Below are 144,179 nucleotides of genomic sequence, written 5' to 3'. Positions count from 1 at the left end.
ATTTCAAACAGTGTTGTGACTATTTTTGCTATTTTCTCTGCTTGAAAATAGAAGAATTTTTTTTTAAAAAATAAGTTAAATACAAAACTTGGCTTCTCATTAGTCCCTAGCATAACTTTTGTTTAAGTAAAAAAAGAAATTCTTTTTGTAAGATTAGCCTCTTGTAGAAGTCATTATGATCCACATAATTGATTTTAAAGTAGTTGATATTCTGATTAATTAATTAACATTGTGTCAATAATAAATTAGTATCTCCTATTTAATAATGATTGATTGATATTTTCTACTAATTGATATCTTATTCAATCATTTAAGCAATCAAATCAATTAATTAGTTAGAAACTATTATTTTGAGTTATGAATTATGACAAGATTTTCTCGACGGAAGGAAACCATAGAGATTTTGGTAGTAAGGGTCCTTAGTTTAGCCTATAAATAATCTTTGGTACTCTATTAATTAGCACTACACTCTCTGGTTAAGCATAGATTAGAAGATTCTTATTCTAAATTCTCTTTTGCTTATCTCTTCTTCTACAAATTTTCTTTGTTAGTATAGAGAAGAAGAAAGTAAGAAGTTCAGGAGCGATATGGATTTAAGTTCTACCTGACAACAATGGCTGGAGATAAATTATTTAAATTTTCGCTATTTAGTACAAGTTGTTCGTACTTATTTGTTTAACATGTGGATGTGGTATCAGGGTCACCCTCCAGCTATATGTTGTTTAACATATAATTTTATGGTTTATTGACAATCTGATAAAAGTTGCATAGATTCATAGAATATTAGATAAATCAAATCTAATTTGGCATGAGATCTATGTTTCTATTATTTCAATGATTGAGAATTAATGACTAATCCCATGTATATGTATCATTCTTGTGATGATTTATTTGGCCATGCAATTTATTCGGGTTTGTTTAATCCAGTATGACTTGCTAATGATTTGAATATTTCTTGGACTCACATATTCTTAGTTGTGGATGTTATATGTATCGATACACATCATGATTATTGTTATCAACGTACTTTAACAATCTCAGAAACATATAATTGGACTTTGGCCATCCAATATGTAGTTATTTACATCTCACTTTTTGGTTGAAATGAGTATTCATCAAGACAACTTGGTATGATTAATTTATATGATTGAGTGCATACATGTATAGTTAGTATGACATTTGATCAACAAAATCATTATGTAACATTCGCATGCTCATACATGTATATGACAACATAACTATTTATGTCTTGTATGAATTATGATTAATATACTTATGCTTTTTGACTTTGCATCATATATACTAAAATATCATAAAGGTTGAACTTTGCTTTTGGGGCACTTTATGTTTATATGAGTTCTATTTAAGCAACTCCATGCCTCTTGAAATTGTGATTAATAATTGTCATCAGTAGTTTGTTTATTTGCTGCACTTTTGTCTAATTATTTAAAAATATAAATTGCAACATCTTTCAACTTTTAATTTTTGTCAATTATAAATTATTTAGATATTATCACAAAGATCTTTGCATCTTGTACTTAAAAGTGGCCACAACATCTTACATACTTGATATTTAGAATTTTAATCACATAAATGTTAAGCGATTAAATGAATAACATCTAATTAAGTAAATAATTAATTTGTTAAAATTTATCACTTAGCCCACAAGAAAGTGGTCGTTTTAATAAGATTAATTGAAATAAGATGGTAAATTTAACATTTTGTTAAGATATTTTCCTGGACTCATGGGTATGAAAAATTTTTATTTTTATAGTTTTAATTTACTAGTTTTATTATAAAGAAAGTAAATTCAATACATGTTTGGTACACTCTACCACGCGAAGATTTGAATTTATTATTTGAGTTAACATTGGTTAATTCAACCTTTATGTCTTAAATTCATAGCAACAATATATGTTTATTCTTGGATATTGCAATTTTTTTACTACTACTGTTTTTAATGATTCATCTCATATTCCAATGCTATTCGATAAAAACTACACCGAATGGAAGGACAAGATTCTTCTAACTTTGGGGTGCATAGATCTTGATTTGGCGTTTCATGAGAATGAACCACCCATTCCCATGAATCCTAGTTCGTCAAATGAAAAAGTTACTTATGAGCGGTGAGAGCCAAAGCATATCAGTCAAAGCATTAAGGGTTCAATCACTGATTGTGGTCGAGTCAAAACTTATATGAATGCAATTGATGAACAATTTGTAAGTTTTGACAAGGTTTTGGCTAGCACCCTTATAAAGAAATTTGCAACCATGACACTTGATAAAAGCAAGAGTGTTTGCAAGCACATTATGGAAATGCGAGACATTGTTGCTGTTGATCTTGATCCCTATCTTTTGATGTTTACAAAACAAATGGATGATACTAATATTTTTTCAAGATATACTTTCAGTTTTGAAGTTATTTGATTCCATGAACAAGTGCAATTGAAAGGGGACAAAGTATGCTGAAGCTGTCGGACGCTCAAAAAGTCAGGATCGGACGTCCGATAATCGTTGCGTCACTTCGGACGCAGAAAATCAACCTACCGGACGTCCGAAAGAATTGAAGAAAATTTTTCAGTTTTACATCATACCTTCGGATACAGAAAACAAACCTACCGGACGTCCGAAAGAATTGAAGAAAATTTCTCAAACTCACTGCCTGTTGTCGGACGCATAAAACAGGGCTATCGGACGTCCGACACTACCAACGGCTAGTTGACTGTTCAGCAACTTTCTATCCGTTGGAAGCATTAATGAGGCACTTTCTTGCTCCTATATAAATAGTGGTTGGTCAGACACTTCAAACAACTTTGGCACACTGAAAATACAAAAGATCTAGAGAGATTTTAGTAAGAAAATACTCTTCAAAAAAGATTTGTAATCTTAGTGGTGTGAGGTTCATTGTAAGCTTTTCATTTGTGAGTGAATACTTCATGAGTGTAGCTCTGTGAGGGTTGTCCTGAGGGATAGTAAAACGTCTTGACTTGACCGAGTGGAGTTCGGGGCAAGGAGGAGGTGAACCTTCCTTTGTACACAAGAGTGATTGTAATTCATCAACTTGAAGAAGTTTGGTTGAATTAATCTACAAGCTCAAGAGGAGCTGTGTGGTTAATTGGTTTGTAATTCCTTCCTTTTTATTTACTTACTGTTACGTTTATGATCTTTGCATTGTTTGTCTCTTGGTTGTTTTCGATCCTTATAGTTGCTAAACTGAAGTCCCTTAAAGTTGAGATTTTTGAGTTATTCCTTGTGCATTTCATTCTCAACTCTTTTCCATTGGAATATGCTCTGTTTAAGATCTCTTATAATACAACATAAAGAAAAACGGTCAATTAATGAATTCTTGACCATGTGTGTTCACATGGAGAAGAGATTGAAACATGAGACAAGTGTTCATCTTGTGACTCACGGTAAAGGAAAAGCAAAGAAAGGAAGAGTGTTCCTATAAAATGAGATGGCAAAAAAGACAAATGCTATTTTTGCAAGAAGAAAGGGCACTGGAAGAAAAATTGCCTCAAATACAAGAAGTGACTTGAAAATAAAGCTAATCTCAGCTTTGTGTGTTATGAATCTAACTTCGCTAAATTTTTTATAATACTTGGTGGATTGATTGCTAAAATTCACATGTTCAATACCAAGCAGGGCTTTCTGAACCTAAGGAAGTTGTTAGAAAGTGAACAAAGCATCTATTCTAAAAACTGGATGTGCTCAACTGTTGAAGGCGTGGGGATCTATAGACTTATTTTAAAAATTGATTTTCAATTAGATATTGAAAATACCTTCTATGTTCCATACTTTTCTAGAAATTTTATTTCTTTTCTAGATTATTTATTATTGGATATGATTTCAATTCTCATCTTTCAACCATGAATCTTTTGAAAAATAATAAAGTTATTGATTCTGCCAATTTAGATGGAATTTTATACTTGAGTTAATCCTCACCTCTCTCTCCCTCCCTTCCCCTCCTCCCTCTTCTCTCTCGCCTCCTCCTTCTTCCCCTCACCCTTCCTCTCCCCTAATCTGGTCACACATCTAGTCGCGAAAGGAAAAGGGGAAGGGGAAGGGAGGGGGGAGAGTAGAAGGAGAAGGGAAGAGGAGAGGGAGAGAGGGAGGAGGTGAAGGGAAGAGAGGAGAGAGAGGGAGGAGAAAGAAGAGAGAGAAAAAAAGAAAAAATGACTCGTTGACCAGAACTAGCCGGTGATGGAGGTGCTATATTGTGGTGGGGTGAGGAAGAAGAAGAAAAAAGAAGAAAAATTTTTTGTGTGTTTTTGGGTATTTTAAGGTGTGTATTTTAAAAAATTTTGAGAAAATTTTTTATCTTACTATAGTTAAAGTTGTTAAAAAATTTTGTAGAAGAAAATTTTGGCAAAAAACTTGCTTGCCAAACAAGCCCTTCTTTTCAATTGATATGTGTATACATATTGAGGATTTTTTTTTCTTTTTTCTCGTACACACTCCATCAAGGGTATCAAAATCCCCTATTAGTGAGTTCACACATACATCATGAAAAATTATTAGTTTTTCAACGCTAATAGTAGAATCTATGGCGTATAGTGCTGAAATTGATAAATCAAGGGCATTTTGCCAACCCCAAAAAAGTTTTAAAAAGTATTTTGCAATCAATACTAAATACCATTGTTCAGGGAATATTGTTTGTTTCTACATTTTTTTTTTCAATATTTTGTTCTCTTCCGAATTACACGCTTTCTTTCTTGTTGTAATGCTCCCTGTCTCATAATTGAAAAGCATGCAAATATTGATTAATAGATAATATCTTGGGCAATGAATTACTAATAATCAGTGTTTTGAAACTTAGATTAGTCTAGGGCTGCAAACGAGTCGAGTCGAGTCGAGTTTTGAGCTAATCGAGGCGAGTCTCGACTAAATTTTACCAAACTCGAGCTCGAGCTCGACGAGCTGGCAATTTTTGAGCTCGAGCTTGACTCGAATCAAGTCGAGCCGAGCTCGAGCTCGAAAAAAATAAAAAAAATTTATTTTATTTTTTTAAAAAATAAATAAAATAATATTTTTTTCTGAATAAATAATAAAATATTAAGGATATATATGTAATTTCACTATGAAAGTAAAAAATAAAAAAATATATATAATATACGTAATTTTATTATTAAATAAAAAAAAAATATATATATATACTCAAGCTCGCGAGCTAACGAGTTTAATATTCTGAGCTTGAGTTCGAACTCGAGTTCGATTCGTTTGGCTCGAGCCGCTCGCGAGCGGCTCGCGAGTTTGCAACCCTAGATTAGTCAATGACACGACAGAACTCAAGAATTGAGACTCAATGGGCTTAACGGGTTTGGAATTGAAGAATCGGATGATGTCATACATATATATTGATTGAATACCTATAAAAATGTATCTTATGATATTTTTAAACTTAAAATCAAAATTATTGTTTATAACTAAATTATTTTTTATTTATTTTAACTTGTTATAAGTAGGATTTAATATTTGAAGAGAGGGTAGGCAGATTTGAACCTAAGATCTTTAATTTTTGAATTTTCATTCCTCAACCTTAACCTCTTAACCAAAGCGTTCTTGATTTATAATTAAAGTGATAAGACCTATTTGATAAAATATACAAAATAAGACTGCAACTGAGACTAAAAACAATTCAAAAGAGCATTTGTAAATGTCAAAATTATCTGAAGATAAAAAATAATTACTATAAAGTTATGATTATTGATAACTCCATTATTTGCAGATATTTATGTTATGATTTTCTTAAGTTTTATTATGGATTCATCAAATTATGAGTGTATTTTCGATGGTTTTCAGGAAAATTAGTTGGAGGTTTGAATTGAAAAGATGTGGAGGAAAATCAAGAATATTGTGCTGGAAGTTATTAGAGATATATTTTGAGATATCTTTGAAGCAATTATCAGGGAAATATGGTTGAATTTGGAAAATCTTATCTGTGACAGCCCCACCTATCCTTAGGGCGAACCCTAGGGTATCAGCGGGCTGCCTGCCCAACTCTCGCCGGGGCTCGGTCGATCCAAGAACTACCAACTCAAATAAAATTGATGAATTACCTCCCAAGCAAAGGAGTATAACCCTAATTGAAACATAATCACAACGCCAACTATCCAAAACTTAGTATATGTAGTTAAATGTCAACTTACCACTCCACACTTAATTTATATAGCATAAGCCGAACTTTTGAATTCAAACTTACAAGTCTTCTCCAACAAAAGATACAAATCTCAAAATACAAGTTTAAAGTAAAATAAAGCTAAGAAAACTCTTGATCAAGTCCATTCTCGATCTGTTAAGAAAAACAAAGGGAATGGGGTGAGCTAAAACCCAGTGAGGTTCCAATAAACAAGTAAGCACATAGTCAAACAAGGGCATAATATAATCAAGTAGAGATCATAATATAATCAAGTAGAGACCATGCAGTATGATAGCAATTTAATCACAGTTCAATTCAAGGATACGGGTGGCTTTCAAAAGCCAAAACCACTTGAGCATGATCACAAATGCATCCGTTGACTCTCCGTCAACATTTGTATTCATAGAATATAAAATTCGTAGAACACCACTTTCACCGATCTCCGTCCACCAGTCAACCACCTACCAGGCCGATTCAATCAACTAGCCCTAGATTGGACTTATAGTTCTAGATATTTCATCCCTGGCGGTGCTGGACAACACAATAGGCTAGCACAATGGCTATACCCCACCAGAGAGCCTCGATTTAGGATTTCGTCCCTGGTGGCGCTGGACAACACAACAGATTAGCACAACAGTTATACCCCGCCAGAGGGCCTCAATTCAAGATTTCGTCCCTGGCGGTGCTGAACAACACAACAGGCTAGCACAACAACGGCTATGCCTCACCAGAGGACCTCAATTCACATGCACATAAACATGCAAGTCCGCATACAGGATCAACTAATTCAAGTTCATATAGTAAACCAGTTACACAGGCCAGAGAACGAGTGTGATAAAGTACACCCTCGTCTCGTATAGAATAAACAAGAGTCACAGGTAAACAAGTCACGGATTGCAAATACAGATAAATCAGGTTAAGCACAAATCATTGGAGTGGAACACTCACCTAACAAGCAATGCAGTAGTCAAACGTCAAGTATCTCGATTACGGCCACCTTCGTTTCCCAATCCTTGGGCAACGAGTGAAATCGTTAACAAATTAGGTTCATTTCTCACTCAATTGTAGGCTCATTAAGTGATCAAGTGAGTAGTTAAAGCTACTCAATTAATCATGCAAATGAAGTCCAAATTACAGTAAAAGTGCATGATCAAACAAGTTTGGTAGGTGCATGAAAGTTTGGCAAAAGAAAAGTTTCATTCAAGCTCAAAAGGTTCTTCATGGGTAAAACAGTCGCGCCTGCGTAGTTTTGAAAAAACGGCTATATCTCATTGTAGGAAGGTCGGAATTAGATGTCGTCGGTGGCGTTGGAAACTAGACTCAAAGGGCTTTTCAACGGTACCAAATTCACATTCTAGTTCGTCTCCTATTAGTACCAGTAGCTCAGACAATTTGGCTGATTTTCCAATTCTGGATCAGCCCTAACCTCAAGCAAAACTACATTAGTTCTTGGTGCTGTCTTCATTTGTTCTGATTCAAATTCACCCAAATCAGTCCTCTAATGTTCATATACAGGGATTCAAGTCACCCAGTACCATTGGAGCTCAAAATGCAATACATCAACATGATTAAGAATGACCATAGCACTCTAGTTATCAAGAGAAACCAAAACAGTCCACTAGTGATCCAACTAACCACTTTACTTGCTTAAATTTCATTCCAACTCACACATGAGTTTAACCAATGGCTAGCCAAGTTTCTTAAGCATGATTAAGGTGCAAATGAACCACAAAAATCAAAGAAAAACCCCTCCTTCCAATACCTGTCAGCCAAGGAAAAAGAAAAGAGTCCACAAGTTCACATATTTATCAATCCTTCATCCTCCCATGATTTTCACTCAAACAACATATCAAGTGTTAAATCTACCTCAAAAGGGGTTTAAAACATGTTAACACTTCATAAACAACCATGAACAAAGTTTAAACATTTCATCAAACACATGGTAGGCATACTAACTAACCTAACTACTACTTGTTGAATTCAAGAGATTAATCCCAAATCTCATCCAAAACAACTTGTAGTTTGCCTTTAAAACTTAAGGTACATGATATAACACCATAAAACTATAATTTAAAGATTATTTACCTCTCTTGTAAGAAGCTTGAACCACCAAAACAATCCACCAAAATGAAAGCTTCAAGCTTGAAACAAACTCTAGGGTTGGAGGAGATTCACTCTACTGACTCAAACTCTTTTTCTTTTGGTTTTAGCTCTTGATCAAACTAGGGATAGAAAGCAAAAACAATGGAGTTTTCTCTCTTTTTTGAGAAGCTTCAAGAATTCAGCCAACCTAAGAAATAATAGAGCCAAGAATGGTTTAAATTTCCTCTAACCTTTGGTCAAACAAAATGCATGGCTAGGATTTGGCCATTTGGCCCAATTCTTGTCCATTTCTTTTTTAATTTTTGATTAATGATGTTTCAACTCTTCCAAATGTTCGAACACCTATTTAACACCTCTAAACTATCATATAAATTCCCAACCACAATAAAAGAATATTTGGTGAAAATGCAAGTGGTGAATTAAACTAAAACCAACTCAAAGAAATGTTTTAATTAAAGTAGAGGAAATGAAATGCAATACAAGGGAATTATTGCAACAAATGTAGAATATAATGCAAGGGCAAGTAATAAGTGGTTTAAATCTTAAGACAAGGTATGTAGTTTAGTGAAATTGTATTTTAAAGTGAGGGTCCTCACACTCTCTCCCCCTAAAGAATTTCGTCCTCGAAATTCTCAACTTGATTATTGTATAGCTTAGCATATTTTACGTGAATGTCCTCTTGAACTCTCTCGAATCCTGTGGTCACATAATATAGTAAAAGACTAGCAATACAAAGCCATATTATGAAGAAATTGAGGTTCCAAAACTTTATTTAGAATATACATCAATTTAAAGTTTTATACCCGTATAACCTATCAAAATATAATACTTGCTTGTTCCAATCAAGGAGTAATCCTCATGTACTTACTAATCAATGTTGCCAGAGTCACTTAGATTACAAGAGTGTCACTTATAGTCAAACGTTTGGAGAAATTAGAAAAGACGTTCAAAATACAAAGTTGGAAGTTGTCCGACCTAAAATGATTTGAAGAAACTCGTTTCCTTTCATTTAAGCTCAATTCCACTCATTAACTAACCTCAAAATAGTTTATGAACTGTAATCCTAAAGTTGGAAAAGAAAGTACGAACAGTCCTAGGAAAACAGAAATTTTCTAGCTTTGCGCGATACCATTTTAAAAATCATATCTCAAGTTTCTTAAATCCAAAATTTATAAACTTTATACCGACAGAAAATAGATTCAAAGGATTACAACTTTCTAGAAAGCACCATTGTAAGATCCTATCCACAAGTCAGTCAAATTTCAACCTAAATTTTCTGTTTCACCCAGTAAAAGACAGAACAGGTATGCAATTTCAGTCAATTTTTGCAAAATCAGAGATATTCATAGAAATTGAGAACAATGCTGAAATTTTCACAGTTGATAGTATTCTGAATCTAGTTTCAAATACAACAAACTGAACTCAATTTTTTTTATTAAGATATAACAGGTGTCCTAAAACTGCTCAAGGTTTCCTGCGGACAAATTTTTAGCGGCACTTCATTTGTATTTACTAATTTTTTTCAGCCAATTCAAGGCCACATTCTTCCCACAAAATAGTTTCAACTCAAGCATATACATACCAAGCTAACAATTCACTAAACCAAGCATATAACTGTTACCTACTCAAGTTAGAAAATGAAACCCTGAGCTGAAATTCCTACTCACAAGTTGGAATTTTCTTTAGGCAAGTCAAACTAGTATATAAAGCTAGATATTTCGCATAGCAAAGCTATCAGACCATGGCCAACACTTAAGCATGATGTGTGGGTAGAAAATTCACCATAAAACTGAAAGTTACCACAACACTACTTCAACCCCTGAAATTTTCCCATAAAACTACCAAAATTACAACCTTAATCGACTAGTTTACATATATTGGGAGTAGAGGAAAGTTGCTAGCGAAATTTACCTTGTAACCTCAAAAAAGATGGCAACTTAGGGCTTCTTCCTCCAAAATCACTCCACCAATACCTTGAAATCTATCTTAGTTAGCATTTCTATGGAGTAGTTTGCAAATTGGTTGGTTGAAACTCAAGATTCAAACACAAAATTGAGGTTAGAGTTGAAGGTCTCTCTTTGGCTTTTCTTCTCCCTTTGTTCGGCCGATCAAGAGGAAAAATGAAGACAATTCGGTCAAATTTTTGATTTAGTCAAGGTGAAGAATGTAACACAGATTTTAATCTCGATAAAAGAAGAGTTAAAACTTGGTTACTATTCTTGCTAGCTCTTAAACCTATACGATGTACATTGAATAATTTATTTCTTTTGAACGACAAACGAAAGATCTTCATTTAACTTAAAGACTGAATTATAGCAATAAACTCATGGACAAGGATCCAATACTGCCCAACCACCAATATTTAATAGCACTTATTAAAATAGCAGGTACCAAGTCCACTGTTCCTAACGGGAATAGAGCTTACTATATAAAATTTCACTACGCAGAGTCCAATGATCACAACTATTTCAGGCAAGACCTCACTAAGGACTAACTTGACTATGAATGTCTTGCGATGCTATTCGACTAGGCAAATGCACTAATTCAAACTTATTCCGTACCACTTCTTGAATTTCTTCGCATTTCTTTTTCAATTCTATGTTCTGGTGCAGTAGTTCAATTTTCTCGAAGAATTTTTGTTCCAATCGTCCTTCCCAGTGCTCAGTTAATCTCTTTTAGAACTCTATTTCCTTTCAAATAATCTCTATTTTTTTATGCAGATCAGTCAAATTTGTTATCTCGCCGATTCACTTAACTCGATGATAGCTTGCCAGGCAAATCAAAGGAATAAAATAAGTAACTAATTACGATGGGAAACTCTAGTCATATAACTTTTAAATCCATTCACTTCCAACCCAATCACGAGGAATTAAATTTATCTATTCTTAAATGAGATAGACAAGAAAGTAGAATACAGGTAGAGCAATATCTGAAAATACTATGGCACTTGGGGTTTTAACACAAGGAGTATTCTTACCACTTATGTACATAATGAAATTCTAAAGTATACTTCGTATCTCAAAAGTTGCACACCCCATCTCAAGCTTTTGGATACAGGTATAAACCCAATTCTTTTCCTTAAACCCCCATACATAATTCCAAAACTCTCAATCTCGACACGGTAATAATCAAGCCAAGTCCATACTTTGATATTAGTGGATAGGTGTCAAGGAAATATAGGTAAGGGTAGTTTGTCGAGAGCCAAGCTACAGGTATCAGATATCACGAGAGAGGTGGAAATACCTATATAGTTGCAGTTAATACCGCCTCCCAATCCAGTAAACATTTATCAAATCCCCACAATTATAGGAGAAGAAAATAGGTCTTCAGTTCAAATTTCTCGACGTAAACTACAATCTATCTACGGTCTATTGAAACCCTAACCAGACTATGACTAGATTAGTCCATAATAACCTTCCAAGATCCGTTCCCTCAATCAGTCCAATTACTAGGTCAACTGTTAGAGTCTTCCGCGCGTTGATTTTTGCCAACAAAACTTATCTCAAGTGCAATCAAGATACAGACCCTTATTCTAGTGCTCTCTATTTTTTGGGTACTCAAGTATAAGAATCCACAATAAGATAATTCACAATTCAAGCCGACCGGTCCCAAAAGTAAATCACCCACATTAGAGATTCCTACCTGATATACATATCTATTTTTCCCAAGTACCATGATAAAGGGTTTACGCTTATAACAGTCATGATTCATAGCTTATACCTAAGAAGGGCACCTAGTCCTTTCTACTTACTCACATAATCGGAACAATAACACCACTCGACCCCAAACCCACTCCGCGCAGGGACCACGCGAAGCAGTAAAAATATCTTCCATTCTTTCAAACAAGTTCTCGGCAGCTTCGGGGTCTGGTCCTCTAAGAAATTTAGGAGGAGCGAATTTTTGGAGCTGTTCTAGGGCCCTATATTCACCTACATCAGGGTCCCTTTGTTGGTTACCAAGTACTTGACCTTGCTGGTCAACCAAACGGGCCAGTAAATCAGTCATACGATTGATAACTATAACTACCTGGTCCCTTTCTTCACCTCTGGCTCCCTGGTCTTGGTTTGCCATAGAACCTTGCTCCTCCTCTTGGTTCTGGGCCTGCCTAGATCCAGGCCAATGGCCCCGACCACGTTGTCGTCTAGCCTCCATTATTACTCACTGGTTTAGACCCAAGTATTATAACTAACGGGGTAAGCAAGTATAGGTATATACCAGATACTGATTCATATTTAAAAGTCAAATAAAAATGAAATCGGAGTCACGATAAACAAGTAAAAATGCAAAGCAGTTAAACACCAATGCCGAATTAAAGTGAAAGTCAAAGTCAAAATCAACGTCAAAGTCAAAGTCAGAGTCACAGTATTATACATTCAAAGGCTCATAGCAGTTGTTTACAAGATAGCGAGACCAAAAGTATCAAGTACTAGTCTCAAAAGCACAGATACAGTCATACAGTCATATCAATCGAAACCCTAGTGTAAGTAGTAAAAAAAAAGCTGTACAACCACCGAGTCACCAAATCCCCTATACTTTCTATGTACAGTAGTCAATATGTTCCACAATAGTAACCTAATAGTGAAGGCCTAATCCGCAGCGGGATTGGCTGACCCCTCGCTCTGGGCGGGTTCAACTCCTGTGTCATCTCCAATGTGAGAAGTCTCATCGCTCACTTCTCCCATTAGATCATCACAAATATTCAGAATGAACTCTACTCTATTCCTCACTTTCTTGGCCCTCTTGACCATGCGCTCTTGAGTTTCTCCAAGCTACGCGCACAGGTCATCAACTCTTTCTCGGTCCTTGCTCACATCATACTCAAACTCGTTAATCCGCTCGGCTTGCGTTTTAATAGTTTCCTTTCGGTAATTCACTTCAACCCCAAACCTAGTATTGTCCTCGCTAGGACCTTTCGCTCGTTCACTATAGCCAGAACAATTTCATTAGGATAAGTGTAAATCTGCCGACGCTCGCAACACCTATAGCGGTCAGATAGGGTCCAATAGGCTCTAACTCCTCCGGGTCTGATCTGGTATCTAATCATCGGTAAGTCCTCACGGGAAGTCTCGCCAATCGGTCTATCACTGGGGCTACTAGATCCGTCCATCCTACACAAAGTATAGATAAACTTAAGTACTCTTAAGGGAAATAATCAAATATAATCCACAAGTCAAAAATTTCTAACTCGCCCAGGCCAATTCAAACTTAGGCTTTGATACCACCTGTAATAGCCCCACCTCTCCCTAGGGCGAACCCTGGGGTATCAGCGGACTGCTTGCCCAACTCTTGCCGGAGCTCGGTCGATCAAAGAACTACTAACTCAAATAAAATTGATAAATTACCTCCCAAACAAGGGGGTGTAACCCTAATTGAAACATAATCACAACGCCAACTATCCAAAGCTTAGTATATGTAACTAAATGTCAACTTACCACTCCACACTTCAATGTCAACTTACCACTCCACACTTAATGCAAATGAGGTCCAAATTACTGTAAAAATGCATGAGAAAACAAGTTTGGTAGGTGCATAAAAGTTTGGCAAAAGAAAAGTTCATTCAAGCTCAAAAGGTTCTTCACGGGTAAAAAAGTCGCGCCCGCGCAGTTTTGGAGAAACGGCTATATCTCACTGTAGGAAGGTCGGAATGAGATGCCGTCAGTGGCTTTGGAAACTAGACTCGAAACGTTTTCCAACGGTACCAAATTCATACTCTAGTTCTTCTCTTATTAGTACTAATAGCACAGATAATTCGGCTGATTTTCCAACTCTGGATCAGCCCTAACCTCAAGCAAAACTACATTAGTTCCTGGTGCTATCTTCATTTGTTTTAGTTTAAATTCACCCAAATCAGTCCTCTAATGTTCATATACAGGGATTCAAGTCACACAGTATCATTCGAGTTCAAAATGTAATACATCAACACGGTTAAGAATGACCATAGCACTCTAGTCATCAAAAGAAACCAAAACAATCCACTAGTGGTCCAACTAACCACTTTACTTGCTTAAATTTCATTCCAATTCACAAATGAGCTTAACCAATGGCTAGCCAAGTTTCTTAAGAATGATTAAGGTGCAAATGAACAGCAAAAATCAAGGGGAAACCCCTCCTTCCAATACGTGTCAGCCAAGGAAAAAGAAAACAGTCCACAAGTTCACATATTTATCAATCCTTCATCCTCTCATGATTTTCACTCAAACAACATATCAAGTGTTAAATCTACCTCAAAAGGGGTCTAAAACATGTTAATACTTCATAAAAACCATGAACAAAGTTCAAACATTTCATCAAATACGTGGTAGGCATACTAACTAACCCAACTACTACTTGTTTAATTCAAGAGATTAGCCCCAAATCTCATCCAAAACAACTTGTAGTTTGCCTTTAAAACTTAAGGTACATGATAGAACACCACAAAACTATAATTTAAAGATCATTTACCTCTCTTGTAAGAAGCTTGAACCACCAAAACAATCCACAAAAATGAAAGCTTCAAGCTTGAAACAAGCTCTAGGGTTGGAGGAGATTCACTCTACTAACTCAAACACTTTTTCTTTTGTTTTTAGCTCTTGATCAGACTAGGGTTAGAAAGCAAGAAAAATGGTGTTTTCTCTCTTCCTTGAGAAGCTTCAAGAATTCATCCAACCTAAGAAATAATAGAGTCAAGAATAGTTTAAATTTCCTCTAACCTTTGGTCAAACAAAATGCCTGGCTAGTGTTTGGCCACTTGGCCCAATTCTTGTCCATTTCTTTCTTAATTTTTGACTAATGATGTTTCAACCCTTCCAAATGTTCCAATACCTATTTAACACCTCTAAACTATCATATAAAATCCCAACCACAATAAAAGAATATTTGGTTAAAATGCATGTGGTGAATTAAACTAAAACCAACTCAAAGAAATGTTTTAATTTAAGTAGAGGAAATGAAATGCAATACAAGGGAATTATTTCAACAAATGTAGAATATAATGCGATGGCATGTAATAAGTGGTTTAAATCTTAAGACAAGGTATGTAGTTTAGTGAAATTGTATTTTAAAGTAAGGGTTCTCACACTCTCTCCCCCTTAAAGAATTTCGTCCTCGAAATTCTCAACTTGATTACTGTATAGCTCAGCATATTTTACGTGAATGTCCTCTTGAACTCTCTCGAATCCTGTGGTCACATACTATAGTAAAAGACTAGCAATACAAAGCCATATTATGAAGAAATTGAGGTTCCAAAACTTTATTTAGAATACACATCAATTTAAAGTTTTATACCCGTATAACATATCAAAATATAATACTTGCTTGTTCCAATCAAGGAGTAATCCTCATGTACTTACTAATCAACGTTGCCAGAGTCACTTAGATTACAAGAGTGTCACTTATAGTCAAACGTTTGGAGAAATTAGAAAAGACGATCAAAATACAAAGTTGGAAGTTGTCCGACCTAAAATGATTTAAAGAAACTCATTTCCTTTCATTTAAGCTCAATTCCACTCATAAAGTAATCTCAAAATAGTTTATCAACTCCAATCCTAAAGTTGGAAAAGAAAGTACGAACAGTCCTAGGAAAACAGAAATTTTCTAGCTTTGCGCGATACCATTTTAAAAATCATATCTCAAGTTTCTTAAATCCAAAATTTATAAACTTTATACCGACAGAAAATAGATTCAAAGGGTTACAACTTTCTAGAAAGCACCATTGTAAGATCCTATCCACAAGTCAATCAAATTCCAACCTAAATTTTTTGTTTCACCCAGTAAAAGACAGAATGTGTATGCAATTTCAGTCAATTTTCGTAAAATCAGAGATATTCATAGAAATTGAGAACAATGCTGAAATTTTCACAGTTGATAGTATTTTGAATCTAGTTTCAAATACAACAAACGGAATTCAATTTTTTTTTTATCAAGATATAACAGGTGTCCTAAAACTGCTCAAGGTTCCCTGCAGACAAATTTTCAGCGGCACTTCATTTGTGTTTACTAATTTTTTTCAACCAATTCAAGGCCTCATTCTTCCCACAAAACAGCTTCAACTCAAGCATATACATACCAAGCCAACAATTCACTAAACCAAGCATATAACTGTTACCTACTCAAGTTAGAAAATGAAACCCTGAGCTGAAATTTCTACTCACAAGTTGAAATTTTCTTTAGGCAAGTCAAACTAGCATATAAAAGCTAGATATTTCACATAGCAAAGCTATCAGACGATGGTCAACACTTAAGCATAATGTGTGGGTAGAAAATTCACCATAAAACTGAAAGTTACCACAACACTACTTCAACCCCTGAAATTTTCCCGTAAAACTACCAAAATTACAACCTTAATCCACTAGTTTACATATATTGGGAGTAGAGGAAAGTTGTTAGCGAAAGTTACCTTGTAACCTCAAAAAAGATGGCAACTTAGGGCTTCTTCCTCCAAAATCACTCCACCAACACCTTGAAATCTACCATAGTTAGCATTTCTATGGAGTAGTTTGCAAATTAGTTGGTTGAAACTCAAGATTCAAACACAAAATTGAGATTAGAGTTGAAGGTCTCTCTTTGGCTTTTCTTCTCCCTTTGTTCGGCCGATCAAGAGGAAAAATGAAGACAATTCGGTCAAATTTTTTATTTAGTCAAGGTGAAGAATGTGACACAGATTTTAATCTCGATAAAAAAAGAGTTAAAACTTGGTTACTATTCTTGCTAACTCTTAAACTTATACGCTGTACATTGAATAATTTTTTTCTTTTGAATGACAAATGAAAAATCTTAACTTAACTTAAAGACTAAATTATACCAATAGACTCATGGACAAGGATCCAATACTGCCCAACCACCAATATTTAATAGCACTTGTTAAAATAGCAGGTACCAAGTCCACTGTTCCTAACGGGAATAGAGCTTACTATATAAAATTTCACTACGTAGAGTCCAATGATCACAACTATTTCAGGCAAGACCTCACTAAGGACTAACTTGACTATGAATGTCTTGCGATGCTATTTGACTAGGCAAATGCACTAATTCAAACTTATTCCGTACCTCTTTTAGAATCTCTTCGGATTTCTTTTTCAATTCTATGTTCTGGTGCAGTTGTTCAATTTTCTCAAAGAATTTTTGTTCCAATCGTCCTTCCCAGTGCTCAGTTAATCTCTTTTAGAACTCTATTTCCTTCCGAATAATCTCTATTTTTTTATGCAGATCAGTCAAATTTGTCATCTCGCCGATTCACTTAACTCGATGATAGCTTGTCAGGCAAATCAAAGGAGTAGAATAAGTAACTAATTACAATGGGAAACTCTAGTCATATAACTTTTAAATCCATTCACTTCCAATCCAACCACGAGAAATTAAATTTAGCTATTCTTAAATGAGATAGACAAGAAAGTAGAATACAGGTAGAGCAATATCTGAAAATACTATGGCATTTATTCTTATTCGGGGATTTTAACACAAGGAGTATCCTTACCACTTATGTACCTAATGAATTTCTAAAGTATACTTCGTATCTCAAAAGTTACACACCCCATCTCAAACTTTTGGATACAGGTATAAAACCCAATTCTTTTCCTTAAACCCCCATACATAATTCCAATACTCTCAATCTCGACACGGTAATAATCAAGCCAAGTTCATACTTTGACATTAGTGGATAGGTGTCAAGGAAATATAGGTATGGGTAGTTTGTCGAGAGCCAAGCTACAGGCATCAGATATCACAAGAGAGGTGGAAATACCTATATAGTTGCAGTTAATACCGCCTTCCAATCCAGTAAACATTTATCAAATCCCCACAGTTATAGGAGAAGGAAATAGGTCTTCAGTTCAAATTTCTCGACGTAAACTACAATCTATCTACGGTCTATTTAAAGCCTAACCAGACTATGACTAGATTAGTCTATAATAACCTTCCAAGATCCATTCCCTCAATCAATCCAATTACTAGGTCAACTGTTAGAGTCTTCCGTGCCTTGACTTTTGCCAACAAAACTTATCTCAAGTGCAATCAAGATACAGACCCTTATTCTAGTGCTCTCTACTTTTTGGGTACTCAAATACAAGAATCCACAATAAGATAATTCACAATTCGAGCCGACCGGTACCAAAAGTAAATCACCCACATTAGAGATTCCTACTTGATATACATATCTATATTTTTCAAGTACCATGATGAAGGGTTTACGCTTATAACAGTCATGATTCATAGCTTACGCCCAAGAAGAGTACCTAGTCCTTTCTACTTACTCACATAATCGGAACAATAACACCACTTGACCCCAAAGTCACTCCGCACAGGAACCACGCGAAGCAGCAAAAATATCTTCCATTCTTTCAAACAAGTTCTCGGCAGCTTCGGGGTCTGGTCCTCCGAGAAATTTAGGAAGAACGAATTTTTGGAACCGTTCTAGGGTCCTATCTTCACCTACTTCAGGGTCCCTTTGTTGGTTACCAAGTACTTGACCTTGCTGGTCAACCAAACGGGCCAGTAAATCAGTCATACGATTGATAACTGTAACTACCTGGTCCCCTTATTCACCTCTGGCTCCCTGGTCTTGGTTTGCCATAGAACCTTGCTCCTCCTCTTGGTTCTGGGCCTACCTAGATCCAGGCCAATGGCTCCGACCACGTTGTCGTCTAGTCTCCATTATTGCTCACTAGTTTAGACCCAAGTATTATAACTAACGGGGTAAGCAAGTTTGGGTATATGCCAGATACTGATTCATATTTAAAAGTCAAATAAAAATGAAATCGGAGTCACGATAAACAAGTGAAAATGCAAAGCAGTTAAACGCCAATGCCAAAATAAAGTCAAAGTCAAAGTCTAAATCAAGATCAAAGTCAAAGTCAAAGTCACCGTATTATACATTCAAAGGCTCATAGCAGTTGTTTACAAGATAACGAGACCAAAAGTATCAAGTACTAGCCTCAAAAGCACAGATACAGTCATACAGTCATATCAAACGAAACCCTAGTGTAAGTAGTAAAAAAAAAGCTGTACAACCAACGAGTCACCAAATCCCCTATCCTTTCTATGTACAGTAGTCAATATCTTCCACAATAGTAACCTAATAGTGAAGGCCTAATCCGCAACGGGATTAGCTGATCCCTCGCTCTGGGCGGGTTCAACTCCTGTGTCATCTCCAATGTGAGAAGCCTCATCTCTCACTTCTCCCAGTAGATCATCACAAATATTCAGAATGAACTCTACTCTATTCCTCACTTTCTTGACCCTCTTAACCATGTGCTCTTGAGTTTCTCCAAGCTACGCGCACAGGTCATCAACCCTTTCTCGGCCCTTGCCCACATCATACTCAAGCTCCTTAATCCACTCGGCATGCGTTTTAATAGTTTTCTTTCGGTAATTCACTTCAACTCCAAGCCTAGTATTGTTCTCGCTAGGACCTTTCGCTCGTTCACTATAGCCAGAACAATTTCATTAGGATAAGTGTAAATCTGCCGACGCTCGCAACACCTATAGCTGTCAGATAGGTTCCAATAGGCTCTAGCTCCTCCGGGTCTGATCTGGTATCTAATCATCGGTAAGTTCTCACGGGAAGTCTCGCCAATCGGTCTATCGCTGGGGCTACTAGATCCGTCCATCCTACACAAAGTATAGATAAACTTAAGTATTCTTAAGGGAAATAATCAAATATAATTCACAAGTCAAAAATTTCGAACTCGCCCTGGCCAATTCAAACTTAGGCTTTGATACCACCTGTGACCGCCCCACCTCTCCCTAGGGCGAACCCTGGGGTATCAGGGGGCTGCTTGCCCAGCTCTCGCCGGAGCTCGGTCGATCAAAGAACTACCAAATCAAATCAAACTGTTGAATTACCTCCCAAACAAGGGGGTGTAACCCTAATTGAAACATAATCACAACGCCAACTATCCAAAGCTTAGTATATGTAGCTAAATGTCAACTTACCACTCCACACTTAAATGTCAACTTGCCACTCCACACTTAATGCAAATGAGGTCCAAATTACAATAATAGTGCATGAGAAAACAAGTTTGGTAGGTGCATGAAAGTTTGGCAAAAGAAAAGTTTCATTCAAGCTCAAAAGGTTCTTCACGGGCAAAAAAGTCGCGCCCGTGCAGTTTTGAAAAAATGGCTATATCTCACTGTAGGATGGTCGGAATGAGATGCCGTCGGTGGCGTTGAAAACTAGACTCGAAGAGTTTTCCAACGGTGCCAAATTCACACTCTAGTTCATCTCTTATCAGTACTCATAACTCAGATAATTCGGCTGATTTTCCAACTTTGGATCAGCCCTAACCTCAAACAAAACTACATTAGTTCTTGGTGCTATCTTCATTTGTTTTAGTTTAAATTCACCCAAATCAGTCCTCTAATGTTCATATACAGGGATTCAAGTCACACAGTATCATTGGAGTTCAAAATGCAATACATCAACATGGTTAAAAATGACCATAGCACTCTAGTCATCAAGAGAAACCAAAACAATCCACTAGTGGTCCAACTAACCACTTTACTTGTTTAAATTTCATTTCAACTTACAAATGAGCTTAACCAATGACTAGCCAAGTTTCTTAAGAATGATTAAGGTGCAAATGAATCACAAAAATCAAGGGGAAACCCCTCCTTCCAATACCGGTCAGCCAAGGAAAAAGAAAACAGTCCACAAGTTCACATATTTATCAATGATTTTCACTCAAACAACATATCAAGTGTTAAATCTACCTCAAAAGGGGTCTAAAACATGTTAATACTACATAAAAAACTATGAACAAAGTTTAAACATTTCATGAAACACATGGTAGGCATACTAACTAACCCAACTACTACTTGTTTAATTCAAGAGATTAACCCCAAATCTTATCCAAAACAACTTGTAGTTTGCCTTTAAAACATAAGGTACATGATAGAACACCATAAAACTATAATTTAAAGATCATTTACCTCTCTTGTAAGAAGCTTGAACCACCAAAACAATCCACCAAAATGAAAGATTCAAGCTTGAAACAAACTCTAGGGTTGGAGGAGATTCACTCTACTAACTCAAACTCTTTTTCTTTTGTTTTTAGCTCTTGATCAAACTAGGGTTAGACAGCAAGAAAAATAGTGTTTTCTCTCTTCCTTGAGAAGCTTCTAGAATTCAGCCAACCTAAGAAATAATAGAGTCAAGAATGGTTTAAATTTCCTCTAACCTTTGGTCAAACAAAATGCATGGCTAGGGTTTGGCCACTTGGCCCAATTCTTGTCCATTTCTTTCTTAATTTTTGACTAATGATGTTTCAACCCTTACAAATGTTCCAATACCTATTTAACACCTCTAAACTATCATATAAAATCCCAATCACAATAAAAGAATATTTGGTTAAAATGCAAGTGGTGAATTAAACTAAAACCAACTCAAAGAAATGTTTTAATTCAAGTAGAGGAAATGAAATGCAATACAAGGGAATTATTGCAACAAATGTAGAATATAATGCAAGGGCATGTAATAAGTGGTTTAAATCTTAAGACAAGGTATGTAGTTTAGTGAAATTGTATTTTAAAATGAGGGTTCTCACACTCTCTCCCCCTTAAAGACTTTTCTCCTCGAAATTCTCAACTTGATTACTGTATAGCTCAGCATATTTTACGTGAATGTTCTCTTGAACTCTCTCGAATCCTATGGTCACATACTATAGTAAAAGACTAACAATACAAAGCCATATTATGAAGAAATTGAGGTTCCAAAACTTTATTTAGAATATACATCACTTTAAAGTTTTATACTCGTATAACCTATCAAAATATAATACTTGCTTGTTCCAATCAATGAGTAATCCTCATGTACTTACTAATCAATGTTGCCAGAGTCACTTAGATTACAAGAGTGTCACTTATAGTCAAACGTTTGGAGAAATTAGAAAAGACGTTCAAAATACAAAGTTGGAAGTTGTCCGACCTAAAATGATTTGAAGAAACTCGTTTCCTTTCATTTAAGCTCAATTCCACTCATTAACTAACCTCAAAATAGTTTATCAACTGCAATCCTAAAGTTGGAAATGAAAGTACGAACAGTCCTAGGAAAACAGGAATTTTCTAGCTTTGCGCGATACCATTTCTAGATTCAAAGGGTTACAAATTTCTAGAAGGCATCATTGTAAGATCCTATTCACAAGTCAGTCAAATTCCAACCTAAATTTTCTGTTTCATCCAGTAAAAGACAGAACATGTATGCTATTTCAGTCAATTTTTGTAAAATCAGAGATATTCGAGAACAATGTTGAAATTTTCACAGTTGATAGTACTCTGAATCTAGTTTCAAATACAGCAAACAGAACTCAATTTTTTTTTTATCAAGATATAACAGGTGTCCTAAAACTGCTCAAGGTTCCCTGCGGATAAATTTTCAGCGGCACTTCATTTGTGTTTACTAATTTTTTTCAGCCAATTCAAGGACTCATTCTTACCACAAAACAGCTTCAACTCAAGCATATACATACCAAGCCAACAATTCACTAAACCAAGCATATAACTGTTACCTACTCAAGTTAGAAAATGAAACTCTGAGCTGAAATTCCTACTCACAAGTTGAAATTTTCTTTAGGCAAGTCAAACTAGCATATAAAAGCTAGATATTTCACATAGCAAAGCTATCAGACCATGGCCAACAATTAAGCATGATGTGTGGGTAGAAAATTCACCATAAAACTGAAAGTTACCACAACACTACTTCAACCCCTGAAATTTTCCCAAAAAACTACCAAAATTACAATCTTAATCCACTAGTTTACATATATTGGAAGTAGAGGAAAGTTGCTAGCGAAAGTTAACTTGTAACCTCAAAAAAGATGGCAACTTAGGGCTTTTTCCTCCAAAATCACTCCACCAACACCTTGAAATCTACCATAGTTAGCATTTTTATGGAGTAGTTTGCAAATTGGTTGGTTGAAACTCAAGATTCAAACACGAAATTGAGGTTAGAGTTGAAGGTCTCTCTTTGGCTTTTCTTCTCTCTTTGTTCGGCCGATCAAGAGGAAAAATGAAGACAATTCGGTCAAATTTTTGATTTAGTCAAGGTGAAGAATGTAACACATATTTTAATCTCGATAAAAAAAGAGTTAAAACTTGGTTACTATTCTGCTAGCTCTTAAACCTATACGCTGTACATTGAATAATTTATTTCTTTTGAACGACAAACGAAAAATCTTCACTTAATTTAAAGACTAAATTATAGCAATAAACTCATGGACAAGGATCCAATACTGCCCAACCACCAATATTTAATAGCATTTATTAAAATAACAGGTATCAAGTCCACTGTTCCTAACGGGAATAGAGCTTACTATATAAAATTTCACTACGCAGAGTCCAATGATCACAACTATTTCAGGCAAGACCTCACTAAGGACTAACTTGACTATGAATGTCTTGCGATGCTATTCGACTAGGCAAATGCACTAATTCAAACTTATTCCGTACCTCTTCTAGAATCTCTTCGCATTTCTTTTTCAATTCTATGTTCTGGTGCAGTAGTTCAATTTTCTCGAAGAATTTTTGTTCCAATCGTCCTTTCCAGTGCTCTGTTAATTTCTTTTAGAACTCTATTTCCTTTCGAATAATCTCTATTTTTTTATGTAGATTAGTCAAATTTGTCATCTCGCCGATTCACTTAACTCGATGATAGCTTGCCAGGCAAATCAAAGGAGTAGAATAAGTAACTAATTACGATGGGAAACTCTAGTCATATAACTTTTAAATCCATTCACTTCCAATCCAACTACGAGAAATTAAATTTATCTATTCTTAAATGAGATAGACAAGAAAGTAGAATACAGGTAGAACAATATCTGAAAGTACTATGGCACTTATTCTTATTCGGGGGTTTTAACACAAGGAGTATCCTTACCACTTATGTACATAATGAAATTCTAAAGTATACTTCGTATCTCAAAAGTTGCACACCCCATCTCAAACTTTTGGATACAGGTATAAAACCCAATTCTTTTCCTTAAACCCCCATACATAATTCCAATACTCCCAATCTCGACACGGTAATAATCAAGCCAAGTTCATACTTTGACATTAGTGGATAGGTGTCAAGGAAATATAGGTATGGGTAGTTTGTCGAGAGCCAAGCTACAGGTATCAGATATCACAAGAGAGGTGGAAATACCTATATAGTTGCAGTTAATACCGCCTCCCAATCCAGTAAACATTTATCAAATCCCCACAATTATAGGAGAAGGAAATAGGTCTTCAGTTCAAATTTCTCGATGTAAACTATAATCTATCTACGGTCTATTGAAACCCTAACCAGACTATGACTAGATTAGTCCATAATAACCTTCCAAGATCCATTCCCTTAATCAGTCCAATTATTAGGTCAACTGTTAGAGTCTTCCGCGCCTTGACTTTTGTTAACAAAACTTATCTCAAGTGCAATCAAGATACAGACCCTTATTCTAGTGCTCTCTACTTTTTGGGGACTCAAGTATAAGAATCCATAATAAGATAATTCACAATTCGAGCCGACCGGTCCCAAAAGTAAATCACCCACATTAGAGATTCCTACCTGATATACATATCTATTTTTTCCAAGTACCATGATAGAGGGTTTACGTTTATAATAGTCATGATTTATAATTTACGCCCAAGAAGAGCACTTAGCCCTTTCTACTAACTGACATTATCGGAACAATAACACCACTTGACCCCAAGCTCACTTCGCGCAGGGACCACGCGAAGCAGCAAAAATATCTTCCATTCTTTCAAACAATTTCTGGGCAGCTTCGGGGTCTGGTCGTCCAAGAAATTTAGGAGAAGCGAATTTTTGGAACCATTCTAGGGCCCTATCTTCACCTACTTCAGGGTCCCTTTGTTGGTTACCAAGTACTTGACCTTACTGGTCAACCAAACGGGCCAGTAAATCAGTCATACGATTGATAACTATAACTACCTGGTCCCCTTCTTCACCTCCGGCTCCCTGGTCTTGGTTTGCCATAGAACCTTGCTCCTCCTCTTGGTTCTGGGCCTGCCTAGATTCAGGCCAATGGCCCCGACCACGTTGTTGTCTAGTTTCCATTATTACTTACAGGTTTAGACCCAAGTATTATAACTAACGGGGTAAGCAAGTATGGGTATATACCAGATACTGATTCATATTTAAAAGTCAAATAAAAATGAAATCGGAGTCACGATAAACAAGTGAAAATGCAAAGCAGTTAAACGCCAATGCCGAAATAAAGTCACAGTCAAAGTCAAAATCAACGTCAAAGTCAAAGTCAAAGTCAAAGTCAAAGTATTATACATTCAAAGACTCATAGCAGTTGTTTACAAGATAACGAGACCAAAAGTATCAAGTACGAGCCTCAAAAGCACAGATACAGTCATACAGTCATATCAATCGAAACCCTAGTGTAAGTAGTCAAAAAAAAGCTGTACAACCACCGAGTCACCAGATCCCCTATCCTTTCTATGTACAGTAGTCAATATCTTCCACAATAGTAACCTAATAGTGAAGGCCTAATTCGCAGCGGGATTGGCTAACCCTCGCTCTGGGCGGGTTCAACTCCTGTGTTATCTCCAACGTAAGAAGCCTCATCTCTCACTTCTCCCAGTAGATCATTACAAAAATTCAGAATGAACTCTACTCTATTCCTCACTTTCTTGACCCTCTTGACCATGTGCTCTTAAGTTCCTCCAAGCTACGCGCACAGGTCATCAACCCTTTCTCGGCCCTTGCCCACATCATACTCAAGCTCCTTAATCCGCTCGGCTTGCGTTTTAATAGTTTCCTTTCACTTATTCACTTCAACTCCAAGCCTAGTATTGTCCTCGTTAGGACCTTTAGCTCGTTCACTATAGTCGGAACAATTTCATTAGGATAAGTGTAAATCTGCCGACGCTCGCAACGCCTATAGCGGTCAGATGGGCTCCAATAGGCTCTAGCTCCTCCGGGCTTGATCTGGTATCTAATCATCGATAAGTCCTCATGGGACGTCTCGCCAACCGGTCTATCGCTAGGGCTGCTAGATCCGTCAATCCTACACAAAGTGTAGATAAACTTAAGTACTCTTAAGGAAAATAATCAAATATAATCCTCAAATCGAAAATTTCTAACTCGCCCAGGCCAATTCAAACTTAGGCTTTGATACCATCTCTGACAGCTCCACCTCTCCCTAGGGCGAACCCTGGGGTATCAGCGGGCTGCCTGCCCTGCTCTCGCCGGAACTCGATCGATCAAAGAACTACCAACTCAAATAAAATTGATGAATTACCTTCCAAGTAAGGCGGTGTAACCCTAATTGAAACATAATCACAACGCCAACTATCCAAAGCTTAGTATATGTAGCTAAATGTCAACTTGCCACTCCAAACTTAATTTACATAGTATAAGTCGAACTTATGAATTCAAGCTTACAAGTGTTCTCAAACAAATGATACAAATCTCATCTCAAAATACAAGTTTAAAGCAAAATAAAGCTAAGAAAACTCTTGATCAAATTCATTCCCGATCTGTTAAGGAAAACAAAGGGAATGGGGTGAGTTAAAACCCACTGAGGTTCCAAGTAAACAAATAAGCACATAGCCAAATAAGGGCATAATATAATTAAGTAGAGATCACAATATAATCAAGTAGAGACCATATAGTATGATAACAATTTAATCACAATTCAATTCAAGGATAGGGGTGGCTTTCAAAAGCCAAAATCACTTGAGCTTGATCACAAATGCATTCGTTGACTCTCCGTCAACATTTCTATTCACAGAATATAAAGTCCGTAGAACACCACTTTCACCGATCTCCGTCCACCAGTCAACCACCGACTGGGCCGATTCAATCAACTTGCCCTAGGTTGGACTTATAGTTCTAGATATTTCATCCCTGGCGGTGCTGGACAACACAACAGGCTAGCATAATGGCTATATCTACCAAAGAACCTCGATTCAGGATTTCGTCCTTGGCGGTGTTGGACAACACAGCAGGCTAGCACAACGGCTATACCCCACCAGAGGACCTCAATTTAGGATTTCGTCCCTAGTGGTGCTGGACAACATAACAGGCTAGCACAACGGCTATACCTCACCAGAGGACATCAATTCACATGCAAGTCCGCATACATGATCAACTAATTGAAGTACATACAGTAAACCAGTTACACTGGCCAAAACGAGTGTGATAAAGTACACCCTCGTCTCGTATAGAATAAACAAGAGTCACAGGTAAACACATCAAGGATTGCAAATACAGATAAACCAGGTTAAGCACAAATCATGGGAGTGGAACACTCACCTATCATGCAATGCAGTAGCCAAACGTCAAGTATCTCGGTTACGACCACCTTTGTTTTCCAATCCTAGGGCAACGAGTGAAATCATTAACAAATTAGGTTCATTTCTCACTCAATTGTAGGCTCATTAAGTGATCAAGTGAGTAGTTAAAGCTACTCAATTAATCATGCAAATGATGTCCAAATTACAGTAAAAGTGCATGAGAAAACAAGTTTGGTAGGTGCATGAAAGTTTGGCAAGAGAAAAGTTTCATTCAAGTTTAAAAGGTTCTTCAAGGGTAAAATAGTCGCGCCTGCGCAATTTTGGAAAAAATGGCTATAACTCACTGTAGGAAGGTCGGAATTAGATGCCGTTAGTGGCATTGGAAACTGGACTCGAAGGGTTTCCAACGGTACCAAATTCACACTCTAGTTCATCTCCTATCAGTACCAGTTGCTCAGACAATTTCACTGATTTTCCAACTCTGGATCAGCCCTAACCTCAAGCAAAACTACATTAGTTCTTAGTGCTATCTTCATTTGTTTTGGTTCAAATTCACCCAAATCAGTCCTCTAATGTTCATATACAGGGATTCAAGTCACCCAATACCATTGGAGTTCAAAATGTAATACATCAACATGATTAAGAATGACCATAGCACTCTAGTCATCAAGAGAAACCAAAACAGTGCACTAGTGGTCCAACTAACCACTTTACTTGCTTAAATTTCATTCCAACTCACAAATGAACTTAACCAATGGCTAGCCAAGTTTCTTAAGAAGGATTAAGGTGCAAATAAACCACAAAAATCAAGGGGAAACCCCCTCCTTCCAATACCGGTCAGCCAAGGAAAAAGAAAACAGTCCACAAGTTCACATATTTATCAATCCTTCATCCTCTCATGATTTTCACACAAACAACATATCAAGTGTTAAATCTACCTCAAAAGGGGTTTAAAACATGTTAATACATCATAAATAATCATGAACAAAGTTTAAACATTTCATCAAACACATGATAGGCATACTAACTAACCCAACTACTACTTGTTTAATTCAAGAGATTAACCACAAATCTCATCCAAAACAACATGTAGTTTGCATTTAAAACTTAATGTACATGATAGAACACCATAAAACTATAATTTAAAGATCATTTACCTCTCTTGTAAGAAGATTGAACCACCAAAACAATCCACCAAAATGAAAGCTTCAAGCTTGAAACAAACTCTAGGGTTGGAGGAGATTCACTCTACTAACTCAAACTTTTTTTCTTCTTGTTTGAGCTCTTGATCAAACTAGCGTTAGAAAGCAAGAAAAATGGAGTTTTCTCTCTTCCTTGAGAAGCTTCAAGAATTCAGCCAACCTAAGAAATAATAGAGCCAAGAATGGTTTAAATTTCCTCTTATCTTTGGTCAAACAAAATGCATGGCTAGGCTTTGGCCACTTAGCCCAATTCTTGTCCATTTCTTTCTTAATTTTTGACTAATGATGTTTCAACCCTTCCAAATGTTTCAATACCTATTTAACACCTCTAAACTATCATATAAAATCCCAACCACAACAAAAGAATATTTGGTTAAAATGCAAGTGGTGAATTAAACTAAAACCAACTCAAAGAAATATTTTAATTCAAGTAGAGGAAATGAAATGCAATACAAGGGAATTATTGCAACAAATGTAGAATATAATGCAAGGGCAAGTAATAAGAGGTTTAAAGCTTAAAACAAGGTATGTAGTTTAGTGAAATTGTATTTTAAAATGAGGGTTCTCACACTCTCTCCCCCTTAAAGAATTTCGACTTCAAAATTCTCAACTTGATTACTGTATAGCTCAGCATATTTTACGTGAATGTCCTCTTGAGCTCTCTCGAGTCCTGTGGTCACATACTATAGTAAAAGACTAGCAATACAAAGCCATATTATGAAGAAATTGAGGTTCCAAAATTTTATTTAGAATATACATCAATTTAAAGTTTTATACCCGTATAACCTATCAAAATATAATACTTGCTTGTTCCAATTAAGGAGTAATCCTCATGTACTTACTAATCAATGTTGCCAGAGTCACTTAGATTACAAGAGTGTCACTTATAGTCAAACGTTTGGAGAAATTAGAAAAGACGTTCAAAATACAAAGTTGGAAGTTGTCCGACCTAAAATGATTTGAAGAAACTCATTTCCTTTCATTTAAGCTCAATTCCACTCATTTGCATTAAGTTGGAACCTTGACTTTTGCCAACAAAACTTATCTCAAGTGCAATCAAGATACATACCCTTATTCTAGTGCTCTCTACTTTTTGGGTACTCAAGTACAAGAGTCCATAATACGATAATTCACAATTCGAGTCGGCCGGTCCCAAGAGTAAATCACCCACATTAGAGATTCCTACCTGATATACATATCTATTTTTCCCAAGTACCATGATAAAGGATTTACGCTTATAACAGTTATGATTCATAGCTTACGCCCAAGAAGAGCACCTAGTCCTTTCCACTTACTCACATAATCGGGACAATAACACCACTTGACCCCAACCTCACTCTGCGCAAGGACCACGCGAAGTAGCAAAAATATCTTCCATTATTTCAAACCAGTTCTCGGCAGTTTCTGGCTCTGGTCCTCCAAGAAATTTAGTAGGAGCGAATTTTTGGAACCGTTCTAGGGCCCTATCTTCGCCAGCTTCGGGGTCCCTTTGTTGGTTACCAAGTACTTGACCTTGCCGGTCAACCAAACGGGCCAGTAAATCAGTCATACGATTGATAACTGTAACTACCTTGCCCCCTTATTCACCTCTGGCTCCCTGGTCTTGGTTTGCCACATAACCTTGCCCCTCCTCTTGGTTCTGGGCCAGCCTCGATCCAGGCCCGTGGCCCCGACCACGTTGTCATCTAGTCTCCATTATTACTCACTGGTTTAGACCCAAGTATTATAACTAACGGGGTAAGCAAGTATGGGTACATACCTGATACCAATTTATATTTAAAAGTCAAATAAAAATGAAATCGGAGTCACAATAACCAAGTGAAAATGCAAAGCAGTTAAAGGTCAATGCCGAAACAAAGTCAAAATTTCAAGTCAAAATCAAGGTCAAAGTCAAAGTCACAGTCACAGTCATAGTCAAAGTCACAGTATTATACATTCAAAGGCTCATAGCAGTTGTTTACAAGATAACAAGACCAAAAGTATCAAGTACTAGTTTCAAAAGTACAGATACAGTCACACAGTCATATCAATCGAAACCCTAGTGTAAGTAGTCAAAAAACAGCTGTACAACCACCGAATCACCACATCCCTTATCCTTTCTATGTACAGTAGTCAATATCATCCACAATAGTAACCTAATAGTGAAGGCCTAATCTGCGGCGGGATTGGCCGACCCTTCACTCTGGGCGGGTTCAACTCCTGTGTCATCTCCAATGTGAGAAGCCTCATCGCTCATTTCTCCCAGTAGACCATCACAAATATTCAGAATAGACTCTGCTCTATTCCTTACTTTCCTGGCCCTCTTGACCATGCGCTCTGGAGTTTTTCCAAGCTACGCGCACAGGTCATCAACCCTTTCTCGGCCCTTGCCCACATCATACTCAATCTCCTTAATCCGCTCGGTTTGCATTTTAATAGTTTCCTTTCAGTAATTCACTTCAACTCCAAGCCTAGTATTATCCCTCGTTAGGACCTTCCGCTCTTTCACAACAGCCAGAACTACTTCATTAGGATAAGTGTAAATATGCCGACGCTCGCAACGCCTATAGCGGTCAGATGGACTCCAATAGGCTCTAGCTCCTCCTGGCCTGATCTGGTATCTAATCATCGATAAGTCCTCACGGGACGTCTCGCCAACCGGTCTATCGCTAGGGCTACTAGATCCGTCAATCCTACACAAAGTGTAGATAAACTTAAGTACTCTTAAGGGAAATAATCAAATATAATCCTCAAGTCGAAAATTTCTAACTCGCCCAGGCCAATTCAAACTTAGGCTTTGATACCACCTGTGACAGCTCCACCTCTCCCTAGGGCGAACCCTGGGGTATCAGCGGGCTGCCTGCCCTGCTCTTGCCGGAGCTCGGTCGATCAAAGAACTACCAACTCAAATAAAATTGATGAATTACCTTCCAAGTAAGGGGGTGTAACCCTAATTGAAACATAATCACAACGCCAACTATCCAAAGCTTAGTATGTGTAGCTAAATGTCAACTTACCACTCCACACTTAATTTACATAGTATAAGTCGAACTTATGAATTCAAGCTTACAAGTGTTCTCAAACAAATGATACAAATCTCAAAATACAAGTTTAAAGCAAAATAAAGCTAAGAAAACTCTTGATCAAGTTCATTCCCGATCTGTTAAGGAAAACAAAGGGAATGAGGTGAGTTAAAATCCACTGAGGTTCCAAGTAAACAAGTAAGCATATAGCCAAATAAGGGCATAATATAATTAAGTAGAGATCACAATATAATCAAGTAGAGACCATATAGTATGATAACAATTTAATCACAATTCAATTCAATGATACGGGTGGCTTTCAAAAGCCAAAATCACTTGAGCTTGATCACAAATGCATTCGTTGACTCTCCGTCAACATTTCTATTCACGGAATATAAAGTCCGTAGAACATCACTTTCACCGATCTCCGTCCACCAGTCAACCACCGACTGGGCCGATTCAATCAACTTGCCCTAGGTTGGACTTATAGTTCTAGATATTTCATCCTTGGCGGTGCTGGACAACACAACAGACTAGCACAATGGCTATACCTACCAAAGAACCTCGATTCAGGATTTCGTCCTTGGCGGTGTTGGACAACACAACAGGCTAGCACAACGGCTATACCCCACCAGAGGACCTCAATTTAGGATTTCGTCCCTGGTGGTGCTGGACAACATAACAGGCTAGCACAACGGCTATACCTCACCAGAGGACCTCAATTCACATGTAAGTCCGCATACAGGATCAACTAATTGAAGTACATACAGTAAACCAGTTACACTGACCAGAGAACGAGTGTGATAAAGTATACCCTCGTCTCGTATAGAATAAACAAGAGTCACAGGTAAACATGTCACGGATTGCAAATACAGATAAACCAGATTAAGCACAAATCATGGGAGTGGAACACTCACCTATCATGCAATGCAGTAGCCGAACGTCAAGTATCTCGATTACGACCACCTTTGTTTTCCAATCCTAGGGCAACGAGTGAAATCATTAACAAATTAGGTTCATTTCTCACTCAATTGTAAGCTCATTAAGTGATCAAGTGAGTAGTTAAAGCTACTCAATTAATCATGCAAATGAGGTCCAAATTACAGTAAAAGTGCATGACAAAACAAGTTTGGTAGGTGCATGAAAGTTTGGCAAGAGAAAAGTTTCATTCAAGGTCAAAAGGTTCTTCACGGGTAAAACAGTCGCGCCCACGCAATTTTGGAAAAATGGCTATAACTCACTGTAGGAAGGTCAGAATTAGATGCCGTTAGCGGCATTGGAAACTAGACTCGAAGGGTTTCCAACGGTACCAAATTCACACTCTAGTTCATCTCCTATCAGTACCAGTTGCTCAGACAATTCCACTGATTTTTCAACTCTGGATCAGCCCTAACCTCAAGCAAAACTACATTAGTTCTTGGTGCTATTTTCATTTGTTTTGGTTCAAATTCACCCAAATCAGTCCTCTAATGTTCATATACAGGGATTCAAGTCACCCAGTACCATTGGAGTTCAAAATGTAATACATCAATATGATTAAGAATGACCATAGCACTCTAGTCATCAAGAGAAACCAAAACAGTGCACTAGTGGTCCAATTAACCACTTTACTTGCTTAAATTTCATTCCAACTCACGCATGAGTTTAACCAATAGCTTGCCAAGTTTCTTAAGCATGATTAAGGTGCAAATGAACCACAAAAATCAAGGGGAAACCCCTCCTTCCAATACCGGTTAGCCAAGGAAAAAGAAAACAGTCCATAAGTTCACATATTTATCAATCCTTCATCCTCTCATGATTTTCACTCAAACAACATATCAAGTGTTAAATCTTCCTCAAAAGGGGTCTAAAACATGTTAATACTTTATAAACAACTATGAACAAAGTTTAAACATTTCATCAAACACATGGTAGGCATACTAACTAACCCAACTACTACTTGTTTAATTCAAGAGATTAACCCCAAATCTCATCCAAAACAACTTGTAGTTTGCCTTTAAAACTTAAAGTACATGATATAACACCATAAAACTATAATTTAAAGATCATTTACCTCTCTTGTAAGAAGATTGAACCACCAAAACAATCCACCAAAATGAAAGCTTCAAGCTTGAAACAAACTCTAGGGTTGGAGAAGATTCACTCTACCAACTCAAACTTTTTTTCTTCTAGTTTGAGCTCTTGATCAAACTAGGGTTAGAAAGCAAGAAAAATAGAGTTTTCTCTCTTCCTTGAGAAGCTTCAAGAATTCAGCCAACCTAAGAAATAATAGAGCCAAGAATGGTTTAAATTTTCTCTAACCTTTGGTCAAACAAAATGCATGGCTAGGGTTTGGCCACTTGGCCCAATTCTTATCCATTTCTTTCTTAATTTTTGACTAATGATGTTTCAACCCTTCCAAATATTTCAATACCTATTTAACACCTCTAAACTATCATATAAAGTCCCAACCACAATAAAAGAATATTTGGTGAAAATGCAAGTGGTGAATTAAACTTAAACCAACTCAAAGAAATGATTTAATTCAAGTAGAGGAAATGAAATGCAATACAAGGGAATTATTGTAACACATGTAGAATATAATGCAAGGGCATGTAATAAGTGGTTTAAATCTTAAGACAAGGCATGTAGTTTAGTGAAATTGTATTTTAAAGTAAGAGTTCTCACATTATCAAATGGTTAAACATTGGCCAATCAAAAGAGAGGCCAGTTGCAATCCAACTTTTGGGAAGAAGTTTGGCAGGATTTGAGAGATTTTCTCTCTAATATATCTCCTATCTCTTTTCCTTTAGTATCTTGTCATTCGGGCAGAGTAGGAAGATCATCAAGAATAATTGATCTCGCTCTAGCTCACTTTTCTCTCTCTTTTCTCGATGTCTATTTTCTACTTTGACTGCATTTTTCCTTAGGGTGGGCGGCTAGGCTTTTCTTATCTAGTTGAAGGATAATCAAGGTTTTGGTTTAATAAAATTAATTGTGAGATCAAATTTGTTTTCATTGTTCAACCTATATTTTGAGTATCGAATGTTCTTTTGTAGATATCTTTATTTTTTTTTCAACAAACGGAATTAGTACTTTCATATATTAAACTTGATAATACAAGAGTCAGTTACAAAACGGGGCAATTGCCCTCATATCTTTCCGAGCCATGTCCATCAGCCATACCGGAAACTCATTGTTCCATTCTATGTCATGTACTAGCTTAATTGCATTTTGAGCTAGTGTATGGCTACACGTGTTGCCTGTTCTATACACAAAAGAAAAGTTGCACTCTTGAAACTCTTTCTTCAGCTCCTCAATGTCCTCTAGGACTGTTGCAATGCTAATGTCACGGACACTGCTTGCATTAATTTGATCGACCACGGATTTGCAGTCTGATTGGACTTCTATTTTCGTCCATCCTGCAGCTTTGGCCATCACAAGCGCAGCTCTTACTGCTAACGTTTCTTCCTCCATAGCTGTTCCCCTCTTGCATTCCATTATTCCTTTTGCTCTCATCAGTTTCCCAGTCCAGTCCCTAGCTATGATCCCTTTCCCTGTTCTTACCGACTGGTTTGAGATGGCTGCATCAGTGTTAATCTTAATCACCCCTGCCTTTGGTGGTTCCCATCTGCGCTGCTGCTCTTGCTGTATTGATAGTTTTGCCATTCGCTCCTCAGCTTCATTAGCCATTTCGAACTCCAGCCATTCCTGTTGAGCTACTTGAACCACATCTCTCTCGTCTATCACTCGGCGTTCAAATATTCGTTTGTTTCTTGCCTTCCATAGCTGCCACAGGAGGTTGATTGTGATGTTAACTCTATCTCTTCCCTGATTTTCCTCCTCGGCCTGAATAACTGTTTCCCACCACTTCCATATATTATCCCTTAGCAGCATAGCCCCTTCCCATTTTACTGGTGCCATCTTCCAAGTCGTTTCTGCTATTGGACAGTGGAAAAACAGATGCTCTACGGTTTCAGTTGCCTCCCCACAGCCCTCACATATGGGGTCTCCTTTCCCCGTTCTCTTGTGAATAACCTCTTTTACTGGCAAGCAGTTTTGCAAAACTTTCCACATGAAATGTTTCAGTTTTGCCTTTACATTTAATTTCCAGAGGTTCTTCCAAATTGTATGCTTTCTTATTTCCCAGCTTGTCTCCCCACCTGCTTCCTCCCTCCTTCCCTCACTTTGCCTCTCTTGCTTGGCCCTTGCATAACCAGATTTTACTGTATAGGATCCTGACTTGGAATCTTTCCAAAACATTCTGTCTTTCCTCCTAAATATGCTTAGGGGAATGTTTGCTATCAGCTTTGCTTCTTCTTGGTTAAACACCCGTTGTAGCTTCAGTTTGTCCCATTTTCCTTCCATAATCAGATCACTTACTTTCTGCATCTTACAGTTCGCTGGTTTAGCTGATGCAGGTTTGCCATTCGAACTTCCTGTTATCCACTTATCTTTCCAAATCTCCACAGTGCTTCCATCTCCAATCCTCTTCCATAATCCATTGAGTAGCAGGTGTCTGGCACTATGGATGCTCTTCCATGCCCAAGAGGATGAGCTAGGTGGTTTCTTTTCCTGCCACTGGTCTTTCATGTACTTGGCTTTCATCACTCTGCTTACTAACAAATTGGGAGCAGTGATGAATCTCCAAATTTGTTTTGCAAGCAGAGCTGTATTGAAAGCTTCTAAATCTCTGAAACCAATCCCTCCCTTCCCTTTCACCTCTGTCAGCTTCTTCCAACTGGCCCAATGCATTCTATTCTCTCCCTCGCCATTCTCCCACCAAAACTTTGCTATTCTTGATCCAATATCCTTACACAGACTCCTAGGGAGTTTAAAGCAGGACATTGTATAGTTTGGAATAGCCATGACAACAGCTTTGATCAGCACCTCCTTACCTCCCGGACTGAGCAGCTTCTGTTTCCATCCTTGCATCTTATCACTGATTTTCCTCTTTACATACTCAAAAACTTGCCTCTTAGATTTACCAATTGCCATTGGTAATCCAAGATATTTTCCACTTATGGCCTCTGTCATGTTGCCAAGCTCATCACCAATCTCCTTTCGATCTTGGTTGAGTGTGTTCCTGCTGAAAATCATTGCTGACTTTTCGTAGTTCACCATTTGCCCTGAAGCTTTCTCATATTTTTTAAGGATTTCTTTTACAGTTCCTGCCTCCTGTTTAGTTGCTTTGCAGCACAAAAGAGAGTCATCTGGTCATCCAAGATATCTTTATGATTGTTTCGTTTAATCACTTGGAGGTCTACTAGTTTATTATTCATTATAATCTACTATTAAGTTAGAAATCAAATCTGTAATTGTTTGATCCCTCTAACTTGTGTAGTCTCTAAGATTTATTAACTTTTTTTTACAAGAACAATTTATTTATTTATTTCAAAACTAAAAAGAGACCGTTATACAAGTTATAGAGAATAAAAATCCTGAGTCCTAGCACCTAATTAGGCACTAGCCTAAGAGATGGGAATTCTGTAGCATCCATAGCCAGACAGCGGCGGATCTCCCCTAGTAATTGCTGAAGAGAGTCAAAGACCATACTGGGGTATCCCTGTAAAGCCGCTAACCGATCTGCAACCAGATTTGCCTCCTGGAAGACATGTATAAATGAAATCGATACCTAATCTAGAAGCTGACGAATCCTTCTCAGCAAACTGCAATACGACCAACCCCCTAGAGCCGACGATTTGACTAGCGACACAAGGACCGCAGAGTCCGCCTCCACCAATATACCCTGTATCCCCTTTGCCTCACACACTAGCAGCCCTTCCCGCACTGCAAGTGCCTCAACCTGCAGTACCCCCTTCTCCCCAAACTCTTTGTAGAAAGCAAACACAAGTCTACCATTGGAATCGCGTAGCACCCCTCCCCTACTAGCTCTCCCATTGGCCACACTAGCATCTGTGTTTAGTTTGTACCACAAGGCTGGAGGTTTTGTCCATGTAACCATCACTGCCCACCGATTATGGGCCACCCTAGATGTTAGTCTTGCCCATTCACAATCCAGATCCCCATAGAACTGAGCCTTTTCAAGTTTGTTTGCTCTTCCCACGTCATATAAGAAAGTAATGACCTCACGTGTGACCGTCCAAGTAGAAAAAACCTGATCTTCAAATCTTGCCTTATTTCGTCCCTGCCAGATGAACCATGCCACCAATAGCAGGAGGACACATCTTATATGATGTGCAGGGATGCGAGGCAGCAATGTGGCCCACTTCCTCCATAACAGCTGAAGATCATCAAACGGGAGGTGAAGCATTCCAAACATAGTAGCAAAATGCCCCCAGACCTCCCTCGCCACCGGTCCACGGACAAAAAAGTGAAGCACCGATTCCTCCTCTGCGAGACAGCAGGAGCATCTGGATATCAAGGGCAGACCTCTTCGACGCAGCACCGAATCCAAGGGCACAAAGTTGTTCAACAGTCTCCAAGCAAAGATAGATATTTTCAGCGGAACACCCCTATTCCAAACCAGACCATGCATCGGGAAGCCACCTCTACTTTGTCGACATAGCTCCCATACTGAACTCAATGAAAAGCATTTCGTCGTTGACCCCGCCCATATGATCTGATCCTGCCCATCAAGGTCGAAAGGAGTCTCCAATATCAAATCCACCAGATGGCAAGGAAGCCACTGCTTTAGTCAGTCCCCATTCCACCCATCTCGACTAAAGAATTCTGCCACGAAAAAATGAGGTCTGATCATATCCGTTGGAACCAAAGTGCCTAAGGGACCAAGCTCACACCAAGTGTCAAGCTAGAAATCCACCATGCCCGGTCCCAGGCTCCATGTAATCTGAGATTCAGCCAACTCCAGTATACCAAGGAGCCGCTTCCATGTACCCTTCGGTCTTGCTACCATCGCCTGGAGCGGGTGTTGGTCACCGATATACTTAGAGAACATAAAATCCAACCATATGGATCCCCGTTGACGAAGCCGCCACCATAACTTACAGGAGAAGGCTTTGGCCATGTCATCCAACGAGCGAACTCCCAATCCCCCCACCTTTGCGGGGAAGCACAGCTTCTCCCAAGACGCCCAATGAATTCGTTTAGTGTCCAGAGCTTTATCCCATAAAAAAGAGTTGAATATTCGTCCCAAGGCAACCAAGACCGCCTTAGAGAGTTTAAGAACCTGCAAAAGATACAGCGGCATCGAGTTCAAAACGTGCTTTAAGTGAATTAATTTACCCCCATAGACAGCAGCTTCGTACTCCAGTGGAAAACCAATGCCCTGACCTCGCAATAATCCTATCAAAGGCAATTGACGAGCACCAACCTCACGAAATGGGAATATCAAGATAGACCAGGGGAAAAAACTGCCGTTGAAACCCTAGAATGGAAGATACAATTTTCACATGCGCCTCAGTCGCCCCAGACGGGCACACAAAGCAGCTTTTTGCTGCATTTATCCTCTGTCCTAAATACTGCTGATATTGCCTAAAAAAGCCTCCCACTGCTTCTAAGGTCTCCCGCGATAGTCTCGTGAAAATAGTGACATCATCGGCGAATGCCAAATATGGAACTCTGCCTCCTCCAGCTTGGAAAAACCTATGTCTGCTTTGGCGGAATAAGGCAGCCAACCCTCTTCCAAAGAATTCAGAGACTAGCACAAAAAGACCTGGCGAGATCGGATCCCCTTGTCTGACTCCTCGCGTCGACTTGAAAAACCCCGCCGGCTCCCCATTTACTAGCACCAAAAACCAATTATTTGCAACCAGGTGGAAGATCAAATCGACTGCATTTTCTTGGAAACCAAAAGCACGAAGCATGAAAATAAGAAAAAACCACTCCACTCTATCATACACCTTTTCCATATCCAGTTTTAACATGAGGTTTGAAGCCTCCAAACAACGGTCGAGTTCCTGTGCAATGAACAAATAAAAAATGTCTAATTGTAATTATTGATATTACATAAAAGATGTCATATTATTTTCTCGAATATATGTTGTCTTCTTGGTTGCATTGCCCATATTCATCCTCATGTTTGATGGATAACCTTAAACAATTGATGATTAGAAAGTCCTCTATACTCCTACACACTGCATAAGCCAAGCATTTTAACCAAAAGAAGCTTTAGGGGTATATCGCATTTAACCCTAAATATTATTTGTTAAATTTGTTGTATCTCTATGAATATAATAATTACGAGTTAAATGCTTTAAATTCCATGTTGCTGTCACACCTTGTATTCCATTGGAGTCCAATAATTAACACCATAAGCATATTCATCAATAGTTCTTGCAGAAATCCAATTAGTTGCCCGTTTTGGATGAATTTTGGTTTCCAAGTTCCACCAATTCATTAGTTTAGAAAATGTACTAAGCAGTTAACTGTGTTTTGGATCTTGTGTCTGTTTTCATCCGTTCTATCGCCAAGAGAAAAAGGGCGATGCCTTAACCAATTAACAGCCACAAGACAACTTAATAGAGCTTGGCTTAATTTGAAATGCAGTTCTTTGAAAAACTTGGAAACTTGATGTTGTTAGAGTGCATGAAACTCCAGATATATGCAGCTAGTGGAGAATATGTTAATGAAGAACCTTGCATCTTTGAGGCACTAATCTTTTCTCTTGGCATTCTCATTGCTGAGCTTAACTGTGGAAAGCGCGATAGGTTGATGATTTCCCTTGTTTCTTTGATTCCTAATTTTGAGTAAAAATCGATAAACTTGTTTGCTTTTTAGGAATTACGAGTAATTTCTTGAGTTTTTCTTTGGAAGTAGTTAACTTACGTTGTTTACAGAAATAGTATGCCTTTGTGGATGAACATACCACTTGAAGTAAATACCAAAAGGCAATTAGATTCATCAAACAACTTTTCTTAACATAGTCATGTAGGGTGAGAATAAAATTTGAAAGAAACTTTCTTTGTGACATTGATCATTAGCTTCAATAATTGCAGAAGAAATGTAAAAAAAAAAAAAAAATTGTATCAAACAAAGATTCCATGGTTAAAACATAGCATAAAACCTTTCTCAACATGCTTATTAGGTCAAGAAGCAAACTTTTCCATCATAATGATTATTGACTTCAACAGTTACAGATGGAAATGATAATCGAGGATTAACAAATCCGGATTGAACAAAAAAGACACAACTGATCAGTGTAACATGGAAAATTTTGAGGTGGAAGCAGAAGCTTTGCCAATTCATAAACCGGATTCTGGTATAGTTCTAGTTGGAAGGTGGAAGCTTTCCGGCCAAGAAGGATGAGAATAAAGTGAGTGCACGAGAAGGCTGATAGCTAGGAACAAAATGTCCAGCTCCCCTCACTGTCACAAAGGTCAGGTTTTCATATTCCACTGCATAACCACCAACCTGAGAGGACAGAAATGAAGTTAAAACCATTCATGATTATCTAAATGCAATCCGGTTTTCAGCAGGAATTGATCTAATTAAACAAATCTTAAGTATGGTCATAAATCTTGATTTTTTCTTACCTCGCCTTGGGTGTACCAAGCATACCAAGGATTTTTCACCACAAATCCGAGTTTGTTTAAGGCATACTTAGTTGTTGTTACAGAACATACACTATCTGTGTCTCCACTGCAATTCAAAAAGTTCTAAGCCTCAATTCACAAATCACTAACACAAAGCAGATGCATAAAAAATTCATACACTTCATAATTTTGCTTTTGCTCAAACTTGTGACATTAGTACCTATAGATCCAAACGCTAATGCCACTCTCAGTCAATTCCTTGATGGTAGTTAAAACTGTATCCGGTTCGTCATCCCAATTAAGGTGTATGTAGTCACTGTTTGAACATGCAGATTACAAGAAGACAATTAGTTAAGTCACATAGGAAGTGTAATGTAAAAATTATGCGTCTATCAGATTTTGAATAATGCAATGCTTACTTGCAGGAATCCCATGGTCCTGGGATGACAGTGGTGTTAGCATGAAGTGACTTTTGCACTTGAGGAGTATTTAGATAAGTGTATACATAATGATCCGAGCAAGGATCGAACTCTGATATCTACTTAATCAAAGGGGTAAGAAAACCATGTCAGAGTTGATTTGTCCATCAGGGATATGGAACACCAAGTCAGTGGATTTTACAATTGATAACGAAATCTTACCGTAGCAGGAGTATTTGAAGAAGAAGAGCACAAGGGAGCATAGATATTGTAATCATCAATATTGCCTTTAGCTGAATCTGCTTGGTCCTCGTATGTCTGACAAGCATCTGATGTATTTCCTGAAGAAAAATTGCAATTGGAAAATATACCCTATCCGAGCATGGGTCCAGTAATAATCATAAGTCCCACTGCCTTGTGTTTCAATATCAACGTATGGATTCCCAATCTGAAAATCATGGACGATATTTAACCACCATTCGGTGTGAAAAGAAGCCCGTCAAACTGTTGAAAGTTCAAAAAAGAAAAAACTTACAGCAATTCCTTTCAAGTTAATGACAGTTTGGTTCGTTATCTTATTGTTATGGAGAATGAGTTGAGCAAGCTGAGGCACGTAATGACCAGCGTAGCTTTCTCCGGTTATCAAGAAGTCTCTGGTTTTGTACTCAGGGAACCTTTCTAGCCAGTTGACTAGAAATGTATAGGAATCTGCTGCAGTTTTTGTATCTCCGGTAATGTAATCTGAGGATGTATTGGAGTAAGAAAATCCAACACCAGCTGGAGATTCCAAGAAGAGTACGTTTGCCACTACATTGAAGGACACAAAACGGGTGGAGTTAATTGTGAATTTCTCAAAATTTTGATGACGATTACTCTGCAATTAATTGATCAGATTTTTACCAGTGTTCCAGGCATATGGATTAAGCCAGAGGGTGCTCCCATCCTTATTAACTCGGAAAGGTCCCAATTCAGTCATTGCTCCAGCTCCAATTGAGGAGCATCCAGGTCCTGTTTTCGGTTCAAGCATGCATAAAAACGTTCTTTCAAACAAGGAAAACACGAAGATGACAGACTACTCTCAATCACTATTTTTTTTTCTTAAATCTCTGTCATTATCCTATCTCTTTATTCCTATCTTTTAGGTATTTCTAATCCTAGATTTGTAGATACTTTCTCAATTATTTAAAATCCAAAATGATATAACATTGAAGAGAGTGTTATATTCGTGTGCAACTTTGAAAGGTTACAGACGTTTGTCACCTTAACTACTATTCTTCAAACAATAGCCTCTCTCTACAGAATGCTAATCACAAAATTTCAAATAGAAATACGCACCTCCATGTAGCCACAAAACCAGAGGCTTGGCCGAAGAGTTTTGGGATTCGGCAAAATAGTAAAAGAGAGCTCGACCAGCTTTAGGATCAACTGTGACATACCCTGAATACTGATCAAAATTTACTGCATTTGGCTGTCCTGGCAATGTTGTGATCCTGTCAGCTTCCTTCAACCCTTCTTGAGGGCCAACATAAACTGGCGAATACTCATTTCCCAATTCCTCAGTCACATAATTCACTGATCTTTTCGAGCTTCTTCGAGCCTTGAGGTGCTTCAAAAGAGGGTCATGCTTTTTTCCTGCATAACATTGCACAGATGCCACTAAGCATACAAGAATGAGAAGAGGTAACACTAATGCACCTTTCATCCTTTAGGCGTAAAATTAGAATCCTGATTTTGTTTCACCAATGCAATTAACGTTTGTGTTTTATAGGTAGCTCTGAAGAAGAAATGTCGAATTTATCGTCTTCTTTCTTGTTGTTCTCGTCACATTCACAATCATATGGCATTTCCTTGGTTTGTTTTCATCGTATGAAAACTGTCTCATTCCATTAGTGTAACTTTATTTGATTTTAAATATGTCGACCCAAGAAAGGTTATTGACATCTACAAAAGAGATTACTAAAAAAGAAGATCATGACATTGGAGGTGTCAAATAGGCAGACAATTACGATGAATCGATCTATCCCACACGAATTTGGAGCACAATAAATCCCAAACGAATTTGAAGCCAGACAAATTTTGGCTTTATTATTTTTTTTTTTAATTTTTTCGAATAGTAGAACAAAAGATGGTTTTTCATTTATTGAACACCAGAAATTGTTAATAACTATTTATTCTCTATTTCAGTCCCTAAACTTTTTATTTGGCCAAAAAAAACACATTGATTTACTACTAAAATGATCACTCTGGCCATATAAAAATATTTAATAACCAAAACAGAAAATTTCAAACAGTGTTGTGACTATTTTTGCTATTTTCTCTGCTTGAAAATAGAAGAATTTTTTTTAAAAAAAATAAGTTAAATACAAAACTTGGCTTCTCATTAGTCGCTAGCATAACTTTTGTTTAAGTAAAAAAAGAAATTCTTTTTGTAAGATTAGCCTCTTGTAGAAGTAATTATGATCCACATGATTGATTTTAAAGTGGTTGATATTCTGATTAATTAATTAACATTGTGTCAATAATAAATTAGTATCTCCTATTTAATAATGATTGATTGATATTTTCTACTAATTGATATCTTATTCAATCATTTAAGCAATCAAATCAATTAATTAGTTAGAAACTATTATTTTGAGTTATGAATTATGACAAGATTTTCTCGACGGAAGGAAACCATAGAGATTTTGGTAGTAAGGGTCCTTAGTTTAGCCTATAAATAATCTTTGGTACTCTATTAATTAGCACTACACTCTCTGGTTAGGCATAGATTAGAAGATTCTTATTCTAAATTTCTCTTTTGTTTATCTCTTCTTCTACAAATTTTCTTTGTTAGTATAGAGAAGAAGAAAGTAAGAAGTTCAGGAGCGATATGGATTTAAGTTCTACCTAACAACAATGGCTGGAGATAAATTATTTAAATTTTCACTATTTAGTACAAGTTGTTCGTACTTATTTGTTTAACATGTGGATGTGGTATCAGGGTCACCCTCCAGCTATATGTTGTTTAACATATAATTTTATGGTTTATTGACAATCTGATAAAAGTTGCATAGATTCATAGAATATTAGATAAATCAAATCTAATTTGGCATGAGATCTATGTTTCTATTATTTCAATGATTGAGAATTAATGACTAATCCCATGTATATGTATCATTCTTGTGATGATTTATTTGGACATGCAATTTATTCGGGTTTGTTTAATCCAGTATGACTTGCTAATGATTTGAATATTTCTTGGACTCACATATTCTTAGTTGTGGATGTTATATGTATCGATACACATCATGATTATTGTTATCAACGTACTTTAACATTCTCAGAAACATATAATTGGACTTTGGCCATCCAATATGTAGTTATTTACATCTCACTTTTTGGTTGAAATGAGTATTCTTCAAGACAACTTGGTATGATTAATTTATATGATTGAGTGCATACATGTATAGTTAGTATGACATTTGATCAACAAAATCATTATGTAACATTCGCATGCTCATACTTGTATATGACAACATAACTATTTATGTCTTGTATGAATTATGATTAATATACTTATGCCTTTTGACTTTGCATCATATATACTAAAATATCATAAAGGTTGAACTTTGCTTTTGGGGCACTTTATGTTTATATGAGTTCTATTTAAGCAACTCCATGCCTCTTGAAATTGTGATTAATAATTGTCATCAGTAGTTTATTTATTTGCTGCACTTTTGTCTAATTATTTAAAAATATAAATTACAACATCTTTCAACTTTTAATTTTTGTCAATTATAAATTATTTAGATATTATCACAAAGATCTTTGCATCTTGTACTTAAAAGTGGCGACAACATCTTACATACTTGATATTTAGAATTTTAATCACATAAATGTTAAGCGATTAAATGAATAACATCTAATTAAGTAAATAATTAATTTGTTAAAATTTATCACTTAGCCCACAAGAAAGTGGTAGTTTTAATAAGAAAGATTAATTGAAATAAGATGGTAAATTTAACATTTTGTTAAGATATTTTCCTGGACTCACGGGTATGAAAAATTTCTGCGTTTGGATTGAGTGTTTTTGCACCTGTTTTTGAAAAACTGTTTTTCACATTCCAAATGCTACAGTAATGTGTATTTCAAAAACACCATATCCAAACAATATATCAAAAACAACTCCAAATATATTTCAATTATGTATATTTAATTTGTATATTTTAATAAGTATATTTCAATTTGTATATTTTAATTATGTATTTCAATATGTATATTTCAATATGTATATTTCAATTATGTATTTTAATATGTATATTTCAATTATGTATATTATATATATATATTATATTAATATAAATATATTTATTTCAATTATGTATAATATTATATATATTATATCAATTGAAATAAATATTATATATTTATATAAATACATTTATTTATATATAAATTTATAAATATATTTATTCAATTTTGTTTTATAATATATATTAATATACATTAATATGTATATTTCAATTATGTATATTATACATAAATTATATTAATAATAATGTATATTATATATATTATACATTTCTAATATTATATATTTATACATACATATTATAAATATTTTATTTTATTTATAATATATTTTTATATATTTATAATATATTTACATAAATATTATATGTTATATAAATTATATATAATATAATATATATTATATTATACATTTATATAAATGTACATTTATACATAATATATAAATATTTATGTATATTTATAATATACATTTATATTATGTATAATATATAATATAATACATTTATATATTTATATTAATATACATAATATTAATTTTACATTTATACATAATATCAATACATATATACATTTATATTAATTATATAAATACATTTCTACATAATATTTATATATATTTATAATATATTAATTTATACATTTATAATAATATACACTTATAGTTTATAATATATTTATAATATTCATTTATAATTTATACATTTATAATAATATACACTTATACATTTATAAATATATTTATATTATGTATTATATATAATATAATACATTTATATATTTTTATACGAATATATAAATATATTTATTTATAAATGTCTATAAATGTATTATAAATGCATAAATGTATATTTATATAAAAATATAAAAATTATAATATTCTAAAAATACTCAAAAATATGTTTCAAAAATACCTCTAAAAATAATCCAAAAAAATCTACAGTAAAAGTTTTTCATATAGTTTTTGAAAAACAACCCAAAAAACAACTAATCCAAACGAACTTGTTTTTCAGATTCAAAATGCTACAGTGGTGTTTTTGAAAAACAAACCCAAAAACAGCTAATCCAAACGGAGCCTTTTATTTTTATAGTTTTAATTTACTAGTTTTATTATAAAGAAAGTAAATTCAATACATGTCTGGTAGCCTCTACCACGCGAAGATTTGAATTTATTATTTGAGTTAACATTGGTTAATTCAACCTTTATGTCTTAAATTCATAGCAACAATATATGTTTATTCTTGGATATTGCAATTTTTTTACTACTACTGTTTTTAATGATTCATCTCATATTCCAATGCTATTCGATAAAAACTACACCGAATGGAAGGACAAGATTCTTCTAACTTTGGGGTGCATAGATCTTGATTTGGCGTTTCATGAGAATGAACCACCCATTCCCATGAATCCTAGTTCGTCAAATGAAAAAGTTACTTATGAGCGGTGAGAGCCAAAGCATATCAGTCAAAGCATTAAGGGTTCAATCACTGATTGTGGTCGAGTCAAAACTTATATGAAGGCAATTGATGAACAATTTGTAAGTTTTGACAAGGTTTTGGCTAGCACCCTTATAAAGAAATTTGCAACCATGACACTTGATAAAAGCAAGAGTGTTTGCAAGCACATTATGGAAATGCGAGACATTGTTGCTAAACTGAAGTCCCTTAAAGTTGAGATTTTTGAGTTATTCCTTGTGCATTTCATTCTCAACTCTTTCCCATTGGAATATGCTCTGTTTAAGATCTCTTATAACACAACATAAAGAAAAACAGTCAATTAATGAATTCTTGACCATGTGTGTTCACATGGAGGAGAGATTGAAACATGAGACAAGTGTTCATCTTGTGACTCACGGTAAAGGAAAAGCAAAGAAAGGAAGAGTGTTCCTATAAAATGAGATGGCAATAAAGACAAATGCTATTTTTGCAAGAAGAAAGGGCACTGGAAGAAAAATTGCCTCAAATACAAGAAGTGACTTGAAAATAAAGCTAATCTCACCTTTGTGTGTTATGAATCTAATTTCGCTAAATTTTTTATAATACTTGGTGGATTGATTGCCAAAATTCACATGTTCAATACCAAGCAGGGCTTTCTGAACCTAAGGAAGTTGTTAGAAAGTGAACAAAGCATCTATTCTGAAAACTGGATGTGCTCAACTGTTGAAGGCGTGGGGATCTATAGACTTATTTTAAAAATTGATTTTCAATTAGATATTGAAAATACCTTCTATATTCCATACTTTTCTAGAAATTTTATTTCTTTTCTAGATTATTTATTATTGGATATGATTTCAATTCTCATCTTTCAACCATGAATCTTTTGAAAAATAATAAAGTTATTGATTCTGCCAATTTAGATGGAATGTTTATACTTGAGTTAATCCTCACCTCTCTCTCTCTCCCTTCCCCTCCTCCCTCTCTCCCTCTTCTCTCTCCCCTCCTCCTTCTCCCCCTCACCTTTCCTCTCCCCTAATCTGGTCACACATCTAGTCGCGAGGGGAGAAGGGGAAGGGGAAGGGAGGGGGGAGAGTAGGAGGAGAAGGGAAGAGGAGAGGGAGAGAGGGAGGAGGTGAAGGGAGAGAGGAGAGAGAGGGAGGAGACGGAGGAGAGAGAAAAAAAGAAAAAATGACTCGTTGACCAGCACTTGCCGGCGATGGAGGTGCTATATTGTGGTGGGGTGAGGAAGAAAAAGAAAAATGAAGGAAAATTTTTTGTGTGTTTTTGGGTATTTTAAGGTGTGTATTTTAAAAAATTTTGAGAAAATTTTTCATCTTACTATAGTTAAAGTTGTTAAAAATTTTGTAGAAGAAAATTTTGGCAAAAAACTTGCTTGCCAAACAAGCCCTTCTTTTCAATTGATATGTGTATACATATTGAGGATTTTTTTTTCTTTTTTCTCGTACACACTCCATCAAGGGTATCAAAATCCCCTATTAGTGAGTTCACACATACATCATGAAAAATTATTAGTTTTTCAACGCTAATAGTAGAATCTATGGCGTATAGTGCTGAAATTGATAAATCAAGGGCATTTTGCCAACCCCAAAAAAGTTTTAAGAAGTATTTTGCAATCAATACTAAATACCATTGTTCAGGGAATATTGTTTGTTTCTACATTTTTTTTTTCAATATTTTGTTCTCTTCCGAATTACACGCTTTCCTTCTTGTTTTAAAGCTCCCTTTCTCATAATTGAAAAGCATGCAAATATTGATTAATAGATAATATCTTGGGCAATGAATTACTAATAATCAGTGTTTTGAAACTTAGATTAGTCAATGACACGACGGAACTCAAGAATTGAGACTCAATAGGCTTAGCGGGTTTGGAATTGATACATATATATTGATTGAATACCTATAAAAATGTATCTTATGATATTTTTAAACTTAAAATCAAAATTATTGTTTATAACTAAATTATTTTTTATTTATTTTAACTTGTTATGGGTAGGATTTAATAGTTGGGGAGAGGGTAGGCAAATTTGAACCTAAGATCTTTAATTTTTGAATTTTCATTCCTCAACCTTAACCTCTTAACCAAAGCGTTCCTGATTTATAATTAAAGTGATAAGACCTATTTGATAAAATATACAAAATAAGATTGCTACTGAGACTAAAAATAATTCAAAAGAGCATTTGTAAATGTCAAAATTATCTAAAGATAAAAAATAATTACTATAAAGTTATGATTATTGATAACTCCATTATTTGCATATATTTATGTTATGATTTTCTTAACTTTTATTATGGATTCACCAAATTATGAGTGTATTTTCTATGGTTTTCAGGAAAATTAGTTGGAGGTTTGAATTGAAAAAATGTGGAGGAAAATCAAGAATATTGTGCTGGAAGTTATTAGAGATATATTTTGAGATATCTTTCAAGCAATTATCAGGGAAATATGGTTGAATTTGGAAAATCTTATCAAATGGTTAAACATTGGCCAATCAAAAGAGAGGCCAGTTGCAACCCAACTTTTGGGAAGAAGTTTGGCAGGATTTGAGAGATTTTCTCTCTAATATATCTCTTATCTTTTTTCCTTTAGTATCTTATCATTCGGGCAGAGTAGGAAGATCAACAGGAATAATTGATCTCTCTCTGGCTCACTTTTCTCTCTCTTTTCTCGATGTCTATTTTCTACTTTGACTGCATTTTTCCTTAGGGAGGGCGGCTAGGCTTTTCTTGTCTAGTTGAAGGATAATCAAGATTTTGGTTTAATAAAATTAATTGTGAGATCAAATTTGTTTTCATTGTTCAACCTATATTTTGAGTATCGAATGTTCTTTTGTAGATATCTTTATGATTGTTTCATTTAATCACTAGGATGTCTACTAGTTTATTATTCGTTATAATCTACTACTAAGTTAGAAATCAAATCTGTAATTGTTTGATCCCTCTAACTTGTGTAGTCTCTAAGATTTATTGACTTTTTTTTTACAAGAACAATTTATTTATTTATTTCAAAACTAAAAAGAGACCGTTATACAAGTTATAGAGAATAAAAATCCTGAGTCCTAGCACCTAATTAGGCACTAGCCTAAGAGATGGGAATTTTGTAGCATCCATAGCCAGACAACGGCGGATCTCCCCTGGTAATTGCTGAAGAGAATCAAAGACCATACTGGGGTATCCCTGTAAAGCCGCTAACTGATCTACAACCAGATTTGCCTCCTGGAAGACATGTATAAGCGAAATCGATACCTAATCCAGAAGCTTACGAATCCTTCTCAGCAAACTGCAATACGACCAACCTCCCAGAGCCGACGATTTGACTAGCGACACAAGGACTGCAGAGTCCACCTCCACCAATATACCCCGTATCCCCTTTGCCTCACACACTAGCAGCCCTTCCCGTACTGCAAGTGCCTCAGCCTACAGTACCCCCTTCTCCCCAAACTCTTTGTAGAAAGCAAACACAAGTCTACCATTGGAATCGCGCAGCACCCCTCCCCTACTAGCTCTCCCATTGGCCACACTAGCATCTGTGTTTAGTTTGTACCGCAAGGCTGGAGGTTTTGTCCATGTAACCACCATTGCCCGTCGGTTACGAGCCACCCCAGATGTTAGTCTTGCCCATTCACAATCCAGATCCCCATAGAACTGAGCCTTTTCAAGTTTGTTTGCTCTTCCCACGTCATATAAGAAAGCAACGACCTCATGTGTGACCCTCCAAGCAGAAAAAACTTGACCTTCAAATCTTGCCTTATTTCGTCCCTGCCAGATGAACCATACCACCAATAGCGAGATGACACATCTTATATGATGTGCAGGGATGCGAGGCAGTGATGTAGCCCACTTCCTCCATAACAGCTGAAGATCATCAAACGGGAGGTGAAGCATTCCAAACATAGTAGCAAAATGCCCCCAGACCTCCCTCGCCACCGGTCCACGGACAAAAAGGTGAAGCACCGATTCCTCCTCCACGAGACAGCAAGAGCATCTGGATACCAAGGGCAGACCTCTTCGACGCAGCACCGAATCCAAGGGCACAAAGTTGTTCAGTAGTCTCCAATCAAAGATAGATATTTTCAGCGGGAGCGGGACATCCCTATTCCAAACCAGACCATGCATCAAGAAGCCACCTCTACTTTGTCGACACAGCTCCCATGCGGAACTCAATGAAAAGCATTTCGTCGCCGACCCCGCCCATATGATCTGATCCTGCCTATCAACATTGAAAGGAGTCTCCAAGATCAAATCCACCAGATGGTAAGGAAGCCACTGCTTTAGTCTGTCCCCATTCCACCCTTCTCGACCAAAGAGTTCCGCCACCAAAAAATGAGGTCTGTCCATATCCGATGGAACCAAAGTGCCTAAGGGACCAAACTCACACCAAGTGTCAAGCCAGAAATCCACCATGCCCGGTCCCAGGCTCCATGTAATATGAGATTCAGCAAACTCTAATATACCAAAGAGTCGCTTCCATGTACCCTTCGGTCTTGCTACCACTGCCTGGAGCAGGTATTGGTCACCGATATACTTAGAGAACATAAAATCCAACCATATGGATCCCCGTTGACGAAGCCGCCACCATAACTTATAGGAGAAGGCATTGACCATGTCATCCAACGAGCGAACTCCCAATCCCCCTACCTTTGCCGGGAAGCACAGCTTCTCCCAAGACGCCTAATGAATTCATTTAGTGTCCAGAGTTGTATCCCATAAAAAAGAGTTGAATATTCATCCCAAGGCAACCAATACCACTTTAGGGGGTATAAGAACCTGCAAAAGATAAATCGACATCGAGTTCAAAACGTGCTTTAAGTGAATTAATTTACCCCCATGGACAGCAGCATCGTACCCCAGTGGAAATCCCGTGCCCTGACCTTTCGCAATAATCCCATCAAAGGCAATTGACCAGCACCGACCTCGCGAAATAGGAACATCAAGATAGACCAGGGGAAAAACCTGCCCTTGAAACCCTAGAATGGAAGATACAAGTTTCACCTGCGCCTTAGTTGCCCCAGACGGGCACACAAAGCAGCTTTTTGCTGCATTTATCCTCTATCCTGAATACTATTGATATTGCCTAAAAAAGCCTCCCACTGCTTCTAAGGTCTCCCGCGATAGTCTCGTGAAAATAATGACATCATCGGTGAATGCCAAATATGGAACTCTGCCTCCTCCAGCTTGGAAAAACCTATGTCTACCCTGGTGGAATAAGGCAGCCAACCATCTTCCAAAGAATTCAGAGACTTACACGAAAAGACCTGGCGAGATCGGATCCCCTTGTCTGACTCCTCGCGTCGACTTGAAAAACCCCGCCAGCTCCCCATTTACTAGCACCGAAAACCAGTTATTTGCAACCAGGTGGAAGATCAAAATTGACTGCATTTTCTTGGAAACCAAAAGCACGAAGCATGAAAATAAGAAAAGACCACTCCACTCTATCATACGCCTTTTCCATATCCAGTTTCAACATGAGGTTTGGAGCCTCCAAGTGTCGGTCGAGTTCCTGTGCATGCTCCTGCGCCAGTAGGATATTATCAATTATTTGTCGCCCCGGGACAAAGTCGGACTACCAAGGTGAAGCCAGCTGGGGTAGAAGCTTGTTCAACCTATTGGCCACAAGTTTTGATATAATCTTGGAGCTAACGTTACACAAACTAATTGCCTGGAAGTCCTGCCAATGAGATGCCCCTTCTATTTTCAGCCCTAACATAATTAGGGTGCTGGTGACCCCTTTTGGCAACCACCCTCCCTTAAAATAGTTTTGGACCACTACCACCAAATCCTCCTTGATAATGTCCCAACACGCCTGGTAGAAACCAAACCCAAATCCATTCGGGCTAGGGGCACTATCTGGACTGATTGAGAAAACGACCTCGCGAACCTCATCCGTTGTAGGCATGGACATCAGCCTCTCATTATCCACCAGAGACAGTTGTGGAAGAGTGAAAGGTAGCACTGGACGCCGATCGATACCCCTATTCGAACTGAACAGTGTCTTAAAGAACGTTGCGGCTGAGTACTTAATGTCCTCAACCGTTGTCAGCCACTGCCCCATCGAGCTGCGTATGCTAGATATAAAATTAGAGGCCCTCCGTTGCCAAACCACAGCATGGAAAAAAGCAATGTTTGCATCCCCCGCCTTAATCCATCGTATTCTCGATTTCTAGAGCAAAAATTCACAATCAATTGCCAGTTGGTGCATGTATGCCGACCTGGCCTCATGGTAAGCAATTTTGGCCGTCATAGTCCCCTCCATGTCATACTGTAACCCTTAGCGCGCATAACCTGCTTAAGTTCTGCCACCCTGTTGCCAATATGCCCAAAGACCTCCTTGTTCCATGTTCTCAGCTTGGCTCGCACGCATAACATTTTTCGGTAGAACTCCGACATCGTACGTGCTGGACTGCTCCCTCCCCATGCCCCTTGAACAACTCCAAGGAATGAGGCATGACGGGGCCAAACGTTAAGGTATTTAAATGAGGCGGTCCCTTGTCTCCCCGCGCCACACTTGATCAAAAGGGACGCATGATCTGATCGCCCCCGTGCAAGGTGCAGCACCCTTGAAACAGCATACATCTCAGCCCATTCACGATTAACCAACACCCGATCCAGATACTGCCACACAGTCCCATTCGTCCAAGTAAACTTAGGCCCTTCAAACTCCACTGTGACTAGGCCACAATTAAAAATGGTTTAATTAAACTCCTCCATGTTTTGAGCATTCGGCGGTGCCCTCTCAGCCACTTTGAGGCCTCCGAGATGATGTTAAAATCCCCTGCCAACATCCAGGATCCTTGTCGTGAGGCTACCAAGCTCTCCATGGCACTCCGGAGAGGTCGGCGAGCTATCCCCATGCAACGAGCATATATTGCCAAAAGAAAAATGTACTAGCTGAGGAGCTGAACTCCATGTCAACCAACTGGTCCGCTAAAGTGTTAAAAGAGATATTGATAGCGAGGTCCCATAGGACCCAGATCTTACCCTCCACAAAGGAGGCTGCCGACTGACAGCCAACAACCCTTTTCACAAAGTCTAACCGCCCTTCATCCGACATAGGTTCCAACAAAATCAGAACATTCACGTTAAAATCAACTTTCATATTTTTTAAATACCGGAGCGAGTCCATCTTTGATGTACCCCGTATATTCCAAACAAGGAAATTAACTGGACCTAACATTAGAACGAAGTGCATACCGCTTTCGAGTGTCCCTACCTCTTGCATTTGATTCAGGATGTCTGCCCGTGTTCTTCGTCCCTGCTGTATTATCCAATTGGCTCAGGAGCTGCGCGTCAATTGGATCAATCCCAGGAGAAGGCCACCACTGCTGCTCCAGCTTGCCAGACTGCTCCAAGCGACGTGTCAACTGTACCTGCATGGCCTGGAGTTCCTGGTACCGCAACCTGTTCGACGCCTTCCCACGTACTGGGCTAAGTGACGTTGCACCCCTCAGCCTGTGGGCTCTGAGTCCCACTGCCTCGTCACCAACCCCATCAAGGACCCCAAATGGGTTGCTGAGAAGCACCTGCGACGCCACGCTGGCCTAGCCAGACCCCTGCTTCCCAGCATTGTCAAGCAACAAAGCGTATAAACCTCTTGCATCTGCTCCCTCCGCTCCTGCCTCAGCCACTGATGTCACGCCATGCACGGGCAATGCCCCTTCTGCCGCCGCACTTCCATGCACTTGCACTGCCCCGTCTACCTCTGCACTTCCATGCGCGCCTCCGCCACCTGAATGGTGCCGCCGTGTTACTTCCCCAAACTATACCATCCCCGCGACTTGGCCCTCCCCGCTGGCTTCCAGTTCCTCAACCTGTCCCTGCACCAAAGGCAAAGCCGAGCACTGTCCACCCTCTACCACAGGCGAAGTTTGCTGGGTCCTCCGCCCTCCAACCTCCTCCTCCTCTACCGTTGTCTTACCTTTATCTCCTTTGGGGCGAGACTCAATGCGCGGCTGCTGCTGTGTCGGCGATGGTTTTACTAGTTTTAGTTCCAGGTGTTTCCTAAAGCACCCCTGTTGCACGTGACAAAATCTCTCACAAAAGGAGCAGAAATCCGACCAGTTTTCGTATTCCACCGCCTGCCAGAAACTATATTCCTTATCCCCTATCCAAATCCCCTGTCCAAATCTTTTTCACAGGTGGCTGGGTTACATCTAGCTCCACCAGCAACCTTGCTACGGACGGTCTTTGCAGATCTCCCGTCGTTGTATCAATCTTCAATAGACGTCCTAAAATAGATGCCAACTTGTTCAATAGGTTCCCTGCAGAAAACCGGATAGGCAAACCCGGAAAACTTACCCACACCGGAGCAATTGATACCTCTTTATTAGCTTTGAAATCCAAAGACCACTTTGAGATTGTCATCGGCGAGCTCTTGATGAACCACATGCGGCGTACAAAAAAGTCTTGTGTAGTTCTCCTCCACTGTTAGCCGGATGAGAACATGGTTTGCATCTAACAAAGCCATCGCGCATTCCCCCTTCAACCCTAGCGACAAAAAATTATTTGATTTCTGCATGGGAGTTGCCCATGTTTATTGACTTGGTTGGGGGAAAGGATGTATTAGGCGATATGGAATAGGGAGTAAAAGGTCCTGAGTTCGAAACCTCCCACTAACACTTAAAAAAAAACTTGGTTCAAAGTAGAAATGTTTTGGGTCTATGGTTTACACTATAAAGCCAAAAAAAAAGAGATAGATTAGCCTATTATCTTGGGTACAAAGTTGGTTTCAGAGCAAATCCCATACATTAACAAAAAAAAAAAAGAATTGTGGAGCTGCCCATTGTCTTGGGTATTATAATTGATATCGGAGCAAGTTTTATCTGAATTCTGCATCAATGAACATGGGCAAGATAAAATTACATAGTGCAATTAATGGCTTAGATATGTTAAATTTGAATTTAGCCAAACTTTTGGCTATATTAAAAGTTGAACCATTTTTCTACCTTGTCAACTTCCAATACACAATTTAACATGAATATAAATTTTTCATCAAGTGTAACAATTAATCCTTAAAGCCTCAAATTTACATAAATAGTCGCGATTCACATACAGATTCTCTAAGCAGAAATATGTGAAAACCGTTGTTGTGTAGAGTGATAGTTAAGCACTTTTTCTATTTCTTTATTTTCTGGTTGGATTGGATGAAAGTATCTCAAATTATTTTTATCTAGAAAATACATACTCGAAAAAGATTTTTTTTAGAGAGGGAGGGAGAGAGAGAGAGAGAGACGTAGACAAATCTCAGGAAACATGTGGTTAAAGGCATGGGATGTTTTTCTCTTTTTCAAGGGTAAACAAACATATACAATGATGTGTTGTTAAACCAGTAGACATGAGTTCATTACGTAAACAGTTCTTGACAAAATTGATATTAGCAATTGGTGATCAAAGTTTACTCCTTAAGAAACAGTTAGATTAACCATCTGACAAAAGGAGAGTCTTTTGGCCTATAGTTTTCCATTTTAATCTGCGCATGCATCAGACAAACGACAACTTAGTTGTGATTTTGAAGCGTGAAAAATTGATTGCTCTGCCCGGTTTATAACTTTGTTGTGTAATAATAAATGGTTCCATGCAAAATTTGGCATCTTTTCAATAAGTGGAAAGATAGTTGCATGGAGATTATACAAACCCATTTAGTTAAATTTACTCATATTCGCCCATGAATAGGTGGGTATGGGTAAAAATGAATTACCCAATAATACCTGAAGAGGTAGTTTTGGACGGTCAAGCCGAGCTGACCTAATACGTCCTCTTCTTGAGCGAAGTGACTTTGTGATGTCTTTTCTTGCACTAGACAGGGCTTTTTCCCCCGGATCACCTCTGATGATTAAATTAGTTTATTGGGAGATGAATAACGGGAATGAAAATAGTAGAGCTCTTACTATATTTCTCTCTCCTTTTCTCTTCCATTGTCTTTTGAAGAATCTTTCTAATTCCTCAAAGTACCCAGATTTTCAACTACAAACTCAGCTATCCGGGCGAGGACTTCTTCGTTTGCAGGCTGAGTCCGTTGGGACCCTTGGTCTTCTGAAGTGTTTTCAGGCTGTGTAGCTGTGCTCGGCTCAGCCCGGTAGAGAGGATTCTCTTACTCCTAGAGCACGTAGATTTCATATTTAGAATATCTTCGGGGCCTCATGGTGGACACCAATTAAAGAGGTAGTTTTTGGATGGTTAAGCCGAGCTGACCTAATACGTCCTCTTCTTGAGCGAAGTGACTTTATGATGTCTTTTCCTGCACTAGACGGGGCTTTTCCCCTCGGATCACCTCCGATGATTAAGTTAGTTTACTGGGGGAAGAGAAAAGGAGAGAGAAATATAGTAAGAACTCTACTATTTCCATTCCCATTATTCATCTCCCAGTAAACTAACTTAATCATCGGAGAAGATCCGGAGTTAAAAACTCCAGTGCAAGAAAAGACATCACAAAGTCACTTCGCTCAAGAAGAGGACGTATTAGGTCAGCTCGGTTTGACCGTCCAAATACTACCTCTTCAACACCTATTTAATAAATTGGTATAATTGGATAACTCTCTAAATCCAATTAACCCATTTAGAATTGTCTTCACAATCACATCCATCGCTACTCACGAATCATATCCATAGACTCTCTTTTGTTCCCAAGACTTCAAGAATTAATTTGTGCTTTTCTTTTTCTCGGCTCAGTTATTCTCTTAATAAAAGAAACTATAGTCATTTTGTCATGATATCCTGCTTAATTTTTTTCTCAGATTCTTCATTTTGTCATAATGTTAACTACTTTTGTTTTATTTATTATTATTATTTGTTGGTTTTATCTTATCATTTTATTTTCTCGTTATTTGTTAATTTGCTCATTTTTTAGCATTACCAATTTATGATAAGTTTTAGCCTTCTTTCCTACTTTTTCAAAATGAAAATTTAAATTTCTTCATGAAAAAAATGCTAGGGATTCAAAGTCTTTGGATTAAGTTTTATGATAACTTTCATATTGTTTAGTCCAATTTTTTATATTTTTATTGTTCAATTATTAAATAATATGTAATTTTGCAACATAGCACATGGATGGGAAAAAATTTGTAATTAGAATTATTGGGCATTATAAGTAAATATTTAAAATTAATGATGGGTGCAAACTGCAAAGGGTGGTATAAATTGAAAATTTGGCTTACAAAATAAATTTAGATGAGTTTGTAAAAGGTTAGAATACATGGGTAATTAGGTTACCCAACTCTTTTTTTGACTTACCCATTTATACACATCTAATTAAATAGGTATAAATAAGTTAATTTACTTATATCCATTATCCATTTTAACCCATCCAAACCCATCCAAGTTATCCATTTTGACACATCTCATGGAGATGACAAATGAAGTATAAAATATAAATCCCCTTTGGGATTTACATCTGAGTGGCCAAGATTTTGCTATTAAACTCTTAATCAAGTCACATTCTTGGGTTAAGAACAGTTGAGATTACTTTTCAAGGACAAGCATGACAGTTAACATGATAAAGGAACTTTTTGGCAAAAAGCAAATTTATGATGATTAACTGTAGTACTTATAGAATAGAGTAAGTTTTAAGGATCAACAATTTTGATTTGAGAAAATAGACGAGATCATATATACAACTGATCAATACGAGGTGAATGATTCATAGGTATATCTCAAGTCATATTCCATTTCACGATTGATCATACACTTTGGTTTAATCAGCTCTAGTTGGAAGGTGGAAGCTTTTCAACCAAGAACAATGAGAACAATGTTAATGCCCGGGCAGGCTGATAACTAGGAACAAGATGTCCAGCTCCTCTTACTGCAACAAAGGTTAAGTTTTCATATTCCACTGCATAACCACCAACCTGAACAAGAATACAACATAGGATTAAAAAAACTTAATTTTCCTTGTACAGCAATTGAACATCAGGATTCTTTTAACCAAAGAAATGAAATGCAAAAAAAGAAAACGTATAATTTGCAGTTGAATCTTGTTTACCTCGCCTTGAGTGTACCAAGCATACCAAGGAGTTTTCGCGGAGAGCCTGAGATTGTTCAAGGCATATCTAGTTGTTGTCACAGAACAAACACTATCTATGTCCCCACTGCAATTCAAAATGATCAAACTTTAATCAAACACTATCTGGATAGGAAGTTTCTCAGGCAATCATGATTTTTACAACTCAAATTTTTGGCTTCCTTACCTGTACAGCCAAACGCTAACGCCACTTGAAATGAGCTCCTTGATTACAGGTAACACTGTGTCTGTCTCGTCATCCCAATTATGGCCTATGTAGCCACTGTGTGTAGAATTATGTTTTTTTTTTCTTTTTAAAACTTAGTTTAATAAAATGAAAAGGAAAGTATAAAATTAAGTATCCATTGTGGATTTCTCGTATACTACTGGAAATAGAATAACAAAACATTATATCATACATACTTGTAGTTTTTCCAAGGTCCAGGGATTCCGGTTGTATTAGCATGAAGTGATTTTTGCACGGCAGGAGTATTTAGGTAAGTGTAAACATAATTATCCGAGCATGGATCATACTCATTTATCTGTTTCAATCAGAGATATATTAAAAAGTGTGTTACTTTAATTTGGTTTTCATTTAGAGGAGAAAATCAGAAAGGAAGAGAAGTGGTAGTGTATCGAATCAAGTTTTTGTACCAAAGGAGGAGTACTTGAAGAAGAAGAAGAACACAAGGGAGCATAAATATTGTTACTGTCAATATGGCCTTTAGCTGAATGTGCTTGGCTCTTGTATGTTTGACAAGCATCTGGAGGTGGATCTGCCGAGGAAAAATTGCAATTAGAAACTATACCCTGATGGATTTCATCGGATATTAGGGCATGTGTCCAGTAATAATCATAAGTCCTCCTGTTTTGTGTTTCAATATCATAGTGTCCATTCCCAATCCGAATTCCATGGACAATTTATATTCATCATTTAATGTGTAGGGTAAGCTAGTTAAATTAAATAAAAACAATTGATGATTCAATAAATGTATCACTTACAGCAACTCCTTTCAAGTTAATAACAGTTTGGTTAGTTATCTTGTTGTTATGGAGTGTTGGGATATCAAGTGTGAATTGTGACAGCCCCACTTTCCCCTAAGGCGAACCAAAGGGTTCGGCGGACTGCCTGCCCAACTCTCGTCGGGACTCAGTCGATCACTTCAAGCAACCATAAGAACATCTAACCACGATCCAACTTAAAACAAAACGTATATACAATAATATCTCAAGAAGAAGTACAACCGTTATATATACAGAGGTTCTCAAATCACTATACAACCAACCCGTGCCAAGCACTAGAGCGAGAACCATGACAAAAGAAAACCAAGGGCTAGACCCAACTAGTCTATACCGGCTCTCGTCCTTGCTCGCCTTCCCCTGTTAAGGAAAACAACTAAAGGGGTGAGCTATAAGCTCAGTGAGGTTTCGAACACATAGGCAACAAGAAGTTCAATGCATTCATTACATGTTACCAATAATTCAAATACAAAAGAAAGCGATAAACACCTTCATTAAAAGGATACGTGCTCACAAGGAGCCATTCGTTCATTCATTCTCCTTTCGTTCCCTTATACCTTCAATCATTTGAAAATGCATTTGTATATAAGTAAAACCCTCATTCATTCATTCGTTCATTCATTCATTCACCAGGCTCCACCAACCTCCACCAACCTACAAGATAATACTCGAGTATACCAAAACGTTCACCCAGGTCCCTAATCGCCCGACCGAGTCCGCTTCTAGCTCGAGACGACCGGTAACAAGGGGCAATGGCCAGTTCAGCCAAAAGGCTTACATTCATGCACAAATAACATTTCAATCATTCAATCATTGAAAATTTCACAATCGTTTAGGCCGAGTGCGATAAAGTACACACTTGCCTAGAAAACTCGTTTTAACAATCATTGAAAGCATATAACATGTTATCAATCATTCATACCAGCCATATAATCATGAAACATATCAAACAGGGAACACTCACCTATACACGCAAAATAACGTCCACTTCTCAATCACCAATGAAACCTAAAAGTAAACAAAGAACACATTACAATCCATCTAGCATGATTTGGATGAAATCAAGGATTACCCGACTACTCGCGAGTAAACGTATAAAATGACTTTTAAAGTGTCAATAGAGCATATGGATCCATGGACGGGAATTACTAGGGTTCATAAACCAACCTAAAGAGGTATTAGGTTTTAGAATAGTAAAATGATCATTTTATTTGCCAAGCGAAAATATACAGGTTCAAATAGAAATTTAGCCCTCGGCCACCTTTTGAAAGAGCCGGTAACATTTTCAGTAAATACGTCCAATTCGTCACAAAATACATTCGCAAAATCACTTTAACTTGCTCACATTACAAGAAGATAAACGGATGGCATGTCCCTTGTGTTTACCTATTTTCCAGCCATTAATGGCTTCATTATTTTCCTCAAAACAGTCCCAACATCTCATATAGAATAATCTCGTGTCCAAAAGCCGTTCACTAGGCTTAAAGTCATATAAATACAAAAATAAATACAAAAATCAAGCTAAAAAACATTTCCGGATAAAAACAGTTTTTGACACCATTTTGCGGTTTTGGCACCATTGGCGCCACGATTATCAGATGAAGGTGTAAGATACACCATTTCGAAGCTAACAGATAGGGCTACAATGTTGAAGAAGGCCACTCAGTCCAGTTTGTAGTGTAACTAGGTCAAAATTGACATATATGAAACCAGAAACTCACAAACAGGTTGGCTAACCGCACAATTGTTAAACAACAATAGCTCAGGCTACCGAAGTCCGATTGAAGTATATCTTATGGTGTTTCGAAGCTAAAACACAACCCTACATTTCTTATGAAGACCTCCAAGGCCAAATCATGCATTTTCATGATCAAAATGGAAAACTACACCAAAACCAGAATTCTGGGCGCGAAACAGGTTTCATGAACAGTCAAGGGTGTTTCGGTCATTTCACATGCTACAGTGGTCGGATCAAGCTAAAATTTTGCAGGCATCTATTTTATACTATTGGCTACAACTTTCATGTTTTGGCCAAAATCTAATTCGGTAAGGAGCATGGTGAAAAGTCCCGGTCGGATTGGGTGAAAAGACAACCCTGTTCGCTGAACTCCTACTAGACCAGTCTGGGTATTTCCATCTTATCTCAGGCTCCCGAGCTCGGATTTGGCTGAACATTTACAGGCAACTAGAAAACATCATTGTCTACAACTTTCATGTTTTGTGCTAAGACCAATTCGGCTTCTAACCGGGTCGAACAGAAACGGACAGAAAGGGGTAAAATGGAACCCTAATCTGGAAATTCATGCATTCATGTGCCAATTCTTCTATAAAATCACATCTATAACCAACATAAACCATTAATTTGACATTAGCAAGATCAAAGAAAGAATTCCCTAGTTACTCACCTTGCAAGCTCAATAAAGTAAGCAACTTAGCACCAATTTCTTCCAAACAACTCCACAACCAACCTCAATATCACCAAACTAAGAAGTTCTATGGAAAAATTTGAAGATTAAACGGTTGAATTGAAAGATTGGGCAAGGTTGGAGCTTGAAAATTGAGAGAGTTTTCTTTCCTTTGTTCCTAGCAAGAAATTCGGCCAAGAGCTTCAAAATAAGAAAAATTTTGGGTCAATTTTGGTTTAAATGGTAAAGGCATGAATAGTGGTCAAAAGGTCAAAAAGGTAAGAATAAATCCTCAAGTGACACATGTCCTCTTCATTAATTGCTTGCCTAACTTTTTGTTTCTCTTACACCAATCCACTTGGCAACCTCTAAATATCTCATAACACCCGGTAAACTAAACCCAGTATCCAAAACTTAACCGAACAGGCCGAATTTTTCCGAATTTTCCACACTAGCGGGTCCCACGTCCGATATACGCTCTTAATTTCTCAAAAACTAACCGATACTAGAAAAATCATTTAAAAACTATATTTACTCATAAAATTGATCTAGAAAAATTTTTTAATAAAGAAAATGCAGAAAACGTGCAATTAAGAAAAGTACGGGTCCTCACATAAATCAATATCCCACATCGGAAAGAGATGAGTAGAATGAGAAACATATAAGTGGGAATGATTCATAGACTCAATGCCTTAAGGTTTTGGATTGGATGTGGTGTCAAGCCCATGGTTGTGGTTCCCATTCTAACTCATGGTTAAATTCTCCCCGAGTTTGGCTCTCTCAGAGCCCAACAAGTGGTATCAGAGCCGATGGTTCGGCTGGGCAATGACTCCAGGATAAAAAGCCAGTGGGAGTGGTAAGGCGTGGCTTGGATAAGAGGGGGGGAAAAATCATGCAGACCTGCAGTGAGGCAAAGGCATGTGGGCTCTTGAGCAAGAATCGTACACTCCAGATTGAAGTGGGCTTGATGGAGTGGATGGGCTAGGAAGAGAGGTCCGATGTGAAAGAGATTCACAATTGAGGGGGAGATTGTTGGGATATCAAGTGTGAATCAATATCCCACATCGGAAAGAGATGAGTAGAATAAGGAACATATAAGTGAGAATGATCCATAGACCCAATGCCTTAAGGTTTTTTGTTGGATGTGGTGTCAAGCTCATGGTTGTGGTTCCTATTCTAACTCATGGTTAAATTCTCCCCGAGTTTGGCTCTTTCAGAGCCCAACATGGAGGATTAGTTGAGCAAGTTGAGGCACGTACCGACCGGCATAACCTTGTCCAGCTATAAAAAATTCTGTGGTTTTGTATTCTGGGAATCTTTCTAACCAATTGACTAGAAATGTGTAAGAATCTGCAGCAGTTTTTGTGTCTCCGATAATGTAATCAGACGATGTGTTTGAGTAAGAAAATCCAACACCGGCAGGAGACTCCAAGAAAAGTACATTTTCCACTGTTTGAAAAATACAGAATTCTTTCGTTAGAGTTTATTCTAAATCGTTTCAAATCAATTAACACCTGCTTTACAACGTATGAGTTCTTACCATTGTTCCAGGCATACGGGTTTTCCCACAACGTTTTTCCAGCTTTGCTAACTCGAAATAGTCCGAGTTCAGTCATCGCTCCAATCTCAAATGAAGATGCACCAGGTCCTGTAGTCAAATCTCATCACGTAACAACTTCTTTACATGAAACATCTACCTTCGGGGAAAAAAAATAAGAATAATGGAGACAATTGCTACCTCCATTTAGCCAGAGCACAAGGGGTTTGGTAGATGAATTTTGAGACTTGGCAAAATAGTAGAAGACAGCTCGACCGGCCTTTGGATCCACAGTGACATACCCTGAGTATTGATAAAAATTCACGCCATTTGGTTCGCCTGGCAACGCTGTGATCTTGTCAGTTGCCTTCAGACCATCTTGGGGGCCAATGAAAACTGGCGAATACTCATTGTTCAGTTCCTCATTCACATGATTGACTGATTTTCTTAAGCTACTAACCTGAAGGAATTTCGCAAGACGATCATATCCATCATATCCATGTTCACCATAACATTGTGTAGCAGATGCCACTAGGCAGATAAGAGCAAGATATAACAGTAATACACCTATCATTTTTGGGATGTTTGGCTAGCTAGATATCTGTGGTTTCTTTCTCCGATACAATGCTTCCATTTTATAGGTGGCCCTAAGAACAATGATTGAATCATTCCTCATTCTTAGACTTGTCCAATTTACCAACTGAAAACGTGTGAAGCAAACATAATGTTTGTATCAACTGGTATGATACAACTTTGGTATACATACTCCGTGGTAAACAACTCAATATAGAACCAATGTAGGTGAGGCCCCTTCAAAATAGTTAAATCAAAGTTTAAAATTAAAAAGAAAAAAAGCCTCAAAACCCCTCAAACGTTCCAAAATCCCAATAACTAAACATCCAGGTATTCCCCTTATAGTGTGGGGCAAATGTCCAACAATACGTACGCCCCATTCAAATGTCCTTGACATTTGGATCTCATTTTATCTCCAGACTCAATAATGGACTCGTGCCAAAAACCCTTTTTAAAACAATGTGTTGAACCTATAAGCAAGTCTCCAGAGGTCAATATTAGCCCTATTCCAAATGCCTTCTTTCATTTGTTCCTTTTTTCCAGGTCTATTCCATTCAACATCACGGGCTGCCTTTAATGGAGCTTTCTCCATCGTGGGTTCAATGTCCTGGTCATAAACATAAAAGCCATGCCCATTTTTAGTAGTTAAAGATTGACTTTTGATCATTGACCAAAGAAAAAACAAAATGCCAACGTAAGCTATGAGTCGTAGATTTTGGATTCTTGGCTGAAAAGCAACGTTCCCGGCAAACATGGAAACATTAATCACTAGTCTAAAAATTCATGGAAACATTAAATTTGTGCGCAATGTTATAATAGTAGTACAAATGATACCTCTAATGAGTAGAGATTAACAAAATATTCTAGGGGTAATTTCAAAAACCTCCCTTGAGGTTTCTTAGTATTTCACTTAGTTCCCTTGTTGTTTTAAAAATTAGACTTAGCTCCCTTGATTTGACACTTTGGCAATCAAACTTTAAAATATAGTAAAAAATTTAATGAATACCATAAAATGTCCGTATCTTACAAAGTTCAATTTATTCTTCTAAACAAAAAGAGTATCAAGTTTTTCATGCTAATATTTGTTATTTAATAATCAACTATAACAATAAATATTTTGCTATAATAGGGTATTTTTCATAGTGTTTTATTGGGAATATAAATTCTCTTTAAGATAGAAAAGAAAGTGCTATATTGTTTCTTTTAAAGTTTTTGGACTATTTTTTTAATAAAATTTATAGACTAGTTTAGTGGTGGAACTATCATAATTTGGTAATGATTTTGGGCCATTTATTTTTAATCATTGTTGACTTATCCTTGATTTTGATACCCCAAAAAAGAGCTACAAAAAAATTGGAGGATATTAAAAGTTATCAAAAAAATATTACTAGTTTAACGTTTAATTTGGATAGATATTAAGGACAATATTGATAGTTCTTCTATACTTCTAATGAAATATAAGAGAAATGAAGAAGAAGGAAAATGGTAAAAAAATTATAAAATCCATAATTTGCATAAACATGGCAACAAGAGAGTTTTATTAAAAATATTAAGCTTAGTATTGTCATTTTAAATGAACAAGGGAGGTAAGTGTAATTTTTTAAATTTTAGGGGAGCCAAGTGAAATTATTAGAAACCTCAGGGGAAGTTTCTGAAATTATCCCAATATTCTACCTTATCCGGATAGAGTAGAATAGTATGTAAGATTTATTAGCTTGATGGTGAAATTACACAAATTTAATGCTCATATTTTAACAGGTGGGTAAGGTGGTTGAACTTGTTTGCTTCTGGCTGCAAAATTCAAATAAATAAGCAGAGAAAAAGACAATGCTGAAAACGCATCTCCACTTAGAGACTACGTGTAAATTTACAAGAATACGTACAGAAAGGTTAATAGGGTGATGCCATTCTAAAAATTTTGTTTCGTTTTCAGCCTTACATTATTCTGTCCAAATTCATTTCCAGTACCGAAACCATTTCCAAAATTTTATTGGGCAAGGCATGTTAACTCACGCTTGTTTCAATCCAAAGGAGTAATGATATATGTCACCGATTTTTCATCACCGGTGTATCACCTCCAATATGAATGTCCACATACAACATGCCACATGTTAATGATTTATTTATAAAATTAAATTTATGCATTTTTTAATTTGAAAAAATTTGGATTTGAGTAATTTTCAATTTTAATCAAGTTTTCTAATTCACGTGTAGGAAGCCTTTTCAAAGGATGATATCTACTCCAATTAGCTTTATTGCATTGATTCAGTCAATCCTCTCTACCACCCGACCTTTTTTTCTTCCATGAATTCAAGTAGACTCCATAAAGCATTTTTAATTCAAGACGACTCCATAAGCATCTTTAATTCAAGTAGACTCCACAAGTTGTGTAATTCATTTCTGAATTGTATAAAAAAAGGCATAAAAGGAGATAATTCTACACCATATAGTACATCTTTGGTCATTAGTTCATTTGGTCCTTAGTTAATTGTACATGTTCACCTACTTAGTTCTATTTGGTCCTTGGCTCTAGATTATACCAACTTTAGTTAATTAACAACAATGATAGCCAAGAAACCTTCCAAATTGACAACCAGTTATTAGTTTGGGAGCTTACAAATACCAAACCTTAATTGATTTTGTATAGGTATTATACAAGGTAAGCTTGAAGAGAATAATTAAGCATGATAAATTTTATTAATTTGATATATATTTCACGTAATTATTGCCATGTCATTACTCCTTAAAGATGGGAAAAGAAACCTTATTATGCATCATCACTCCACATAGGCAATGTGAAAATGAGATGTTGCCATCCTACCGAAAATACACAACCAAAAGAATGAAAAGAAGTTCAAGACATCAGATGGGTGGAATAGTCAGACAATATTTAGGATGAGCAGATGAGCCCAGATGCCTTTGGAGCTTCAAAACATGCTCTTTTCTTTTTTTTCCCCAAAAGATAGCCCAGATGCCATTAGGCATACAAGACTAAGAAGAGATAATGATAATGCTGATGCTGATGCACATTTCATCCCTTAAGTTTGCAATTTTGTTGGATTATCACTCAATCAACTCTTAATTTCATTCGCATACTTCTGCATCTCTTTTACTGTCTATTTGATGATAAGTGCATCACCGAGTAAACCAGTTTTAGAGCTATAGTTAGCAAACCTGTTTTTGATGTAGACCAATTAAATATGAAACATGTGCTTTCTTGAAATCCTCGTTATACGCTTGTGCTAATGTCTGGTTTTGTGCATTTTATGTTCCTCTTGCAGTGGTCGGCTAATCAGAACATTTGCAGATGTCAAGTACGGGAACTATCATTTGACTCCATTGGAGATAATCTACAATGTCATTTCTTTTGTTGTAGCAATCATCATTGTAGTTCTCTTCACAGTCTACACAAAGAGGAAAATGGATGAACTTAAAAGGGCAGAGACCAATGACACAGAATCTGTCCATGGCAATGAAAATTGTGAGATGGAGAAGCTTCCTTGACAGATTCGAATCCACAGGGACTGGGAGTAACTGTTTTTTTTCAAATCCACAGTAATAAAGGGGGTGTTTTTGTGCAGAAGATGACAATCAAAGAAATTCAAATAAAATCTAAGAAACTATTAAAAATTAAATAACAAGTTACTAAAATCAAATGAATGATAACTAAGGCTCTAACCAAGAAATAACTTTAACAATGGTGCACCTAATTGATCATCGAAGCAAAGGCAATTCCAATTATTTATCAATAAATAGGTTATAACTACCAAATAAGCGATGGCAGTCAACTCCTCCTTACTGTGTCGGTGATTAAGGTACGCCCGTTAATCACTGCTCTAATTGAGAAATAATCTTAGGTACACCCGTAAGATTTAATTTTCCAATTGCCTTACGTATTAGAGGAGCCCTATTCTAATCAAATAACACACTACCAGGGTTATTTCAGATTAGTCCGCGTATTCCCCTAACACAAATTTAATCATGCCAGTTGTCACTAATTCAAGGCGATTAAACAATTACGGATTTAATACCCTAATTGATAATAGATTACCAAATGAACTAATTATCCGGATCCAAGACAATCAATTAATTAAATAACCATAAGCACTGCAATCAGGGAATATGCAACTACCAATAAATAATAGGAAAAGATAAAATTAAATCGATCTCACAATTTTAGGCGACCCAAAGCATCCGTTGTTCCTTGACTAGATAAAGGGAATTAGTTCATGTTTGACGAACGAATCCCATACAAGACTGCATAAATAGTTGCGACGTACATTCTCCCAATTAGGGAGGAAGAAATTGTGGAAAACCAAATAATGGAAAAAAAGACTGCTTCCTCAAAAAAAGATGATGACCCCTTATTTCTACCCTAAGTGTAGCATACGTGGACTCAAAACTACTAAAGGACGAAATTGTCCAAAGCCCCAAGAGAAGTATTCTGCTACTCCCCGTACCTATTGAATTACTAATCTATTCTAATGCTTGGCTCTCATGTGCGGCGGCCCACCAGGAGAGAAACGACTCCAGTCTTTTGTGCTTCTTTTTTATTGTTGTCTTCCGCAAATTACCAAAAAGGACTTGTGTCTCCTTGTTCCAAAAATACCCTTGAAGACCTTCCATTTGAATTCTTTCCCGATAACTGTCAAAGTGGCCTTGATTGTGATATTTTTGTTCTACTCCCTGAAATAAATGTAAATTATGAAAAGTGAGTAGAATCTAATAATTAATCCACATCAGGTCAGGTAATAAGGAAAATTAATAATAACATAAATAATGAAATTGTAACCGATCATTCCTCTTGAAAAGCCCAAACAAATGAGTTTCCAATCATGCGGTGATTTACATATATATATATATATATATATATATATATATATATATATATATACATAGCTTAGGCATGTTTGGGAGTGTATATAATCTAAGCTTCCAGGGGAGTTCTTTTAGATCCCTTGGGAATTTGACAACTTGTAACAAGATAAATTGAAATCCATTGAGAATATATATCACAGCCTAACATCTTCTAGTTCTAGAGGTTTTCTTGGTGTCTCCAGTTTCTTTATAATCTGGCACATGATATATCAGCTGTCAGCTCATGAACGTTTGTTCCAAGTCCATATGAACTGCTTCAATGCCTACATGAGACTGATGCCAATTAGGCAATAGTCGTACTTGTATGCGTGTGCCAGATTATAAAGAATGGGGAGGGGACGGAGGATTAGAATAAATAATGACTTCTAATTCTTGATACTTTAGCCTGGTTTTCTTGTTCTATTCTAGCGTCAAAGGAATAAACTGCAAACAAAAAAGAATTTAAGAGATATGATTTGCAAGAATAACCTCTAATTCAACATTATTTTGAATTTAAAAAAGATTTTCTTTAAACATTATTTAGAAATATTACAAACAAAAACTATATATAGAAAACTATTATCAACTCGGAAAAGTTTTTTGTACTGATTAAGCCTCATCCCTTCCATTTTTTGTGGCCATATAACACCCTAATAGTTACAACTCTTCTATTCTTTCCATTTTTACTTTTTTTTTCCTCAAAAACTTCTCCATACCGTGCAACTACTAATATAAGGCCACCTCAATTGACTATTACTTTCAGGTTGTGTACTTTGATTGCATGCGCCTTACTGATTCCTGCCTGCGTATCCATAAAAATGGTTTTATGGGATCAAGCCCCACGTAGTTCTGTAGTACATATTGTTACCTGAAGATCTTCTTTGCATCGAAGTCTTTGTGGGTTGTCCTTCAAGTCTACCAGCTTCAAATCTAGAGTTTTTGGCCGAACACTCTGCTCTTCTCCATACAGCAGCAACACTCGAGTGTCATTGTTAACTCTCCTTCTTTAACGTGGACGAACTGATACTCGTAATTCATGCGTGTTAATTGCCTCTAAATCTTCCCCACGACCTTGTATTTCTCATGCCAGGAGACGGTTGATTGATTCTATTCCACAAGGAATAGAAAACGGACCTCCAACGGCTCGTGTATATGAATTGGGAAAAGCTGATATGAACTATTCTCTTTAGGAGGGGAGGGTTGAGACAAGAAGGAAGGATATGACTGAGGTTGAATGGGAGTCGAAAACAGGTGTTCGATAACAATCCATCGATCGTAGATGACGAAAGGGTTGTTCTGAAATTGAGTTTCTTCAACTGGAGGTAATCCCTTCATATTTCGTGTAATAAATGGATGATCAAGAAGCATGGGAGCTGTCCATTTACAATTTGGATCTGTTAGGAAGAATCTCCTCAAGAAATCTTTTCCAAGTTCGGAAATTACTGAAGATGGACCTTGCACCATCTCAACATACAAATCTCACATCTCCTCGTCCGTCCAAGTTTGTCTTCCCGTCATCATCTCCAAGATAGTGCATCCAAGTGACCATACATCGGTTGCTGTCCCATGCATCCTAAACATTATGGACTCGGGTAATGCATAAACCCGCGTGCCACGATGGCGAAGCAAAAATTCGACTCGATGATCCTCCTAAACGTGCTTGGCTAGTTCAAAATCAGCGATTTTCAGATGGTGCAAATCAGTCCCATTTATTTTTGGAAAAACGAGGATGTGGCAGGGCTTCAAGTCACAGTGAACTAACCCTCTCCGATGAACATGGGAAAGACCACTAAGCAACATGTAGGAGTAAACGGCTGCATGGGATTCTGGCATGGTACTTCCCTTAACGTTGTAAGCAACGATCAGATCATGAAGGGTGCCTCCGGGTGCATATTCCATTAACATGTTGTAAACTTCTTTTCCCTTCTCGATGCTAATATCCTCGGCAAAGCACCGAACAATATAGGGATTATCTGCTACTTCTTTCAAGAACTCGGCCTCCTTTATAGTTTCTTTTGAGTGCTCAAACTCAGCACTCTTAACTGCTGCAAACGAACCTCTCAGGAATAGAGAATTAGCTTCGCCAGCCAAGTATACAGTCCCGTACGATCCGGCTCCAAGTTTTTGGTACTTCTTCCACTTCAAAGTTGTAGCAGTGAATATACTTGTCATCTTGACCATCTTGAAAATGCCGCAGTTGAATCACTAGTTGATGAAACTGCTGCACAATTATTGATCTTGAAGAGGGGATGGTTGCATAGAATGCGATATTTTCTTGATAGTATTGGCGTCTGTATCATCTACAGGAAACTCTTTTGCAGGGCTCAACTTTTGTGGTGAAACAATCTCTCTTATTGTAGTACTAGCACATTATTAATTGTGAAAACCCGAAAATTTTCTTATTTTCTAGGCATTTATTTTAGTCTTTTGTACCGAAATTCCATATTTTCTTTCTTATATGAATATTTTGGGAAATTTATGAGAACATATGATTTTTAAAATATTTTTCCCATATAAGTTATTTTCTGTGTTAATGGTGGTATACAGTGGATGTGGGATTCGCTAGTGCGATAAGTGTGGTAATCAGGGTTAATTGGGAGAAGTTGTTTACAGGGATTATATTACATGGAATTGTGAGCAAATTAGAGGTTAGCTAGTTAATTAAGTATTGCAAGACAAAGAGTTGAGATAAGCTTAAAAAGGCCACATGTTGCATTTTCATTGGATGGTGGACTTTTGACTAGTCTTTCTTCACCTTTACTAAAATAATTTTGACCAAAAATCATCTTCATTTATAAGCTTCTTGGCCGAGCAACTAGAGAGAAAAGAAGAGAGAAAGATTTTTCAATTTTTCTTCCTTTCTTGCTTGAATCTTGCAAATCTACCGTTTAAATTCCAAATTCCTCCACAAAAGTGAGTTGATAAGCTAATTTAAGGCTTTTAGTGGAGCCATTTGTGAATAACAAGCTCTAGTTATCTTGCTTCTTGGAGTTGCAAAGGTGAGTTGTCTAGATATCTTCCTTCTCATGATAATAATAATCAATTAAGGATTTCTAGTGGTGGAGCATGTCATTTTGTGGATTATTTCATAAGTTATGGTTGAGTTGTCTATTTTTCCTATTTATTGAGGATTTTTCTGTTTTAATATATAAATTATTGTTTAGTCATGGATTGATGATTTGTTATGGTGTGAAATGGAGTTTATATAGGTTAGTTACGATTGTTTGTGGAAAATTTCGGTTATGTATGGAAATTTCAGATTTAGGGTTCCAAACAGGCCTGTTCTGTCCGGATTTATTTGAGCATGTTAGAGGCCGAATCAAGCTTAGGTTAAAACGTGAAAGTTGTAGCAAATGGTGTTAACTAGTTGGATGTAAAATTTCAGCTCGATCTGAGCTGTGTAACCTGAGAAAAGACAGAAATACCGTAGACTGTCATAGGAAGAGTTCGCTGGACAGGGTGGGCATTTCACCCAATCTGACCGTGACTTTTCACCTTGATTCTTACCGAATTAGATTTTGGCCAAAACACGAAAGTTGTAGTGCTAGTCTTAGCTTTCCAACGGCCCTCGAAACACCTCAATTGGACTTCGGTAGCCTGAATTATGGTCGTTTAACCATACTGCAGTTAGCTAACCTGTTTGTGCGATACTGGTTTGGTACATTGAAATTTTGACCTAGCTATCCTACTAACTGGACTGAGTGGTATTCATCAAAGTTGTAGCCCTTTATCTCAGCTTTGAAACGGTGTAAATTGCACCCCAATCCGATAAGTGTATCTCCAGTTGTGACCATTCCGCTAAATAACGTCAAAACTGTCTTATGCTTTTCAACTTAAACTTCATTTCCGCACATGTCCCTAGTTTAACTATGCACTTATACGTTCTATTGGGCCTTATTTTTGGTAGTGCATGGATTTGATTTGACTCGTGTTCGAGTCTTAATTGTGATATTCTTGTTGTATAGGTCGTGCCGGTAATCCGACGCCTACGCCTGAAGCTAACTTATGAATTTGCGTACTTACCTTGGTGAGTGTACCATTATATGATCTAATGCTTAGATGGTTATTTATACTTGTATGTGTACTTGAATGGCTTGAATGAGACGAGTGTGTACTTATCGCTCCCGATCTCTTATCTGTAATACTATTATTATCAAATGTGAAATTGTACACATGTGTGATTTGACATGGCTTGGAGCTTTGCCCGACAACTTAATTGTGCTACTTGAGCTCATACCCCATTGGTCTTTAATCGAGTCGAGCCGGCAAGGGTTTGGGCGAATCGATAACGGACCTTGGGTTCACTGCAGTCGAGTGGAGTGTTAACTCCTCGACCTTATGGTATACTCGAGTATTACCCTCTCTGTTACTGTGAGGTGTTCAGACCTGATAAGGGGGTGATCGGTGAAAGGGATACGGAGTAAAGTTGGGATCTACGAGATGTTCTTCTCTTTAAAGGTTGACGGAGTGTCAACGGGTTGGAGATCAAGTGCGGCAAGTGAAAAGTGGCTCTTGAGAGCCAATTGTATTCTTTTATTGACTTGTTTTGTTTATGAGTTTTGGGATCACTATGTGATAAAAGGTGTTTACTGGCGTGTCTTGTTGGTATCTCACGAGCATAAGCTCACCCTCACTACTTTGTTTTCCTTACAGGGATATGAATAACTTTTGGGAGACTATATTGTTTTGAAGCACGAGTTGAGCTAGTTTTCATATAGTTTGAATATATTCTTTTGTAAAGCTCCTCGATGGTTGGAAAAACCCTAAATGTACTTTGATCTAAATATCTTCCTTTTGATTTGTAAATTACAAACGTATGTGTATAACACTGTTAAACCATGTTCATGTATCCTATTTGGTTTGGAAATGTTTCTCCGAGGTGTATGGTGATATCTACATTTGATTGGATAGTGACGTGGCAGTCACTATTCATTTGCGATTTCAATTTTCGTTTCCCATTTTGCGGTTTTTAAATCGCTTGAGCACTAATATTTTCCGAAACATTTTAGATTATATATGACCGTCTTAGTAGTCCTGGTGAGAGTTGAGCAGGCAGTCCGCTAACCCCTGTGGTACGCTCTCGGGGAAGGTGGGGCTGTCACATGTGGTATCAGAGCCAGGTTAGAAATGACCTAGGCAAGTTTGAAATTTTGTTCCTTAGGACCTGTGAGGGAAGTGTTAAGGTACTATTAGGTACGATTATGTTTACGTTGGCTAAGATAAGAACCTTTTTTTCTATCTTTGTAGGTTATGGCCGGAACCAGTGGAGTGGGCGGAGGTGAGCCATCTCAGAGGCGCCCACGAGTTATTGATTACCAGGAGAGGTCGGGAGATCGGATCTGACTTTGGTATACTGCCAGCCGGACCCGCCGCTGTAGGCGTTGCCAGTATTACTCTTATGCTAACCATGTGGTCCTGGCGGTGCTAGATGAGAGGAGAAGATTTAGGAATGCCGCCGCTAGGGATCACACTGAGGCGCTTAGATTGAGAGGCGTTCTAAGGATGCAGGCTGACCGGATTGGAGAGCTCCAAGGAGACATAGTTATGGAGCAGGAGTGAATGAATGCTCTGAGGGAGCAGTTGCAGGTGGTGAACACCCGCCTTACTAATATCGTCCGGGAGGTTAGAGACCGTTCTAGAGGAATTATTAACTAGTGCGAGGCGCTAATCCAAAGTGTGATTGGCGTCAATGCGCAAGTAGTGGCTCCTAGTGGTAGTACACCTGGCGAAGGGAGTACCCCTAGTTCTAGCCAGGGGGAAGAGTCTGTGGCCTCCGTAGGGAGTTAGGCTAGAGCTCTTTTGAACCACTTTTGATCCCATGAAGGGAATAGTTAGGAAAAACGCTAGTTAGTTGTTTTGGCCTAACTTTGTATATTGTTTTGGAGGACCCTTTTTGTTTCATGAGATGACTTTTGTATGTACTTGACTAACTGTTTTTGTGTAACTACTTGATCCGGTAATATGTTGTATGTATATGTCTTGTGTGTATTATTTGCTTATTGGATCATGTCTATGCTTATGTGCCCCTTTAACATTATATTTGTACCTCGATTTTAGTTTGATTTAAACCAATGGAGGGCACTCGTAGGGGACGAGGCGTGAGTGTGGAGTTAGGCAACCCACGTCTAAAAGGGGCACTGGAAAAACCTCATCTGGACCAAACCCTAAACCTAGGGCTGATCCCAATGTCCAAATAGCTGCCGCTATGCAGCAAATGACCGATTTACTGGTCCACGTGGTGCAACAACAGGGCCACAACCCTACCCCACCTGTCGGGAATTCCGAAAATCCTGGAAATCATGTGGAAAGTGAGGATCAAACTCTTGAAAGGTTCCAAAAGTTCTCCCCACCAAAATTTCTTGGAGGGCTCGATCCCGATATGGCTGAAAGGTGGTTGTAGAAAATGGTAGACATCTTTGTGGCCTTATATTATTCAGAAGAGAGACAGGTTACTTTTGCGGTCTTTCAACTAGAAGGGGCCGCTCGTTCCTGATGGAATGTTATACGCACCAAGTGGGAGAGAGAGCAGACACCAAGAACGTGGGTGAATTTCGTTAGGGAATTTAACACTAAGTACTTTCCGTCCTTTATCCAAGAAAAGAAGGAAAGACGAGTTCATTCGACTTCGCCAAGGCACCCAATCCGTGGCCGAATACGAGAGCCAGTTTACCCGATTAGCTAAATTTGCCCATGAACTCATTATGGTTGAAAAAAAAAGGTACGATGTTTTATTCAGGGGTTAAATGTGAAAATCCAAAAAGATTTAATCGTGACCCAGATTAACACTTTCAGTGACGTTGTGGATAAGGCTTTGCGGGCCGAGAACACAAGGTTTCAAGTTCGAAATTTTCAATTTAGAAAACGTGGATTTTCGGGGAATAGTTCTACTCAGGAAGATAAGAGTACCCTTCCTAAATTTGGAAGAGGAGCTGGAGGACGATTTTCGGGAATGGCAAGAGAGACTCCGCCAAGGGGTGGCCAGACGGGGCGAGGCCAACAGAGAAGTGCCTCACAAGGAAGTTCAGCCACTGTTTCCCGTGACCCGTGTGGGTTTTGTGGGAAGCCAAACCACACGGAAGATAACTGTTGGAGAAAGGAGAAGAAATGCCTACGTTGTGGGAGCGCGGAGCACCAGATAGCCAGTTATCCGGTTCAACCCCAAAAGGCAAGAGGGTCTACCCAATCTTCTAAGGCGACCTCAGGGCAGTCAAAGTGGAAAGGACGAAAACGAAGGTGCCTGCACGAGTGTACTCTCTTGAGCAACGTCCTGTACCTGATTCGGCGGAGGTGGTGGAACGTACGATTCCTGTCTTCCAGCGTCTAACTAGGATTTTGGTAGACTCTGGTGCCACCCATTTCTTTGTTAACCCCGAATTCATGTGTGAGATTGATGTAACCCCTGTTAACCTGCCCTATGAATTGGAAGTGAGTACGCCTACGGGAGACCAATGTTTGGTTACTATTAAAATGTTTGCAAACTGTGAAATTTGGGTAGGAGAGCAGAAGTTATTGGAAAATTTGATAAGTTTAGCTATTAAGGGGTACAATGTGATATTGGGCATGGACTGGTTAGCTAGGTATGATGCCCAACTTGACAGTAAAAGAAAAGTAGTGAAATTTCGTATACCGGGGGAAGCGACCTTAAAGTTAGATGTGAGGGACAGTTTAGCCTCATCTGCAATGATTTCGGGCATTCGAGCTAGAAAATTATTGAGTAGAGGAGCACAAGGGTTCTTAACCTTTCTCATTAACTCTTCCACCGATAAGTTGAAAGTAGAAGATGTTCCGGTAGTGGACGAATATTTGGATGTGTTTCCTGATGAGTTAGTGAATCTACCACCGTAAAGGGAGATAGAATTTGAGATTAACTTGTTACCGGGGACTTAACCTATTTCTAAGACCCCATACTGTATGGCACCTGCTGAATTTAAGGAGTTGAAATTGCAGTTGTAAGACCTTTTGGAGCGGGGTTTTATCCGTGAGAGTGGATCTCCTTGGGGGGCACCTGTTCTCTTTGTTAAAAAGATGGACGGGACCTTGAGATTGTGTATTGATTACCGAGGGTTGAACAACGTAACCGTTAAGAATAAGTACCCACTACCTCACATTGATGAGTTGTTTGACCAGTTGCAAAGTGCAGTGGCGTTTTCAAAATTAGACATTCGACAGGGGTACTACCAATTATTGATCCGAAAGGAAGATGTGCCTAAAACTGCCTTCAATTCTCGGTATGGGTATTTCGAATTTGCTGTTATGCCCTTTGGTCTAACCAACGCCCCTGCCGCTTTTATGGATTTGATGCATCGAGTTTTCAATCTCTATCTAGACCAATTTGTTATTATGTTTATCGATGACATTTTGGTCTATTCGAAAATTCGGGAGGAGCATATGCAGCACCTGAAATTAGTTTTACAAACCCTAAGGGATCACCAATTATACGCAAAATTTAGTAAATGTGAGTTTTGACTGGAGAAGGTTTCCTTCTTGGAGCATGTGATTTCGAAGGAAGGGATTGCAGTAGATCCGGCGAAGGTAGAGGCAGTGACCGAGTGGAAGAGACCTGAGTGTCCGACTAAGATTCGAAACTTCTTAGGATTGGCAGGTTACTATCGTCGATTTATTAAGGATTTCTCGAAACTTGCCAGTCCTTTAACCAATTTGACAAAGAAAAATAATATTTATGTGGAATGCCCGATATGAGCAGAGTTTTCAGGAATTGAAGGAGAGGTTAACTATGGCTCCTGTACTGGCATTGTCTAACGGTAAAGATAGTTTCGTTGTTTATACTGATGCTTCAAGGGAAGGCTTAGGGTGTGTATTGATGCAAAATAAGAATGTGATAGTCTTTACCTCTAGAAAATTGAAGACCCACAAGCAAAACTATCCCACTCATGACTTGGAACTAGCCGCAGTTGTCTTTGCTCTGAAAAAGTGGAGACACTACTTGTATGGGGTAACTTTGAGGTTTATTCCGATCACAAGAGTCTTAAGTACCTTTTTTCCCAAAATGAGTTGAATATGAGACAATGTCGGTGGATGGAATTCTTAAAAGATTATGACTGTACAATCAACTATCATCCGGGTAAGGCTAATGTGGTAGCTGATGCCCTTAGTCGGAAGATTCAAATATCTGGGTTAATGGTCAAGGAGTGGGAAATGATAGGAGCCGTTGGAGAATGGAACCCTAGGTTGGAACATAAGAAGATAACCTTTGGAAATATCCGTGTGACCTCCACTCTATTGGGACGAATCAAAGAAGCCCAAATTGAGGATCCGATGGTACAGAAGTGGGTGAAAAAGGTAGAAAAAAGGGAAATTTTTTATTTTAATTTAAGTCCTGAGGGAATTTTGAGATTTAGAAATCGAATAGTACTGCCTGAGGATGAGAATTTGAGGAGAGAGATTTTGGATGAATCTCATCGATCGAAATATACCATCCATTCTGGTAGTACTAAGATGTGTCAGGACTTACGACGGTTATAATGGTGGGATAAGATAAAGAGGAAGATTGCTCAATATGTACAAACCTGTTTAGTCTGCCAGCAGGTTAAGACCGAACACCAAAAGCCTTCTGGATTACTACAACCTCTCGAGATCCCTGAATGGAAATGGGAGAACATTACCATGGACTTCGTTTCCTGTTTGTCTAGAACACAAAAAGGACATGATGCCGTTTGGGTGATCGTTGATCGGTTAACCAAATCGGCTTATTTCGTACCTGTAAATATGAAGTATTCCATAGATAAGTTGGCTCGGGTGTATATGGAGGAGATTGTGAGACTACATAGGGTTCCTGTCAGTATAGTGTCCGACCGAGACCCTCGTTTTGTGTCAAGATTTTGGCAAAAGTTTCAGGAGACCTTGGGAACTAAACTGAAATTAAGTACCACTTATCACCCTTAAACGGATGGGCAGTCGGAACGAACGATTCAAACTCTTGAAGATATGTTAAGAACTTGTGTTTTACACTTCGAGGGTAGTTGGGGCCAACATATGACATTAGTGGAATTCGCCTACAACAACAGTTACCATTCATCGATTCAAATGGCACCATATGAGGCTCTTTATGGACGAAATTGTCGATCTCCGTTATACTGGAATAAGGTAGGAGAAAAGAAGGTCTTGAACCTAACAATTATCCCATGGATGGAGGATACTCAAGAAAAGGTTAAGTTAATTCGTTAGAAACTCCAAACCGCTCAAAGTCGTCAAAAGAGCTATGCGGACAACCGAAGAAAAGACTTGGAGTTTGAAGTTGAAGATTGTGTTTTCCTTAAAATTACACCACTACGAAGTGTTACGATGGGTAGAGGAAAGAAACTTCAACCAAGATTCGTAGGGCCTTACCCGATACTCCAATGAGTTGGGAAAGTTGCATACCGGCTTGAGTTACCGCCGAGCTTGTCCCGGATACACGATGTCTTCCACGTGTCAATGCTCAAGAAATATTATCCTGACCCGACTCATATTGTGCAATCAGAGGAGATTGAGATAGATGAAACCCTTACCTACGAGGAGAAACCTGTACGTTTACAAGATCGAAAGGTGAAGGAACTGAGAAGTAAACAAATTTCATTAGTGAAAATCCTGTGGAAGAACCACGGAGTCGAAGAAGCGACCTGGGAGATGGAGGAGAATATGAAAAAGAAATACTCTGAATTGTTTGTGGATCAAGGTGGGAAATTTCGAGAACGAAATTCTTTTAAGGGGGAGAGAGTGTGAGAATCCGAAAATTTTCTTATTTTCTAGGCATTTATTTTAGTCTTTTGTGCCTAAATTTCATATTTTCTTTCTTATATGAATATTTTGGGAATTTTATGAGAACATATGATTTTTAAAATATTTTTTCCATATAAGTTATTTTCTGTGTTAATGGTGGTGTACGTTGGATGTGGGATCCGCTAGTGTGATAAGTGTGGTAACAATGGTTAATTGGGAGAAGTTGTATACAGGGATTATATTACATGGTATTATGAGCTAATTAGAGGTTAGCTAGTCAATTAAGTATTGCAAGACAAAGAGTTGAGATAAGTTTAAAAAGGCCACATGTTGCATTTTCATTGGATGGTGGACTTTTGACTAGTCTTTCTTCACCTTTACTAAAATAATTTTAACCAAAAACCATCTTCATTTCTAAGCTTCTTGGCCGAGCAACTAGAGAGAAAAGAAGAGATAAAGTTTTTTCAATTTTTCTTCCTTTCTTGCTTGAATCTTGCAAACCTACCGTTTAAATTCCAAATTCCTCCACAAAAGTGAGTTGATAAGCTAATTTAAGGCTTTTAGTGGAGCCATTTGTGAAGAACAAGCTCTAGTTATCTTGCTTCTTGGAGTTGCAAAGGTGAGTTGCCTAGATATCTTTCTTCTCATGATAATAATGATCAATTAAGGATTTCTAGTGGTGGAGCATGTCATTTTGTGGATTATTTCATAAGTTATGGTTGAGTTGTCTAATTTTCCTATTTATTGAGGATTTTTATGTTTTAATATATAAATTATTGTTTAGTCAGGGATTGATGGTTTGTTATGGTGTGAAATGGAGTTTATATAGGTTAGTTACGATTGTTTGCGGAAAATTTCGGTTTTGTACGGAAATTTCAGCTTTAGGATTCCAAACAGGCTTATTCTGTCCAAATTTATTTGAGCATGTTAGATGCCGAATCAAGCTTAGGTTAAAACATGAAAGTTGTAGAAAATGGTGTTAACTAGTTGGATATAAAATTTCAGCTCGATCTGAGCTGTGTAACCTGAGAAAAGACAGAAATACCGTAGACTGTCATAGGAAGAGTTCGCTGGACAGGGTGGGCATTTCACCCAATCTGACCGTGACTTTTCACCTTGATTCTTACCGAATTAGATTTTGGCCAAAACACGAAAGTTGTAGTGCTAGTCTTAGCTTTCCAACGGCCCTCGAAACACCTCAATTGGACTTCGGTAGCCTGAATTATGGTCGTTTAACCATACTGCAGTTAGCTAACCTGTTTGTGCGATACTGGTTTGGTACATTGAAATTTTGACCTAGCTATCCTACTAACTGGACTGAGTGGTATTCATCAAAGTTGTAGCCCTTTATCTCAGCTTTGAAACGGTGTAAATTGCACCCCAATCCGATAAGTGTATCTCCAGTTGTGACCATTCCGCTAAATAACGTCAAAACTGTCTTATGCTTTTCAACTTAAACTTCATTTCCGCACATGTCCCTAGTTTAACTATGCACTTATACGTTCTATTGGGCCTTATTTTTGGTAGTGCATGGATTTGATTTGACTCGTGTTCGAGTCTTAATTGTGATATTCTTGTTGTATAGGTCGTGCCGGTAATCCGACGCCTACGCCTGAAGCTAACTTATGAATTTGCGTACTTACCTTGGTGAGTGTACCATTATATGATCTAATGCTTAGATGGTTATTTATACTTGTATGTGTACTTGAATGGCTTGAATGAGACGAGTGTGTACTTATCGCTCCCGATCTCTTATCTGTAATACTATTATTATCAAATGTGAAATTGTACACATGTGTGATTTGACATGGCTTGGAGCTTTGCCCGACAACTTAATTGTGCTACTTGAGCTCATACCCCATTGGTCTTTAATCGAGTCGAGCCGGCAAGGGTTTGGGCGAATCGATAACGGACCTTGGGTTCACTGCAGTCGAGTGGAGTGTTAACTCCTCGACCTTATGGTATACTCGAGTATTACCCTCTCTGTTACTGTGAGGTGTTCGGGCTTGATAAGGGGGTGATCGGTGGAAGGGATACGGAGTAAAGTTGGGATCTACGAGATGTTCTTCTCTTTAAAGGTTGACGAAGTGTCAACGGGTTGGAGATCAAGTGCGGCAAGTGAAAAGTGGCTCTTGAGAGCCAATTGTATCCTTTTATTGACTTGTTTTGTTTATGAGTTTTGGGATCACTATGTGATAAAAGGTGTTTACTGGCGTGTCTTGTTGGTACCTCACGAGCGTAAGCTCACCCTCACTACTTTGTTTTCCTTACAGGGATATGAATAACTTTTGGGAGACTATATTGTTTTGAAGCACGAGTTGAGCTAGTTTTCATATAGTTTGAATATATTCTTTTGTAAAGTTCCTCGATGGTTGGAAAAACCCTAAATGTACTTTGATCTAAACATCTTCCTTTTGATTTGTAAATTACAAACGTATGTGTATAACACTGTTAAACCCTATTCATGTATCCTATTTAGTTTGGAAATGTTTCTCCGAGGTGTATGGTGATATCTACATTCGATTGGATTATGGTTGGATAGTGACGTGGCGGTCACTATTCATTTGCGATTTCAATTTTCGTTTCTCATGTTGTGGTTTTTAAATAGCTTGAGCGCGCTAATATTTTTCGGAACATTTTAGATTATATATGACCGTCTTAGTAGTCCTAGCGAGAGTTAGGCAGACACTGCGCTAACCCCTATGGTACACCCTAAGGGAAGATGAGGCTGTCACATTAATCCTTGTCTAGATAGGATTCGGTATTCTTATTAGTTAACATGTTGTTAATCCTAGTCAAGATAGACTTCGAGAATCTGTTCTATAGTTCACTTTTGGAAACTGGATTGCATCATTTTCTTTTTTTTTTCTTTTTTTTTTCGGGACATTGGGAATTAACATCAATACTGTATTTGTTACCTAAATCAATATCACTTTTGGAAACTGGATTGCATCATTTTATTTTTTTTTTCGGGGACATTGGGAATTTACATCAATATTGTATTTGTTACCTAAATCAATATCACTATTGGAAACTAGATTGCATCATTTTCTTTTTTTCCGGGACATTGAGAATTTACATCAATATTGTATTTGTTACCCAAATCAACTTATCTACTTATATGGGATTTGTTGCCTAAATTGATTTATCAATTTATATCGGAAAGTAGCCGTGTTTATTTGCTTATAGACCAAATAGATTACATAATAATCAAATGTTTTTGTTTATATGCTTCTAGACCAAATGCATTATAAAATCAAATGTTTTTGATAGCTCGCTTTTATATAGTGATTGGTTGCCAACGAAATCATGCTCAAGATTATTCTTTAACCCTTCAAACATGAGCCAAATTAGAAATTAACCTTATGATTAATTTAATGCTGTCATTTAAAAACAAGAAAAGAAAATAATTCATTATCTACTCCTTTATGAATTAAATAGTACATCTTCCTCGAGTTAAAAGATCAAGAAAATGGTATTTCAGATATGTTTTGATGTGTAAGCACAATTACTGAGGTTGTAATGTCATCACCAAGAGATGGGTACTCAGTTAAATAAATGCTATTAATAGATTCGTTAACCTGCTGCCTGTGACTTCCAAGCCTTCCAAAGCATCTTGCCCAGCCCAAAATTTGCCCTTATGTATAGGCATCAAGCGTGTCTGACGATAGATTTGTAAGAATATGATTTTGAAGGCATATTCTAATTCATGATGGAGATCGGAGTCGAATCCATTCAAACTTTTTTTCATCCAAAAAAAAAAAAATTAAGCGTGTTTTGCTTAAAACAAGCTACATGTCAGTTGAAAATAGATTAAACAGTCAGAAATCAAAATTTTAGTAAAAAATCAGTGTTATGTTCTATAAAAACTCATCTTTGAAGAAGATTCCTAAACTTTTGCCAAAGTTTGTGAGAATTAGGGTGGTCATAAATGTGGTAAAAAAAATTGCTTCTTTCAATTGGTAGAATATCTATGCTAAAATATGGGCTATATCAAATGTACTCAAAAATTTTTCCAAAAAAAAAAAAAGAGATAGAAAATACTTTTTTTCAGATAGAAAATAATTAATGTCTTCTATATTTAATATCTATCAGACTAGAGCACACAAAGGTAAAGTGTTGCAACTGGTAAGGACTTGAACAATTATTCTGCATGAGGAATATATATATATATATATATATATATATATATATATATAGCTATCAATGTGTATACATTTAGTCACAAGAAGAAACCAAAGATATTAGTCCTTCCAAGTGATTACCCTAAGTAAGTCTCAGAATAATAAAACCCAATTCTCCCATAATTTATGATTTGAACAGTTTGAACCCATATGTGCCCTTCAGAGTGATAAAAGGGCTTTGGATTAGTACACTTGAAGATATTCAACATGATATCAAGAACAATGAATCAGCCAAAATGTCAATTTACTTACTCAAACCCAGAAAAGAAAAGCAAATCTCAAATGAATTCCGAAACAGTATGAAGTGAATCAAGTGTAGAACCAGAGCTGGGAGGTGAAATCAAAACAGTTCATCCGAATGCTCCACTCATGTAGCATTATCTCTCAACTTCTCCATTTCTTTTGTATGCAACAACATCTATAGCTAATTCGTTAAGTATGTGTTCTAATTTTGCGCCTACTAGAAATAATAGCTTCAATTGGACAAAGATTAAAATCTCAATGCTGCACAAAATAGGTAGTTAACTGCAGCTCTATAAGTGGGTAATTAAGTTGATTGACATACTAGTGAAGGCAAAAATGATAGCCAAAAATATGTGTGCCACCTTGCAATAATTAACCATACCAAGGATAGAATATCAATTCAAATTCCATCACCATATCAATATGTAAACAGACCAGAAAGGATCCACCTACCTGATAAATTCATTAACAAAAAGAGCATAACAAAGATCCACATGTACCAGCTGAGTTAAGGATCAGCCATCAGTATTATTGGCATGAAGAATTCCAGTGACTTCTCATTCAGTTTTCTACAATGGAAGAAACTCTTTTCTTGATGTCATGCACATCATTACACCCGCCACATATACATGTGAAAGTCAAAATTAGGCATGGATTGGAGGGACAATGGCCCTGAAAGCAAGATAGGGACAAGAAATCAAGAATGCTAATTAAGAAGAAAAATATTGGTTACATCAGAAATTACCAGTTTTAGTTATTAGCAATATATTATGATCATTGTACATGCTATCCGTAGATTGGCTAGCCAACCTATGACTTTCACCGGTTGCAGAACTAGGTCTCCTCTTTGCCCATTTCAAAATAAGCTCCTGTATGTATTCATCGAACATGCCTTGCTTAAACATGCTACCCATCTATAATAATAAATAAATAAAAATAAAAAGTTAGGAAAAAACACAATATTTCTAGTTCAATATCAGTCAGTATCATTCTTAATTATAGTACCTGTGTGACTAAAGCATATAAAGGTAAAGTACTGTAACTGCAAAGAACTTGGACAAGTATCCTGCATAGGTGAAATATTTATCAATCGACAAAATAAGAGCAAGAAAGCTACAATATTTATTTTTCTCATTTCCTAGTAATTACCCTATAGTAAGCCTTGGGATAATAAATTCCAATTCTTCCATAATGCATGATTTGAACCCATATGTGGTCTGGAGGGTGATAAAACGGCTTTGGGTTGGTACACTTGGAAGTTATTCCAAATGAACAAGAACAACGCATCAGCAAAAATTATCAATTCACTTACCCAAACCCAAAAAAGAAAAGCAATCTCGAATGAATTTTGAAACAATATGAAGTGAACCAAGTATAGAAAAAGATTTGGGCTATGAAACCAAAAAAGTTCATCAGAAGGCTTCACCGGTGCAGCATCAGCTTCTTCATTCCTTTTCTCTACAACCTCTTGAGCTAATTCAGTAATTATGTGCTCTAATTTAGCACCCACAAGAAGTAATAGCTGCAATTTGAACCTCATGAAAACCTTAGTAGTTGCATGAACTGAGCAGGTAACAACTATTTAAGCCGGTAATTAAGTCGATTTACTCACTACTAAAGGCATAAATGATAGCCAGAAATATTAGTACCATCCTGCAGCAACTAACCATGCATAGAAGGGCAGGATCAATATAAATTTTCCAAATGTGGTCATGACAAGAATGAAATTCAGAAGCAAAGAAGGATTTGCCAAATCCATCGACAAAAAGACCAATACAAAGACCCACAAGTACCAGCTGTTGTTAAGGATCAGGCATCAATACTGTTGGAATGACTTTTCATTGTAGTCTAGAATATGAGAAGTTGAATGTGTATAGGTAGCTAGTTATACCTTATACCAACTATTTTCTTGAAGTCCTGTTCGAGGGTTCGCATCATATAAGTGTGAAAATCGAAGTTAGGCATGGAGGGACAATGAGCCTGAAAGCAAGATAGGTGGACAGCACACACAATGAGGAATAATAGAAGAAAAATATTTGTTTACACCAGAAATTACATGTTTGAATCAGAGCAATGTTAATTGATAATTGTACACGTATAAATCCTCTTCGCAAAGCAATGTAGTCTGGCTTGGTGACTGAGCCATAAAACTGCTTGAAGAACGACACCTGCAAAAGATTTTGGACCAACAAAAAAATTTTGTATGAGATGAAAGATTGGAAGTTACTTCACCAAGCCATAGCCAAATTAAATCAAGAGAAAATGCATCTCAAAAAGATGTTTCCCACCAATATATATATGTGGTTCATTTTTACTCAATTTAAGTAATTAAATGCCTTCTCAAATATGAAAGTCATCTTCTGCGAGTATTCCTTAGATATTAAGCAACTTGAAGCTCATGGTACAGGATTTTTTTTTTTTTTAAAAAGGTAAATAGTCCAATTTTACTCCTCTATTCCCACGTTTAGAATGATAGAAACCAAGCTATCTCTTCGTCCATTATTTAGGTGCAGGGAGAAAAAATTTCTACAGTATCAAGGAAAAAAAAAAAAAACTGGTACAAGAATCTTGATATAGGATTGAAACCATGGTAGTTTCCATAAACACAAAACCCTTAAATTCCTATCAAATCCAAGAACACTTAAGGACCAATTTGATGTTTTCCATTCATTTGCCAATTTTTAGTGGAACGTGATAGGATCAAGAAATCTGTTACAAACCAAGAAGAAAATTCATATGAAAACAGAATTTCCCTAGTTTTTCAGGGTTATTAAATGTTAGAATAAAAGAATTGGGTATTTTAATTGCTGGTATATTTTGTCTGGGATGGTCAAATTATAAGGGAGGCAAATGTAATAAACCCCTAAACTAACTACTACTTCTAGTAAATGATATTTACAATAAGCAAGTAAAATGTACTATCATATGACAATCGGTACTACAGCTAAATATTTAACATGGATAAATCAAATTATTTTTAGTACAATTCATTAATGAAGAATGTAAAGAAACTCACCATCCAACTCACAACAGCAAACTTTCTCCAATATCTCCCTGCTTTCTCCTTGAATATTCGGTGGTGGTGGATATGAATTGCATGAGCTGCCACAATGAAAAGTGCAACAAACCCCACAAAAAAAATTTTTTTTAGACCAACGAAACCAAATAATTCTTGGTAGAATAGATAGAGTCGTGGTAGAATAATTCTTAAATAGTTGCTAGTATAATTTTGTTTATAAAAAAAAGTAATAATTTGCCAGAAAAATTACCGCTATGTGGTTGTGATATCTCGCTTCTAATTGAATTATCATAGTGCTTCCATTGTCTTATCTACGATGAGATCAAGTTTATGAATTGAAAAAAAAGAAGCTAAATTTAGACAAAAACCAACAATTCATTTTGTTTGCTAAATATATAGATCGACTATGGGTTTTGCACTTTGAAAAATTTCTGTAACTTCTCCGGAAGATAGATATAGATTTGAGATCATATTTGATGCAGTTGTCGGAAAACAACTTTTACCAAACTAGAAATTTTTAGTGTGTAATTCAGATTTCTCGGAATGGATAACCAAAAGATAAATTAAAATCCATACTGAATACCATTTTTTTTAGTTAGGGGTATTCCAGCTTTTCGACCAGACTAAATACCATTTGACCCCGTAAAATTCACTTTGCAACATGTCTTTTGAACAAAGGCAACAAAAATTCCAGCGAGACTATGATTTTCATATTATTGTACGACGAGCTTCGAATGCAGTACCTTTTCTCCTTCTAGAAGCATGGTGTAACACAGAAGATCACATGAACCACAGCCAACACAAATATGAAAATGTGCAGCTGATGCAATGCTTCCAGTGACAACAGTGGGAGTTTTCCCTGTAAATGTAATCCAACATATAAACAAGAAAAGAAAAAAAAACCACAAACATAACTTGGAAATTATCATCTTTTAAGTAGTAGAATGGAACCTATGTATACATGAATTTTGTGCATTTAGACCAGAAGGTAAAAGTAAAGTTTACTTTTTTTTTTTTGGGAAACCTGGCGTGCACAAGTTTCCAAGCTCACATCTTCAGCCAAAAGCCTCCTCCCATGTTTTGCGATGTCAAGATGCTCAGAACCACCAGAGGATGCCTCAGTTTTAAGCTTGCATGGGAGCATGATGTTTGCAGAATCATGAGGAATGCATACATGGCTTATTAGACCTTGAAACACCATCAAGAGTAAGGAAATAAACCCCAAAAGCATCAATTCTGCAACAATGGGAAGGAAAACAGCACATGCATTGTAAGGCAAAAGTAGTGAATACTGTTGTTGATCAGAAATTCTGGGATACTTAAACAATCACAAACCCCCCTTGACCTTTTCTAATGCCTCATACAACGAGTGTAGCTTCCGGTGCTTGAACAACTGAATTCCAAAACAACATCTTTTTTTCCTTAGGTTAAAAGGTTATTGTTTGAGCAAAAAACCGTGGGTTGGATACTAGAGTTGCAGTTAAAGTTAGGAACTATAGATTGACCACAAGACCACAAGGTAAATCCATTGACGGCAAAGATATGTTGATTGGTTGTTGAATGATTGCCCATTAATTAGCATTGGAGCTTAAGTTGACCATTGAACGAGTGCTTAATTAACTTAAAGTTTGACCCGTACTAAATTTCAAGGAGGTTATAGTTCAACATGGTTGATTAAAGGTTTTGCTGACTATTAAGCATATTCATAATGCCTCCAAATCAAGGAAAACATATATATAACAAATGAAGTATTAAAATGTAATTACAAATTTAATTGAAAAAAATACAAAAAGACCTTACACGTCTTTTAAAAGTTAAAACACATAAAATTAGAAGATGTAATTAATTTTTCACTCACCATATTAATTTCTGAGAAAACATCAATATTAAGAGTCTAAAAAACTAGTTGTATTCCGTGCACTGCACGTATTCCTAAACTAGTTAGAGAAAGGGTAGGGTGAACTTATGTTTAATTTAGAAGAATCAAGCCAATATTTTGACACTTACATAGTGTCAATCAAGACGAAATTGCCTAAAATTGATTAGAACTCCACAGCTTCAGCTATTCATAAATTAGATTGCATCTCTCAACCTGAATTATTCTTCACAACAAATGATAGGCTTTTTACCTATTTGTCTCCCATTTTATCCTGTGCATTTATTAGGCGACAATTTAGTTGTGATTTGAAGGGAAAGCTTCCCACAAAATGAACATGAGAAGAATTGAGTGCCCGACCAGGTTGATAACCAATGTTTTAAAACCCGGGCCGTCAATTGAACCGGTGAAGTGAAAGGGTCGAGGTTCAACTGGTCGGACCAGTTCAACCTCGGTTCAATGAATTTTTTTAAAAATAATTTATATAAATATATATATGCACAAAATAAGACATGCAATAGACTAATTTAAAACTTTATATGATGAAAAGTTTACTATTTTTGAATAACTTGAATTTTCAAAAATAAAATTTTTAAATTATAAGCTAAAACAAATAAATTTCATTTCAATTTCAATTATATCTACCAAAATAATCTTAAATCCAACCCAAAAATATCACAATATTTTGAAATTATACAAAATTCAAGTCTATGAGAATTTGACATTATGAACTTAAATTTTAATTTACGTCTTTGGGATTTAGAGATTGCAATTTTAAAAAGAAAGTTCGGAGTTTGAAGGAAGTCAAGAGAATCGAAAACAGAAATGCAAACTTGATAAGAAACAAAAAATGAGATAAAAGTGAGTGGTTGCAGTATTAAATAATTTGGGTTAAAGAAAAATAATTCTTTTTTAATTTTTTTCAATTTAATGGACAAAAACAAAATTAAAAAGATGCAAGAAAACATCAATAAATTAAAACTAAAGAGGTTTGATTTAAAAGGGCGTAACAAAAAAAAGAGGGGAGAGAGAGAGAGAGAGAGAGTGTGTGTGTGTGTGTGTGTGTGTGTCTGTGTTGAAGATTAAAAAGAAAGAGTCATGAAAGAATGAGATTTTGTAAGAAAAATGGAAAAAATAAATATGGATGTTTGTTATGTATATATAAATAAGTTATATAAAAAAAAAACAAATAAGATATGATGATGCAATAGTTACTACATTGGTCTTGTATTACAAAGGTCTTGAGTTTGAATCTTGATAGAAGCATTTTGCAAAACTTAAAAAAAGGGGGGGAACTTGAAAACCGGTTCGATCTGGTTCAGCGGTTTTGACCGATTTGACCGGTTTTTTGACAAAGTCAACACCAACACAGAACCGGACCGGTGTCATGGCCGGTTCGCGGCTCAACCGGTCGAACTGGCCGATCCGGTCCGATTTTCAAAACACTGTTGATAACTTGGAACAAGTTTCAGGTTTAAGTTTTATACATGTGAGTTGATTAGTCTAATTATGCCTTAGTAATGCTTCCACCATTTGAAGGTTAGTTTATAGTGTTGCTCATTTATAAGTCAATCTATATTGATCATGCTATTATGGGTTAGTTGTAGTTAGACTTGTAAATTAAGTTATATGAATTGAGTTTTGATATGCTCAAATTTTTTGAGCTCAAACTCAACTCATCTATGATCATATTTTTGTAACTCATAATCAACTCACAAAAAAAGTTGGGTCTACTTCGGTCAAGCACAAATCTGACTAAAAGAAACAACCAACCAATCCAAAGAAGTCGTATAACACTTAAGTAAAGTTGCAATGCTAATAAAATATTGAGAAGGATAGAAGAAGGGATTTTTTGATCCTACAGGGGTAGTAGTGTAACAGATGGAGAGATAACAAACTGTATGTTAAAAAAATCTAACATTTTAGTAGTAGATACTCTAAAACAAAAAAATAACATACACACCCACACACATATTGGTAAAGAAGGGGCAGAATTCATACATACATACATACATATAATATATATATATATATATATATATATATATAAATATAAAGGAGGGGCAGAATATATGAAATGGAAAGGGATTCTAGGGACTCAATATTAGCCACTAGACTAAGCCTACTCCACACGTACATGCGCAACGTATATACACACGCATGCACACAAATATTAGCACTAGTATATATATATTATTTTGACTTATTAAGTGGGTCGAGTTTAGTGCAATCCAAAATCAACTCATTTTCATTCGGACAAAATACTTCGGCCCAATCTCAGCTTAACTCACACTGCACACAGCCCGATAAATTCAGGGCTGAATGGGCAAAATATTTTGGCCAAACTGATAGGCCTAGTTGTACTCTTACAATGAAAGGAGGGGTAGAGGGGTGGGATACGTACAAAATTTACCATCTTTTCAATAGGTAGACATGACATATAAGGTATAAGATATAAATCCTCTTTGGGGTTTACTTCCAAGTGACTAGGATTTTGGCGCTAAATTTTTGACCGACTCACATGGTTCGTTTCAAAATATTTGGGGCATAGACAAACCAGAAAATTTTTCTTTAAGGGAGCAAAATTTAACGTATCTAAAACTTCCATATATACATATATTAGTTTCAAGTTTTGTAGGGATAAAAGTTTTAATTTACAGACACCTTTTTGAAAATCTTTAATTTTCTGAAGAAAAAAAATAATTTTTTAGAACTTGGCGGAGCAATGGTCCCTCCATACCCCTCCCTAGTTCTGTTTCTAAGAGGCTCAAGGACAAACATGACACGTTCTTCAAAATATGACAAACACGGAGGGCGACATAATCTAACCCCAAAATTATAGGTGGAAACTTAAATAAAAACATGAGGAAACTATTATCTATATATGAACCTTACATTTCCTAAAAACTAGGAAACCTAATCTATCAAGTCTTGCTACTTCATGAACTAGTCTTGGTAACTCAGCCTCTAATTGAAAAGTTTTGTATCCACTAGATCAACCACCTGATTTGCTCGTCTAAAAACAGTGAAAAATAGACACTAAGACTTGCTTTAAAGACATTAGCTGGGCTACAGTGTCACAGATACTACACTGTCTGTGTCTCCGCTGCAATTTAAAATGTTCCAGTTCTTGATTAGACACTAAAACTTTGGCTTAATGATCAGCACAAACTTTTCACTCCATTACCTGTAAATCCAGACTCCAATACCACTTGATGTGATTACAGGCAACACTGTCTGGCTCGTTATCCCAATTAGAGTTTATGTAGCCACTGTGTGTAGAATTAAATTAATAAAAAAACTTAGTTTAATAAAATGGAAAGGATAGTATAAAATAAAGTATCCACTCTAGATTTCCGCTACTTACTTGCAGGCTTCCCAGGGTCCAGGGATACCAGTGGTAGTTGCATGAAGTGATTTTTGCACAGCAGGAGTATTTAGGTAAGTGAGAAGATAATTATCCGAGCATGGATTATACTTAGATATCTGTTTTAATCAAAGCGATTTTCAAAATTTTGTTAATTTAATCTTGTTTTTATTTAGAGCAGAAAGAATGAGTATTAGTGTATAGAATCAAGTTTTACCGAAGAAGGAGCATTTGAAGACGAAGAACACAAAGGAGCATATATATTGTAATCGTCAATATGGCCTTTAGCTGAATCTACTTAGCCTAGGTATGTTACGCAAGCATCTGATACTGGATCTTCTGAAGAAAAATTGCAACTGGAAGCAATACCCTGATGAATTCATTGGATATAAGGGCATGTGCCCAGTAATAATCATAACTACCTCTAGTTTGAGTTTCAATATCGATGACTCCATTCCCAATCTGCAAGCAATTGACAACATATGATCATCATTTAATGTGTCATTAAGCTAAATAAACAAAAAAAAAATGAAGAAAATTGATGATTCAAGAAAGAAAAAACTTGCAAGAATTCCTTTCAAGTTAATGACAGTATATGGTTAGTCATCTTGTTGTTATGGAGGATTAGTTGACCAAGTTGATGCAAATAATGACCGGCATAGCTTTCTCCCATTATGAAGTCACCTGGTTTTGTATCTGGGAATATTTCTAACCAATTGACTAAAAATGTATAAAAATCTGCTGCAGTTTTTGTGGCTCCGGTTATGTAATCCGATGATGTATTTGAGTAAGAAAATCCAACACCCACAGGGGATTCCAAGAATAGTGACGTGCGCGGGGTATACATATATAATTAACTCATTCACAATCAAGTTTTACATTTATAAACTCCTAAATAACCCACACGCGATTTATCTCAAGTATACGAATCGTGAGCGAGTATAGGGTATTAAGAGTCGATCCCACAGGGAAGATTGCAATTACCGGTGATTTTCGAACTCCTTTATTATCTAGACTACCATAAATATAAAAGTAATGAAAATTAACACTAGAAAGCTCCTAGAGATATGGAATTCCTCACTACTCTTGCAAATGAGATTACCGGTTAAGTGAATGTTATTATCTTAACTAGTTATGACATAATTTCCTAATATATGTGAAACCTACTCTCGTAGTGAATCAACTATACTTGTAATTAAGTCATACCTATTCTCGTGGTTATGAAATTAACTACAAGTTTCATTTCTTCTATGAAATTACATGAAACATGTCACTTAAACCACATAGGTGCACCTCTACTTTCGTGAGTAAACTCCCTATGTTTATCACTTCCTTGAACTAGTGTTAAATTCCAATTCCCATTGCAAATTTAATACCTTAGATGATCACAATTAATGGCTAGTTAATTATGATTAGAATATCAAAAGTGATAAATAACCTGCTCAAAATAATATCACCAAATAACCAAATAAACATCACTAACAAAATATAAAAAGTTCATCCATGCTCTAGGCATTAACTTTAGAAATACATAATAAACATAAAATTCAAAACTTGTATATTAACCATACTTAAGAATCCAATACAAAAGATAAAGAGTTGGAGAAGAGATAACCCATGTCACTTGAACTTCAACTCCTCCTTCTTCATCTCCATCTTCGTCCTAATCTAGCTAATATACAAGAAGGATGAACTAACTAGCTAAACTATCCTACACTAAGGAAATGGAAGAACTACATTTTTGTGGTAATTCTTGCACTCTCCAAGCTCTTAGCTTGCAAAAATTGCTAGCCCCAGAGAATATGACCGGCCTCAGTTTTTATCCTAAAATTCTGGTATCCTCCATTCACCTACCGTATTTTTCTTCTCCCCTTTGTTTCTCTAAATCTGGTGTTAACGAAGTCAACAAAACAAAGTTCCAGCCTCTTGATTCTACTATATATTTTTTACTTGATAATAAGCTATTTTTCTTCCTTTGTGCATCAGAAACATGTGCAGCCTACGTTTTCTCTCCAACTCTAGTTGGAAAGTAGTGTGAAGATGAGAAAAATGGCTGAGCAAATTGCAGAAATTCGGGTACCATACGCGTTTTCACTTTTGACCTCATTTCAACTGCAAGTTTCTCTATGATAGCCACTGAACTAGCTGTTATTTAAAACACAAAGGTTGTAGCCCTTTGAATTAGCGTTCCAATACTTCAATAATCATCTAATTTGGAGATCGGTGGACTGAGAAATGGTCGAAATATGATAGACTGGTCAATTCTAGGCTTCAGCTTTTGACCATCCAGATAAGTTTCTGTGTTTTGACTTTTTGACCAAGAAAACGGCTGAATTGGACTTTGATATCTTCATACCAAATGTAGATATATCTCTTAGATTCAAAATGGTACCAAGATCACTTCGATCTGATCATTGTAGCTCAAGATATAACCAAAATACCAAGATATGTCGAAATTGTCTTTACTTGAATTCCCTCAATTGAATGTTTTGTATTTCATGCCTTCTTTAAACCACTTCAATTCATCAATTATCATCCAATTTTCTTCTCAATTCACTCCAACTGATGATTGAGTCCTTAAACCTACAAAAACACGAAGTTCTTTCCATTAAAATCTATATAAATGCAATTTTTGCCAATTAAACCGCAACATAGATATCTTGACCAAAACCCTAGTTAATTAACTATAAAACTAGATAAAACACACCAAAGCTAACTAATAAAGCATGCTAAAAATACGTAAAATATCCACTTATCAAATAGCACATTTGCCTCTGTTTGTAAAATGAAAAACTCATTAGTTGAAGCTTATTCTGAATTTGTCCAAATCAATTAGCAATTGCAAACAAATCATGAGTTCTTACCAGTGTTCCAGGCATAGGGTTTTTCCACCTTTACCAACCATGGTTCACAGTCGTGGTCGCGGTTGCAGTTGCAGCCCTGACTGTTCCACATCGGTCTCAGTATATCGGTCGCGGTTTCGGCGAGACACAAATTTTTGAAATATTTAATATTCTAAAAATTGTAAAAAAATATGATAAAAAAATAATTAAAAATTTAGCAAAAAAAATTAAAATTTGAGCTAACTCGGGATGACTCGGGACGATTCGACCGTTTCTATCTGTCTCGGAGACGTCTCGGCGATTCATTATCTTGGAGTCATCCCGTCCTGATATCGGAAAGCCCCGATCCGGTGACAACTCAGCCGAGTCGTTTTGGTCTCGGCCGAGTCTTTGAATCATGTTACCAACTCGAAATGGTCCAAGTTCAGTCGTTGCTCCATCCTCGAGTGAAGAGCAACCAGGTACAGTCAAATCCTATCGTTTAAGAAGTTCTTTTCATGAAATGTACACCTATCAACCAACAGCTACGAAGAATAGGGACGAAAATTGTACCTCCATTTAGCCATAGCACAAGGGGCTTGGTAGAACAGTTTTGAGACTCAGGAAAATAGAATTAAAGAGCTCTACCAGCCTCATGATCAACAATGACATACCCTGAATATTTGATCAAAATTTACATCATTTGGTTTACCTGTCAGCGTTGTGATCTTATCCTCTACCTTCACACCATGTTGGTCGCCAACATAAACTGGCGAATACTCATTTGCCAAATCCTCACTCACATGATTGATTGATTTTCTTAAGCCACAAGCCTTAACGAATTGCACAAGAGGATCATCACATCTATATTCATGTCCAAGTCCACCATAACATTGTGTAGCAGATTCCACTAGGGAGATAAGAGTGAGATATAACAGTGTTGCACCTTTCATTTTTGGGATGTATAGCTAGCTAGATATCTGTGATTTCTTTCTCTAATGGAAGGCTTCACTTTTGTGATTTCTTTCCCATTCTTGTAATTGTTGTATTCACCAGCTAAAAATGTGTGAACCAAAAGGTGAGATATTTTATAGGTTTCATGCCAAGAATGAGATCTTGCCATCTTACTAATAAAATCAACCTAAATAAAGAGAATAGAAGACCATGAAGTGAGAGGGGTCAAATAGTCAGATAACATTTAGAATGAGCAGATAAACCAAAAACGACTTCAAAGATTCATAAATTCTGCTAGCTATCGCTTTGCAATTTGCATTCCATAAGTAATAGTTCCCGAATTCTTTTTCTTTTCATGTCCTGTGTCTCATCATTATCATTATTGTATAAAAAGTATGATGAGTTTTGGCGATAGCGAGTGTAAGTGTAAGCATATTTTGATTTTAGTTTTTGTTATGTCTAAATTACCCTCGCGTCATTTAATTAGAATTATTGCATGTCAATCATGACAATAATAAGAAAAATGAAAAGTATCAATAAATCACATCTGAAGCACTTTGGTCATTAAAATTAAAAACTGGCCATTTACAACTATATTCACTAATCATTTTCTTCATCTCTAATTATTATATGTATTCAAATTATCTACAATTATTATATTCTTGTGCGTGATAATTAAAGCTAACTATTTTTTATATAGATATTGGTTTAGAAGAAAATCACGATTAATAAGAAGACAAAAGATTATAAATAGTTAATGAGAAAGCAAAAGGTTAAATTGATGATTAAATTCAATATATTATGTATGTCATATTGACTAAGAAAATTTAAAAAAGTTATTGATAATTATAAAAAATATAACAGAAAAAGTTTACAACTACTGAATTTGGTAAAAATTTGTTGTATCCAAATCATAATGTTTTAGTATGTATTTTGCTTAGGTTTTATTGTATACACTAATTTGACACAACATGAAAAATTTTCTCTTCTTACTGTCACAATCCAAATAAAATATGTAATAACTTAGTTTAGATATGATAATAGATATGATAATCTTCCATCTTCAGAGTTCAATAAACTTTAAATTGCTTTGTACATAATAGACATTTTCTACAACTAGCAATTGCATAATTTTATTTATTATATGGCTTCTTAGTCAATATTATACCAACAGCTTAGCTTAAATATGATAATCTTCCATTTTCAAACTTTGTATAACTATAGAATCCACAATAAACTTTTAATTACTTTGTATACAATAAACATTTTGTACAATTACCAATTGCTTAATTTTATTCATTATATAGCTTCTTAATTTATATTATGCCAATAATTAAGATTTTGTACAAAAATTTAATATACTAAAGGTTTTATATCTTAGGAAAATATATTCACGTGCAAAGCACGTGAGTTATTACTAGTATTGTAAAAATATGAAAAAATATTGACTGAATGATAATATCTTAGAATTAGTAATAACTTGGTTAAAGTATGTTGAGGATCATGATTTGCGCTCAAAAGTTGTTTCATTAGCCCGTTGCCTTGGGTATCATAATTGGTATGTGAATCTGCTATGCTCTTTGCAAGGATGAACGTGTGCAAAGTAAGTTGCATGGTGCAATTGATGGTTTAGATATGTTTAATTTGAATTTAACATATCCCCGTATGTGCTATTAAAAGGTGAACTATTCTTCTACAACATGATTTTAAACTTTCAACATATAATTTAATCTGAATGTAAAATTTTGCTTAGAATATTTACAATTGATTTTTAAAGTCCCAAATTTACATAAAAAAGTTGCAATTCACGGACAAATTCACTACACAAAATGAATTGAAGATAATCAGAGAACTTTGCTGTGAAGAGTAAAAATCAGAAATACTTAAGCACTTTCCTTCTTATTTTCTGGCCGGATCGCATCAAAACAACTCAAATTGTTTTTATTTCAAAAAATATATACCTTGTGTTAAAAAAAAAAAAAGAAAGAAAGAAAGCAGGTAGGCAAATCTCAGGAAACATGGTTAAAGGCAGAGGAAGTTTTTCTCATTCTCAAGGGTTGGCAAATAGGTACACCGTGCAGTTAAATCAGTAGACAAGAGTTCATTACGCAAACAGTTCTTAACAATCTTGATATTAGCAATAGGCGATCAACGTTTATTCCTAACTTTGACTATGACCTTGAAAACAAGTTAATTTATATTAATAATTTTCCTATCATGTGTAGGTTATTGTTGTGTTGCATTATTTGTTCCAATTATCTGTATCACAAAGGTAAGTTGAGTTGATTATAATCTTGTATTCTTGAGAAAAAATAAATAAATTAGATAAAATTGGAATAACATGAAGATATCAGGATAAATAGATAAAGGATCAAGCCAATCATGTGGCAGATACACAATGCCAATCACAATACTGTAGCCGAAAAGTGGTTACAACTTTACAGCTTCTGTTAATACTCTTCACAACAAAAGAATAGTCTTTTTGCCAATTATTTCTATTTTATTCTGTGCATTCATTAGACGACTATTTAGTTGTGATTTGAAGGGGGAAGCATGAAAATTTGAGTGCTCAGACCTGTTGATGACTTGGAACAAGTTGTCGTGATCTGATTTAATTGTGTAATAGTAAAGGGTTACACACCAAATTTAGCATCATTTCAAGAAGTGGAAAGATAGTTGCATGGGGATGACAAATGAGGCATAAAATATAAATCCGCTTTGGGATTTACTTCCAAGTGACCAAGATTTTGCTGTTAAGCTCTTAATCATGTCACATGCTTCGGTCAAGAACATTTGAAATTACTTTTCATGGACAATCATGACAGTTAACATGTCAAGATATTGATGTTGTTTGGTTCTTTTTGGACCCTTGTACAATCTTAAATGCTGATCAATTAAAAAGGATTTTTTTTTTCCTTCAAAAAAAAAGATAAGATAAATTTTTGGCAAGAAGCAAATTCATGATAATTAACTATAGTAATTACAGAAGTAGAGAAAGTTTAAGGATTGATAATCTTGATTTAAGAAAATAGACGAGATTACAAACACAACTGATCAATACAAGGCGAACGATTCATAGGTATGTCTCAAGTCAAATGCCATTTCAGGATTGATCAAACACTGTTATAATTAGCTGTGGTTGGAAGGTGGAAGCTTTCTATCCAAGAAGGATGCGAACAAAGTTAGTGCCCGGGCAGGCTGATAACTCGGAACAAGATGTCCAGCACCCCTTACTGTAACAAAGGTCAAGTTTTCATATTCCACTGCATAACCACCAACCTGAACAAGTATAGAAAATAGGGTCAATTTTGGTTTTAATTGGACAAGAACCGAAAGTAGGATTCTTCATTCTGGTTACCAAAGAAAGGGAAAAGCAAAAAAGAAAATGTCTGTTATGCAATCGATTCTTTTTACCTCGTCTTGAGTATACCAAGCATACCAAGGAGTTTTAACGGATAACCCGAGTTTGTTCAAGGCGTACCTAGTTGTTGTCACAGAACATACACTATCTGTGTCTCCGCTGCAATTGAAAATGTTCAAATTTTTAAACAGACACTAACTAGATAGGCAGGTCGATCCTCAGGCATTCATGATGTTACAGATTAGCATATCTTTTTCACTTCCTTACCTGTACAGCCAAACGCTAATGCCACTTGAAGTGAGCTCCTTGATTAAAGGTAACACTGTGTCTGGCTCATCATCCCAATTAGAGCCTATGTAGCCACTGTGCGTGCCATTAAGTTTAAAAAATAAGGAAAAAAAACTTAGCTAAATAAAATGAAAAGGAAAGTGTAAAATTAAGTATCCAATTGTGGATTTCCTATGTAATACGGGAATAGACTAGCAAAACGTCGTATGGTACGTACTTGCAGGTCTCCCAAGGTCCAGGGATTCCAGTTGTATTAGCATGAAGTGACTTTTGCACGGCAGGAGTATTCAGGTAAGTGTAAGAATAATTAAATGAGCATGGATCATACGCATTTATCTGTTTCAATCAGTGAGAGATTTATGAGTATGAAAGTTCAATTTGGTTTTCATTTAGAGGAGAAAATCAGAAAGGAATAAAAATGGTAGTGTATCGAATCAAGTTTTAGTACCCATGGAGGAGTATTTGAAGAACACAAGGGAGCATAAATATTGTCATTATCGATATTGCCTATAGCTGAATTTGCTTGGCTTTGGTATGCTTGACAAGCCTCTGTAGGTGGATCTGCTGAGGAAAAATTGCAATTGGAAACTATACCATGATGGATTTCATCAGATATTAGGGCATGTGTCCAGTAATAATCATAAGATCCATTGGCTTGTGCTTCAATATCGTAGTATCCATTACCAATCTGAAAACCATAGACAAAGTATAATCATCATGTAATATGTAAGGTAAGCTGGTTAAATTAAATAAAAAAAAATTGATGGTTCAAGAAATTTAAGACGTACAGCAACTCCTTTCAAATTAATAACAGTGTGGTTAGTTATCTTGTTGTTATGGAGGATCAATTGAGCAAGTTGAGGCACGTAATGGCCGGCATAACTTTCTCCGGTCATCAAGAAGTCTCTGGTTTTGTATTCTGGGAATCTTTCTAACCAATTGACTAGAAATGTGTAAGCATCTGCAGCAGATTTTGTGTCTCCGGTGATGTAATCTGACGATGTGTTTGAGTAAGAAAATCCAACACCAGCAGGAGATTCCAGGAAAATTATATTTGCCACTGTTTGTAGAACACAAAATTCATTGGTTGGTGCTTATCCTAAGTCTTATCAGATAAATTCACAGCTGTTTCACAAATTATCAATTCTTACCATTGTTCCAGGCATATGGGTTTTTCCACAGCATTTTTCCGCCTTTAGTAACTCGAAACGGTCCGAGTTCGTTCATAGCTCCTGCCCCGAGTGAAGAGCAACCAGGACCTGTAGTCAAATCTCACCATTTAAGAAGTTCATGAAATTTCTACCTTTAAAAACAGAACCTACAAATAATAATGGCGGTGAATTTGTACCTCCATTTAGCCAGAGCACCAGAGGCTTCGTAGATGGATTTTGAGACTCAGCAAAATAGTAGAAGAGAGCTCGACCAGCCTTAGGATCAACAGTTACATACCCTGAATATTGATCAAAATTCACGCCCTTTGGTTCGCCTGGCAACGCTGTGATCTTGTCAGCTGCCTTCAAACCATCTTGGGGGCCAATGTAAACCGGCGAATACTCGCTGTCCAGTTCCTTGTTCACATGATTGACTGATTTTCTTAAGCTAGGAGCCTTAAAGAATTTTGCAAGAGGATCATATCCATAATATCCGTGTTCACCATAACATTGTGTAGCAGATGCGACTAGGCAGATAAGAGTGAGATATAATACTAATGCACCTTTCATTTTTGGGATGTTTGGCTAGCTAGATATCTGTAGTTTCTTTCTCGGATACGATGCTTCCATTTTATAGGTAGCTCTAAGAACAATGATTGAATATTTCTCACTAGTGTACTTGTCCTATTTACCAACTGAAAATGTGTGAACCTAACATAATATTTGTATGATACAATTTTGGTATACATACTCCATGGTAAACAACTCAAATTATGTAGAACCAATGTTTCAAAATGTGAGAACCTTTTGAAATAGTAAAATCAAACTTTAAAATAAAAAAAAAGAAAAGAAAAAAAATATCCCCAATGCTCCAAACACGCAACAACTAGAAGCCCATAGTGTGGGCATTTAGGGCTCATCTCGTCCTAGACTGGCCTCAAAAATGCCTTTTAAATTAATGTGTAGAACCCACAAGCAAGTCTCCGGAGGTCAACATTAGCCCTATTCCAAACACCTCCTTTCACTTGTTCCTTTTCTCCAGGTCTATTCCATTCAACATCACGAGCTGCCTTTCATGGAGCTTTGTCCGTCGTGGGTTCACTGTCCTCGTCATAAACACAAAAAACCATGCCCATTTTTAGTGGTTGAAGATTGATTCTTGATCATTGACCAAAGGAAAAACAAAATGCCAACGTAAGCTATGAGTTGCAGATTTTGGATTCTTGGCTGAAAAACAACGTTCCCGACAAACATGGATACATTAATCACATTAGTCTAACAATTCATGGAAACATTAAATTGTGTGTAGTAATGTGATAATAGTAGTACAAATGATGTCTCTATATTTGTAGAGTTTGACAAAATATTCTACTTTATCCAGATAACGTAGAATAGTATGCAAGATTTATTTGCTTGATGGTGAAATCACAAAAATTTAATTGTTCATATTTTGACAGGTGGGTAGGTTGGTTGAAGTTGTTTGCTTCTGGCTGGAAAATTCAAATAAATAAGCAGAGAAGAGACAATGCTGAAAATGCATCTCTATTTAGAGACTACACGTAAATTACAAGAATGCTACCGAAAAGATAATGGGGCGATGCCATTCTGAAAATTGTAAGATTACAGTATTCTGTCTAAATTCATTTCCAGTACCAAAACAATTCCCAAAATTATGTTTAACTCATGCTTGTTTCTATCCAAAATTGAGATGCTGCCATCCTACCCAAACTATATAACCAAAAGAAAGAAAAGAAGATCAAGACATTAGATGGGTCAAATAGTCAGACAATATTTAGGATGAGAAGCTGAACTCAGATGCCTTTGGAGCTTAAAAACATGCTCTTTTCCTCCAAAAGATTGCCCAGATGCCACTAGGCATACAAGCCTAAGAAAATATAATCAATGATAATGCACCTTTCATCCTTTTAAGTTTGCAATTAGAATCCTGGTTTTTTCTTTGGTTAAAAAGTTATTGTTTGAGCAAAAAACCGTGGGTTGCATACTAGAGTTGTGATTAAAGTTGGGAATTATAGATTGACCGGAAGACCAAAAAGTAAATCCATTGACATCAAAGATTTTTTGATTAGTTGTTGAATGAGTGTATATTAATTAGCATTGGAGCTCAAGTTGGCCATTAAATGAGTGATTAATTAGAATATGATCTGTACTAGCTGTCAGTTGGTTATAGTATAGCATGATTGATTAGAAGTGTTGCTGACTATTAGGCTTACTCATATATACATATACTAGGGGGAAAAACCCACGCAACACGTGGGAGTTTAGTGCCTATAATTATATATGGTTAATAATTATTATTTGGCATTTTCTAGTATAAGGATTGAAGTATGACAATTTTTATTATGTGATATTAAATAAAAAAAATCATAAGTTACATATTGAGTTAAAAAAAATATAATATGCAATAAAACATAATTATAAAATACGATCAACTATTTTACATCTAATCTAGTATAATAAAAGACCTATTTATATCTGCTCATGCACTTTAAAGATATTAAAATTTGTTATTTAGTTTGAATTTGATCTTGATATGAGGGCAATCCACCACATTATCTTGTCATATAAGTGGGATTTGAACAATTAGCATACTTGAAGAAATCATTGCTAGTGAAATTTCGGTTCTTGCAAGCCAAATTTTTGAATTTATATTGATTCCAAGGACATATATCATCACGAGGCCTTCACATTGAGCAAACAATTAATTATAATTTATTATATGATTTAGAATATATAGCAAAGCATCTCCTTCTCTACAGGGGTTACAATCACGAAATATTAGTTTTGTGTTAGTTGCAAAGATATACAACAACTAACATGCTAATTTAGAGGAATAATTACCTCAAAAAAGTACTAAAGCATCTTAATCCACTCAATTTAAGAAAAATAATTATAAGTAATAAGGTACATACTTTAGATTTGTAACCAAATAGTTTTAAGTAGATAATTAAACATATTGGCAAACCAGATGAAGTGAAAAATTGTCTAAATGGAATAGTCAATAAAGTAGCAAACAATTTGAAAATTACCCAAACTAATAGTTAAAACAACAAAAGAAGTAGATGCAATCTATAAATGAGAAAATTTATGATGATAAACTTATTTTAAACCATAAATAACAATTAACAAATGTGGTCTCTTCCTTATCAAGCTTGTCTAACATGAGCAATTGAATTAAAATACTAAAAAATTATTATATATATAACTTGCAATATTACAGATTTTTACAACAAAAAAAAGTAGATTGGTTAAAGAAAACATACCTATTGAAAAAGGCGTTGCAAAATAGGGAAGAATAGTAGCTAATATAATAACATCCGAATTCAATATGCTGCATGACTGTGGTGAAACAAAACCTATAAGCAAATGAAATGAATTTGAATAGATGGGGGTTACTATGATAACCGCCAAAAAATCAGACTTCTCTACTAATTGACATTAATTGTGTCTTAACATCTATATATCATAACTTTGCAAATAACTGATGAGAAAGGCTTTAAGAAATTAAAAGACTTAGATGTTAATACAATTAAATGATTAGAAGGGCTTTTATGTAATTTCACTAAAACACAAACTGAATTCAGTTGTACCCAATGTTTAATCGGATATCAAATAATATCACGTATCAAACTTACCCCTAGTTTTAAATGTTTAAAAGGACATCCAAGTAATTATAACAAAATTAAATTAGTTATAATGACTCATACTCAATATTCTAATTGCATTTCAAACACTCTCATATTTCCAAAAAAACCCCACTCCTTGCGGTTGAAATTAAAGCCCTAAACTCATTCTTATATAGTATAAGGATTTATGAGCCCTGCTATATACATCTAGTATTCGGGCTGAATATTCAGTGCAATTTAAGTTTAGTTCACTTTCAAATCAGGCAAAATGTTTTTGACCCAAAATCAGCTCAATTCATATTGCATAAGGTTCAGCTTAATAAATTTAGGGTGATCAGACAGAGTTCTGGCCAGTCTGGTTCAACTGGCAGTCCTAGTTGTAGTCTTACCCCCAAAAGAGAAAAACAGAAGGTTATGTACAGAATTTACCATCTTTTCAATAAGTAGAGATGGCATATGATGTACAAAATATAAATCCTCTTTGGGATTTACTTCCAAGTGACCAGGATTTTGTTGTTAAATTTTTAACCAACTCGCATGGTTGGTTTCAGAACATTTAACCAGAAAATTTACTTTTAAGGAACCGAAATTTAACATATCTAAAACTTACATATATAACATTTAACATATCTAAAACTTACATGTATAAAATAAATTAGTTTCAAGTTTTGCAGGGGCAAAAGTTAAATTTATAGAGCAACCTTTGAAAATCAAATATTTTATAAAGAAAAATTAATTTGTAGAACTAGGGGGAGTGGTAGTCCCTCCATATGACCGGCTTTTGGTGGTTTCCTGTGGGTTTAAGTTTAGAATTTACAAAAGTCAAACTGTCGTAATTGACAAAAAAGTAGTCCCTCCATACGTCCGGTGGTGATTCAGTTCCCTCCGGTTTATCCCTGGGCCTCCTTAGGCCTACCCCCTTCCCCTTAGTATAGGATAAATTAGATTTATCGTCTCCGGAAAAAAAAAAAAAAAAAGTAGTCCCTCCATACCCCTCTCTAACTCCATCACTGTAAGGTTACTTATTTAAGAGCAAACATAACACTTAACATGATAACTAAGATAGCTTTTTGGCAAGATGAAAATTTATGGTCATGAATTTTAATAATTACAGAAATGAAGCAAGCTTAAGGAATGACAATTTTGATTTAACAAAATAGAACTTCATGTACATATCTAGAACTAGCAACACGGCCCAAATCCCATTTAAATACCCATGCCCGTCCATAATTGGATTGGGACTGTAATACCCATTTATTTAATAGGTTTGTCTATGTTCATTTGGGTATCCCATGGGTCCTATATTTTCTAAATTTTCCTATTTTTATTTCTTCCATTCTCTTTTCTTATGTATTTTCCACTGTTCTTTTCTCCAATTCTGCTCTTTTAAACCTCACCAGTCCAATTCTATCCTAGATACCGTCTTTTAGCACTTGCCACAACTCCATTTAGAACCTTTTTCTCGATTACAAATATATTTCTTCTCCATTTTTCATTTATAATTTAAATCTTCAATCAAATGCCAAATTATTGGATGAAGCCTTAGATGGCTGCTTTGCACAAAGGAGGAAAACGTAAAAAAAAATTAAAAAATGAAAAATGAAAGGAAAATAAAAAGAGAACGAGGAAAATACGAAATTTTGAGATAAAATTAGAAAATAGGTTAGCAAAAATCTCTTGTCAAATAAGGTTTAGCAAACTAAGAGTAATTTTAAAAAAATTAGGAGTACTAAACAAAAGAATAAAAATAAATTTAAAAAATTAATAGAAGGTTTATTGGGCCTGTGATTAATGAATTAGCTTAATATCAACCTGAAGAAGTATTTAACATAGGAAGGCGGAAGGTTTCCATCCAAGAAGGATGAAAACAAACAGAGTGCCCGGGCGTGCTGATGACTAGGGACAAAGTGTCCAGCTCCCCTTACAGTCACAAAGGTTAAGTTATCATATTCCACTGCATAACCACCAACCTGAACAAGTATTTGACATAGGATCAAAGTTGGTAATGGATAAAAATTGGTTTTACTTGGACAAGCATTGAATACAGGATTCTTTCCACCAAAAAAAAAAATGTACGATATGCTGTAGATTATTTTTTTTTTTTAAATTTCCTCGCCTTGAGTGTACTAAGCATACCAAGGACTTTTCACGGACAACCCAAGTTTGTTCAAGACATACCTAGTTGTTGTCGCAGATACTACAATGTCTGTGTCTCCACTGCAATTTAAAATGTTCCAGTTCTTGATTAGACACTAAAACTGGATAGGCAGGTTCTCATATATTCAATATTTTACAGCCTGATTAGCACAAACTTTTTACTCCATTGCCTGTAAATCCAAACCCTTATGCCACTTGATGTGAGCTGCTTGATTACAGGTAACACTACGTCTGGCTCGTCAACTCCAGTTAGAGTTTATCTAGCCATTGTGGGTAGAATTAATTTAATCAAAAAAATTGGTTTAATATAATGGAAAGGATAGTGTAAAATAAAGTATCCACTGTAGATTTCCTATATACTACTGCTGTAGAATAACAAAAGCTAGTATGTGCATGAAATGATTTTTGCATAGCAATTCCTTTCAAGTTAATGACAGTTTGGTTCGTTATCTTCTTGTTATGGAGGATTAGTTGAGAAAGTTGAGGCATGTAATGACCGGCATAGCTTTCCCCCGTATCAAGAGGTCCCTGGTTTTGTATTCTGGGGATCTTTCTAACCAATTATTGACTAAAAATGTATAAGAATCTTTATCAGTTTTTGTGTCTCCGGTTATGTAATCAAATGATGTATTTGAGTAAGAAAATCCAACACCCGCAGGGAATTCCAAGAACAGTGCGTTTGCCACTGTAAAGTGCATAACTCACTAGTTGGAGATTATTCTGAATTTGTCCAACCATTTCCCTCCAAATGAATGGCTGTCTAACTAGGAGAGTAGAGGAGGAGGAAATCAGAACTGCTGTCTTCTCTATGAATCCCAACAAAGCTCCAGGCATTGATGGGATGAGTCCTCTTTTTTTTTCAAAAATTCTGGTTCATCATTAAAAAGGATATAATTCCAGCAATCCAAACTTTCTTCCATACGGGTCTGATGGTCAAGTCCTTGAACTGCACTGTCATATCTTTAATTTCTAAAGTGGACAACCCCACCAACTTGAAACAGTACAGACCTATAAGCCTGTGCAGAGTCCTGTACAAAATCATCTCTAAAATCTTGTCTAATAGGCTTAAGAAAGTCCTCAATGTCTGTATTAGTAGAAACCAAGCTGCTTTTGTACCTGGTAGGCAAATTTTAGATAATGTCATCATTTCACATGAATTTTTGCACTATTTAAAAAATAAACAACAAGGGTACCATGGATTTTTTGCTTTGAAGTTAGACATGTCAAAAGTATATGATAGAGTGGAGTGGAAGTTCTTAGAAGAAATCACGAGAAGGATGGGATTCTGTGAAACGTGGATCAAATGGATAATGAGCTGCGTGTCATCTGTCAACTACTCTTTCAACATTAATGGAGACCTCAAAGGCTATGTAACACCTGCAAGAGGAATCAGACAAGGAGACCTTTTATCTCCTTATCTATTTCTATTGTGCTCTGAAGGCTTCACTTATCTACTAAGGAAAGCAAAAAGGGATAAAAGAATAACAGGGATGAAGATTTGCAGACAAGGGCCATCAATAACTCACCTTTTTTTTTTTTGCAGATGATACCTTAATTTTCAGCAAGGCAGACACAAAGGAGGCGGAAGAACTCAGACAGATTTTGAAAATGTATGAGAAAAGCTCAGGAATGTGCCACAACAAGCACAGGAGAGAATAAGCTCACAGCTCGGAGATGGTGACTCAAGGGAAATACTTGGGGTTACCAATGGTCATTACAAGGACAAAATAGCAAATTTTTGGCTTTATAAAGGACAAATGTGAGATGAGGATGAAGCTATGGAAGAATAAACTCCTCAGCACTGCAGGTAAGGAAGTTCTACACAAAGCAGTGGCCATGGCACTACCTACCTATACCATGTCCTGCTTCAAGTTGCCAGTCAGACGACGCAAGGAATTGAGTACTATGATGGCCAACTTTTGGTGGGGAGGAGAGTGGGAAAAAGAAAATACATTGGTGCTCTTGGAAGAAAATGACACAGCAAAAGGATAGAGGGGGACTAGGATTTAAGGACTTGCAAAGCTTCAACAGAGCTTTGCTGGGGAAACAAGTATAGAGGATGGCCATAACTCCTAATTCTCTGGTATCTAAAGTACTAAAAGCCAAATATTACCCACATGAGTCAATATTCAGATGCAAAATCAAGCAGAACTCCTCTTGGATTTGGCAAAGCTTGATGGGAGCAAGGGACTCGGTGGAAAAAGGAACCTATAGGAAAATTGGAAATGGCAAGAGCACTAAGATATGGGAGGACAAATGGATACCAGGGAATTCTCAAGGGATACCAACCTCAGCAAGGCCACAACACTGCACAGTCAATAAGGTGGAAGAACTGGTCCAAAGTTACAGATGGAAAAGACCTCTCTTATTCAAGCTATCTAAGGATAAAGAAGCTAAAAGAATTATGAGGATACCTATCAGTTTGGTTGATAAAGAAGATAGCCTTTTCTGGACACACAGTGGAAATGGGGAGTACACAGTGGCCTCAGCCTACAAGGAACTGATGAGGAATGATCATGCACAGCAAGAAGAAGGCCAGGAGGAAGGAACAAGTCTGAGAGACAACAAATTCTGGAAAACCTTGTGGAAACTCAATCGAAAACATAAGATAAAGATGTTTTTGTGGAAATGCTTGAACACTGCAATACCTATGAATGAAGTCATGCACAGTAGAATCAAAACAGGATCACCTATGTGCAATTGCTGTGGAGAAGGTGTTGAGAATGTTGAACACCTATTCTTCCAATGCAGGATAGCTAAAGAAATATGGCATCTAGCTCCATTACATTGGGATGGAATTGAAGACCAGAGAGGAGACTTTAAGAAGTGGTGGAGCTCTGTACCAGAAGCTAGGTGCAGAAGTGAGGGTATGGAACACATAGCCTTGACAGCTAATATCCTGTGGCAGATTTGGAAAGCAAGAAATGAAAGAATCTTCAACAATGTACTGCAACATCCATTGAAGATTGTACAGAAGGCACAGAAAGAATGGATGGAATACAAAGAAGCTAAGGATCAAGAGAAAAGGATGAGCATGCTGGAACACCAAGAGCAGATGAACTACAGCTACAGAGGAAAGAGGGTGCCGACATCATTCATCTTACTATTGCAGCACAGCAGAGGACGGGAGGCTGGGACATGGGAATTGGAATAGTAGCAGAGGATGATAACAAACAAATTCTAGCTCAATGGGCCCTCAAAGAAGCTACTGATGGGAACAAACTCAGGAATCAAGCAGTGGCCGTTAAGTTAGCATTATGTAAGGCAAGAGAGAAGGAATGGAAGAAGGTTGAGGTCAAGATTAAACAGAAGCAGCTACTGAAAATGATCCAAACCAGTAAATCCAAAGACATGGCAATGCACTCTCAATTGGAGGACATCAGAAATTTGTGCTCATGTTTACGGAATGCTCATTCATTTTGTCCACTAATCTAACGGAGGAAAGGGTTGATTTAGTTAGTATGCATGCATTAAGCATTTCTTTTGATGAAGAGTGGTTCCACTCTTAGTGCCAAGATGCACTTGTACAGTTAATTTGGGCTTTTGCCCAACAATTGTATAGTTTACAACATATCAATGGAATTATCTACTGTTTCTGGGAAAAAAAATTAACAGCACGCTTAACAAATTATGAGTTCTTAGCAGTGCTCCAGGCATACGGGTTTTTCCATAGTGTTTTTCCACCTTTACTAACTTGAAATGGTCCAAGTTCGGTCATTGCTCCGTCCCCGAGTGAGGAGCAACCAGGTCTTATAGTCGAATTAATCTCACCGTTTAATAAGTTCTTTTCATGAAATGTATACCTATGAACCAATAGTTACGAAGAATAGGGACGAAAATTTACCTGCATTTAGCCATAGCACAAGGGGCTTGGTAGAAAAGTTTTGAGACTCAGCAAAATAGTAGAAAAGAGCTCTACCAGTCTCATGATCAACAATGGTATACCCTGAATATTGATCAAAATTTAGATCATTTGATTCACCGGGCAAAGTTGTGATCTTATCCGCTGCCTTCAAACCATCTTGGGGGCCAACATAAACTGGCGAATACTCATTCACCAAATCGTCACTCACATGATTGATTGATTTTCTTAAGCCACGAGCCTTAACGAATTGCGCAAGAGGATCATCATATCTATATTCATGTCCAAGTCCACCACAACATTGTGTAGCAGACACCACCAGGCAGACGAGTGAGATATAACAGTATTGCACCTTTCATTTTTGGATGTATAGCTAGCTAGATATCTGTGATTTCTTTCTCTAATGCAAGGATTCATTTTGTGATTTCTTTCCTGGAATTACTAATGACTTGGTTAAAGTATGCTGGGGCTCATCATGATTTGCGCTAAAAAAAATTATTGGATTAGCCCATACCCTATGGTCTTTGCAAGGATGAAATTGCAGGGTGTAATTGATGGTTCGGATATGTTTAATTTGAATTTAACAAAACACCGTATGTTATATTAAAAATTGAACAATTTTCCTATGACATGATTTTAAACTTTCAACATATAGTTTAACATGGATGTAAAACTATGCATAGAGTATTTACAATTCATCTTTAAACTATCAAATTTGACACAAAAAAAGTTGTGGATCACGTACAAATTCACTACACAAAATGAATTGAAGATGCTTGGAAAACCTTGTTGTGAAGAGTAAATTTAAGAAATACTTAAGCACCTTTTCTTCATATTTTCTGGCCGGATTGCATCAAAACAACTTAAATTGTTTCTATTCCAATAAAAATACATACCCTTCTGTTTAGAGAGAGAGAGTAGGTAGGCAAATCTCAGGAAACATTGGTTAAAGATAAAGGATGTTTTTCTCATTCTCAAGCATTGGCAAATATAGATACATCATCGTAAGCAGTTCTTGACAATATTGATATTAGCAATAGATGATCAACATTTATTCCTTAAGAAATGATCAGATTAAGCCAGCTGACCAGGGTAAATTATAAAGTGCTCCCGTTGCCAAGGTCAGAAGTTTGACTATGACCCTGAAATCAAGTTAATTTATACTAGTGATTTTCCTACCATGTGTAGGTTAGTGTTGTGTTGCATTAGTTGTTCCAATTATCTGTATAATCTTGTATTCTTGAGAAAAAAAAATCAATTAGATAAAATTGGAATACCATGAAGATAGTAGGATAATTAAGTAAAAGAGTATGGTCACCTCATGCTTTAGAAGTATCAAGCGAATCATGTGGCAGACACATAATGTCAATCACAATTATACTATAGCCAAAAATTGGTTAGAACTTTACAGCTTCTGCTAATACTCTTCGCACTATTGAAATCATGTAATGGAGGAGATTCTTATTTGTAATGGCACCTCAAACTTGGAATGAGCATGATAAAAAATTAATGATACTTCTTTATCTTTTGAGTTATTCTGTCGGATCAAGTATTCAAGATTTTTGGTCTTATTTGGGTCTAGACCCGAACCTGATAAAAAAATATGGAATCACTTCTTATAGACTCGTTGAGAATGATTTGGATGTAATTCATGGCTATTAGAAGTAGAAGGTGCTCTGATGGTTCTTCATGGGATACATATTATTTCTTTGGCCCGAACCGAAGAATGCCTTAGATATAATGCAGAGCTGATCTTGTTTTATCCTTGATCAGAGATATAGGAAGATTTATTCAATTATATGATTTGGGCCCTGGAATATGGCGCCGTTGACCTTTCTATTTGATTGTATTGAAAAGGCCAATAAATTGGAATTTTTCTCTTTGGTCCAGACTATTTTGGAGTAAACAAATCATTCATGACGAAGAGAATGAGTTTAAAGAGAATGATTCGGTAAACTTATTAGTCATCGGAAATGACCCTATATATTCTGTGCATTCATTATACAACTATTTAGATGCGATTTGAAGGGGGAAGTTTCTCACCAAAAGAGCATGAAAAATTGACGCTCGACCCGGTTGATTTGGAGCAAATTGTCATGATCTGATTTTATAAATGATTATACGCAAAATTTAGCATCTTTTCAAGAAGTGGAAAGATAGTTGCATGGGGATGACAAATGAGGTATCAAATATAAATCCTCTTCATGATCTGATTTTGCTGTTAAGCTCTTAATCATGTCACATGCTTCGGTCAAGAACAGTTGAGATTACTTTTTATGGACAAACATGACAGTAAACATGTTAAGATATTGATATCGTTTGGCATTTTTTGGACCCTTGTACAATCTTAAATGCTGATCAATTAAAAAGGCCTTTTCCCTTAAAAAAAAAAAGATAAGATGACTTTTTGGCAGGAACCAAATTCAGGGTAATTAATTATAGTAATTACAGAAATATAGCAAGCAAGTTTAAGGATTGATAATCTTGATTCAAGAAAATAGACAAGATCATATGCATACACAACTGATCAGTAAAAGGTGAATAATTTCGTAGGTATATCTCAGGTCAAATTCCATTTCACGATTGATCATACACTGCTTTAATTAGCTCTAGTTGGAAGGTGGAAGCCTTCCATCCAAGAAGGATGAGAATAAAGTTAGCGCCCGGGCAGGCTGATAACTCGGAACAAAATGTCCAGCTCCCCTTACTGTCACAAAGGTCAAGTTTTCATATTCCACTGCATAACCACCAACCTGAACAAGTATAAAAAAGAGGGTCAAATTTGGTTTTACTTGGACAAGAACTAAACATAGGATTCTTCATTCTTGTTACCAAAGAAAGGGAAAAGCAAACAAGAAAATGTATGATATGCAGTTGATTGTTTTTTACCTCGCCTTGAGTGTACCAAGCATACCAAGGAGTTTTCACCGATAACCCGAGTTTGTTCAAGCCGTACCTAGTTGTTGTCACAGAACATACACTGTCTGTGTCTCCACTGCAATTGAAAATGTTCAAATTTTTAAACAGACACTAACTAGATAGGCAGGTCGATCCTCAGGTATTCATGATTTTACAGCTTAGCATATCTTTTTCACTTCCTTACCTGTACAGCCAAACGCTAATGCCACTTGAAGTGAGCTCCTTGATGACAGGTAACACTGTATCTGGCTCATCATCCCAATGAGAGCCTATGTAGCCACTGTGTATACAATTAAGTTTTAAAAAAATAAGAAGGAAAAAAAACTTAGCTAAATAAAATGAAAAGGAAGTATAAAATTAAGTATCCAATTGTGGATATCCTATATTCTACTGGAATAGAATAACAAAACGTTGAATGGTACGTACTTGCAGGTCTCCCAAGGTCCAGGGATTCCGGTTGTATTAGCTTGAAGTGATTTTTGAACGGCAGGAGTATTTAGGTAAGTGTAAACATAATTATCTGAGCATGGATCATACTCATTAATCTGTTTCATTCAGAGAGATATTTAAAAGTACGTTAGTTCAATTTGGTTTTCATTTAGAGGAGAAAATCAGAAAGGACTAAAAATGGCAGTGTATCGAATCAAGTTTTAGTACCGAAGAAGGAGTATTTGAAGAAGAAGAACACAAGGGAGCATAAATATTGTAATCATCGATATTGCCTTTTGCTGAAGATGCTTGGATTTTGTATGTTTGACAAGCATTTGAAGGTGGATCTGCTGAGGAAAAATTGCAATTGGAAACTATACCCTGATGGATTTCATCGGATATTAGGGCATGTGTCCAGTAATAATCATAAGTTCCACTGTTTTGTGCTTCAATATCGTAGTATCCGTTACCAATCTGAAAACCATGGGCAAAGTATAATCATCATGTAACTGGTTAAATTAAATAAAAACAATTGATGATTCAAGAAATTTAAGACTTACAGCAACTCCTTTCAAGTTAATAACAGTTTGGTTAGTTATCTTGTTATTATGGAGGATCAATTGAGCAAGTTGAGGCACGTAATGGCCAGCATAACTTTCTCCAGTTATCAAGAAATCTCTGGTTTTGTACTCTGGGAATCTTTCTAACCAATTGACCAGAAATGTATAAGAATCTGCAGCAGTTTTTGTGTCCCCGGTAATGTAATCAGACGATGTGTTTGAGTAAGAAAATCCAACACCGGCAGGAGATTCCAGGAAAAGTACGTTTGCCACTACATTGGAGGACACAAAACTGGTGGAGTTAATTGTGAATTTCTCAAAATTTTGATGACGATTACTCTACAATTAATTGATGAGATTTTTACCAGTGTTCCAGGCATATGGATTAAGCCAGAGGGTGCTTCCATCTCTATTAACTCGGAAAGGTCCCAATTCAGTCATTGCTCCAGCTCCAATTGAGGAGCATCCAGGTCCTGTTTTCGGTTCAAGTATGCATAAAAACATTCTTTCAAACAAGGAAAACACGAAGATGACAAACTACTCTCAATCACTATTTATTTTCTTAAATCTCTGTCATTATCCCATCTCTTTATTCCTATCTTTTAGGTATTTGTAATCCCAGATTTGTAGATACTTTCTCAATTATTTAAAATCCAAAATGATATGAGTAACATTGAAGAGAGTGTTATATTCGTGTGCAACTTTGAAAGGTTACAGGCTTTTGTCATCTTAACTACTATTTTTCAAACAATAGCCTCTCTACAGAATGCTAGTGACAAAATTTCGAATAGAAATACTTACCTCCATTTAGCCACAAAACCAGAGGCTTGGCCGAAGAGTTTTGGGATTCAGCAAAATAGTAAAAGAGAGCTCGACCAGCTTTAGGATCAACTGTGACATACCCTGAATACTGATCAAAATTTACTGCATTTGGCTGTCCTGGCAATGTTGTGATCCTGTCAGCTTCCTTCAACCCTTCTTGAGGGCCAACATAAATTGGCGAATACACATTTCCCAATTCCTCAGTCACATAATTCACTGATCTTTTCGAGCTTCTTCGAGCCTTGAGGTGCTTCAAAAGAGGGTCATGCTTTTTTCCTGCAAAACATTGCACAGATGCCACTAAGCATACAAGAATGAGAAGAGATAACACTAATGCACCTTTCATCCTTTAGGTGTAAAATTAGAATCCTGATATTTTTCACCAATGCAATTAACGTTTGTGTTTTATAGGTAGCTCTGAAGAAGAAATGCCGAAAATATCGTCCTTCTTTCTTCTTGTTCTTGTCACATTCACAATCTTGTGGCATTTCCAAGGTTTGTTTTCATCGCATAAAAACTGTCTCATTCCATTTGTGTAACTTTATTTGATTTTAAATATGTCGACCCAAGAAAGGTTATTGACATCTACAAAAGAGATTACTAAAAAAGAAGATCATAACATTGAACGTGTCAAATAGGCAGACAATTACGATGAATCGATATATCCCACACGAATTTGGAGCTCAAGAAATCCCAGACGAATTTGAAGCCAGATGAATTTTGGCTTTATTATTATTTTTTAAATTTTTTGGAATAGTAGAACAAAAGATGGTTTGTCATTTATTGAACGCCAGAAATTGTTACTAACTATTTATTCTCTAATTCAGTCCTTAAACTTTTTATTTGAGCAAAAAAAAAATACATTGTTTTACTACTAAAATGATCACTCTGGCCATATAAAAATATTTAATAACCAAAACAGAAAATTTCAAACAGTTTTGCGACTAATTTTGCTATTTTCTCTTCTTGAAAATAGAAGAAATATATATATTTTTTTTTAAAATAAGCTTACATGCAAAACTTGGCTTCTCATTAGTCCCTAGCATAACTTTTGTTTAGGGAAAAAAGAGAAATTTTTTTTGTAAGACTAGCCTCTTGTAGAAGTAATTATGATCCATATGATTGATTTTAAAGTGGTTGATAGTCTGATTAATTAATTAACATTTTGTCAATAATTAATTGGTATCTCTTATTTAATAATGATTGATTGATATTTTCTACTAATTGATATCTTATTCAATCAGTTAAGCAACCAAATAAATTAATTAGTTAGAAAATATTATTTTGAATTATGAATTATGACAAGATTTTCTTGATGGAAGGAAACTGTAGAGATTTTGGTAGTAAGGGTCCTTAGTTTAGCCTATAAATAGTCTCTGGTACTCTATTAACACTACACTCTCTGGTTAGGTATAAATTAGAAGATCCTTATTCTATATTTCTCTTTTACTTATCTCTTCTTCTACACATTTTCTTTGTTAGTATAGAGAAGAAGAAAGTAAGTAGATTAAGAGCGGTATGGATTTAAGTTCTACTTGACAACAATGGCTAGAGATAAATTATTTAAATTTTCACTATTTAGTACAAGTTGTTTGTACTTATTTGTTTAACATGTGGATGTGGTATCAGAGTCACCCTTTAACTATCTGTTGTTTAACATATAATTTCATGATTTATTGGCAATCTGATTAAAGTTGCATAGATTCATAGAATATTAGATAAATCAAGTCTAATTTGGCATGAGATCTATGTTCTATTATTTCAATGATTGAGAATTAATGGCTAATCCCATATATATGTATCATTCTGGTGATGATTTATTTGGCCATGCAATTTATTCGGGTTTGTTTAATCTAGTATGACTTGCTAATGATTTGAATATTTCTTGGACTCACATATTCTTAGTTGTGGATGTTATATGTATCGATATATATCATGATTATTGTTATCAATGTACTATAACAATCTCAGAAACATATAATTGGACTTTGACCATCCAATATGTAGTTATTTACATCTCACTTTTTGGTTGAATTGAGTATTCATCAAGACACCGTGGTATGATTTATACGATTGAGTGTATACATGTATAGTTACTGAAGAAGCACGGAACTTCCCCTAGGAGAGCTGACCTGATCAGCTCGGGGTGCCGATGACCGAACTGGCTCCAAGCCTGCCAAACAGAAAGGGTGAGCTAACAGAGGGGGCCCGAGGGTTGTCCCCGAGGGCACTCCGACGATCAAGTTAGTTTTCCGGTGAGTAGAGTTCACGGGAAGCAGTAACAACTGGGAGTAATTTGCCTATAGTGAGCGTACCTTGTACAGTTGACGTGTTCAGTTGACCTCCGTACGTTTCGGGACTTGCCCAGAATAGTCGGTATCCCGCACTCAGGGGGATTACTCCCGACCTCTTCGGAACGGACCTTCGCCTCCCCCGGGAGCCCTAGTCGGTGCGGCCCAGGCTGCTGCCAGGGGTCTGAGGGCCAAGGCCCAACTCGGCTATTCCTGGGCTGCCACGTGTCCGGGCCCAGAACGGGGCCCCTGCACTAGCCCCCTAGATTAGGTAGGACTGTCAGGCAGACCTAATCTACCTCCGCCACGTGGGAGGCCAGAGCCGCGCACTACCCCGCCGAGATCACCTCTGGTACAGTGCTGTCATAGGGACGCTGCACCCGCGTCCTTTCAGCTGTCACGCCTCTTCGGTTTCCGTACCAGCCTTAAATGCGTTCACATGGGGGTCGGTTCAAATTCACGCAACCGTTTTCCCTCCATTCCTCCCCCTATAAATAGGGGCTGCCAAATTCTCATCTGTCCTATTTGCCATTTCCGCTTCTCCTTGTGCATTTCCAGTTATCACTCTCCCTGTGCATCCGCATTTCCCTTTTCCAGCAACTTCCGGCGTCCTGTGCCCAGATTCCGACGAGCCTTCCGTCCTTCTTCTGTCATCATCAGTAAGTCCCTTTTTGCGATTCACCCCCCTCTTTGCAGTGTCTCTTTTGCCTTCTGTCACCTCCCACTTTTTATGTCAGATCATTCCTCCTCCTCTGTTGCTGTAGTTTCAATCCGCCGCAGAGCCCCCCGAATCATCGTTCTTTCCTCGCCCTCACCCGCATCTTCATCACCATCTTCTCCTCCTCCCCCTTCCTCTTCTTCCTTCTCTAGCCCCAGCTTCCACACCCCAGACCTGCCTGAGCCTACTGACACCATGAGCTCTCCTTCTCCTCAGTCTCCCTCATCCCATCCTTTTTCTGCCCGCGCTCTAGAGGAAGCGGCCGAACTCGACGCCTACCTCGAGCGGGAGGCCGCAACCACCCCTTCCCCCCAGTCCCCCCACGACTCCCCCGGCGGAGCCCAGGGCGGAGCTGGAGAGGACAGGGATCCCTCGGAGGGGACCCCTGCGTCGGAGCAGGGGGATGATCCCGAATTCTCCTATGGTTATCCAGACCTACAGGAGGCCACCCTCTTACCCCCGGATGTGGCCGAACTGGCCAAGTCGTACTCCATCCCTCCGGCCTTCGAGCCGAGGGCGGCCGGGCCCGACGACCGGGCCTGCCGACCTTCCCCCGGCTTCGTAGCCATCTACAGGGAGCAGCTCATCGCAGGGCTCCGCCTCCCCATTCATTCAGCTCTAACCGAGATTCTGACCTACTGGGGGCTCAGAATCACCCAGTTTCACCCCACCTCCATCAGGATCATCACTGGATTCCTGATTTACTGCCTTCTCTGCGACATCCCCTACTCTCTCTCCCTCTTCCGAGCCGCCTTCATCCTTAAGGCCTCCCTCCCAGGGTGGTACTACTTCTCCCGCCGTGGCCCTCAGACCAAGGGAGGGAAAGGGGCTCAGGAGTTATTCTTTGGCCTCCCTTCCTCCGTAAAGGATTGGAAGGAGGACTTCTTTTTTGTCAGATCCACACATTTTTCCCCCAATGTGTGGAAGGTTGGGGGAGTCAAGGCCGACTCCTATCCGGAGGACCTGGACTACGAGACCCTCGGCCAGCTGTTGGGCTCCAAGGTGAAGCTCGATGTCACCAGGATCTCCACTGAGCAGATCTCCGCAGCCGGGCTGATGGGGACGTTGTCCGGATCCTCTGGGGAAGTGGCGGCCCCCCAACCCCAACTCGACACCTGTAACGCTGGCCTTACCCCTGTCACATTCATAGTGTATAGATTTTTTCTTTTTCCCTTTTGCTGTCTTGCGTTTGGCTGACCTAGTGCTGTTCATTGCAGTGAGAAAGCTCTCCCAGCTGCTGGGCGCACCCCTCGAGGAGGTCACTCCCGACCCCCAACCCGAGACTGCTCGGGGGGCCCCAGGTGGGGCTTCCACCCCGGGGGGCGGCTCAACCCCTCAGAAAGAGACGTCACAACCATCCCCCTCCAAGCAGGCCGCCAACAAGAAGAAGGCGGCCGGACAGAAGAGGGGCAGAGGGGATGAGCCCTCCCAGACCGGGCAGAAGAGGCTCGCCCTGGTCCCCACACAGCCTCCTCCTCTTGCGCGGGTCTCCGGGGGACCAGTCCACCTGGGCGTGGGCTCCGCCGAGGAGCAGGTCCAGGAGTCGACTCCCCCGAGCTTGTGGCACTTCCGCCACATAGCTCCCCTGAAGCCAGGCCAAGCCCCCACGATGCACGACCCCCGCCACTTCTGTCCGTCCTGGAAACTCTCCATCAACGACCGAGCCCAGTTCCCCGAGGTGGCTCGCGAGCTGATGGTGGGCTCGGTCCTTCCTAGGGACAGGAAGTGGATGGAGCTGGCCAGCCCCTCCGAGCTCTTGGACGCGTACTACACCGCCCAGGCCCAAGTAAGTATCGCCCATGGGTTAACTTCCCCCCCGTGTCTGGGTTAAGTGATGTGGCATGCTGACCTGCCCCCCTTTCTTTTCCAGTCCAACGCTGCCGGTGCCGCCCTGACTACCCGCTTCTCCGAGCTATCTCCCGACCTGGAGAAGTTGCGGAAGAAGAACCTGGAGGCGGAGAGGAAACTGTCCCAGGCTCTCAAGGAGGCAAGCTCCCTCAAGGCCCAACTGAGCAACGCCGAGAAGGAGCTGGACACCGCCCAGGTCCAGCTAGCCTCCACCAGGTCGGAGCTCGACCAGGAGAAGGCCGGGGTGGCCAAGCTGAAGGAGGAGCACGCTATCGAGCTCTCCAGCACCGTCAACCGGGAGCGGAAGAAGGCTGTTCGGGAGTTCCTCACTTCCGAGCAGTTTGAGGAGGACATCGCCAACCTCAACCTGCCCATCCTCCAGGTCGGCTGTACCCGGGCCCTGGACCAGGTGAAGAGGCTCGATCCTCCCGGCCTCGACTTGGCGAGTTTCAAGGACTACAACCCCGCGGCCGAGGCGAGGCTGGACTGGCTCTTCGACGGGTACCGCAAGGGGCACTCCCTGAAAGAGCTAGCCGGCCGGACTGACACTGGGGCCGTGCTGGAGGAGGTTCCCTTGGAGGAGGGCGGGTCTCCTGGCCGAGCTGCCGGGAAGGAGCCAGTGGTCTAGGGCGGCGGCCACTCCAGGAACCCTTTCCGTTTTCTTACAAGGATGTGACCATGCTCCAGTTGAAAATGCTCTTGGAGGTCCATCCAGGACGGAAGGGCTCCCCTGCTTCCGGGCTCCTGAATAACCTTCACCATACGCCTTTCAACATGCTTAAGGTGTACTTTCAGCCCCCCACCCCGGCCGGGCCACCAGCAGGTAGAACAGACATCGAAGGGGATGGCCAATTCGGAAATTTTGCGGTAGATGGGCAGGGCGCCTTGTAATAGATAGGCAGCTCGGAAGCTTTGTAATAGATAGGCTTGCAATGTATACACAAAATTTCGAAGAGTTATTTTCTTCTTTCCTTGCCTACTCGCAATGCTATGTGCCGACCTCCGGGGTCGAACACCTCACCTCTCATCCCTTGGGGCTGAGTACTTTAAATATTAAGCGCGTTCTTGCCGACCTCCTGGGTCGAACACTTCACACTTCAGAGTACTTTGAGCATTAAGTGCGTTCGTGCCGACCTCGTGGGTCGGACACTTCACACTTCCGAGTACTTTAAGCATTAAGCGCGTTCGTGCCGACCTCCTGGTCGGGCGCTTCACACTTCCGAGTACTTTAAGCCTTAAGCGCGTTCGTGCCGACCTCCTGGGTCGGGCGCTTCACACTTCCGAGTACTTTAAGCATTAAGTGCGTTCTTGCCGACCTCCTGGGTCGAACACTTCACACTTCAGCCCTTCATCCCTTACTACCTCCCTAGCTCCCCACTATGACATTGACCGAGGAAATGCTAAATGTGCTAGTGTAAGGTGCAGGCTTGAAAATTGAAAAATGAGGTAAGTACAAGTGGAAATGAAAATGAGCTTTGATTGAATGAGAAAACAAAAATTCGAATTTCAGAGAACGGGCAACTAAACACCCTGGTCCCACCTACGCTACAAACAACCGCAAATTGGAGAAGTGCCAAGTCCGAGATACTTCAGATCCGTCCATCTTAGCGAGCCTGCAGCATCCAGCTCGGCTCACCTCAAGGACCTTGTACGGACCCTCCCAGTTGGGGTCGAGCTTGTTAGAACTAGAAGCTCTGCTGATCGAGTTCTTTCGCAAGACCAGGTCTCCTGGCTGGTACTGTGTAGTCTTTACTTTGGCATTGTGATAGCGGGCGAGCTGGCTTTTATACGTTGCCATTCGAATAGCCGCTTCCTCACGCCTGACTTCAAGCATATCCAAGTTGCACCTGAGCTCTTGCTCGTTGGAGGTCGCCACGAAGTTCTGTGTTCTGGGTGAGGGAAGACCGACCTCCGCGGGCACCACCGCTTCTACTCCATAAGTTAGGGAGAACGGGGTCTCTTGGGTTGCCGTCCTGGGCGTAGTGCGGTAAGCCCAGAGCACACTGGGGAGCTCATCCAGCCAGCTTGATTGGGCGGACTCCAGCCTAGTCTTCAACCCTCGCAGAACAGTTCGGTTAGCGTTCTCCACCTGACCATTGGCCTGGGGGTGACCAACCGACGTGAAGTGTTGGTTGATTCCGAGCTCGGCGCACCAGCTGCGGAAAGGGTTCTCGGCGAACTGGCGGCCGTTGTCGGATATCAGGATATGCGGAATCCCAAACCGGCAAACTATGCTCTTCCAGAAGAATTTCTGGATTGCCTTCCCCGAGATAGAGACCAGGGGCTCCGCTTCCACCCACTTAGTGAAGTAGTCTATTGCCACCACAAGGTGCTCATATCTTCCCGGGGCTCGGGGGAAGGGACCCAGGAGATCTATCCCCCATTGAGCGAAGGGCCAAGGACTGTGGATGGGGACCATCTCCTGAACTGGCTGATGGCGCAGCGAGGCGTGTACCTGGCAAGCTCTGCATTTCTGGACCAGATCTGCGGCGTCTCGGAAGACAGAGGGCCAGTAATATCCCAGAAGGAGACACTTTTTAGCCAACACCCGAGACCCCACATGCGCCGCACATATTCCTTCATGGACCTCGCGCAGGACATAATCGCTTTCCCCGGGGGTCACGCACTTTAGCCAGGGGGACAGGTACGACCTCCTATAGAGGGTTCCCCCGGCGTAGGCGTATTTGGCAGCTCGGAACTGGATTCGGCGGGCCTCTGCTTTGTCCCCGGGGAGGGCACCCGAGCTGAGGAAGTCTACGAGGGGCGTCATCCAGGTGGCCGAGCTGTCTATAGCCAGGACCTGGATCCGATCGATACTCTTTTGCTTTACTACCTCCACCAAGACCTCTTTGCTCAGATGGGCGAAAGAGGAGGACGCCAGCTTCGAGAGGGCATCTGCCCGCTTATTCTGAGACCTTGGCACCCGCTCGATTTCAAAGGTTCCGAACAAGGCCGCCGCCTCTCTTACCTTGGCCAGGTATTTCTTCATGACCTCATCCTTGGTTTCGTACTCCCCACGGACCTGGAGGACGACGAGCTGGGAGTCACTCCGGACTCTGATCGCGGTGATACCCATCTGGTGGGCTATCCGCAACCCCGTCAACAGGGCCTCATATTCCACCTCGTTATTGGACGCAGGGAAGTCGAACCTAAGCGCGTAGATCAGTTCTTCCCCGGTGGGCGAGATGAGCAGCAGGCCAGCTCCGCTCCCTTCCTTGCTCGAGGCGCCATCCACGAACAGCACCCATGGCTCCTCGGGCGGGGTGTCCGTGGGGGTCGGGGCTAACTCGGCCAGGCTTAAGTTAGCCCCCTCTGCAAGGAAATCTGCCAAGGCCTGGGCCTTGATTGCGGTGCGAGGCCGATAACTAAGGTCATGCTCGGCCAGCTCGACGGCCCACTTGGTCATCCTGCCCGAGACCTCGGGATTGGTGAGTATCTGACGTAAGGGCTGGTCGGTCAGGACTACAACGCTGTGAGCCTGGAAGTAAGGGCGGAGCTTGCGTGCTGCATGTACCAAGGCAAGGACCAGCTTCTCGGCTGGCGAGTATCGTGCCTCTGGCCCCTGTAGAGCTCGGCTTACGTAATACACCTGCCTCTGAGCCCCCCCGTCTTCCCGCACCAAGACCGCACTGACGGCCTCGTTGCAAGTGGACAGGTATAGGAATAGGGTCTCCCCCGGCTCCTAGGCGGTCAAAGTTGGTAGCTCGGCCAAGTAGTTTTTTAGGTCGGTGAAGGCCTTCTAGCACTCCTCAGTCCAGTGGAAGTCTTTCGGCGCTTTCAGTACTCGGAAGAAGGGCAGCCCCCGGACCGCGGAGCGCGAGAGGAACCTATTCAGGGCGGCCATCCTTCCTGTTAGCCGTTGGACTTCCTTCACGCTCCTCGGAGGGGCCATGTCCATGATGGCCTGGAGTTTATCCGGGTTGGCCCGGATTCCCTTCCGGGACACCAGGAAACCCAAGAACCTTCCTGATCTGACCCCGAAAGTGCACTTCTTCGGATTTAGGCGCATCCGGCTTTCCTGTAGGATGTCCAGGATTTCCCTCAGGTCGGGTATGAGCCGCTGGTCAGTTCGGCTTTTGACGATCATGTCGTCCACATATACCTCCATGTTTTTGCCGATCTGGTTTTGGAACAACTTGTTGACCAGGCGCTGGTAAGTGGCTCCCGCATTCTTCAATCCAAACGGCATGGTCCTATAGCAGTAGGTTCCTTCCTCGGTGATGAAGGAGGTCTTATCCCGGTCCTCCTCAGCCATCTCTATCTGGTGGTATCCCTTAAAAGCATCCAGGAAGCATAAAACATCAAAACCCACAGTAGAGTCTACTAACCTGTCGATTCTAGGCAGGGGAAAGCAATCCTTTGGGCAGGCTTTGTTAAGGTCCGTGAAGTCTACGCACATCCTCCAGGTCTGGTCCTCCTTCTTGACTAGGACCGGATTGGCCAACCAGGTTGGGTAGTAGACTTCCAGGATGATCTTGGACTCCAACAACTTGCCGACCTCCTCCTTGATCACCTCGTTCCTCTCAGGGGCGAAACTCCTTTTCTTCTGTTTCACCGGCTTGAAGTGAGGGTCGACGTCAAGGTGGTGGACTGCCAGGTCCGTTGGGATCCCGGGCATGTCATCCACCGACCAAGCGAAGACCTGGGAGTATTCCTTCAACAGAGCTTTCAAGCCCTCCTTCTCCTTGGCGGGCAACAAGGCTCCAATGCGGAGAACCTGGTCGGGCCGATCCTCCCTCAGAGGGAACTCCTCAATCTCATCTTGGGTGCCCAGCTGCTGGGCCTCGTCCCCTGGGATGTAGGGCTCCAAACAGGTTGTCTGGGCGACCACCTTCTCCTGCCCCCGGAGTGTGGCCAGGTAGCAAGCCCTGACTACCTCTGGGTCGCCGCGTACCTCGGCTATCCCTCCAGGGGTGGGGAACTTGACGCTGAGGTGGAAGGTAGAGGGAATAGCCCGGAGGGCGTTCAACGCAGGTCTCCCCAAGAACACATTGTACGGGGATGACTGCTTGACCACCACGAAGTTAACGGGAACGGTCCGGCATTTGGGAGCCTGTCCTACTGTGACCATCAGGGTGATCATCCCTTCCGAGCTGATGGGCGGTCCGGTGAAGCCCACCAGAGGTGTCCGGACCGGGGTCAGCTGGTCATCCCTTAATCCGAGCTCCTTGAACACCCGATAGAACATAATGTCAACTGCGCTGCCCTGGTCGACATACACCTTCTTTACCCGGTAGTTGTTGGTGACAATGTCTATCACGATGGCTTCGTGGTTCCCGGAAGCCAGGGGGACGGCATCCCTTGGTCCGAAGGTAATCTCCTCGTCCATGCGCAAGCGCTTCAAGGAGTCGTCCCCTTCGGGGGGCGACCGCTTGTTCTTCCGAGCTGCATGACTGTCCCCCCCGTGGGGCCTCCAGCGATGGTGTTTATCACTCCCGCCAGGTTCTGAGTGTCCTGGTCGGGAGAGTGGTTCCGAGGAGCCTCACGCCGCTCTGGGCGGTCGCGACGCCGTCCCTCGCGCCTATCTCCGTAATGGTTGCGTCCGAACTCCTGACCTGGTCGGCGTACGAACCGACCTAGAAAGCCACGTTGGATCAGGTCCTCGATCTCCTTACGCAGGGCCCAGCATCCCTCCGTGTCGTGTCCGACGTCACGGTGAAAGGCGCAGTACCGGTCCTGATTCCTTTTGTTCCGGGGGGTCCCCATCTTGGGCGGCCGATCTCCGAACCCTTCCGCCTCCATAACGGTCAAGATCTGGGCTCTAAGCCGTGTCAGAGGGGTGTAGGTCTTCTCTGGGAGTGGTGGCAGAGCCGGGGTCTTCTCCTTCGAGAGCCGATCAAAGACGTTTTTCTTGGCCGGGGCCTCCTTGCCCTCTGGGGGGTTGGCCCGGCCCTTGCGATCTCCGATCTCCCGATCTGATTCTTTCTTTAGGCGACCTGCCTCCTCCGCATTAGCAGCCTCGTGCGCCCTGCGTAGGAGCTCCTCCAGGTTTACGGGAGGTTTCTTGGTCAGGTCGTAGAAAAGCTCCTCCACCCTGAGCCCGTTTGTGAAGGCGGTCATCACCACTTTTTCGTCCTTGTCCCTGACCTGCAAGCTCTCCGCATTGAAGCGAGTCATGAAATTCCTCAGCGACTCGTCAGGCCTTTGCCTGATGGACATCAGGTGGGTTGCGTTTCTCGCGTAGACCTTCGAGGAGACGAACTGGGCTGCAAACTGTCGGGCCAGCTCGGGAAAGCTCCGTATTGACCCCGGTTTCAGTCCCTGGAACCAGAGTCGCGCCTTCCCCTTTAGGAACATAGGGAAGGTTTTGCAGCGAACCTCATCCGCGGCGGTTTGCAGGCGCATATGTGTCAGGAAGACAGAGAGGTGGTCTTCCGGATCTGTAGAGGTATCGTACATCTCGATGCTCGGAATCTTAAACCTCCGGGGTAGGGGGTACTCCTCTATCTCCCGGGTAAAGGGCGAGATTGCATAGTTGTCCTCGTATGGCCGGGGCCTCAAGATCTGCTCGATCTCATCCCGAGTAGGTTCCAGATAAAGGGGGTCGCGAAGCCGGCTCTTGACAGACCGAGCAGGGGAACGCTCGAACCCATTCCATGTGGGCTTCCTTGGAGAGGGGTCTCTGGGATAGCTCCTCGCGGACCTGTCGCGAGAATACCTCTCGTTGTCCCCGACCACCGAGGCTCGCGGGCGGGGAGGAGTCCGGGGTCGCTTCCTCCTAGGGGGCTGGTCTCGCGACTCATCTTCCGAAGGATCAGGGGGTGACTCCTTCTCCTTCCCCTTGGCCTTGGAGGTTTGCGCACCCCCAGCCCCCTCTCCCTCCCTCGCCTGCCGGATTATATCCTCCAGCATGGGGAGATTCTCCGTCACAAACTGGAAGATCTGCTGCCTCCGCTCCCCTGAAAGGGCCGAGCCCCCAGCGCCCTGGGACGCCCCAGCCTCTTTCCGCTGGGACCCCTCACCGCCCCCAGGGCCGGTGCTCTCTACCGTGCGCTTGGATCGCGTCCTGGCCATCAACACAATCTTACTTACCTTACGGTTCCCACAGACGGCGCCAACTGAAGAAGCACGGAACTTCCCCTAGGAGAGCTGACCTGATCAGCTCGGGGTGCCGATGACCGAACTGGCTCCAAGCCTGCCAAACAGAAAGGGTGAGCTAACAGAGGGGGCCCGAGGGTTGTTCCCGAGGGCACTCCGACGATCAAATTAGTTTTCCGGTGAGTAGAGTTCACGGGAAGCAGTAACAACTGGGAGTAATTTGCCTATAGTGAGCGTACCTTGTACAGTTGACGTGTTCTGTCATTTATACCTGTGAGGGGATCCGACCTCCGTATGTTTCGGGACTTGCCCAGAATAGTCGGTATCCCGCACTCAGGGGGATTACTCCCGACCTCTTCGGAACGGACCTTCGCCTCCCCCGGGAGCCCTAGTCGGTGCGGCCCAGGGCTGCTGCCAGGGGTCTGAGGGCCAAGGCCCAGCTCGGCTATTCTTGGGCTGCCACGTGTCCGGGCCCAGAACGGGGCCCCTGCAGTTACTATGACATCTGATCAACAAAATCATTATGTAACATATGCTTGGTCATACTTGTATATGTCAACATAACTATATATGTCTTGTATGAATTATGATTAATATACTTATGCTCTTTAACTTTGCATCATATATACTAAAATATCATAAAGGTTGAAATTTGCTTTTGGGGCACTTTATGTTTATATGAGTTCCATTTAAGCAACTCCATGCCTCTTGAAATTGTGATTAATAATTGTCATCAGTAGTTTGTTTGTTTGCTGCACTTTTGTCTAATTATTTAAAAATATAAATTGTAACATCTTTCAACTTTTAATTTTTGTCAATTATAAATTATTTAGATATTATCACAAAGATCTTTGCATCTTGTATTTAAAGTGGCCACAACATCTTACATACTTGATATTTAGAATTTTAATCACATAAATGTTAAGTGATTAAATGAATAACATCTAATTAAGTAAATAATTAATTTGTTAAAATTTATCACTTAGCCCACAGGAAAGTGATAGTTTTAATAAGATTAATTGAGATAAGATGGTAAATTTAACATTTTGTTAAGAGATTTTCCTAGACTCACAGGTATGAAAAATTTCTATTTTTATAGTTTTAATTTACTAGTTTTATTATAAAGAAGTAAATTCAATGCATGTCTGGTAGCCTCTACCACATGAAGATTTTAATTTATTATTTGAGTTAATATTGGTTAATTATTGGTTAAATTCATAGCAACAATATATGTTTATTCTTGGATATTGCAATTCTTTCTACTACTACTCTTTTTAATGATTCATCTCATATTCTAATGCTATTCGATAAAAACTACACTGAATGGAAGGACAAGATTCTTCTGACTTTGGGGTGCATAGATCTTGATTTGGTGTTTCGTGAGAATGAACCACCCATTCCCATGAATCCTAGATTGTCAAATGAAAAGGTTACTTATGAGCGGTGAGAGCCAAAGCAAATCAGTCAAAGCATCAGGGGTTCAATCCCTGATTGTGGTCGAGTCAAAACTAACATGAAGGCAATTGATGAACAATTTGTAAGTTTTGACAAGGTTTGGCTAGCACCCTTATAAAGAAATTTGCAACCATTACACTTGATAAAAGAAAGAGTGTTTGCGAGCACATTATGGAAATGAGGGACGTTGTTGCTAAACTGAAGTCTCTTAAAGTTGAGATTTTTGAGTTATTCCTTGTGCATTTCATTCTCAACTCTCTCCCATCGGAATATGCTCCGTTTAAGATCTCTTATAACACACATAAAGAAAAATGGTCAATTAATGAATTCTTGATCATGTGTGTTCAAGAGGAGAAGAGATTGAAAAATGAGACAAGTGTTCATCTTGTGACTTAGGGTAAAGGAAAAGCAAAGAAAGGAAGAGTGTTCCTATAAAATGAGATGGCAATAAAGGCAAATGCTATTTTTGCAAAAAGAAAGGGCACCGGAAGAAAAATTGCCTCAAATACAAGAAGTGACTTTAAAATAAAGCTAATCTCACCTTTATGTGTTATGAATCTGACATCGCTAAATTTTTTATAATACTTGGTGGATTAATTGCTACAATTCACATGTTCAAAACCAAGCGGGGCTTTCTGAACCTAAGAAAGCTGTTTGAAAGCGAACAAAGCATCTATTCTGAAAATTGGATGTGTTCAATTGTTGAAGGCGTGGGGATCTATAGACTTATTTTAAAGATTGATTTTCAATTAGATATTGAAAATACCTTTTATGTTCCATACTTTTCTGGAAATTTTGTTTCTTTTCTAGATTATTTATTATTGGATATGATTTCAGTTCTCATCTTTCAATTACGAATCTTTTGAAAAATAATAAAGTTATTGATTCTACCAATTTAGATGGAATGTTATTTAAACTAGAGTTAATCCTCACCTCTCTCTCCTCCTTCTTCCTCTCTCTTCCCTCCCTTTCCCTCCATCCTCTCCTCCTCCTCCTCCTCCTCCTCCTCCTCCCTCTCACCCTTCCTCTGGCTCCCCCTCCCTCTCCCCTAATTTGATCACGCATCTAGTCGCAAGGGGAGAAGGGGAAGGGGAAGGGAAAGGGGAAGAGTAGGAGGAGAAGGGGAGAGGAGAGGGAGATAGCGAGGAAGTGAGAAGGGAGAGAGGAGAAGGAAGAGAGAGAAAAAAAGAAAAAAAGGACTCGCTGACCAGCACTGGCCGGTGGCAGAGGTGCTGCATTGTGGCAGGATGACTGGATGAGAAAGAAGAAGAAAAAAGAAGGAAAATTTTTTGTGTGTTTTTCGGTATTTTAAGGTGTGTATTTTAAAAAAATTTGAGAAATTTTTTGATCTTACTATAGTTAAAATTGTTAAAAAATTTGTAGAAGAAAAATTTGGCAAAAACCTTGCTCACCAAAAAAGCCCTTCTTTTCAATTGATATGTGTATACATATTGAGTATTTTTTTTCTTTTTTCTCGTACACACTCTATCAAGGGTGTCAAAATCCCCTATCAACGAGTTCACACATACATCATGAAAAACTTATAGTTTTTCAGCGCTAATAGTAGAATCTATGGCGTATAGTGCTGAAATTGATAAATCAAGGGCACTTTGCCAACCCCAAAAAAGTTTTAGGGATAATTTCACAAACCTTCCCCGAGGTTTCTGACACTTGCACTGAGGCCCCTCTAGGTTTTAAAAATTTCACCTAGCTCCCTTGCTTTTCAAATTTTGGTAACAATTCAGTCCAATTAGGATTAAAATATTATTATCATGATAGAGATGACATTTTTATTCCATGAATACCCTCTTCCTCTCTATATTAGTACAAGATTGCAAGTTATTAAAAAGGTTGAAATGATTATCAAAGTTGAGGGGATATAAATGCAATTCAGGAATTTTGATGCAGTACATGGAGACATCTTCAGTATGTTAACAGGAATAGCCAACGGCAACTTGCAATCTTCCAATGGCCAGATTTTGTTTACCTCCAACTGTATATAAACATCAGAAGTGCAAAGTATATCCTCAAGCCAAAAGATTGTGAGGAGGAAGAGTTTGGGTAGATTAATCCTCATTGTTTTGCAGGAGCATTAACAGAAGACTATAGTGAAAACATTTAGCAGATCTTATGCATGGCCCCTTGATCCACCATCGACTGCTTGAACCAATGCAAACCGTGGAATTTAAGCACTTTTAGCTGAGGAAGTCCATTGCAGCAGTCTTAACTGACAGAATTTTCAGAAATTTCTGGTTAGTAATCAAAAGTTGTTGTGGTACTGGTTAGGCATTGAAGTAACGTGGCATCCTTAAGCAACCAATACCTTCTTCTCCGGGGATGCAACGGGGCTTGTCATCCCCATTTTGGTGTCCAACGTACCATAAAAAGAGTAGGACACAAGCACCCAAAACATCATTGGAGGCACCATTTTGAAGCTGTTTAGAGATGAACCGGTATTTTGCCTGTGACTTAGCATGATTTTATTTATTTATTGTGAATTTGTGCAATGACTCTTACGGATTGCTACAAGGATTCAGTGACGGTGACGTGCTATAAAGTATTGACAAATAATTTTTATTTTAAAAGGAATTAAAAAATTTGAAAAAAAATTGCTAGCCAGAATTTGTAGTAAAAACTTAAAAATTATTCACATGACCATCATATGAGTAATTAGTCATAATTTATTATAGTTACTGGCTAGAAGTATTTTTTTTTAATTTTTAAAAATAACTAGTTGCTGGCACATGACTCGATTTTGACTGTAGCATTCGATAAAAATCAGTTATTAGAACTAAATATGCATAAACTAAAATATTTGGAACTATATTTATTTTCATCCAAATTTTAGTAACTAAAAGCGTTCACGTTCCAAATATTTGGAGCCAAAATTGTAATTCTCCCAAAGCAGTATTTATCTATCAAATTCGGCTTTGCTTCTGACCTTATATATTGGGTCAAGAATGTAGTGCCAACTTGGTAGACTTAATAAAAATCCCCTGCTTCAATGATGCGAATAAATTAGCCGAAAAAGAAAAATCAAAGTCAATCATCAAAGCTTTGCACGAGCTCAACCTATCAAATTTTGCTTTGTGTTGCTGGGTGAGAGATTTGGATTGGATAAAAATCATAAAATAAAGGACGGCATAACAACTTTGATCCGAACGCCAGACTAAAGATGGCTGGACATTTGAAGATGTAATTACCAATGTGAAGATGCATTTGTCATCCAAGTTAATGTTAGTCATCTAAACCAACCTCTAAGGACAAATTGGTAATTTCAGCACTCTTCATGTCAACAATGGATCCCAATACTCTGTCAGGGGAGCTAGGTGAAATTTTTAAAATCTGGAGGGGTCTCAATGCAAGTGTCAGAAACCTCAGGGGAGGTTTGTGAAATTATCCCAAAGTTTTAAGAAGTATTTTGCAATCAATACTAAATACCATTGTTCAGAGCTAATAGTTTCTACATTTTTTTTTCAATATTTTGTTCTCTTCCGAATTACATGCTTTCCTTCTTGTTGTAAATCTCCCTTTCTCATGATTGAAAAGCATGCAAATATTGATTAATAGATTATATCTTGGGCAATGAATTACTAATAATCAGTGTTTTGAAACTTAGATTAGTCAATGACACAATGGAACTCAAGAATTGAGACTCAATAGGCTTGGCGGGTTGAGTTGAAATTGAAGAATCGGACGATGTCATACGTATATATTAATTAAATACCTATAAAAATGTATCTTAAGATATTTTTAAACTTAAAATCAAAATTGTTGTTTATAATAAATTATTTTTTTATTTATTTTAACATGTTAGGGGTAGGATTTAATATTTGGGGAGAGGGTAGGCAGATTTGAACCTAGGATCTTTAATTTTTGAATTTTCATTCCTCAACCTTAACCTCTTAACCAAAGCGTTCTTGGCTTATAATTAACGTGATAAGACCTATTTGATAAAATATAGAAAATAAGATTGCAACTGAAACTAAAAATAATTCAAAAGAGCATTTATAACTGTCAAAATTATCTAAAGATAAAAAATAATTACTATAAAGTTCATAGTTATTAAACTCGGCCCGGCCCAGCAATTCAACCGATCAACCCGGTGAACCGGCCATGAAACCGGGCCGGGTTCTTAATAGGATCGTTTCTGCATTCAAGCCGTTGACTTTTCAACAGACCGGCGGCTCAACTCATAAACCTAGTGAACCGACCGGTTTTATGAGAAACCCGGTCCACATGGAAAAATTTTGTGAAGATGCTAAATGGAGATTCGAAGACCCAACCTCAAGCATATGAGTTGAATACAAATCCACTGGACCAACCACTTACTTTTTTGTTATTTTGTCATTCTTATATTATATATTATACTTTTATTCTTATTTTATTTCTCCAAAAGAAAATTTATTTAGAATCTTTTAATAACATTTTATTATTCCCCAACTCTATAAATTATGAAATTGACTTAAAAATAACATATTACGCAATTCCTTTTAAAGGAAAATAGCAGTCTTAATAAACTTTTGCACTTAAAATTCATAAATAAACTAGATAATTACACTTAGATAAAATTTTATACTTAGAATTTGGTAGATTACTAATTAAATTTAGGTTGTTAATTCTTATAAGAATTAATGATTTTATAATAAATTAGACTAATTGAATATTTATTATGCTATAAAAAATTATGAGACATAATATTTAAATATATTTAGTGACCCACTGGTTGGACCACTCACCCACTGGTTGGACCAGTAATCCGTTGACCCACCACTTTCACCGGGTTCCTCTCAGGCCGGGTTTAATAATTATGATAAAGTTTTGATTATTGATAAATCCATTATTTGCATATATTTATGTTATGATTTTCTTAACTTTTATTATGGATTCGTCAAATTATGAGTGTATTTTCTATGATTTTCAGGAAAACAAGTTGGAGGTTTGAATTGAAAAGATGTGGACGAAAATCAAGAATATTGTGGTGGAAGTTATTAGAGATATGTTTGGAGATATCTTTGAAGCAATTATCAAGGAAATATGGTTGAATTTGGAAAATCTTATCAAATGGTTAAACATTGGCCAATCAAAAGAGAGGCCGTTGCAATCCAACTTTTGGGAAGAAGTGTGACACCCCCACTTCTCCCAAGGGCGAACCCAAGGGTATCGGTGGGATGTCTGTCCATCTCTCGCCGAGACTCACTACAATCCGTAAATCAAAAACTAGAAATACTTCAAATATTTTCAATATACAAGTAAAGTACTCCAAAACATTTCATACTTAAAATTAGATAACCTTCAAGCTTAAATACAACCCAAAAGAATAATTGCTACATTTATATGCTACAATACAACTTAAAGTCTCCAAAAGAAAACAATCTAGAACTATTCGCGAGCACTCTCGGTCTTGAACCCTGTTAAGGAAAACAAAAGTGTGGAATGAGCTAAACAACCCAGTGAGGTTCCAAAACCTAAGTAGTTCTAATAAATCAAGTAAATTGAGCATAGCACATGTACGGTTCCAGATTTTACATTTGCTCATTAAAATGAGACATTTATCATTTTACATAAATAAACACACATTAAAAAGATATGGTATTCACGTGGAACTGTTTCGGTCAGTTTCACCTTATAACTCCAGTAATTTTTCCGGTTGTCTGGCCATCACCTTATTCCTCCAGTGGTAATACTCGAGTATACCGAAACGGTGGCCCAGAGTTCCAACCTACCCGACCTAACCCAGTCCTGGATCGATCAGGTTAGTAACTAAGGGCAGCGCCCAGTTCAACTTAGAGCTTACAACATGCGCAAGTAATTAAGTAAATCGGTAAACGGTAGTAGTTCACGGTTAACGGTAGAAATTTACGGTTAAACGATAGAAATTTATCATTTTAGTAGGTCGAGTGAGATAAAATACACACTCGCCTTAAAACGGTGGACAGTTACATAGGAGCAATTATAGGGTGCACTTAACACTTAATCACACAATAACTATTAAGTAAACATGTAGCAAAACTGTTCAAGTCACATATACCTATAAGGAACACTCACCAAGACAAAAGTGAACAAGTGAGCAAGTAAGAAAGTCTTTAATGACCCGCTTCGAGATTCTCTTCGAGACCTCCTTGATTGCCTAAAGAAATAACGAGTAACTCCACTCACAACCATGCAATAACTACAAAGAAAGAATGTACACTTGTTTAGACTACGTCAAAGTCTTAAAAGAGAGCTTTAATTCACTCAAATCGAGGTTCAAAAGTGAAGTTTTAAAGTCCCAAGAGAGAGATTAGCATCTTCCATGAAATCGAGTTCAAAACGTTCAATCAATATCAAGAAAAGAAGTCAAGTTCCCAAAATTGCATTTTCTAAGAAATCGGCAAATTTCAGCTTTGCATGTCAAACTTAGAAAAATCAGATCTTGCACTTAGTAAGTCCAAAATTGAAAAAATTTACACCGTTGGAAACTAGTTTCAATGTACTAAAAGTTCTTAGAAGAACCTTTCCAAAATTCTAAATAGAAGGCATTCAATTTTCAGCTCAAAGTGCTGGATCTGAGTAAGCAAGACAGTTTCAGTCATGTTTTCTGGCAATCTTTGGAAATTCAGTAAAATTCACAGAAAGTGAACTAGCCTTTGAAATTCGTAACACAATATGAGTTCGTAACAAAGTTTTAAACAGGATAAACAGAACTAAATTCGGAGTTTTGAGCGTAAAGATATAGTAGCTTAAAATCGGCGGACTTTTGTACATTATTCAGAAATTTTCCAGATTTGAAGAGCAAACTTTGGGATTTCATTTGAGTATCGAAATGGTCTTAGAATAACACCAAATTTGGTACAATTATACTTCCATATGAGAACTACTCATCTATCAAATTTCACACAAAAACTCATACGGGAATGTAGTTAAAAGAACTACCAAAATTTAGGAAATTCTTAGAGCAAATCTGCCATCTCACCCTTTTCTTTCTTTCCAAAAGCTTAGTACTATGAAATCAGTCCCAAGTCATTCCATTTTGAAACCAAGGATCCAGAAACACTTAATAAGTAGTTCAGAGGTAATTAACATCAAGATTTTTGAAATATAACTTCCCAAGTCAGATTTGACCATTCGGCCAAGAAGAAAGGAAAAGTTTCCAGTTTTCCAGTTTTGTCGCATTTTAGAAATCTGGCCATATCTCACTCAATACAAACTCAAATTGAGAATGGTTGGTGGTGTTCGAAACTAGATTCCAAAATCTACATTTCATCAGAAGAAATAATTTCCAAAATGAGTTCACAAGTAGTTCCAAATCAGGCCTCAAGTTACAGCTTCTCATTTCCATTTGAATGAACAGGCTGAACAGAATAGCCGATTTTATCAGTTCACTGCAGTTCACACAAGATGAACTAGATAGTGATTTTTATACTGTTTTAAGGCTAAGAATGTCTAGTTTCAAATGCGACAAATGGCACTTGATTTTGACTTTTACAAAGAGTTATGTTCAATCAAAGATACACTATTCAGGCCTTCGGATGACCATTTCCAGATTTCTTGCAGTTTCGAAAATTCTAGTTTTGATCAATCAAATGACATGATTTTCGGAAGGCATTTTGTACATACAATATACCACATATATACATCAGTTTCACAGTCATTTAAGTATCAAAAATTTGAAATATGAACAAGATAATAGCAAGACAGATTCGGCCAGCTTGCTTCCTCTCACAGTTCTCTCTCTTTCTTTTTCCTCTTCTAGTTTCTTCTAGTAAAACTCATCACAAACACCCTAACACACACATAAACATCATGGCAGCCCTCATTTAACCAAGGTGGGAGTTCATAGAACCCACTTCAACCAACCAAACCCAAGCGACAACAACAAGAAGGAAGCTACAAGCTGCAAAATCAAGAAATGAAACAAGAAAGTAAAAGCTTTGGTGGAGATGTTTATACCTTCAAAACTCAGGATGACTCCTTAGAACAGCCCTAACCAGCCGGCCCTCTCTTCCCTTCAAGTTAGAGTGGTACTCCAAGTTGTGAGTGATTTGAAGCTAAACAATGGAGTTTTTCTTCTTCCTTTTCTTGTCTCTTTGGTCTGGCCGAAAATGAGGGAGTGAGGAGAGAGAGATGAGGGTTTTTGTGTGATAGAAACTTGGAGAGAAAGAATGAAATAGTAGCCATAAGTGTTGGGCAAAAAGTCAACTCTTAATAGTGCCGAAATGGGGTTTTGTACTACCACTTTCTCTCGGGTTTGATACACTTGTGCACTAATTTTTCAAGGTACTTCCTTTAATATGATAATTACCCACTCTTACTAGTCTAATATTAATTTCTCAAATCTCCAATTAGTTGTACCGGCGCGACTTTCGGGAAACTATCGACGCGCGCGCGGTAATAGTTTGATTTAAACTTACTCACATCTAATTCCTCAATTAACTATTCTTAGTCTACTATTAATCATCCTTAGTGCTCCAAGACTAATGTACTCTCGGATCGAATTTACCTCAAAAAACGTGTATTTGCTATTTCTCACTAAACGAGCCGTAGAAAAATTAAATTTGCTAACGAAACATTTTAAAATTATAAAATGGACATTTTTTGCATACAAATGGACTTGAAACAGATGAAATAAATTAGTTGGGGTAAACGGGTGAATAAATAATTAAATAAGTCAGTAAAATAAAAATAAGAAAAAATTCGGATTCTCACAAGAAGTATCTTTTTGTCGAAAGAAACCACCCGAAGGTAGCAGCCACATTTAAGTGGCAAGTTTGGTGGGAGGTAAGGGTTGAATCCATTACCAACAGATCAAGAAGCTGTTGGCATCTTATCATTCGGGCAAAGTAAGAAGATCAACAGGAATAATTGATCTCTCTATAGCTCAATTTTTTCTCTCTCTTCTCGATGTCTATTTTCTACTTTGACTGCATTTTCTTTAGGGAGGGCAGCTAGGCTTTTCTTATCTAGTTGAAGGATAATCAAGGTTTTGGTTCAATAAAACTAATTGTGAGATCAAATTTGTTGTCATTCTTCAACCTATATTTTGAGTATCGAATGTTCTTTTGTACTTATCTTTATGATTGTTTCATTATGATTGTTCAACCTAGATTTAATCACTAGGAGGTCTACTAGTTTATTATTCTTTATAATCTACTGCTAAGTTAGAAATCAAATCTGTAATTGTTTGATCCCTCTAATTTGTGTAGCCACTAAGGTTTATTGATTTGGTTGGGGGAAGGGATGGATTGGATGATATGAAATAAGAAGTGAAAGGTCCTAAGCTCGAAATCTCCCATTTACACTTGAAAAAAAAAAGAAACTTGGTTCAAAGTTGAAATGTTTTGGGTCTATGGTTTATGCTACAAAACCAAAAAAAAAATGTGGATCAGCCAATTATCTTGGGTACAAAGTTGGTTTCAGAGCAAATCCCATACATAAAAAATAATAATAAAATTGTGGAACAGCCCATTGTCATGGGTATTATATTTGATATCGGAGCAAGTTTCATCTGATTTCTGCATCAATGAACATGGGCAAGATAAAATTACATAGTGCAGTTAATGGCTTAGATATGTTTAATTTGAATTTAGCCAAACCTTTGGCTATATTAAAAGTTGAACCATTTTTTCTACCTTGTCAACTTCCAATACACAATTTAACATGAATATAAATTTTTCATCAAGTGTAATGATTAATCCTTAAAGCCTCAAATTTACATAAATAGTTGTGATTCACATGCAAATTCTCTAAGCAGAAATATGTGAAAACCGTTGTTGTGCAGAGTGATAGTTAAGCACGTTTTCTATTTATTTATTTTCTGGCTGGATTGGATGAAAGCATCTCAAATTATTTTTATCTAGAAAATACATACCCAAAAAAAGACTTTTTTTTTTAAAAAAAAAAAAGAGAGAGAGAGAAAGACATAGGCAAATCTCAGGAAACATGTGGTCAGAGGCATAGGATGTTTTTCTCGTTTTCAAGGGTAAACAAACAGATACAATGATGTGTAGTTAAACCAGCAGACATGAGTTCATTACGTAAACAGTTCTTCACAAAATTGATATTAGCAATTGGTGATCAAAGTTTACTCCTTAAGAAACAATTGGATTCACCATCTGACAAAAGGAGAGTCTTTTGGCCTATAGTTTTCCATTTTAATCTACGCATGCATAAGACAGATGACAGCTTAGTTGTGATTTTGAAGCGTGAAGCTTCCCGTGAAAAGAGCATGGGAAAAGAGCACGGACTATAGCCATTTTGTCATGATATCCTGCTTAATTTTTTTCTCAAATTCTTCATTTTGTCACGATGTAAACTACTTTTGTTTTATTTATTATTATTATTTGTTAATTTTATCTTATAATTTTATTTTCTCGTAGTTTGTTAATTTACTCATTTTTCAGTATTACCAATTTATGACAAGTTTTAACATTCTTTCCTATCTTTCCAAAATGAAAATTTAAATTTATGCACAGAAAAAAATGCTAGGGGTTCACAGTTTTTGGATTAAATTTTTATGTTAACTTTCATATTATTCAGTCCAAATTTTTATGTTCTTATTGTTCAATTATTAAATAATATGCAATTTTGCGACATAGCCAACGAATGAAAAAAAATTTGTAATTAGACTTATTCGGCATTATAAATAAATATTTAAAATTAATGATGGGTGCAAACTGCAAAGGGTGGTATAAATTGAAATTTTGGCTTACAAAATAAATTTAGATGAGTTTGTAAAAGGTTAGAATAAATGGGTAATTGGGTTACCCAACTCTTTTTTTAACTTACCCATTTATACACATCTAATTTTCTTTTTAATTAAAAGGATACTTTATTAAGACTGAGATAGAAACTAAGTAAAAAAATCGGAGGAAGGCCGCCCCCTTACCTCAGGAACGAAAAGCGAAAGTTACAAAACTTCTGCATATCTAGAGCCAATAACCATCTAGTACGGCCCGGTAGTTGAGCTACCATAGAGAAAACTTCAAAGAAGCCCCGCGTATTGGCATAAGATGCCAGTGAATCCGCCACAGAATTCCCCTCCCTATAATAGTGAGACAACCGATGACCCTCAGGAGCAAACCCCCGAATAGCCCGAACAATAGGTCGAATGACAGCAGGGACACCCCAGGACCCCCTTAAACAACTGACCAAGACCAGGCAGTCAGACTCAACAACTAACTGAGAGATCCCCATTTGCCGCCCTAGCTGAAGACCCAGTAAAAGAGCACGCGCCTCTGCTTGCAAGGCATTCACAGGACCAAAAACATCAGTAAACGCCAGGATAAACCTACCGCATGAGTCCCTAATCACCCCGCCACCGCTCCTCCCACGAGATGTGGCATAGCCATCTGTATTTAACTTACAAAACCCATGCTCCAGACACACCCAACGCACCAAGGTCGAGGTTAGTGGCCTCCGCACCGTAGATATAGAGTCAAGGAGCTCCGTCCACGAAAGCAACCATTGCGACATAGCCGGGAAATGCACTTGGACCAGTAACCGCACCTCCTGAATGACCCATCCCCGAACATGTCCAACCGAGATACTCCAACCGTCAAAACGGGCCGTGTTCCTTGCCCGCCATAGAAACCATAGAATAAGTAAGGGCAGCATTCGGTATAGCCAACGCAGTGCCCTTCCTCTGACCGGGGTGAACCACCATCTAAAACACCAGAACCTAACATTACATACAGAGGATGAAGAGATGCTAAGCGATTGTTCAAAAAAACCCCAAAGTTTGTCTGCCAAATCACCAGTAGCGAAAACATGTTGCAACATTTCTGACTGAGGTCGCGAGCAGTAATGGCGCTTAGAAGGGCCATGAACCTGAAATTTGCCAACACTACATCCACGGGCAGCCGCTCCTGTAGCAATCGCCACATGAAGAAAGACAACTTTGGAGGAATTGCAGAGTGCCAGATACACGCAAAGAACCAAACCCGAGCTCTAGCTGTCCGAACTAACTGATAGGCCGACTTTATAGAGAAACCTCCTGAGGGTTCTAACTTCCAAATAGGCCTGTCCAGACTTGTACCAAAACAAAAGAAGGTTTCAGCCGCCGCCGCTGCAATCTCCGAATGAAGGGATACCAGGGCCAAAAGATCCCATTGATTATCCCTCCAAAATTCATTAATCTTTGCATCAGACGCTAACTCTAGAAACCTCCATGACAGCGGACCAAGCCCACTCCAATTGTCCTACCAGAAAGAAGACTCCCTTCCAGACAGATCCTACTGCAACCATATCTTCATGGAACAACGAACCCCAAACATCCGAGTACAACTAGCAGAGAACTTAGGCGAAATAGCCACCTGATTAGGATGTAAACCTCCAACATACCTGCCCCACATAAACTGAGCCCATAGTGACTGGCCACCCCTAAATAACCACCAAAGCTTACAAGAAAAAGCATCAATAATCGTTTCTAAAGACCGGAAGCCTACCCCTCCTTCCTCCACAGGGCGGCATAACTGCGACCATGCCGTCCAATGTTTTAAGCCCGAATTTTGACTCCCCCCAAAAAATTGGGCAAACATCCGCTCCAACTCAGCAACTACCCCCCTTGGAGGCACCGGCACTGCCAAGAGATGAATCGAGATAGAGGTCAAAACATGCTTAATGAGTAGAGTCCGAGCACTCATGGATAACCACCGACCTCGCCAAGCCATTAACTGTTATGAGACTTTATCTAGTAAGCCAGTGAACAACCCTTTCACCCGTCTCCCAACATACAGCGGGCAACCCAAGTAGGTGACTAGCAGATCCTTGGCGGAAAAACCCGTAACTCACGAGATCACCCTGTGACGTGCAAGAGACACTTTGTTGCCCATCAGGAAGCAATTCTTAAACTCGTTCACCAGTTGCCCAGAGGTCCTCTGGTATTTATCTAGTATGTCCATCACACATGTCAGTGAGCATGTAGTCCCATTGCAAAATATAATGATCTCATCAGTATAAGTTAGGTGTATCAACGGGGGGCAACCTCGAGCAACCAGATACGACGAAAACTACCGATTCCCCACCAGGGCGTTCAAACCCCTCGAGAGTACCTCAACCGCAATGATGAACAAGGTCGGAGATAGGGGTCCCCTTGCCGCAATCCCCGAGATGAGCGGAAAAAACGACAGGGTTTCCTATTCACCAACACGGAGAAATGGCAAGAAGAGATCAACCGCCAGATCATGTCTATCCATTGTTCCCCAAATCCAAATTTGCGCATAACATGTATTACGAAACACCAGGAGACCCGGTCATAAGCTTTGGCCATATCCAATTTCAAAGTAATATTAGCACCCCTAACCTTCCTTCCCAACTCCGAACACATTTCCAGAGCCAGCAGGATATTATCTTAGCCTGCCCTTGACAAACCCACTCTGTTGGGGCGAGATTATCTTAGGCAGAATAGCCTCCAGACGCAGTACCAGCAATTTAGAGAAAATTTTATTCACAAAATTACACAAACTAATATGCCTAAACTCCGAAAAAGAAGACGCACCTGGTACTTTCGGAATCAAAGCCAATAGCGTAGCTGTGAACCCCCAAGGTAACTCCGCCCCCGCAAAAAAATCCTTAACCGCTCTACACACATCCCCCTTCACAACGTCCCAACACGTAGTAAAGAAAGAGCTGGTAAACCCATCAGGCCCCGAACAACTGTCCCCATTCATTTGGAATATTACTCTTTGAATCTCGTCTTCAGTAGGCAACTGTTGAAGAGCCTTATTGTCGTGCTCTGATGCCACAGAGAGGATAATGTCTAGGAGGGAGTGATCCACTGAAACATGTGTTTGTTGCGCCAACACTTTAGAGAAGTACTCAATCGCCATGGATTCTATCTGGGACTGCTCTTCCACCCACTTGCCATTCCTATCCTTTATACGGTGTATATAACTACGCAAGCGTCATTGCTTAACCTGTGCATGAAAAAACCTAGTGTTAGCATCCCATTCTTTGAGCCACCGAACACAAGCTTTCTGGCGCCAATATCTAGCTTCCCGCAACAGAGTCTCCTTGAGGTCACACTGCGCCTGAGTAAGCAGACATTCACCTTCCTCTGAAGGATTCGTCTCCAAGGACCCTTCCAATGCAAGGACCCATTCTTCCCCTTCTCGGATGCGATCGGTAATATTTCCAAATACCTCCTTATTCCACACCTGCATTGCACCCTTCACCGCCTTCAACTTCGATAGTAAAACCCTGACCGGGCGGCCCTCACACTCCACCTCCTAAGCCCTACAGACCACATTAATAAACTCCCCATGGGACCTCCACACCCCCAGAAACCGGAAGCTGTGAGGGCCACTGCCTACAGCAAGGGAGCAAGTTACCAGCAACGGAGAATGATCCGAAACCACCCTAGGCAAGTGCGTCATTGATGTGTTAACCGCCAAATCAAACCACATCTGATTCACCAGAGCTCGATCCAGACGCTTCCATATCTGGGTCCTCCCCCAGCGATTATTGCACCAAGTTAACCCAAATCTGTTAAGGCCGCACCCTCAGTGAAATTTAAGAATGAATCCGCCTCACCAAACCAAAACGGCCGCCCTCCTTTTTTCTCCTCTGCGCTAGCAATGACGTTGAAATCCCCCAAAAAGATTGTCGGGACTCCCATCTGACTCACCCGCAGTAACTGCTGCCAGAACAGCTCTCGTTCATCAAGGGCACACGATGCATGGATAAAAGTCGCTAGAAAGGAACATTGGAAGTAGCTATGGGTAATCTTTACTGCCAAAAACTGAGGAGAGGCCACAGCAATGTCACACTCGTACTCAGCATCAAAGAATAGCCATATTCTGCTTTCATCATTCGAAACACCAAATGGGAAACCC

At 38.2% G+C, this 144,179-nt stretch overlaps 5 protein-coding genes and 3 pseudogenes across 5 annotated transcripts in view; all 8 read right to left on the bottom strand.

Annotated features, from left to right (window-relative positions):
* Positions 1-40,604: 40,604 nt before the first annotated feature.
* On the bottom strand, positions 40,605-43,223 carry LOC140006551 (serine carboxypeptidase 1-like; annotated as a pseudogene).
* A 15,728-nt stretch (positions 43,224-58,951) lies between these two features.
* LOC113740150 (serine carboxypeptidase 1-like) lies at positions 58,952-64,783 on the bottom strand. Its single transcript, XM_072046459.1, has 9 exons — positions 64,411-64,783; positions 64,213-64,320; positions 63,900-64,121; positions 60,214-60,302; positions 59,902-60,114; positions 59,671-59,789; positions 59,435-59,530; positions 59,230-59,335; positions 58,952-59,095 (listed from the first exon to the last, which is right to left on the bottom strand). The coding sequence occupies exons 1-9, from the start codon at positions 64,781-64,783 to the stop codon at positions 58,952-58,954; spliced, it is 1,470 nt and encodes a 489-aa protein (XP_071902560.1).
* Positions 64,784-71,289: 6,506 nt separating this feature from the next.
* LOC140005458 (mitogen-activated protein kinase kinase kinase 20-like) lies at positions 71,290-71,811 on the bottom strand. The gene has a single exon (XM_072046454.1). The coding sequence runs from the start codon at positions 71,809-71,811 to the stop codon at positions 71,290-71,292; it is 522 nt and encodes a 173-aa protein (XP_071902555.1).
* A 13,392-nt stretch (positions 71,812-85,203) lies between these two features.
* Positions 85,204-89,333, bottom strand: LOC113740139 (MLO-like protein 13; annotated as a pseudogene).
* Positions 89,334-92,675: 3,342 nt separating this feature from the next.
* Positions 92,676-93,894, bottom strand: LOC140005453 (serine carboxypeptidase 1-like; annotated as a pseudogene).
* Positions 93,895-99,812: 5,918 nt separating this feature from the next.
* LOC113740128 (serine carboxypeptidase 1-like) lies at positions 99,813-102,256 on the bottom strand. Its single transcript, XM_072048642.1, has 8 exons — positions 101,821-102,256; positions 101,624-101,731; positions 101,261-101,532; positions 100,921-101,160; positions 100,690-100,808; positions 100,452-100,547; positions 100,238-100,343; positions 99,813-100,102 (listed from the first exon to the last, which is right to left on the bottom strand). The coding sequence occupies exons 1-8, from the start codon at positions 102,191-102,193 to the stop codon at positions 99,953-99,955; spliced, it is 1,464 nt and encodes a 487-aa protein (XP_071904743.1). The 5' UTR covers positions 102,194-102,256; the 3' UTR covers positions 99,813-99,952.
* An 11,486-nt stretch (positions 102,257-113,742) lies between these two features.
* On the bottom strand, positions 113,743-116,398 carry LOC113718004 (serine carboxypeptidase 1-like). The gene is made up of 8 exons (XM_027243143.2): positions 115,996-116,398; positions 115,560-115,667; positions 115,195-115,466; positions 114,863-115,108; positions 114,632-114,750; positions 114,390-114,485; positions 114,176-114,281; positions 113,743-114,039 (listed from the first exon to the last, which is right to left on the bottom strand). The coding sequence occupies exons 1-8, from the start codon at positions 116,360-116,362 to the stop codon at positions 113,896-113,898; spliced, it is 1,458 nt and encodes a 485-aa protein (XP_027098944.2). The 5' UTR covers positions 116,363-116,398; the 3' UTR covers positions 113,743-113,895.
* Positions 116,399-143,249: 26,851 nt separating this feature from the next.
* Positions 143,250-144,179, bottom strand: part of LOC140005446 (uncharacterized) — a 1,124-nt gene continuing 194 nt past the window's right edge. The window contains exons 1-3 of the mRNA XM_072046438.1: positions 143,824-144,179; positions 143,589-143,653; positions 143,250-143,501 (exon numbers count right to left, since the gene is read on the bottom strand). The exon at positions 143,824-144,179 is cut by the window's right edge and continues 194 nt beyond it. Coding sequence (XP_071902539.1) covers positions 143,250-143,501; positions 143,589-143,653; positions 143,824-144,179 — 673 coding nt within the window. The remainder of the gene's footprint in view (positions 143,502-143,588; positions 143,654-143,823) is intronic.

This window comes from Coffea arabica, chromosome 1c, assembly GCF_036785885.1.
Source record: "Coffea arabica cultivar ET-39 chromosome 1c, Coffea Arabica ET-39 HiFi, whole genome shotgun sequence".
NCBI classification, from domain to species: Eukaryota; Viridiplantae; Streptophyta; class Magnoliopsida; order Gentianales; family Rubiaceae; genus Coffea; species Coffea arabica.
The sequence above is the reverse complement of the archived record's forward strand: the minus strand, read 5'-3'. Positions and strand labels throughout refer to the sequence as shown.

What these genes read in the sequence shown, in the direction of transcription:
- LOC113740150 (XM_072046459.1), bottom strand. Translation starts at nt 64,783, where the DNA reads ATGATAGGTGTATTACTGTTATATCTTGCTCTTATCTGCCTAGTGGCA. An exon ending in TGTGCTCTGGCTAAATGGAG is followed by an intron (nt 64,321 to 64,410) that starts GTAGCAATTGTC and finishes ATTTGACTACAG; the next exon opens with GACCTGGTGCATCTTCATTT. An exon ending in CCCGTATGCCTGGAACAATG is followed by an intron (nt 64,122 to 64,212) that starts GTAAGAACTCAT and finishes TTTTTCAAACAG; the next exon opens with TGGAAAATGTACTTTTCTTG.
- LOC140005458 (XM_072046454.1), bottom strand. Translation starts at nt 71,811, where the DNA reads ATGACAAGTATATTCACTGCTACAACTTTGAAGTGGAAGAAGTACCAA.
- LOC113740128 (XM_072048642.1), bottom strand. Translation starts at nt 102,193, where the DNA reads ATGAAAGGTGCATTAGTATTATATCTCACTCTTATCTGCCTAGTCGCA. An exon ending in TTAATTTGAAAGGAGTTGCT is followed by an intron (nt 101,161 to 101,260) that starts GTACGTCTTAAA and finishes TATGGTTTTCAG; the next exon opens with ATTGGTAATGGATACTACGA. An exon ending in CTTGGTATACTCAAGACGAG is followed by an intron (nt 100,103 to 100,237) that starts GTAAAAAGAATC and finishes ATACTTGTTCAG; the next exon opens with GTTGGTGGTTATGCAGTGGA.
- LOC113718004 (XM_027243143.2), bottom strand. Translation starts at nt 116,362, where the DNA reads ATGAAAGGTGCATTAGTGTTATCTCTTCTCATTCTTGTATGCTTAGTG. An exon ending in GGACCTTGGGAGACCTGCAA is followed by an intron (nt 114,486 to 114,631) that starts GTACGTACCATT and finishes TTGTATACACAG; the next exon opens with TGGCTACATAGGCTCTCATT. An exon ending in ATTAGCGTTTGGCTGTACAG is followed by an intron (nt 114,282 to 114,389) that starts GTAAGGAAGTGA and finishes TTTCAATTGCAG; the next exon opens with TGGAGACACAGACAGTGTAT.